Source organism: Sesamum indicum, linkage group LG8 (genome assembly GCF_000512975.1).
Source record: "Sesamum indicum cultivar Zhongzhi No. 13 linkage group LG8, S_indicum_v1.0, whole genome shotgun sequence".
Classification (NCBI taxonomy): domain Eukaryota; kingdom Viridiplantae; phylum Streptophyta; class Magnoliopsida; order Lamiales; family Pedaliaceae; genus Sesamum; species Sesamum indicum.
This window is the reverse complement of record NC_026152.1, coordinates 3,577,239-3,718,067: the sequence shown is the minus strand read 5'-3', so window position 1 is coordinate 3,718,067 and position 140,829 is coordinate 3,577,239. Positions and strand designations below refer to the sequence as shown.

At 34.8% G+C, this 140,829-nt stretch overlaps 16 protein-coding genes and 1 pseudogene across 26 annotated transcripts; 10 read left to right on the top strand and 7 right to left on the bottom strand.

Moving 5' to 3' along the window:
- On the top strand, nt 2,561-18,105 carry LOC105167680 (annotated as a pseudogene).
- LOC105167678 (thioredoxin H2) lies at nt 20,161-21,421 on the bottom strand. 2 transcript variants are annotated; one of them, XM_011087481.2, is made up of 4 exons: nt 21,330-21,421; nt 21,022-21,200; nt 20,609-20,731; nt 20,161-20,470 (listed from the first exon to the last, which is right to left on the bottom strand). In XM_011087481.2, the coding sequence occupies exons 2-4, from the start codon at nt 21,166-21,168 to the stop codon at nt 20,321-20,323; spliced, it is 420 nt and encodes a 139-aa protein (XP_011085783.1). In that variant the 5' UTR covers nt 21,169-21,200; nt 21,330-21,421; the 3' UTR covers nt 20,161-20,320. The 2 variants fall into 2 exon arrangements, with proteins under 2 accessions (XP_011085783.1, XP_011085782.1); XM_011087480.2 differs by having other exon boundaries at nt 21,022-21,212; nt 21,342-21,410.
- On the bottom strand, nt 22,347-25,942 carry LOC105167677 (protein arginine methyltransferase NDUFAF7 homolog, mitochondrial). 2 transcript variants are annotated; one of them, XM_011087479.2, is made up of 10 exons: nt 25,652-25,942; nt 25,488-25,549; nt 25,258-25,401; nt 24,851-24,961; nt 24,533-24,737; nt 24,069-24,127; nt 23,740-23,792; nt 23,414-23,636; nt 23,039-23,147; nt 22,347-22,843 (listed from the first exon to the last, which is right to left on the bottom strand). In XM_011087479.2, exons 1-10 carry the CDS (start codon nt 25,860-25,862, stop codon nt 22,581-22,583), a joined length of 1,440 nt encoding a protein of 479 aa, XP_011085781.1. In that variant the 5' UTR covers nt 25,863-25,942; the 3' UTR covers nt 22,347-22,580. The 2 variants fall into 2 exon arrangements, with proteins under 2 accessions (XP_011085781.1, XP_020552178.1); XM_020696519.1 differs by having other exon boundaries at nt 22,347-22,840.
- On the bottom strand, nt 27,000-29,051 carry LOC105167676 (probable pectate lyase P59). The gene is made up of 2 exons (XM_011087478.2): nt 27,944-29,051; nt 27,000-27,835 (listed from the first exon to the last, which is right to left on the bottom strand). The coding sequence occupies exons 1-2, from the start codon at nt 28,820-28,822 to the stop codon at nt 27,371-27,373; spliced, it is 1,344 nt and encodes a 447-aa protein (XP_011085780.1). The 5' UTR covers nt 28,823-29,051; the 3' UTR covers nt 27,000-27,370.
- Nucleotides 34,890-37,950, top strand: LOC105167675 (mitochondrial outer membrane protein porin of 34 kDa). The gene is made up of 6 exons (XM_011087477.2): nt 34,890-35,050; nt 35,150-35,217; nt 36,358-36,468; nt 36,758-36,844; nt 36,923-37,131; nt 37,279-37,950. Exons 1-6 carry the CDS (start codon nt 35,002-35,004, stop codon nt 37,583-37,585), a joined length of 831 nt encoding a protein of 276 aa, XP_011085779.1. The 5' UTR covers nt 34,890-35,001; the 3' UTR covers nt 37,586-37,950.
- LOC105167674 (mitochondrial outer membrane protein porin of 34 kDa) lies at nt 39,888-44,294 on the top strand. 2 transcript variants are annotated; one of them, XM_011087476.2, is made up of 6 exons: nt 39,888-40,047; nt 40,175-40,242; nt 41,642-41,752; nt 41,961-42,047; nt 42,120-42,328; nt 43,668-44,294. In XM_011087476.2, the coding sequence occupies exons 1-6, from the start codon at nt 39,999-40,001 to the stop codon at nt 43,972-43,974; spliced, it is 831 nt and encodes a 276-aa protein (XP_011085778.1). In that variant the 5' UTR covers nt 39,888-39,998; the 3' UTR covers nt 43,975-44,294. The 2 variants fall into 2 exon arrangements, with proteins under 2 accessions (XP_011085778.1, XP_020552089.1); XM_020696430.1 differs by having other exon boundaries at nt 41,642-41,779.
- Nucleotides 45,468-47,750, top strand: LOC105167673 (probable pectate lyase P59). Its single transcript, XM_011087475.2, has 3 exons — nt 45,468-45,892; nt 45,988-46,666; nt 46,767-47,750. The coding sequence occupies exons 1-3, from the start codon at nt 45,696-45,698 to the stop codon at nt 47,229-47,231; spliced, it is 1,341 nt and encodes a 446-aa protein (XP_011085777.1). The 5' UTR covers nt 45,468-45,695; the 3' UTR covers nt 47,232-47,750.
- Nucleotides 57,687-62,886, bottom strand: LOC105167672 (FACT complex subunit SSRP1). Of its 2 annotated transcripts, none has more exons than XM_011087471.2 (16): nt 62,672-62,886; nt 61,954-62,139; nt 61,501-61,606; nt 60,863-60,999; nt 60,587-60,670; nt 60,414-60,508; nt 60,213-60,321; nt 59,973-60,059; nt 59,789-59,881; nt 59,408-59,605; nt 59,152-59,297; nt 58,901-59,039; nt 58,604-58,702; nt 58,335-58,517; nt 58,112-58,190; nt 57,687-58,025 (listed from the first exon to the last, which is right to left on the bottom strand). In XM_011087471.2, exons 1-16 carry the CDS (start codon nt 62,720-62,722, stop codon nt 57,898-57,900), a joined length of 1,920 nt encoding a protein of 639 aa, XP_011085773.1. In that variant the 5' UTR covers nt 62,723-62,886; the 3' UTR covers nt 57,687-57,897. The 2 variants fall into 2 exon arrangements, with proteins under 2 accessions (XP_011085773.1, XP_011085774.1); XM_011087472.2 differs by having other exon boundaries at nt 61,954-62,111; nt 62,672-62,884.
- LOC105167738 (ethylene-responsive transcription factor WRI1-like) lies at nt 66,335-67,896 on the top strand. Its single transcript, XM_011087559.2, has 7 exons — nt 66,335-66,616; nt 66,737-66,745; nt 66,856-66,944; nt 67,026-67,099; nt 67,185-67,235; nt 67,335-67,411; nt 67,501-67,896. The coding sequence occupies exons 1-7, from the start codon at nt 66,337-66,339 to the stop codon at nt 67,581-67,583; spliced, it is 663 nt and encodes a 220-aa protein (XP_011085861.2). The 5' UTR covers nt 66,335-66,336; the 3' UTR covers nt 67,584-67,896.
- On the top strand, nt 68,662-72,976 carry LOC105167671 (V-type proton ATPase subunit d1-like). The gene is made up of 10 exons (XM_011087470.2): nt 68,662-69,045; nt 69,777-69,897; nt 70,285-70,392; nt 70,469-70,571; nt 71,149-71,229; nt 71,336-71,421; nt 71,513-71,572; nt 71,672-71,720; nt 72,290-72,424; nt 72,547-72,976. The coding sequence occupies exons 1-10, from the start codon at nt 68,865-68,867 to the stop codon at nt 72,676-72,678; spliced, it is 1,056 nt and encodes a 351-aa protein (XP_011085772.1). The 5' UTR covers nt 68,662-68,864; the 3' UTR covers nt 72,679-72,976.
- Nucleotides 75,110-88,571, top strand: LOC105167668. 7 transcript variants are annotated; one of them, XR_002287595.1, is made up of 5 exons: nt 75,110-75,546; nt 86,255-86,961; nt 87,146-87,249; nt 87,330-87,765; nt 87,853-88,033. XR_002287595.1 is itself a non-coding variant. In XM_020695919.1 (4 exons), exons 2-4 carry the CDS (start codon nt 86,904-86,906, stop codon nt 88,285-88,287), a joined length of 597 nt encoding a protein of 198 aa, XP_020551578.1. In that variant the 5' UTR covers nt 75,110-75,546; nt 86,265-86,903; the 3' UTR covers nt 88,288-88,571. The 7 variants fall into 7 exon arrangements, 4 of the variants coding, with proteins under 4 accessions (XP_020551578.1, XP_020551577.1, XP_020551579.1 ...); XR_002287594.1 differs by having other exon boundaries at nt 86,255-87,249; nt 87,330-87,734; XR_002287593.1 differs by having other exon boundaries at nt 86,255-87,249.
- Nucleotides 91,153-94,454, top strand: LOC105167667 (ubiquitin-conjugating enzyme E2 2). The gene is made up of 6 exons (XM_011087465.2): nt 91,153-91,313; nt 91,706-91,839; nt 91,930-91,955; nt 92,427-92,516; nt 93,723-93,811; nt 94,034-94,454. Exons 2-6 carry the CDS (start codon nt 91,715-91,717, stop codon nt 94,160-94,162), a joined length of 459 nt encoding a protein of 152 aa, XP_011085767.1. The 5' UTR covers nt 91,153-91,313; nt 91,706-91,714; the 3' UTR covers nt 94,163-94,454.
- Nucleotides 97,141-103,130, top strand: LOC105167665 (protein IQ-DOMAIN 31). The gene is made up of 8 exons (XM_020695800.1): nt 97,141-97,307; nt 98,157-98,267; nt 99,068-99,352; nt 99,842-100,045; nt 100,578-100,655; nt 101,471-101,866; nt 101,899-102,532; nt 102,784-103,130. Exons 2-8 carry the CDS (start codon nt 98,193-98,195, stop codon nt 102,813-102,815), a joined length of 1,704 nt encoding a protein of 567 aa, XP_020551459.1. The 5' UTR covers nt 97,141-97,307; nt 98,157-98,192; the 3' UTR covers nt 102,816-103,130.
- Nucleotides 103,157-105,165, bottom strand: LOC105167666 (homeobox-leucine zipper protein ATHB-13-like). Its single transcript, XM_020695996.1, has 3 exons — nt 104,637-105,165; nt 104,174-104,553; nt 103,157-103,952 (listed from the first exon to the last, which is right to left on the bottom strand). The coding sequence occupies exons 1-3, from the start codon at nt 104,728-104,730 to the stop codon at nt 103,605-103,607; spliced, it is 822 nt and encodes a 273-aa protein (XP_020551655.1). The 5' UTR covers nt 104,731-105,165; the 3' UTR covers nt 103,157-103,604.
- On the bottom strand, nt 107,067-108,430 carry LOC105167664 (transcription factor PRE1-like). The gene is made up of 2 exons (XM_011087461.2): nt 108,213-108,430; nt 107,067-107,359 (listed from the first exon to the last, which is right to left on the bottom strand). The coding sequence occupies exons 1-2, from the start codon at nt 108,348-108,350 to the stop codon at nt 107,210-107,212; spliced, it is 288 nt and encodes a 95-aa protein (XP_011085763.1). The 5' UTR covers nt 108,351-108,430; the 3' UTR covers nt 107,067-107,209.
- LOC105167663 (ABC transporter B family member 19) lies at nt 115,219-122,402 on the bottom strand. Its single transcript, XM_011087460.2, has 10 exons — nt 121,753-122,402; nt 121,601-121,655; nt 120,970-121,145; nt 120,267-120,467; nt 119,705-119,964; nt 119,299-119,615; nt 118,988-119,211; nt 118,083-118,902; nt 117,673-117,914; nt 115,219-116,705 (listed from the first exon to the last, which is right to left on the bottom strand). The coding sequence occupies exons 1-10, from the start codon at nt 121,999-122,001 to the stop codon at nt 115,497-115,499; spliced, it is 3,753 nt and encodes a 1,250-aa protein (XP_011085762.1). The 5' UTR covers nt 122,002-122,402; the 3' UTR covers nt 115,219-115,496.
- Nucleotides 136,988-139,217, top strand: LOC105167662 (tubulin alpha chain-like). Its single transcript, NM_001304396.1, is given in 3 exon segments — nt 136,988-137,148; nt 137,749-138,354; nt 138,460-139,217. Coding segments are annotated over 3 exon segments (1,353 nt in total). The 5' UTR covers nt 136,988-137,055; the 3' UTR covers nt 139,114-139,217.

Genomic DNA, 140,829 nt, shown 5'->3' with positions numbered 1-140,829 from the left:
ATTCTTCACTTTTGTTATAGGTACCATTGAACAGAATGTTGTTATATTATTTTAGAACGTACTACTGTATGTGTAATGTTTGATATATGCATATATTTATTTGAATATATATACTATAAAATGTACATTAAAGGTTAGTTTTCTACAACATGAGAAGGGTAATTCTGTATATTCACTTAAAGGGACCTAGCAACCACACATTTAATATATAGGTCCCATGGAGCCCCCTAGAGAAAAAGTGAATAAATAAATGTGAAAACAGATTTTACTTGAATTAAATTAATGAGTTAAAGTGGAAGTTGGGTCAATCTAGGAGTGATTGTCTAGTCAAATCCACAATCTCAACTATTATGTAATCTGACTCACGTACCACAATATTGACCACATAACAACTTTGAATTTATAAGAGAAAGTAGAATTGTATTTTATAGTAGTTGACAGCGAAAGTTGGACTTGGGAAAGAGGGAGTCAAGAATACTCAAAAAGGCAGTAGGACAATCAACTCTTTTTGCAGTAGACATACAAGACCCCAGAAGTAGGAACTCTTTTATGGTGATGGGAATAATATCTCTTTATCATAAATACGCTGCATATACGTTAATTAGTGTTTTGTACCTTTATTTACGTCATTTCTATAAAGAAAATTTTCTTTTAAGCTTTCAAAACTACAAAAATAGGTTTTCGAGTCTTCATATTGTTTTTATTTTTAATTTTTTAAGATTATCTATCTTGTAATATTATTTTTTTTTAGTGTTTTGAGATATGATGTCATATTTCCAAAATAACTTTTGAAACAAGGTAACATCAAATACCTGATAATATATTGTTAATAACTATTTTATAGTTGGTACTATCAAAATTTGTTAAAATTTATTAAAAAAAAAAATATTTTCTATTTTTTTTCTAATAAGTTTGTAAATTTTTGCCGTCTTATATTTTACTCTTATAATATTAGTGCCCTTTCCAACCCTTGACATTATATGAAATAACAAAGCATAAATGTGAGCACTCTAATTGGGTCTTCAACTTGCCATTTTACATATCTTATTGGTGAATCTGACTCACAACTTGCCATCCCCATGCATCCTAAACATTGGACAATTTTTTTTGGACTGCCGACGTGTCATGACAATAGCTAGAGGAAGACCACGAAATCTCCACCGTCTATCATTTTTAAAATTCGACCGTCATATTAAGAGATTAGAAACAACACCGAGCGACATCGTCTCATTCAACGAGGTAGTTCCACTTACCAGTTACGACGTCGTCTCGACCAAGTATCCACTTATCATCTAACGGTTCATCTTAAATTTCATCATTAGACTGCTTTCAGCTTCATTTCCAAGTTATTGTTATTCCATTTTCAGCATTTATATCTGATTCGGTTCGATCACGTGCGACCTAGATTAATGATCGCGATTTCACCACGTCACCTTTTTGAATATGATATCTGAAGATAAAACAAGAAGAGTTAAGCTAGTGGGGTTTGTCTCCGATGACGACACTTCAATGCTTAAGTTAGTTTGAGGTCGAAGGAAAAATTGACGATCTAAGTTTGCGAGTAAAAGTGGTAAAAAATGAAGATACCTCTTACTGTCGTGACATGAGTTATTTATAGGGCTTTTCGTGGGTCCCATTTCCTGACGGTGTCATATTTAAGGCTGCTCATGCAATGACTAAGCAGGCTCTTGCTTTGCCACCTGGCCGGGTCGGTGCATGGGTTGGATCCGAACTATTTGACCCGGTGCGACCACGACCTCAGAATCTCTTCTAAAATTGGCCTTAAATAAAGATCCTTCTTTTGCACCCGGGTATAACATCCTCATCAATATCCAAGCTATTTCTTGTTCAGACAGTTAGATTTTGTTATTAGGAATCATTTATAAATAGCGCATTCTAAGCTCAGCTATTCTCCAAGTAATGAATCAACCTTCTTTTAAGTTTCAACTTCAGCAATTTCTTCCATCCTCATCTTCACTTTCTTAGTTTCAGGGAATATCATAACACGAAGGATCTTATTTGAACTTAATGAAGCAACAAGTAAGTCAACAAATCTTTCAATATCTTCTCAAGCCTACAAATTATATGATTTTTGTCCGCTCCTTAATTTTGTGTATGATGATAGAATATGTTATGTAAATCGCTTATGTAAAAAAAATCTTAATAAAAGAGAGTGTTGTTGGACTACTTATATAATATAAAGTATTTGTTTTTGTTTTTTTAAAAAAAAAGAAGAAAAAAGAAAATAAAAAGACCCTCCTCCTCCTAACATATCCATGTGTATGCGAGTATATCTCCAAAAATTTACAAGTCCACTTGTTACAAAGGGCAATGATGCAACCCCGGTTTTTATATTTGGTTAAGAAACAAACATAGGGAAAAGACACTGGAACTTTATTGCGATGGATGATGGCAGGGACACGCAATATAATATAAGGCCACCACAATCTATAATCCGTCCTTTTCCTAATGTCCCAAACGCCCCCCGTCCCCTTTTTGTATATCCTGGAATCCTCTCCTTTTCTCCACCTAAACCACTCACCCTCACTTCTCGTTTTTCTGTTGTCACATGTCGCGCCCTTTTCTTCCTCTTTTCTCTGCTCTTTCTCGTGATTTTTTACTGCCAGCAAAGCGTCGTCTCTGCCAGATACGCATTCGTTACTTTTGTTCCAATACGTACTCTGCATCTCCGGTAAGATATTCCTATGCTTCTTTTGGCTCTTTTTTATTTTTCTCTGTGCATTTCATGTTTTGTTTTTAGTATGAATGAGTGAATGTTGGTGTAGTGTTTTTTTTACTTTTTTGCTTTTTGTGGATGTGTTTTGAGCAGTGAAGGAAGAGAACGGCGTATTTTTTGAGATTTTCGTAGTTTCCAGTTGGAAATGGGCGGGGAAGAGGATTCTGTGAAGAAGAAAATAACGATAGGAGTGTGTGTATTGGAAAAGAAGGTGAAGTGCGGCTCCGAGGTTTTGTTCCTTTTGTCTTCAAAATTTCTCTGCACAAAACCATGCACCGTTCGTTTGAATACTGTGGATGAGTACTGATATCAATTTGTTTGTTTCTTTTCCGCTTCATTTTTGCTGTTCTTTTGGCTGTTTCGATTTGTTTTAGGCTTCCTCTGCACCGATGTTGCAGATTTTAGAGAGACTACAGGCATTTGGTGAATTTGAGGTAGTTAATTGGTTTTTAATTTTGGCAAATTAGGCAGATGGAATGCGATGAAATAAGAAATGGAAATTATTGCAATGGTAATAATAAAAAATTATTAGTTGAATGTCAACTCATGGTTTTTTAGTACTTTTTGTAATGATAAACAATTGATTGCGAATGGTGCAGATAGTTCATTTTGGGGACAACGTAATCCTTGAAGAGCCTATAGAGAGGTGAATTTTCTGTCGTTGGATTTAGTGTTGATGTAATGATGATAAGTTTTGCTAGTTTTCCTATGAGTTCTTCTATCTCTAAGACCATGTCAACTGTCAAGAATTTTGAGTTGTAAACTGTCAACTGACGTCTTGTTGATAATATTGTCGGTGTCAAGTGCAGCTGGCCTATATGTGAGTGCCTGATTGCCTTCTGTTCAACTGGCTATCCATTGCAGAGGGCTGAAGCATATGCTGCACTAAGAAAGTAAGTTGACATCTGATTTTTCTTCTTATTCCATCTCACATGCTTATTATCCCACATTTTGCAACTAATCCAAAAGAAAAGGGGAACAAGAAAAAAAAATTCGCAACCCACGGTTGGCATACTAGTCAAGATAACTTCGTGCTTATTGTTACCAAAGCACGAGCACAGCATCAGAATGTGATAAATTCCGTTAACCATCATAATCATCATTTTATTATTTACTTCTGATAAGTAATCTTGATAGAGCCTTCGGGCTAAACTCTTTAGTATAAGCTTCACAGTTTCGACCATTAAAGAAACAACAGGAACTACCAACATTGATAAGACTATAATTGCGTTCCTCTCTATTTTGTTGTGTACTAATGTTGAAAAAGAAGAAAAAAAAGAATGAACTCATCAAACCTGTAAAATGATTTGCTTCAATGACTTCTTGGATTGACTTTGATTCGACTGTTTTTGGGTAAGTTGTGGAGGAATTGGCAAAGGGTGGGTAGAAATATGGAGGGAGAATAACAGTAGCCAAGGACTCCCTAAGTGAGGTGGGTTTCGGAAGTTGAGAGTTTGATGACTTTTAACTGCATTTCTTCAGAGAAAAGTGCAATCATGTTATCTTGACTGGAAGCTTTCTTATCTGATATGTTTTTCTTTAGTTTTAACCTTAACGAAATTATTTGGGATACATTACCTAGCCTTTAAAATCTCTAAGTAACCATCACTATGTGTCTTTATCACTTTCTATGGTGTAGGCCTTTCCTTGTAAATGAGTTGGGGCAACAACATCTTCTTCATGATCGAAGAAAAGTGTATGAGGTTCTCATCTTTTAGTCTTTTGGAGAAATTCCATATTCACGTATGTTTTTCTTTCCATTTCTGTAGTTATCTGAATGCCAAGACAGATATTTCAAAAGACTGTGTGAATAAACATACCTATTTGGTTTGAGCACATGACGAGCCTGGTGGTGTTATAATTTGCGGCTAGTTCCCAAATTTTTTGATTGCTACCGACAATTAAACTTAATACCTTTCTTTGATTCCCTCCTATCCTAATGCCCTACCATTTTCCCCTTTTCGGTTCTTAGCTTTGACCTCTTAATTTCCCATCTTGAATACAAGAATTATTGTTTGCTATTATATTGTTCAATAAGATGTATGCATGTCAAAATAAATCATTTTATGGAATATCTCTCTCTCTGGAAAGTATGCGTTTTTTTTCTTAATTGCTCTCTTGACTTCAGAAGCTAAGCATTAGTCTTATTAACTGTACTTTTCTTTCCTCTTTTTCTGGCGGGTTTTATGGTGGTGGTGGGGTTGGTTTATTTGATGGGTATTCCAGCGGCTTGAAATGTATGGAATTCCTGTTCCAAGATATGCTCTAGTTAACCGGGACTTTCCAAATCAAGAGCTGGATTATTTTGTTGAGGAGGAAGATTTTGTTGAGGTCCATAGAAATCGATTCTGGAAGCCTTTTGTGGAGAAGCCTGTCGATGGTAAGATTATGATGCATAATATATAACAAATCTTGGTCCTTTGTATTGTAGCCTTTTCTTTGTAATGCTTGGGTCTAGTCATGTCATTCACAAAATTTTGGGTGCTACTGTTGCATCCAGGTTGCTGATTTCTGAGTTTGCTACTGATTTGAACTGAATTCATGGACCCTCTGCTGTAATTTCAACTTAGAACATCTGTATCCAAATTTCTATTTTGAATTGTTAAATCATTTTCTCTACCTATACAACGTCCACTTGTACCTATTGGTTGTTTAAGGAATGTGCTATGCGTTGATTAAGTGTGAAATGACATCAGTTGAGCAGCTTTGCGTGCCTCTACACCTTTAAGTCGACACTGCTACATATTCACAGCCATCTCATAAAAAGAAGAGTGCAAATTGCAGCTGACTTTCTTTAATAGTTGTCTTTTGTGGCAAGTCTTATTTAGAAACGAGTTTGTTTAATGTGCTCTTGTGGCCTTTTCATTTACTAATAGTGCATGATATTTTTACCAAATGAAGTTAGTATTGTCAGGGATGTCCTAGTGCAGTGGAAAATTATTTAAAATTCTGCGAGGCAATCGATGCTGGAAGATTTATCTTAAAAACCAAAAAATAGTTTTGTCCTTATGCTGGACAAAACAATGATTGTTTGTCCTTATTGCTGCAAAGAATAATTATGATTTGTTTACATAAAACAATCATGACATTTCATGATGTATGTATGGTGAATAGTCTTGGTGGTAGGTTGTACATGTGAATGAAATTGCTAATGCAGCTAGAATTTGAGGTTTAGAGGAACTAGGAAATGAGAGGTTTTACCCCATTAGTGACCTACTCCTGTAGTCAAAACCAAAGATTGACTTGGTTGCTGTCTGCTTTGAATGCTATATGCGTGCTGCAACCTCCATCATATTTATTTGGTTAAAATAACCATTACTTAAATTTTGTGCAACAGAAGAATTTTAGGACATTGGTTTTGTTTATAAAATCTGTACATGAATTCTAATCAAATCTTGAATATTTGATCTAGCCCAGATCCACCCATATAGTTTTACCATGGTGTGATTCTGCTGACTCAACAGAATCTTTTTACTTTCTTAGAAAGAAATCACGAATATGTGAATCTGATTTTTTGAGATCAACAGTTTTTCCCTTTCATTAATTCTTTCACATTTATAAAGTTAATTCTTGATGTGAAGTTGTCAGCGTGGTAGTGGCAACATGCTACTTGATCACATTATTCAGTATTGTATGCTTTTTTGATATTTTACTTTTCATCTCTGTTTTCTGAAGGTGATGATCACAGTATAATGATATATTATCCTAGTTCAGCTGGTGGCGGAATGAAGGAGTTGTTCCGAAAGGTGAGAATTCCAACCGATGTATAGAGTTCATTTTCTCTTAGACATTAGCGCTTGTGCATCATTACATCTTTCAATCCTTGACCGGTTTAGTTTACTAATGCTTGCAAAAGGATTGGTAAATGAGCAAAGCCCACTGGTCCTTGAATGCTTTTGCGCAAGCGAAATTCTCTAGATGTACTTTTCTCCCAAAATTTTGATTTTCCCCTATGTCTTTATGCTGAGCCTCAGGATAGTCAATAGTTCTGGAGGCAGTATTTATCATAACATCTTTTGGGGAAAAATTGATTCCTCTTAGAAAACTAAACATTCTTTGCTCAACGAGTATTAGAATTACCTCATACTTGTGGTCATAAACTGTTTGTTTTTATTTTTATTGGCCTTTTTGTTTTATATATTTTATTTGGTTTAAGAAAGCAGCTTTAATAAGTTGAAGTCAAATGATTCATTTGGATGGAAATTGAAACTTGTTTTGATAATTCAATAATATTTGATCCGAATATGATATTTTGCGCATCTGGTCACTGGAATCATATCATGATTGAATGCTTCAAAACGAAAAGTGCCTTGATGTTCATTGTTGGTGTTGATTAGGAATGTGTTAGCTAATGATGTTTTATGTTTTTACTTTGTTATTGGTGGATAATTATGGATCTTTTTTATTCTTTTACAGGTTGGTAACCGCTCGAGTGAATTTCATCCAGAGGTTAGAAGGGTGAGACGTGAAGGGTCTTATATATATGAGGAATTTATGCCAACTGGGGGAACAGATGTGAAGGTTGTATCACCTTATAAAATTATAATTTAGAGATGTACTGGATTTTCTATACTTGATACCACCAGCAATTTACTTATGCATGCTGGCGTTTTCCTTTGTGTTCTTAGGACATATACATGCTAGTTACAGGGATGCCTTCATTCTTAGTATTGTATGCTAGTTACTGGAAATGGTTTTCTTTGTCAAGTTTGTCTCACTGTCCTTTCTGCTGGTCATCTCCCATCTTGTCTGTGTGCCCCCTTTCTTGTTCTACCCTAGTAAAGTAGATTGTCAATACGGAAAGAAGGGGTGAAGAGAATCATCTTCCTAGACTCTTTATCCATTTGATATTATTGTCTTGATGCTGTTTGAAGTCTGGAAGGATATTCTTGTCTACATTTAGTTAAACAAATACTTCTGACTATTGTATCTCAGGTGTACACTGTGGGCCCTGAGTATGCTCATGCAGAGGCAAGGAAATCTCCTGTGGTTGACGGCGTTGTTATGAGAAATCCTAATGGTAAAGAAGTAAGTAATTCAGATATGTATGAACTACAAAACTTGATAATGATTATGTGCATTTGGCTTTTTGGCCCACTTTCAGGAATTAATTGAATAAAGTGAAGCTTGTATTTTATGTTGTTTACATTATACTCTTAATATATGCGTTAGTGAACACAGTGCAACAGTTTGTACCACTCGGTATAGGCAGAGATGCAGAATTCCCATAACCATTGCTTCCTTCTGCTGCCCCATTGCTTTTTTCTTGGATTCCTAGAAGCCAGAAGAAATAAAGATAATAGAGATCAGTCTCAATCTTCCTAAAGTTTCTGTGATATAGATACAACCAATACACCGTAATTTCTAGCCCATGGATAGTAAAAATCTGTTTCAACTTTATATTTTCCCCTTCTCAAGTTGCATTTTAGTAATTATCTGATCCAGGTACAAACTTAAGTTTGACTGTACTGTATGGTTTATATTAATTGTAACAACAAAAGAGAGGTACTGAATCTTGATATCTCTAACTTGTCTGCAAGTCGCATCTAGTTGATTACTGGTGAACTTGTTTGATTATTCACTATCTTCAATTTAAATTGCCTTTATTGGAAGGTCACTTTCTTTTCAGGTCAGATATCCTGTTCTACTTACTCCTACTGAGAAGCAAATGGCAAGAGAGGTGTGCGTTGCATTTAGGCAAGCTGTAAGTCAATAAGAAAATTAAAATGTGAATTTATGCCATTCCTTTATTTGTATGTGAATTTCTTTTTATGCAAATCATAGTGAAACAACTTTCAGTAACTGAGCTTGCGCTGGACGTCTCTCCTGCCTCCTGCAGCTTGCACCACCACAATATACTTTTCTGCTTTTAGATAATTATTTGAATGTTTTGGATCGATTTCAAGTGAAGTTCTATGGCCAGAATTACTTAAATTAATAAATAGATGGACTTTGAGTATGATGTTTTCTTTTTTGTTGGGACTTCTTTCTTTCTTTGGGGTGGTGCTACACCAGGTGGTTGCCTTCATTATGACCAACTTTTTTACCAAGTTGTGTCTTTCAATTGCTCTTATTGGACTTCTCCATTTGTTATTTCCTCATACGTGGAACAAATTTTGCTGACATAATTACTTCGGATCTATGGAAGGGTGGACAACTGGTCTTAGTGTGTACGATGCACTAATTAAGATTTTATTGCTGGATCCAGCTGGTTTAATCCATGTAATTAACTCACAGCTAATGTATTCACTACGTTTAGTTTGCTTGGAGGATATATGCCTGTGATACCATCAGGAAATCTTTCTTTGAAGAGTCTATGTGGCAATGCTTGCTTAACAGATAACTTTCTGTTGATGTTGTTTCAGGTTTGTGGATTTGATCTTTTACGCTGCGAGGGACGATCCTATGTTTGTGATGTTAATGGATGGAGCTTTGTTAAGAACTCTTACAAGTAACATTTCTGGTTGTTTATTTCATTTTCCTTGTTTGGTCAACTTCGTAACAAGTTAGTAGATGGATTTTAACTAGGAATCATTCCCAAAAGTATTTGTGGTCCTGTTTCAAGAATAAAGTTTATATGCTGGCCTTTTTTGAGTTTATGGACTGTGGTTCTGTGGGCTTTAACAGTCAAAGCATCAGTTAACCCACAAGTTCTGCATACACTTCTATTACCTTTATTTCCTGATATTTCCCTTCTACTTTTCTTCTTTTGTATTCTTCTGCTTTTTTTTTCTTTCCCTTTTTCCTTCTAAATGTTGGTTATTTGTATTAAATGCAGATATTATGACGATGCTGCATGTGTTTTGAGGAAGATGTTTCTTGATGCAAAAGCGCCACATCTTTCTTCAACAATTCCTCCTACTCTACCATGGAAGGTAAATGAGCCAGTGCAGCCTTCTGAAGGACTAACACGGCAGGGAAGTGGGTTAATTGGGACATTTGGGCAATCTGAAGAGCTACGTTGTGTGATTACCATTATTCGTCAGTAAGATGTCACTTCTGCTACTGTCTGTTCTGTTATTGCATGTCTTAATCTCCTTAGACATCATTTTTTTCCTTTACAGTGGTGACAGAACTCCAAAGCAGAAAGTGAAGTTGAAAGTTACTGAGGAAAAGCTCTTGAATTTGATGTTAAAATATAATGGGGGAAGACCTAGAGTAGAGGTGCTTATTGTTATTTTGAGCATCATATACGATTAATGTGTTTTAGCTTGCTAACCTCTCCTTCATGTTTCTGCAGACAAAGCTGAAAAGTGCTGTTCAGTTGCAGGATCTCTTGGATGCAACACGGATCTTAGTTCCTCGTACTAGGTATAGAAAGAATGTTTCTTGATCTAATTCTCTAAACTAATTAACTTGTGAATATGCTAGTGTTCTAAAAGAGAACAGTAATTATGGCAAGGTTCTTCTTAGGTTGTTAAAATAACGTTAAGCAGTTGAACAACTTAATCTGCCTATTGAATTTTCTGTGAGATCACTCTGTACTGATGACAAAATTATCATCCAGACCTGGTCGTGAAAGTGATAGTGAAGCTGAAGACATTGAGCATGCTGAAAAGCTTCGCCAAGTGAAAGCTGTGCTTGAGGAGGTCAGTTTAAATATGTGGCATTTTGGATATAAATTCTCTTAGTTTAGTTTTTTGTTGAAAAGTTGAAAGTTGGATCATTTTAGTAGGGTACAGATTTGAAGTAAGGAATTAAGTAATTTTATTAACTTATCCAACAGTTAAGAGCTATTTATTTTGACAGATTAAATTAACATGTCTAATTAATTTTCACCAATAAAATATTAAAATATTCTTTTAACTGGTAAATTACTGAATCTTGTTATTGCACTAAGAAAACTGGTGAAAGTAATTATTTGTTTGTAACAATTGAGCTATTGTTTTGATTGAAAGTAATTTTAATCTAATCAAAGATTCAATAATTAATTAGTTACCAAGGAAAACCTTTGATTATTATTACATGTGTAGATTCTAATTCTTCAGGTTCTCAAAAATTTGCTAGGCCTCCATGTAGCAGCAGACGGCGCCAACTTTTTTCCATGATGGAACTTAGTTGACAGAAAGTACTTGATTCTTTAACATCTTGATATACAAATTTGGTGGTAACTGATTGTTACTTACTCATACTGGTGGTTGGAGGATCTCCAGCTGGCCAAGATCTCCAAAAATGTATTCACAATATACCAATAAAGAACTCGCAGGAGTAAAGAAGAATGTTATTTAGCTCACCATCTCTATAGTTAAATCCACCTCAGTCACTAATGTTGGAATCCTATGTGCATCAATGTCAGGTTTTGCCTATGCCCATGCAATTTCAACAGTTCTACTTTTCCAGAACCAGAAGATTTTAGCTTTGATTTCTTCATTTAGTGATGAATTTTATTTGGTGTCTGAATTTTATATATTTGTTATTCTGTTCCCATCTTTCAAGGGATTTCGTGGAGATGGTTATAATGGTTATTTAAATGATTATTGATACTTGGGTGTCCAGGGAGGGCATTTTTCTGGCATATATAGAAAGGTTCAACTTAAGCCTTTAAAGTGGGTCAAGGTTCCAAAAGCTAATGGTGAAGGAGAAGAAGAACGACCTACTGAGGCCCTGATGGTTCTTAAATATGGTGGAGTTCTTACTCATGCCGGGAGAAAGCAGGTGGATATAGTTTTATCATGCATGTTAGTCTATATATTTTTCTCTCTGAAAATTAATGAATCTATTCTTTTCCTTGTTATGAGACATAATGTGATCTGCATGTTTAGCTTATGCTATCGAAGGATTATGCTTTGCACTACGCTGATCAATTTTCATGGCAGGCTGAAGAACTGGGCAGGTATTTTCGAAACAAAATGTATCCAGGTTAGTGGACAGTTTCAAGATCTACAGTTGTGTACTTCCCGCTTAATTCTGGCATTTGATCAAAATTTGTTTTGCTAAAATTCATGCATATTATCAATGGGGTAAAATTTATATAATGTTCCTTTCATTTGGGAAGTGTGGCTGAATGAGTCTTGCAGCGCAAGCAGCGTTTAGCTTTCAGTCTTTCTTTCTCGTATTCTTGTGAAGTATATTGGATGAAGATCTCTTTTCATGATTGGATTCTCTGTTTATTCTAGATAATCGGATTGGAGCTTTCATACATGTACATATATATGTATACATGCATATATATATTATCTCTTAAAAACATGCTTTTGTTGTTCTTCACTTTGTGTGCATTTTATACTTGAACTAGGCATCATGATCATGGTCTTTGATGGAATTTGGAGTTATTTCTCCTCATGTGCCAAAGTTATTAATTTCTTTCTTTCTCTTTCTTTTTTTTTTTTTTTTTTTTTTTTTTTGTGCTGTCTGTCCCAGGTGAAGGTACTGGCCTGCTTCGCCTCCATAGTACGTATCGTCATGACTTGAAAATATACAGCTCAGATGAAGGCCGCGTACAGGTTATGCTTCTGAATATAGTTGGTGTATTCAATGAGTCTGCAACCTCTGTTCTGTTTATGTAAATTGCGTTTTTGGATTTAGTTGGATAATTTTGTTGATTGTTACAAATTTTGCTGTTACTTCATGGTTATTCTCTCTTGTCATTGTTTACTATTGGCAGATGTCAGCAGCTGCTTTTGCTAAGGGCCTTCTTGACTTGGAAGGACAATTGACTCCTATTTTGGTTGGTAACCTTAAACATCTCTTATTACCGACATGTTTTTTTTGTAGGTGAGGTTCACTCCTTTCTTTTCTTTTTTCTTTCAAGGTTTCACTTGTCAGCAAGGACTCCTCAATGTTGGATGGACTTGACAATGCCAGTATTGAGATAAAAGAAGCCAAGGTTTGTCTTGCTAGCTACATTTTGCCATTTTCCATGGTACAGTACGCAGTTGGTGAAATGGATGAGTTGGATATCACCACAATTCGGATAAATAATTTCATTTAGTCGTTGGGATGCAGCCGCGGGCATCAATGTCTTGAAAATTTCATGTCTAGTTTGTGAACTTTGTTTTCTTGTTTTCTTTTTCCCAGGCCAAGTTAAGTGAGATTATAACTTCTGGAGCAAAAGCTGTTCATAACAGTGGCGAGGCAGATAAACCTTGGATGGTTGATGGAGCTGGTTTTCCTGCAAATGCATCTGAACTTTTACCGAAATTGGTAAGAAGTTCTAGCATCCTGTATAAATCATTAGTTCATTTCCCATGCCACAGTTTTCCTATTGAGAGAGGTACTTTTAGTATGGGTTTAATGTGTTTATCATGAATATTAGGTGAAGTTAACAAAGAAGGTTACTGAACAAGTAAGACTTCAGGCCAAGGATGAAGATGAGGAGCTTGCTGAGGCAAACTCATATGATGTCATTCCGCCATATGATCAAGCTAAGGCACTTGGTAAGACAAATATGGATGTTGACCGGATTGCTGCTGGCTTACCTTGTGGTAGTGAGGGATTTCTTCTCATGTTTGCTCGATGGAGAAAACTTGAGAGATTTGTATAATGAACGCAAAGGGTAAGTCTTCTCTGACCATTTTTCCGTTTCTAATTTTTCTTTTTGGACAATAATTAATGCTGCAGGTCATACTTCCATATTCCATGTGCTCGAAGTTTAACTAACTTATAATTCGAGCATGATTGCAGGCGATTTGATATAACACAAATTCCTGATGTCTATGACTCTTGCAAGTAAGGAGTTAACATTTCATTTTTGGTGATATGATTTATACTTATTATGCGTATAACTTTCCTATGCCTATATTCTCCATGAGGAATAATGGAGCATTGTGCTTGTGCCATGTGCTAAAATTTCATTCAGGCCTTGTCTTATCGATCATTTCGCCATCCTGTTAGCCTTTTGCATATTTTTTGGCTTTATGTGGGCTTTTAACAAGAGGACCTTTTTTGGTGGGGTGGGAAGTTTCTGTGTGGCTTTTACGCCAACTCACTTGGAGCTTTATTCTGTTGATGTATTTCTACAAAAAACATATTTTGTGTGGTGAAACATGCATACCAACTTGCCCTTCAAATGTAGAGCTAGAGAGATTACACAACAGACGACGACCTTGGTATGCTCTGATTTTTCTTATTCTGCCTTCCTCTTTTGACAGATATGATCTCTTACATAATGCACATCTAGATCTAGAAGGATTAGATGAGCTCTTCAAAGTTGCCCAGGTATTAATAGCCACTGTTTGTAATGTGTGTGAACTCTAGAGACCCCTCCCCCCTCTCCAAAAGAAAAGGGAAATATAAAGGAGAAATTTCAAAACAATTCACTTTTTCTGCTAACGCGCAGAATCTTTTTTAACTCTGTGCCACAACTCCTTTTGTTTGATTATAACTAAGGGCACAAGCATATTTTCTTTGGTGATGGCCAAGTTTTGATTTTCAGTATTATGTGGCTCTTTTTTTTTTAGTTACTTGCAGATGGTGTTATTCCAAATGAGTATGGAATCAATCCATGGCAAAAGCTAAAGATTGGATCAAAGGTAAATTTAGCGCTAATTTTCAGATACCACAATATGCATTATCACTTTTCCTTAGTTGAATTCTCATCAAATTTATTGCACTTTCCTCTAACTATATGTAAGTCTGTAAAGCTGGGAGCAAACTTGTTTGGCACATGAACTTAAATGGGTAGAAAAGACTCGTCACAGGAAAAAAAACGTCCCTATAAATTCTCCATTTATGCTTCTATTAAATGTGAGGATGCATGTTATCTGGATCCTTTATGCAGTACTTACAACTTCATCAACTAACTGGCCTGTGGTTCTGACTTGATAATAATAGCCTTATAAAAATATAAGTCAGTATTTATTCATTTCACTTTCTGTAAAATGTGTTGTGACGCTGCTTTAGAGCCTTGCAATGGTATGAAGTTACACTGTGGTATTCTTGCTACTTGGTTATGTGCTGTCATCTTTGCCAGAGTTTGATTTGCCTGTTACTTGTGGAAAATTGTGGGCAAAATTGTCTCATCAGGTTTATATACCTGACAATGTTCTCTTGAGTGTTTTTGGCATCTCTTTTTCATCTGTTTTGAAAAATCTCTATATAGATATAAGTAAATATTATATATATAGTGCTCTTGGAACCATGTCATTTCCTTCATGCACAAACCTTACTTTACGGAATCTCAGATTGCTCGCCGCTTGTTGGGAAAAATCTTAATTGATTTGAGAAACACACGTGAAGAGGCAATCAGTGTTGCAGAATTGAAGAGTAATCAAGACAATAGTTCAGCAGCCACTAGCACTGGGAAAGAAGATACGGATTACCATACAAAGTCTCACAGTAAAATTGAAGGCTCAAGAAGAACTAGTTTTACTAGTGATATGTCAATGGATCAAGATGATGATGATGACAAAGAAACTAAATACCGTCTGGATCCAAAGTAAAGATTGCAATATTTGTTTGTTACTTCCAAGCACACACTGTCCTAAATGTTTACAATTTATCATTGATCATTATGATTAGTATGGCCAAGCAAATTAGCATTCAAAATCCTGAAGCCAATGACAGTGACTTTCCAGTCATACATGTTTTTTCTCCTTCTATCAGATATGCAAACGTGAAGACACCAGAGCGTCATGTGCGAACACGGCTATACTTTACTTCGGTGAGCACACGTTAACGAATTATTTTATTTCTTTTGTCCTCAACTGAGTTTGTTTCCTTTAGTTGTCTATATGAGTAATTGCCCATTGCCTCATTGACTGTTCCTTCTTTATTTTAAGATTGTGGAAATTAGTGTAATAGTCACTGTGGTGGGCTTCACAACTAGACATGTCTATAAGCATGGTTAATTGCAGAATGCCATGACTCAGATCTCATAATTTTGTTCAACCATCGAACCGCACCAGTTATTTCCTTGAGAAGCTCTGGGTCCTTTACTCTTCATAGAAAGGAGCGTAAAAGTACAAATGCTATGGCCGCTGCAAGAATGCATCATTTACTGTCATATTCTTCCATCAAGTTGGGTTCCCATAACTTGGATTCTTTATGTAACAGATGCTTTGGCTGTATTTAATGTGGAAAATAGCTTGTGTGGTCCACAGGGCTACATCCAGCATCAAATGCTAATCATGTTCAAGCTTAAATTAGTTAACTAGGACACGATTGCAGATATGATGAGATATTTCATGTATAAAGTTTAGGAGAAAGATCTAGGAAAAAATTGCGTGCGTTATGATCCGAACTGGATTAGTCCATGTGAGTATTCACGATTATTACGTCACAGGCTGCATGTTCTCTGTCTTTCTTGGGCATGACATTTGCTGCTTTCTGGTCCTTTTAAGTATGTAAAGACTCCAAAGATTTATTCTGGATATTTGTGTAACCTGTTGCGAGTTTCTGAAATTATATATGCTATTATCAGTCTCCAATCCAAATTAAACTGACCTTTTATTTTTTGAGATGACAGGAATCCCATATCCATTCGTTGATGAATGTTCTTCGTTATTGCAATCTGGATGAATCCCTTCAAGGAGAACCTAGCCTTGTTTGTGATAACGCTTTGGAGCGCTTGTATAAGACAAAGGAGCTTGATTACATGAGTTACATTGTATTGAGGATGTTTGAGAACACAGAGGTTTGTGGTTCTAATCTATTTTCTTTCCATTTTTCTTGTGAATTTTGAAGTTTGTGTAACACTTGTTTGCACTTCACTATTTTCTTTTCATGAACAATTTCTGAAACAAACCATTGCTGAGTGGAAGAGTTTCTTCCAATGAAGATACTTATTTTGGTGCATTTTGATCTGCCCCCTTTCAATTTGCCCGAAGAAAATTAGGTTATCAGAACTTAAAGGATTTGTTTGTCTGAGTCTAGAAAAGTCAAAAGGATATTTATTTCTTGATGCAAGACATCACTATAGAAGTATGGCTAAGCCAAAATAAATAGAACTGGGGTACTCCTCTCTGTTCATTTGGCAAATCGCACTTCAAATAAACTGACATGTTGATGCATTACTGGTTGTTAATGTGTCATGGTTTAATAGTTTATACAATAGTTTGCCAGCACAATCAATATCTAAAATTGGATGCAGGTGGCTTTAGAAGATCCAAAGAGATTCCGCATAGAGATGGCTTTTAGCCGAGGTGCAGACTTGTCCCCTTTGGAGGTAATCTTCAGCTGAGACATGATTCCAGGAACTTTTTTTGACATCATGTTTTTAGGTTTCTAATTACCGCCGCATGCTATTCTGAATACCTTACTATAGGTTGAAGACTTTGATTCTGTCCTTTAATTTGTCAACTGCTTGAACTCATAACAACTCAACCAAAGAATTCAAGAACTGTTATTTAACATAGGCAGTGAAGGGAATTATAGAATCACTTCTGAGTTTCTTCATGAGCCATTTACATTCTTCCCCCCTCTTTTCTTCATTTTGACAGAGAAAGGATAGTGAGGCAGCTTCATTGCATCAGGAGCATACCCTGCCAATAATGGGTCCTGAGAGGCTGCAGGAAATAGGATCATATTTAACTTTAGAGATGATGGAGAAGATGGTTCGTCCATTCGCAATGCCAGCTGAAGATTTCCCTCCACCATCAATTCCTCAAGGATTCTCAGGCTACTTCTCCAAAAGTGCCGCAGTTTTAGAACGCCTGGTAAATCTCTGGCCCTTTAACAAGCATGGGAACACTAACGGTAAGTGATAATATATAACTTTATGCATCCTCCCTGTGATGGGAGCTACACTTTTCACTAGTTCAAGGAACCCGCCTCAGAAAGGTTTGGAGCAACCTACAAGAATCAAGCTGAAGAAATTATGAGGAATTGCACCAATCAAAGCTAAACGATTTTGCGTTGTCTGCAACTGTTCTTTATTCCATAAGGTATATAGTGGCTAGATGGTAAACTTAGAGGCTCTTCACCACGTTCCTGATTTCTTCCGAATTAGGCATGGCTTAGAGTCTCCAACAGGGAAAAACGCCGAATGCCAAAGCGATGAACTTCCAACATACCATCTTCCTACGAGTTCGCTTATACTTCAGCTCACAATGCAGAGGTGCTAGCCTGCTGGGCAGATCACTTGATGCACTGTTTCAACCGGATTCCTGAGAGTACCTTTACCAGGTACAGAAATTGCAGCATACAATTCAGCAATCTTGCACTGTTTGAGTTGAATGGATCACGTCTATAATATTTAGTTGAGCTTGTCTGAATGTAATGTAATGTAAACTCCATAGTTCGCAGGTTCCATGCCTGCCTGCCCACCTGATCTATTGAGTTAACGATGAAAATGGCAGTGCTTTGTTCCCTTCTTTCATTTCTTCTCCTTTTCTGGAATTGTAAATCCAAGGGATGGTGTAATGAACAAACGCCAAGTCACAGGACTTTTATACTTCATCTATACCACCATTGTTTCGACTGGAGACTAAGAAAAATGCCTATATTTTTGTGATGTTTGTTTCTTCAAAAAATGACGGGATCAATGAAGGATGGTATAGTCCGAGAGACCGAGACTTATTCTATTGGTTGGGTCAAATGAAGACCTCCATGTTCAGTTTGGTGGTATGAGATAACAATGACTGAACGTAAAGGAATTCCCTTGTAGTTTTGTACTATAACTCGATTCTGCACAAAAACGCTAGATTATACGATGTTCTGAGGTCCGCGTATTGGTTTCAATGGGTCAATGATCACTAGTCCTAGTGAGTCCTGATCGAACCAATAACACTAGATCAATATAAATACGGATTCAAATAACAAACTGTATTTATAAAGGTCTCAAAGCCAAGAACTATGAATGCACAAAAACACCATAAACCAAGAGCTAGTATCTTAAATTAAAGTCGAATATGGTCAAATAAGAGTGAGATTTTGTGAAAATCAATTCACATGTAAATTTTATTGATAGGACATGGTAATACTCGCATTTTCCAAATGATAGTCTGGTGCTACAGAATTTGTTTATTATCGTTAAGTGTTGATGTTTACGAAAATAGAGAAATTAAAAATTCAGGAATCACAATTAATATAGGAGAGTAAAACCTCATTTTCACCAATTTATAGGAAGAAAAGAATTCAGCAAAGACCGACATTTTCCCTAAACTGTTTATGCTTTTTTATTATTTTCATTTCAAATTTCCATTTACAACTTTACTGATTTAAGAATTAACATATCCATCTGCGAATAGTCATGTTAATCTGCTGGGGTTCCGATCCATTTTCTATGATGTTTGAAACTCAGCAAGCATCAGTCAATATATACACAATATACATATATAGATACCAATGTAATCTACAAAGCATATAAATCGACAAAAGATGCATTTGCACCCATATACGTATCTCCTCTCTCGGTGTCTAAAAAGATACATATATATGTATATAGTAAAATTGGAGTCGAGGGCGAGCAACAGGGTGGGTTGCCAGCAGGGTCAGACAGATTTGGAGTGAGTTCTACAAGATGGGAAAGAAAGGAGAAGATGTTGACAGAAAGAGAAAAGGAAAAGAAAGGGAAAAGGGGAGAAGGGAAAAGAAATAGTTAATTCTTTCATGAAATTCACACATATGAGGCATTCTTTTAGCAAATATTGTCTTTCCTCTTTTCAAATATTTTTCCGTTTTACAACTGATAACTTATTTGAAAATCGTGAAATTCTTCGTGTTCAAAATGGGTTTCAACATACCGCCCTCAAAATATAAATTGGTCTAGTAGTCATAACCCGAAGGCGCCCACCATCCAAACCATTCGAGGCTGCTCCAACAGTCAAAATAACCACACAATGCATGTAGCACCATCGCTCGTGGCCAACACAACAACAATAAGCAAGAAAAACATAAGAGCTGAGATACAGAAACTGTTTATTGTGTTTTAATTCCCCAATGGCATTGGTGCCCAAGCAACACCCAACCACCATCCAATCCCATTGAATAGAGCAGAAAAAACCATAGCTTGAGGCATTTATTCTGCTCATCCCAGCCAACACCACCAGGTCCAATTTCTTAAGCACAGTCTTTTTACTGAACTCCTCAAGCACGATTACTGATTGTATGATTTGTCCATGGCAAAACAAACTCGCTTACACTTTGCAACTTGCACTATAGAGTCTCAGCATATCTTTGAGCTAGTTTATGTTGATCTTTGGGGCCCTTATAAAACCCCTACTCTTAGTGGCTGCAATTATTTTCTTACAATTGTAAATGATTTCAATAGAGCAACCTTGACTTTCTTACTGAAAGATAAGAGTCAAGTTTGTCATACTCTGTTAACACAAGTTTTTCGCCACTCTGATGGGTTCATTCAAAGTTCTAAGAACGTCTGATACTTTACAAATTTGGATGGCAACAAGCATATTGGCATGTATGCTACATAAGGTTTTGGGCTGTTGACAAGGCAAGGTACCTTCAAACGCCATAGAACAATTCCCAAAGCATTCAGTTGCCTAACACCATAGATTATCATTCTTTGAATGGATTTACTCATAATGTATTAGTATCAACTCATTCAATATCATCATTAATCACCATCATCACTGTAAAATTATATAACACATTGCTTGAATTTATCAGAGAGAACAGCAAGCTGAAGTTGTTTTTCATCTTGGTGCATAGTTCAGATTACAAGAGAATAATAATATTTTCAGGCAATTAGGCGGCAAATTTAGGAGCTTCCCTGTGCTTGAGGATTTTCTGCTCAAGCTCATCTTTCTTGGCTCCAACCACCCTCTCCACTTCCTTCCCTTGCTTTAGCAACAGGAATGTTGGCATTGCCTGCACTCCAAACTCACGCGATACATCCTACAAATGAAAACCCCATGTTCAGTAATTAATATTAGGAAGAAAAGAGAAACACATCGAGAGGAATTAGAATACAGATATGTAAGTATATATAACATCATAATCCAGTTGAATGAAATGAAACAAAAATTGACATACGGAGAGCTCATCGACATCAATTTTGACAAAGTCAACATCAGAATATTTGGCGGACAAGTTGTTGAAGACCGGCTCCATAAACTTGCAAGGACCACACCACGTAGCCGAAAAATCCACCACCATCTAATCAACAAATTGCAAAATTAGATAAATGAACTATCATCGAGAAACCTTTGAGCTGCGTTTTGCGAATGCGGACTTAAAATCTTAAGCATTAAGTTTTGGGCGAATAGGTTCCGAAAAAATTCGACTTAGATCTGCAAAAAGCAATTTTAGGCTCAATTGTTAGTGGATCTAGGCATCAGGAGCGGAAAGCCTCAGGAAAACAATCCGTATTAGGTTTCTACAGCTACGATCTCAACAGCGTTAAAGGTACGCAGACCAGAAGTAGAAGATAAGGTAAAGAGCGACACCAGTTTATTTAATTGCTTGGAGGAGTTGAAGTGAAGCTGCCAGCGCTGCGACGAGTGGAAGGCGATGACGCGCGATGACTCATCGGTGGTTGATTCAGCGGCCGCCGCCGCATCTCCGCCCAACAGGCCCGATAAGATTCCCCCCATGTTTAGGTCTGCAGTGAAGACGGGACGTGAACCTTTTGCGGAACCAAGGACGCGGGATGCCTCACGGGGGGTTGATCCAGCGGCCGCCGCCGCATCTCCGCCCAACAGGCCCGATAAGATTCCCCCCATGTTTAGGTCTGCAGTGAAGACGGGACGTGAACCTTTTGCGGAACCAAAAGCGTAAAGAATCTTTTGCTTGGGTTTCAAGATATTTTTTAAGAATCTTATACGACGGCACCAGCGGTTTATACTTTATCCACCTTCACCCGCCCTCCCCGTCTTCTTTAAATTATGTTTTTATTTGGAAAAAAAATTTTGAAATTACTTTTATACCCCTTTCAAATTAATTATTTACATGTATTCACTTTGTTTTTCGATTTAAATAAAAAATACTAAGATTAACAAAAAAAAATATTAAAATTACCCAACCGCTTAACTGGCCCGATTGAATCCCCCATTTTCTTATAAATTAATATTAAGTTTATAAAAAATATTTAACTATAGTAAAATAGTGGAAGAATGAAAATTAGATAAATAAATAAAAAATAAAAAAATATTCAAAAAGTACTCTCTCTTGATACATACTAATTGAATGTGGCACATTCAATGCATGTGTAAAAAAATTATAATAATTTACATATTATTAATAAAAAAATTGTTGTAGGAAAAATAATCATATGAAATGATTATGATAAAAAAATAAATAATTTTTAAAGAGAACATTTAGAATAGGAGAAAAAGATATTAACTAAAAATAAATAGTTATTTTTAAATAATTCTTACCCCTTGTAAATAGTAGGAAAAATGTGGAAGCTAGTGGATTAAAAAAAAATTCAAAATTAAGAGAGACACCAAGAGGTGCTTTCAGATAATATGTAATATAAATAATATTTGGTATGTGATCTGAAATTGATATCACTTGTGATCACAACCTCTACGTATCACTTGCTTTGTAATGATATGGACTCTCTATAGAAAATTGAATTGTTCATGTTTAGGATTGTATATTTGACAGTTGCTATATTGTTGATACTTGGGAATATTATTGGAGAAGTGGAAAGTTGGTCTCATTCTAGTTAATTGATTTCCAATGATCTCATTCTCACTCTTTAGTCCTCTGTTTGTTTGCATTGATATGCAACATTGGTTATTTGGCTCCTTGAAATTGAGGTTTATGATATCAGAAGATTTCGACTCTTTCTATGACATTGGTTATTTGAAGTTGACTGCGACTCCCACCTAACACAATGTGTTGGGGGTTTACAAGTGGATGCTTACATCAAAAATCTGAACATCATAAATTAGAAAGGGTCGATGAAGAAAACAACAAGGTAGCTAATGACATTTTCCAAGTTCACAACTCAAGGATTGAAAGGAAAATGTAGATATAGAAACAATACCATCTAGTTGTTTTACTCGAAAGGAACTGGTACGCCTTGCTTCTTGTTTACAATTGCCATGGCTAAATACCGAGTACCCATCCCAATAGGAGCCTGCTCATCAGGACCCTCCCAAAATGGGGCTTCACCGTCACCAACCAGACGCCAATATCCTGTTCTCAGAGATTCAGCTTGTTCATCAGTACAGTTCTCTAACAGAGCTTCAATGCGGAAGTTAATTCCAAGAGAGCCAAGAAACTGAGACTGAGTCATTGGTCCATGAACAGACACATCTGCTGCAAGAAATTCAACGATTTAGAAACTCTTATTGCCACAAGTATGGTTGTTGGGGGATAATTTCATTTAGCAATCAGCAAATTTATGTAAATCACAGAAGAAATCTCTTTTTCTCCTCTTTTGTTTCTTCAGGTTTGAACAACCCCCTCACAACTACATAAATATAACATAAAGCACACGAGATAATCACAAACCTGAAAATTCTTCAGCAGAATGCCTAATCGCAGCAAAATCAACATAAGCACTGAGATCAGCAGACCCAGGATCATCTAGAATGTCGACAAACTTATGCTTCCTAATAGCCTGTCATTTAATTATAGACTCAGACTAATTTTGCTAAAGAATGTTGCGGTACAGAATTAAAGCACTAAGGTTTACAACAGCAGGCTGGAAACTCAAGAGCATCTACCATCATCGCCTTCTAAAGATGATAAGCTCAATCAATTTACTTTCTCTCTTTATGAATTTCAGAACGAGTAAGTTTCCTAATAAAGTAAAATAATCATCTAAGCACCAGTGAACTCCTGGGATTTCCAAGTGTTCAAGGTGTAAGGTGTCCAGAAGCAGACCTGAAGACTGTCTGAAACTATTCTGTTAAGGCCATAATCAATTATGAGAGCTCCACCACCATCAGTGCCTATTCTATTGGAGATTTCTTGAGTTAAATCCATTGCCTTCGGGCAAACTTCGATATGATCAAGTCCAGCTATTTCTTTAGTCTCAGCCCATCTGCAGCGCTTCATGAGATAGAGAGTTGCTGGTGTGGGCTGTGGAGATAATACAAAACGAAACCTACCCAATGAATTTAAAAAGCCATATTAACCCACAATTTAGTTTACCTAAAAGGCAAGTACTCAATCAAAAAATTTACGACACAGAGGATTCCAAAGCTCACAATGAATTTTCAGTAACATCAATCATCTTCTCACACCAACCACGAGAGGCTTTCTGCAGGAAAATCATGAATAAGTATTAGCTTACTTTAGTACTATTTTTCTTTTCAATTGCTGGGTATAATCTTACAATAATAATGAAGAAGGAGGCCTAAACATTCATATAACACATGTAAATACATCATCACAATATATGCTCTTCAACAAGGTTCCCATTCATAACTCAAGGAGCTATTGCGACTCCATCCTTGAATAAAGCAGATAAATTGATGTGGTTGAATTGAAAGCAGATGGCCTCGAAGTGAACACTACATCTAAAAGTTAGACAAACCTGAAATTGGTGCACTGGCAAAGCATCATAGAACTCATGTGCAATGATGATCGTTGGGGCTGAAAGAACAATGTAAATCCTTGGTTAGATAAAACCCCAGAAAGAAAATGCTGGATCCAGAGAAACATATTCATGCACCATAACATTGTACAATCATATCTTACTGTACGGAAAGAGTCAAAACTACATCCTGTACATTATGCGCCTTCCCTCACCCATAATTTTTCACACAGGCAGCAGGAACTTGATGTGATAAGAGAAAATGCAAATAATGCCCCTGGGTGGTCAGTGGTCATCAAACCACATATACAGGACAAGAGAGTTTGGATGCCTCCATATGTGGGTAAGACTATAACTTACTAGCCAGCTCCCGAGAGCTTGGTTCATACAATACATCCTAACATGACCTTTCCACCTTAACTTACGAGAAAATCAAAATATGAACTGAAACATAAACTCCTTACATCCTGTAGGAACCTGTTCGAGTGTCATATGCCATGATACAGGGGTCTCAGTTATTGTGCTAATACATTTTTTCTCTGTGTTTCCATCAGTACCATCTTCAGTCAAGCACTTCAAGTTTTGATACTGGAGTTTCTGTAATGCTGGGCTACATTCAACCATATGTATTTGCAAAGACTCTGTGAAATTCTTGAATTTTGACACACCCTACAGGACAGCATGCAAACACAGTTCAAGATTGAAATACCATATTACACTGGTAAATTACATAGATAGATCTCGGACTAACGAGATGATTAACATATGCTCTGAAGCCGTACTCGCAGAAGATCAGCCAAGAGAGTTCCTCTGCCTGGTCCAAGCTCAACTAAGTTGACTCTTTTTGGTTGTCCCATTTGCTCCCAGAGGCACATTGTCCACACTCCAATCATCTAACGCCAAAAAAATCTATTAATAAACAAACAATAAATCAAGTCATACAAGTTCTTGATGAACACCTCACCTGCGAAGCTTACTATTGCAAATGAGATACATTTGATGTTGATGTAATGTTTCTAACACAGGCACTCATGTACCTATAAGCTAAGGCCGCATTTAGGCCTAGGACAGAGAGTTCTTCTGTGATTCTAAAAGCTTATGCTGTCAAAGTATAAAAATCTCTTAGACTAGTTTCAAACTCTTCCTTTCTATACATTTCTTCAATATAAGGGACAGTATAAGAAAGTACCTCTCCAAACATCTGGCTCACTTCTGGCGAGGTGATGAAATCGCCCCCGGCTCCAAAGACATCCCGGTTGACATAAAAACCAGCTTTTGGATTCGTCAAGACTTCCTCCATGTACTCAGCAACTGTAATCGGGCCCCCTCTGAACTATAAGTACCAAACAATTTCAAAATTCCCATCACGCAAAAAAGAAGCCAACACAAAGAAAAGAAAGAATATAACTTATGGCGTACTTTGATGATGTTTTTGAGGTGCTTAACGAGCTCCGAGTCAGCAGTCGGTTCGTGGGAATGATCTGCACATAAGCAAGCCTAACTTAACTCCTGTAACAATTTACAGAAAGGGGGCAAAAACACCTGGTAACATACGAGATTGGGTATTGGCAAGTGATGCGTACCAGGTGGATGATACAAGGCGGAGCGGTCAACGGAGATAGTGGCGGAGGGCGGCGTTTGAGGGGTGTCTACCGACTGTTCGACGAAATGATCCTCTGGAACTTGAGAGGAGGAAGAAGACGAAGAGCATTGTCTCCGAGATGCTAGTAACAGTGAAGACGAAGACGAGAAGCGGCAACGTGCTGAAGCTTGTAGCAGCGCTCTTCTCAACATTTCTAGGTAAACTTCCTGAAGAGGAAGAGATGGACAGAGAGAGAGAGAGAGAGACTGAGGGTTAGAGAGTTTCCTCCGCCGCCCGCTATAGTTCTTGTAACCAGAACACGTGGCGTACACTGATGCGTGCGTAAAATTACTTATTATTTAAAAAATTATGTTAATTAAATAAACATTATATATAATTAAGATATATTTCAACCTGATAATTTAAATTTGATATTGGATTGGGTTAAACAAAATTGTAATATTTCAAATATTATATGAGTTTGAACAAAATATGTAAGGATTTATCTGCAATACTTATTTTAATAAAGGACTAGATTTATAATTATCTTCTCTTTTGTAGCTTTGAAAACTCGTGCATTATAAAAAGTAAATTTATTTAGGGATAATTATATTTATATTTTTTTATATATAATCTGTTTATACAAATCACTAATATCTTTTAAAAAATTGCATATGTCTTCACTAAAACATCAACACCACCTGTAGAAATTACCCTTACTTTTTGAAGTTACATAAGTCATTCATATTTTTGGATTGTCATGAGTGGCTTCTATAATTATATAAAAAATATGAGTGATTTGTATAAATAAATTATATAATATTTCAATTATTTAATTATAATATGATTTTCTTTTACACTAAAATTGACGTATTTTAAGCCTTTGGACCAAAACAGGAATAACATAATATTTCGACAAGATTGCTACAATCACTCACTGAGAATTTTACTATTGGATATAAACTAAAATCATGGTAAATAATTGTTTATTTTTATTTTGTGGAATAATGGTAAATAAACATAGAATTATAATTAAAAATAACTATAGATTATTCTATAGAAAGTAAACAACTTATTGATTTCCAACTTCAATCCAACCAATCTAAAATCCCATCTTGACTTGTAAATAAGACATTTATAAAGAATTAAGTCTAGATTATTTTTTAATAATAATAATATAGTGTTTGTACATAATTAATGTTAATAGAATCATTAACCCAATTATTATCAAAATCTGAGAGAGGTGGATGCATGCAAATAATACATGATGAAATCGAAAATATATAAAAGTCAAGACTTCCATTTTATTAACGAACGACTTACAAGACATACGGTAAGAGAATTACAAATTGGGTGTAACAAAATACCATATTTATTAAAATAACTTTATGTACAGCAGAAAGCGTGAAAAGTAAAAAATTACACAAATTGAAAGCTAAAAAATGGTACTGATTTGTGTCAAATTTAAGTGTCTTCCCCCTCATCCATATTGTTCCAACCACTCTTAGTCCCATTACTTCCCTTATACTATAAGAAATATAAATTCTATTATTGCAAGTAATCTATGTCCTTCTTATTACCGATATTTCTTATAGTTTTATTTCAGTTAATTATATATATATATATAAAGGTGCTGTGATTCTTCTGTTTCCTTCTTTTGCCACCGGCCAGTGATATTGATGAGGCGGAAGCTGAGTGTAAATCAGCCATGTATAGATATCTAGCATGCATACTTTAGTTTGCAACCAAGTCGACCCGCAAACTTGGTCATTTGTGAGACGAGTTTGGCCGATGCAGGCTTGATGTTGTCGGACTTTTCGGGGTGCTTGCTGGGCCAATCCTGATCTCCAGATGGGATGAAGTATGCTCCACGCAGGAAAAGATCGCCGTCTGTCACCCATGTCCAGTGCTTCCACTCTGATTCCGGACACTCTCTTTTCGTCACCTGCTTGGCGTAAGGGTGATCCGCGATGTATCGGTTGCCCTGGCTAATGATCGTGGGGTGGCTGCTTCCACCGATAGCATACATCTTCCAATGAGTGTAGTCATTGTTCACGACGTGGAAGAAGCCGTATCGGCACCTTGGCATCCTCTGCACCATTCTCTTCCCGAAGTGGTTGAAAGCCACAGTGATTTGCATTTTCTCGTCGCCAGGGTACTTGTCGTTGCCACCGAAAAGCATGGCCTGCAGCATGTACACAGCACCCATGTTAATACATATTATGCTATTCAGCGGCAGGGGAAACCTTTAATTTCAATTACGATGTATAAATTTTAAGTGTTCATTACGTACGTGGTCATGGTCAGTGAAGTGACTGTTGGAGATGGTGATGCCAGTGGACCCCTGGATGATGTCAATAAGTCCATCAGCGCATCTTGTCATGGAGACGTGATCGATCCAGATATCCTGGGACCCAAAGATTGAGATTCCATCGCCATCACTTTGAGTTCGGAGGCCGGTGTGGCTGGCCGAGTCCCGAATAAGACCACCGTCCTTCTCCACGATGTGGTGAATCTTCAAGTTGTGGATGATTACATTCTTCACAAACTGAATAGTGATGCCTGCCCCATAAGCAATCTGGACTATGGCGCCACGTCCATCGATAGTCTTGTCACTCGTCACCATCAATTCTTGTTTGAGCTTGATGACCATGTTACGCCTGAACGTGATCCACAGAGGCTCCTCCTGGATCACAGCGTGGCGAAGGGTTCCAGGCTTTGGGTTCAAAACATCATCGTCGGATTTGTCAGTCACCATGTAGATTCTACCGCCCTTTCCGCCGGTGGCCTTGCTGCCGAACCCCATCCCGCAATCTGCGAGCCTAAACCTGTTCAAGTGCCACTTGGGGTTGCACCTCCAGCAAGCGTCAATGGGGTTGGTAACCTTGCATGGACCTTTGTATGCCTTTCCTAGGTGCCTCCTCGTGGTGTTCAACATCATCACATCATCCAGTCCTCCTGATTCCTCAACGTGCTTATTTACATGCTTGTTGAAGTGCATGACTACTTTTAGAGGGTCTGGGTGGTAAGCCTGGACAGTCCGGTTGTAGGCCTCCGCCGCCCGCCTCCGCCACACCTCATCGTATTCCGCAATATCAGCTCTAAGGAGGGGAAGAATCGAAGCGAAAGCGAGAAACGAGATCAGCAACCAGTTTAGTTTAGTTCCTTCCATCTTGCAATATCCCGCACTAGTTATCTATACTATGAATCCTTATTCAATTTTTGGAATCTTGTTTCCTTCTTTTTTTGCTTTGAATGGAACGGTCAGGGTCGAACCCTTATCTGACTCCTCGATCGGGTTCAGACCCTTTGCTCGACTAGAACAGACCGAACTGCACTCAAAGGTTTGGGGTACTAATTGGTGGTCGGAAACAGAAGAAACATATTTTGAAGAGTTATATGTATCTTGTGTGATAGGAGTTTGGTTTATGTGGTTTATATACAAGAATTTGTTGGTAGGAGAGAAGCTCTGATGGACGAGGATTGGGGAGAACCACTCGAATGTATGCCAAAATCCATCCACAAACTCATACCTACCTTGCGATAAACACTGCGAGTAAACACAAAAGCCCTGTTTCTCAGGTGAAACCGTCAAACACTACTTGGATTATGCATCTACTCACATTTTACCCTCTAAAATATAAAATATAATAAAAAAATCCCTGACAAAATAATTTGATATTGATAAAATAAAAATGTCATTCTTACTTATTCCCTATACTTTTATTTTACAAATTAAAGTATATTTTATTAAAAAATCTCCCCAAAAATTACTTTTGGTGATTTAAAATTTTACTCGAATGTTATTTTTAAAATAATATTTAAATTTATAGCTTCTTATAGATTATGTAATACAAAAATATATTTACAAACTCAATATATCCAAATATGTTTTACAAAATAGATTATTCATGTTAAAATAGATGTAAATATATATATGTGTAAATACAGGGCAAAATATTGTTTTTGTCTTATAAAATAAAGGCAAAAAATTTTTTGGTACCATAACTCAAAACAATTATGTAAAATATAAGGATCGTAAATTAATAGATTGTACAGATTTTATACTAATTATAATTATTACAAGCCTTGGGTAATTTTTATAGTACAATTACTCAAATTATATGTCTTAACGGAATAATTGTGATAGACATATTTATGAGGGTGTAACTTAATAATGAGAGCATTTTCGTTATAAATAAATTGGTTCATATCATTAATAAATTTTATTACATTCTATAGTTTGATAAATACACTTTATACATATATAGTTTAGGGGTGCATGATTTAGCAATTAATAAAGCATCGATATATGTGAAATACTGTGACAATACCAAAAAATTGGGACGGGTTTAAGAATTATTTTCCCCCCTTGGAACAGTTTGGAAATGACGGAATTAATTTAAACTAGATTTTGGAACGGTTCGCCTTCCGTCCTTATAGATGACATTACAAATATTTAGGAACGATTAATGAAGGACCTTTCCAATTTGACACGGTACTTGTAACCCATTATTGGTGACGGTTCCTAATATTGAATTTGTGTAAAAAAAACTTTCTTTTTATTTGAGATGGATTGGATGACATTTGGAACTGTTATATTATTTATTTCGAGTTATTTAATTTTGGAACGATCTTTGTAATACTCATGCCTGAATTTTTGGAACTGTATTTATTTGTATTGGTGATATATTTAAGAACGGTCATTGGAACGGTTTGTTTGTCAATCATTGCAATAGTATTAGGCACGGTCAATTTTTTTTTTTTTGGAACAGTCTTCTATAATTGTTTTAGGAACGGTCAATCTTATTTAGAAACACGTATATTTAAAATTATTTTAGCAATGATATTAGAAACAATCAATCTTATTTAGAAACACATATTTAAATTGTATTAGAAATGGTATTGGGAACGATCATCCTTATTTAGAAATACGTCTTTAAAACTGTTTTAGCAATGATATTAGAAACGGTCAATATTACTTAGAAATACATATTTAGAACTATTTATTAGCAATGATATTAGGAACGGTCATTTATTTAGATACATTTTCTTTACAATTACTAAAATCGATTCTAATTTTTTATTTTATAACAAATTTTTTATAAATTATGTAATATAAAATAAATAAAAAATAATTTAGTGTAATAAATTTTAATAAATAATTTAATTATATATTTTAATAAAGTTTAATATATAATTAAAATTAATTTAATAAAATTTTAATTAATTATATTTATTAATTTAATTAACTGAATAAATATGAATAATGGAATGTAATAAACATGATAAAATATGAATAATTAAAAAAATATTATATTAATACAAAATATTATCCAATTACAAAATTGAAAAAAAATTAAAATCTAATCTAAAGCCTCATCGTTAGCGACGTTCATATCATCCTCGTTTGGCGCCGGAGGGTCTGTCGGAGAGGGTGCTAGGGCACTAGTAGAGGCAGCCGGTTATGACGGTCCCGCAATTGAGGAGCTGGCCCGCATCTCCCTCATCATGGCTATCATGTCGGCCATCATCTTCTCGAACCAGTTGATGCGGTCCTCTATGGCCGGATTTTGTTGTGGCAGTGGCGGTGTCAATGGGGGTGGCGATGGTGATGCGTAGGTTTAACTAGAGAAGTGAACATTTAATCCAAGGCTGAGCACACAGTCTTTGTTCTTGCCCCTGACTGCAGCCAGCCACATCTGTTGCTCGGTCATTGCCACCGAAGCCTCTGATTCGACAAGGGTATGGTGGTCATCGGCCATAGGCTAAGGCTGATGATCCTCCATCAGCTTCTGGAACATCTCCTGCAAAATAAAAAAAATTATTAGTACTTTTAATCAAGAATTAATTTTTAAAAAAAATTAATATTAGTAAGGTATTTACCGCTACCTCGGTCGCCCTCGGCCCACTCCAATCATCATCCTCCTTCTTCTTGTAGCATCTGGCGAACAGCTCCATCTGCTTGGGCGGCCGATCGAGCTGCAGCCGATCGAGCTCTATCTCCTATAGAAAAATAAAACAGTTAGCATAATATGTACAAAATAATGATAAACCATTAAAAGTATTGTAATGTACTTACCAACTTCCTCTTATGCATGTCGATAGAGGAAGATCCCCTGGGGTACACAGTCGAGGACGTCGTGGGGTTCGCCCTCACGTTCGCCTTATTTTTCGAGAACTCTTGGTGAAAGCCCTCGTTGGCCCAATACGTCTGGAGCTGGAGCTCTACGTCGTTGGCCAGCTAAAGTAGCTTGATCAGGCTCGATCGGATGACGGAGAACGTCTTTCCGATGTACTATCTGGCCCACATGTGGAAGTCTGGAGCATAGATCATCTACAATATGAAAATTAAACAAAATATTAGTAAAATTCATTAAATAATTTAAATTATAAGATAATAAGAAATCAATTTTAATTACATACTTTCATGCTCTCGAATCAGAAATATTGGTGCTTTGGAGGTACCTGTCTCAGACATGGCCATTAGTGGGGAAAGTGTCCTCGCACCACCACATTGATGTGCTTGTGGAAGTGACGGTCAGACCTGAAATGATATATTAATTAGTAATTTTCAAGATAAATTAATATTAAAAAATATTCATAAACAAGTTTACTTCGCGTCATCGAGGCTGATATACTGGCGTGCTGATGGTGGGAGGATTTGCTGCTAGTGGTAGTGGTGGTGTAGTAGCAGTTGGTGTGGCAGACTGCGGTCCGACCTCCTTAGCTGCTGGTGCCACACCAGATGGTCCAACATCATCTGGAGTCCGCGGGGCCGCTGACGGTCGGGCCGTCTCAAGTGGTGGGGTGGTCAAAAGACTGTTTTCCCAACCTGCGAAGCATCAAACAGTGTTGCTGGAAGTGGTGGGCCACGACCACGTGGAACAGGAGGCGTACCACTAGACATAAATTATACAAATTATAGTAAATATTAGTTTTTGTAATTGTTGAAAAAATTATCCTAATTCAATAATTTGAGTTGAACTTATGATTATTGTACTCATTAATTATTTAAAAATGTATAGTTTCTTTGTGCATATATACAGATGGGTCAAGCATTGCTTTTAGTTTCTTTAGCATATCACATGAACTTTTTGTTATAGTATTACTCAAGTTTATCCACTTTGTTTCTATCAATATTATTTTTACTTGACAAATAAAAAAGGATAAACCTGACTAGTTCTATAAACTATATTAAACAATATTATTATTAAAAATATTATCCTAAATTTTGTGATTATTGACATTATTATGTAAATAATATTATTATTGAAAATATTAGCCTAATATTTGTGATTGTTGACATTATTATGTTAATATAATTACAATTGGGAATAAATAGCCTAACTTTGTGATTATTGACATTATTATTGAAAATATTAAGATAATTTTGTGATTATTGACAATATTATGTAAATAATATTATTATTCAAAATATTAGCCTAAAATTTGTATTATTGACATTATTATGTAAATAATATTATTATTAAAAATATTAAGATAATTTTGTGATTATTGACAATATTATATAAATAATAATATCATTGTAAATGTTAGCCTAATATTGTGATTTTGACATTAATTATTATGTAAATTATCATCGAAATTACAAAAGACTTTCATAAATTACACAACAATCCAATAAATTTCAAAAAAATTACACAATATGATAAATTACATAACATTACAATAAATTGCACAACTATACAATGAATTGCATCAGACTTACACAACTACACAATAAATTTCATAAATTACACAACTATAAAATAAATTTCACAAAAATTACGCAATATGATAATTACACAAGAATTATATAAATTACACAACTACACATTTCCATTTCGCAAAAATTATAGAAAAATATTACACCAGGAAAATAAATTTAAAAGTTATTGCAATTGTACTTGAATTTCAAATTAGATGTATTTTTCTCTTATGATATTTCTATAAAAATCTAAACCCACTAAAATTATTTAAACTTAATTTTGGATCAATTGTTTTTATTATTTTAATGAGTCATATTTATTAATTTTAATTTGTATTATCAAAAAAATATTTTTCTATATTTTTTAAGAAATGTATTAAAATAAAAATCTTTTTATCCAATTTACATTAGAAGAATAAATTAAGATAGTACTACAGATTATGTCAACATGAATTTCAACTGAGATATAAACTTTCTTCTAAATTTAAAAGTTATTAACTAAAAAGCAGATTTCAAAAGTAGTTTTGAATACATTAATTATATATATATAATTTAAAATATTAAGAATAAAATTTACCCAATAAATAAATAAACCAAACTATCTTTAAAGATAAATAACTTGGACAAAGACATATATATATATATATATGTAGCACAAATATAACATAAATTATTATCAATTATATTAAATTATAAATACCAACTTAATCATATTTGTATGATTATTACTTCACTCATGAAAAATGTTAATTTAAATGAATTCAACGTCTAAATATAAGAATTTATAAATTTATTAAATTAAGAATAATATTTTACTTATCATTTATATTGAGCATGTACTATAATTTTTATCATAGGACCTCTTGAATAAAATCAAATATTCTTATATATAACTTCAAAAAAATTAACGTATAATTACATAAATTTTCATGAAGTTGCCGAGTAATTATCCCTAAAAAATATTTATAGTATTTGAATTCGTTTTTCTGAGTGTTTTGTGAAGATAGAGAAAGAAAAATAAAGATAAATAAGTGTGTGTTAGAGATAGTATGTATGTTTGAATTTATTTTTTAAGATAATTTAACAATAAGTATTGTATGTTTAATGTTTTGTTTTGGATTACTATTTCATATTTTTTTATATATATTTATACTAAAATAGTTTAAAATACTTAAATAAAATATTTTTAAATAATAATAAATATTAAATATATTTTGACTCATTTAAAAAATAATTTAAAAATAAAAACAAAACACAATATGATTCTTTCTTGGGGAACAATACACCTCACTTGCATATTATTAATTCTTAAAACCCTCGAATCCAGCCGTCACCAAAGTGAAGCTGAGCATCTAATTGCCACGTATATTTCCAATACCTGAAATACCCTTCATAATCAATTCTACGTCTTCGCATTCCAACGAAGAATCAATGGTCCAGACACAACCGCTGCCGACCCAAACCTAATCAACGGCTCTAATTCCCTAAAAAACACGCCCTTCAAAAAAGCAGACAAGACATTACCCCCTTGCACTGTTTATATCTTATTGCTCTGCTCCAAAATTACTGCACAAATATCATTTCTTGTCTCTCAATTTTCTCCGTGAACTTTTGAATTTTGAGCTTTAAGTGCAGAAATTATGGGCAAGGGTCCAGGTCTCTACTCTGATATTGGGAAAAGAGCTCGAGGTTTTCTTCTAATTTACTTGCTGGATTTTGTATATTTGTTCTCCCATTTCCGTTTTCTTTTTTGATGTGTGATATCTTTTTTCTTTTTGGTGGAATTAGATCTTTTATACAAGGATTACAACAGCGACCAGAAGTTTACGCTCACCACCTACTCTCCCACTGGAGTTGTAAGTAATTATTTTTTTCTTTTTGGTGGTACTATTTCCTGGATCTGATTGAATTACTGCTGTTGTTGTGTTTGTGGCTGGAGTTTGTAGTGTATATGTTGAATTTTTTTGCGTTCGTCAACTTTTTCATCTGGATATTATGTGAGATTGAATTTGTTTTGACCCATTATTTTGATGTTGAAAGTATATTATATATCTTTGGTTTTGTCTGTTTGAGTAGGTTTTTATGAGTTATGGCATGAAGAACATCTGAGAGTTGATGAATGTCGTGTGTTTTGTCATATGTGAAGTGTAAATGTATGCGGATCGTTATAATAAGCTTATGTAGTTATGTTGAGATGTTTGTGGTAAATGATGAGTTTGAGCTATGTAGCTTTTACCGGTTAATGCATTAGGCTCACATCTGTAGTCCATCTATTTATATCTGTAGGCTTTCATGGTCTTAGGACCCCGACATTCTTAGGATCATTTGGGCATAAGTTCAACTTTGTTGATGAAAACTTGGTATCTTATGCCCTTTTCGTTTTGCTTTAGTAATTTTTGTTTCTTAGTTGATGCGGTATAGATTTAGAACTTATTTCTTTAAGTATGGGTTGTCTAGTTATAGTTGTGTACCTGACTCTATGATGTTACCACTGTTTTGGACCTTGGACACGGGAGAGGAAAATACTATCTTTGGTATCAAAGACAAATGCCAAGAAATTTCTAGTGCAAGTATAATTAGATGAGATGCTTGTATTCTATACCCAGTTCATAAAATATCTTAATATTCAACCATATTAAGTTCTGGCTGAAAAGGAATGTGCAGTGAAGTTCATTTCTAGTTGTTCCTTCACCTTGTCCTACTAAATCCTAGATCCATGGAGTGCTAATGAACTGGAAAAAAGTTGGCCTACGATTCTGAAGTTCTCAGTATTTTCAGCAACTGTTCTGCTCATGGAGTTTGCTACTTCTGTAGGCATGTCAAATTTTGCCTGTTTCTCTTTTTAAGGATACTTATGGGTCTGATGCAGTATCTTCATTTAAACAATAACTATAACCCCACCCCCCCACCCCCCAGAAAAACAAAACAACAAATTTAGTCTAGTCTTGATTTCAATATCTCTGTTTCTAACATATGCTTATTGTTTCTTGTAACAGACTCTCACTTCAACAGGAACAAAAAAAGGTGACCTATTTCTGGCCGATGTTAACACTCAATTGAAGCACAAGAATGTCACCACTGATATTAAAGTGGACACAAGCTCGAACGTATGCCTTGCCATTTACCCTCCTGTTACGTTTTGTGATGTCTTTACTACCACTGATATTAAAGTGGACACAAGCTCGAACATATGCCCTGCCATTTACCCTCCTTCTGTTATGTTTTGTGATGTCTTTACTTTCCAATTTTGACTTTTCTTCCTGCGGCCAAGAAGATATTCGAGCAGTCTTTTCATGTTTGTTTTCTTCATTAAATTCTCTCCAAAATTGTTGGATGATGTGAAAGTGGGTTTATGCCTCCTTGGAACATGTAACTGACTTTTGGATCCAATGGCAGCTCCATACCACTGTAACAGTTGATGAGCCTACTCCTGGATTAAAGACGATATTAAGTTTCAGAGTTCCTGATCAAAGGTCTGGAAAGGTAAGCTGAATTTTGAGCTCTTTATCCTACTGCAGGTTGGCGTTGTGTCTAATTCTTTATTCTCATTGACCATTGTAGTTGGAACTTCAATACTTGCACGAATATGCGGGGATAAGCTCAAGCGTTGGGTTGACTGCTAATCCCATAGTGAACTTTTCTGGTGTTGTGGGGAACAATAAGCTCGCTTTGGGGAGTGATGTCTCTTTTGACACCAAGGAAGGAGCATTTATCAAATGCAACTTTGGAGCAAGCTTCACAAATGCTGATCTTATAGCTGCTTTGACGCTGTAAGTGGTCTTCTCCTAATTTCCTTGAGATTTCTGATCCAAGCATGAATGTTTTTACATGCTCCCATTTTGGCCGACCAATCTACAACTGTATGCTTGATAAAGTTCTGAACCCGGGGGATAATGAAATGCATTCTCTTGCTTTAGGAATGACAAGGGTGATACCTTGAGTGCCTCATACTACCATATCGTGAGCCCATTGAGCAACACTGCTGTCGGTGCTGAGGTGACCCATAGCTTCTCAACTAATGAGAATACAGTCATTGTTGGGACTCAGCATTCCTTGGACCCATTGACTTCTGTGAAAGCACGGCTGAACAATTTCGGCAAGGCAAGTGCTCTGATCCAGCATGAGTGGCGTCCGAAGTCACTCATCACTGTCTCAACTGAGGTGGACACCAAATCTATTGACAAGAGTCCCAAATTTGGATTTGCCTTGGCCCTCAAGCCATGAGTGGACTATTCTGTTTGTATGACATGCTTCTGCTGGTTAGGTGGTTGCTTGGACTTCATTTCCTAGTTCTCTTCTTCTCATTTACCAGTTGTTGGACTAGTATCCACATGGTGTCAGCTTTGAGCCTGAAATTTTCTGCAATCAGGGCTTCTCTCGTTTTTGACCTCTCTATCTTCATGATTTTCGGGTTTGGAAGGTTTATAGACCTCTCGAAAGAATGTCTGATAATAAAACTATTTTCCATGTGAAAGAGACGTCCATGGAATTAATTTAGTATTGCTAGGACATTTGCACTTTTGCATTGTAAACTTTTATTAACATTTGTTATATCTTGGTGTCGTAATTGTGCTGCTAATTGTTTCTAATTTTAGAGGTAAAAAGATATCGCACAGATCTCTTTCTTTTTTTTCTTGTTCAAAATCGCTCTTGATGTTTTTATCAACAATCACACTGTAATTTTATCTTTAGAATCGTCACAAGTCCATACTTGGAATTCCTCTTTTGATTTTTCTCGTCAATGTCTGTCCCTCATTTGCCCTCTGCTAACTCAATCTATCTGTCAAGCGCATTAGCACCAGGCATCCGCACGAACACCTCAACCCTCAACAAGTTAGCATGTAATTAGGTTAACCAATAGAAAAAATGGAAAAAAAGGATTGAGTTAATTGAAATAGTGAACAAACTCCTCCTAAATAGACGTCCAACACGCGTTGATGAGGCACCAACTTAGCATTTTCTTTGCATGCTTTTCATTCGCATACTAGGTTTCAGCCTCTTAGGCATCTCAAATTCAGTTGAAATTGTCACTAATTCATGTACCAGGATTACTGTATGTTGTTCAGGTTAATTCCTATGTTATCTTGGGATCATCGTCTATATCTTTCGATGTCCCACGCAATTGAACATCTTTTTATAATAAAAAATTATCCTCGTACATTTTTAATGTTAATATATACGAGGATATATATATATTTATCGTTATAAAGGTAGTTTTGTTGAAAAAAAATTATTTAATTTGCAATACGTCAGTAATAAATCAATTTAGCGTGAATATTGATTTTTATTTAATACCAACAAATTTAGTAAATTATGATTAATGCAAAATTTATTTGTTAAAGGAAACAAATCTCAAAGATATTATTTGTAAATTCCAAAATCATCATGGGAGTGTAATTCTTAGAGGGTGTTTGGCTATACTTTTTTAAAACATCTTATGAACTCGTACAGATGTTGGATTTTATTTTAAAAATAAGCTCGTACAATGTTTGGATAAAACAAGATGTTAAAGCTTATAGATGTGAAAATATTTTATAATATATTACGATGTTTGACATAATAAGGTCTTTTATTGGTAAAATAACTAAAATGGGCTGATACTATTAGAATCAAATAAACCGTTATTTTTTGACATATTTTGCTTTAAAAATTTTTAAAACGCTTTTATAAATAATTACGTTAGTTTAATTTCAAATAAAAATTTAATAGATAATTTTTAAAAAAAATAATAAATTATTACTTACGTTTTTGAATAAAAATAATATATATACATACATACTAGTCGAATATTAATATAGATATATAATTTATCTTTTCTTTGTTAATGTAAGAACTATTCCTAATCGTATAATTATAATATTTTGAATTTATATTTTTCAATAAAATATCAATACCAAACTTAATTTTATTTAACTATAATAATTTACTAAATAATTAAATATTTTCTTTTTTTGAATGTTAAAAAAAATTAAATAGTATAAAGAGTTTTTTTTTGGTGTGTGTGTGTGAGAGAGAGAATGAGGAGAGTGTATGTGGGATAGCGAATATGTCTGTGCGCACGTACGAAAGAGAACATTTTTATTTTATAAAATATTAATTTTATATAGTTTATAAAATTTTATTAAAAAAATTGAGAAAGTTAATTTTTTTAAATAACTTATAAAATTTAAAATACTTTATTTTAAAATCTTATAAATTTTTTAATAAAAATTGCTAAATAATTTGTTAAATCTTATAAGCTCTCTAAAATTTGATGAGATGTTTTTAGAAACTTATAAGCGTAGAAATGGATAAAAATAATTATGTTTAAATACTCAAAACCGTCGGCTCCAGCCGTCACCAAAGCAACGGTGAGCATCTAACTGCCACGTGTCTTTCCAATACCTTAAATGCACTCGCAGTTAATCCTACTTTGCGTTCCAACGAAGAATCTACGGTCCAGACATAACCGCTACTTACCCTAACCTAATCAACGGCTCTAATTTCCTGAAAAACACGCCCTTCAGAAAATCAGACAAAACATTAGCCCCCTGCACTGTTTAAATCTTATTGCTGCCCCGAAATTTACAAGTTCCATCTTTTGTCTATCAATTTTCTCCGTGAGTTTTTGAATTTTTGAGCTTTAGGTGCAGAAATTATGGGGAAGGGTCCAGGTCTCTACTCTGATATAGGAAAAAGAGCTCGAGGTATCGTTTTTATCGACTTTTACTGCTTATTGCTGGATTTTATTTCTTCGTTCTTTCATTTCTGTTGTCGTTTTTGATGTGATGTAATTATTTTATTTGTTTGTGATTTTTTTTTTGGTGAAATTAGATCTGTTATACAAGGATTACAACAGCGACCAGAAGTTTACACTCACCACCTACTCTCCCACTGGAGTTGTAAGTAATTTATTTTTTCTTTTCCCGTTTGGTAGTACTTTTTTCCGGATCTGATTTTATTGCTGCTATTGTTATGTTTTTGGCTGGAGATTTTGGTTTATATATATGTTAATTTTTTTCTGCATTCATGAACTTTTTCATCTGGATACTATGTGAGGTTAATTTGTTTTGATCAATGTTTTGATGTTGAGATTGTATTATTGTTTAATTATTAAAAAAGAGATTGTATTATTGTTGGCCTCGTCTGTTTGATTAGGTTTTTCTGAGATATGGTATGAGAGTTTAGTGAATGTATTGTGTTTTGCTTATGTGAGTTCGAGATGTACGCTGATTGTTATAATAGGTTTTTGTTGAGAATTTTGTGGTAAATGATGAGTTTGAGTTATGCAGGCTTGTACATTATTATGCATTTGATCTGTGAGGGAGTAGTGTGTTTTGTCAGTGCATTATGCTCACATGTTTTATCCATCTATTTATGTCTGTCTCTAAGCTTCCTGAAGTGTTTTTCCCTTTACTTCGTGGTGTGTTCTTTTATCAAATTTGTTGGCTTATGGAATAGCATATGTCAAAATCAATTGGTTTGTTGATAAAAACATGGTAACCTATGACCTTTTTGTTTAACTTTTTAGTAGTTTATGTTGCTTAGTTGATGCCTTATAGATTTAGAACTTTTGCTTTAAGTATGAGTTATATAGTTATAGTTCTTGTAAGTGACTGATAGGATGTTACCACCGTGTTGGACTTGGGAGAGGAAAATACTATTTCCTTGGTATTGAAGAAAAATGCTAAGGAATTCTAGTGCAAGTATAATAAGGACAACTCAGAACATCTAGCTGCTAACTCCTAACTCAGTTAACTCATAGCTCATAGTACAATGGGATTAGATTAGAGCAGTAGAGCCTTATTGCATTCCTTGTAGGACTTCGGAATGCTCGGCTCGGTATGAGATAGGTAGCGGCCTTACTCCATTCCCTCCTAGAAGTCAGGAATGGTCGGCCTAATCGAGATGCTTGTATTTATTCTGTACCCACTTCATATCATATCATAAATTTGAACTATGTTAAAAGAGTGTTTAGATTCAAAAATTTCTGGCACAGTGAAGTTTCAATTTTAGTTACTGCACTTTGTAGTACTAAATCCTGGATCCATGGACTGCTAATGAACTGAAAGCTTTGGTCAATGCAATTATTTTGTAAAAGCTGGTCCAATGGCTGAAGCTATCTGTATTTTCAGCAACTGTTCTTCTCATGGAGTTTGTTCCTTCTAGAGGCATTTCGAACTTTTTGCTCGTATCTTTTTCCAAAAATACTTATGGATCTTGATGCAGCATCATCATTTCATGGAGTGTCTTGATTTCAATATCTCTGTCTTTAACATATGCTTTTTCTTCTTGTAACAGACCCTCACTTCATCGGGAACAAAGAAAGGTGACCTATTTTTGGCCGATGTTAACACTCAATTGAAGCACAAGAATATCACCACTGATATTAAAGTTGACACAAACTCGAATGTACGCCTTGCCATGTCCTCACCTTCGGTTATGTTTTGTAATGTCTTTACTTTCTAATTTTACTTTACTTCTTGCAGCAAAGAAGAAATTTGAGCAATCTCTTCACGTTTACTGTCTTCAGTAGAATTTTCTTGAAACTTGTTGGATAAATATAACGTGGGTTATGCCTGCTTTGAAACATTTAACTGACTTTTGGATCCAATACCAGCTGCACACCACTGTTACAGTTGATGAGCCTACGCCTGGACTAAAGACAATATTAAGCTTCAGAGTTCCTGATCAAAGGTCTGGAAAGGTAAGCTGAATTTCAAGCTCTTTACTAGACTTCTCCTCCTGTCTAATTCTTTTTCCTCATTCACCATTGTAGTTGGAACTTCAATACTTGCACGACTATGCGGGGATAAGCTCAAATGTTGGGTTGACTGCTAATCCCATAGTGAACTTTTCTGGCGTTGTGGGAAACAATAAGGTTGCTCTGGGGAGTGATGTCTCTTTTGACACTAAGGAAGGAGCATTTGTCAAATGCAACTTTGGAGCAAGCTTCACAAATGCTGATCTTATTGCTGCTTTGACGCTGTGAGTGGTCTTTCTCTCATTTTCTTCAGATTTCTCATCCAAGCATGAATGTTTTAAAAATGTTCTAAACATGGCTGACTCAAGATGCCCAGCCCAGCCCAGGACCGGATTGACCTTATAAAAAAATGGGTTGGTCCTTGGTCCGATCCCAAGTACCAATACCTAGGACCAGCCAAGCCCTGTGGCCTAGGACCGCTTGGTCCAGGATAGTGGATTGACCCAATTGGGCCAATTTTTTTAAATAACTAGATATGGTGGCATGCAATACCTGTCCGCATAATTTTTGGTAATGCTTTTATTTTATTGAAGCTTATAATTTTTTCCTTTATATTAAAAATTGTTATTGCCTTGTGTGGTAACTTTTTTTAATGCATTAATTGTCAGTACATACTTTTTGCGCAAATTAAATTAAATATTGGCACTTTGTAGAATATATGTTATTTTGATAATGATGATTATATATACATGCAAATCAAATATTAATATTTTATTTCAATGTCAATTAACAATAAATTTAAACAAAATGGGAGTAAATTGAATTCTTGAGTACATGTAATTGTATGGAATTAATTTTCTAGAGGAACTTGATTGAGTAGTTAATTTAACATGAGTTAGGAAGTAGGACATTTTTGGTATAATAATTTGGTTTTATGGAATCAAAACTACCACTTCAAATCTTTAAATCATCTTCCTTTATTATAGTCTAGATGCATGACATGTAATTTTTATTTAATTTTTCTATATTGACTATACTAGTAGGTTTTTAAAATTTCTGGAACTCTAAAACTTCTATCTTTATTGTTTTACTTCTAAACTTTCAGTACGCTAATTCATCAATACTGTTTGTTTATTTTTTCCAAAGTTCATTTTAAGTCTTGTTTTGGCATGTTATTTTCTAGGTTTATTATTGTAAGTTAGTCAAATAATTATGTAAGTTATGTAATTTTGACTACTCTGTTTTCTAGTCCTAACTCCTAAATTTTTGTTTGATTATTTATTTATCTTATATAACAATCATAAATTTAACTAATTATTCAAAAGGTATTTCAATTCTAAAAAATAAAAATAAAACAGGCCTGATTGGGCCTAATCTGGGTCTGGATCAAATTGGTCCATGGATTGGGTTTAGGTTTAAAAATGGACCTAATTAGGGCCCATTTAAAGGTCTAGGGCTACCAAAGGACCGATCATGAATAAAAGTGGGATGGCCCTGGGCTGGGCTTTTCGAGGCGGGTCCGTGCTGGCCCAGCCCGTTATGGACTTGATGGCCGGCTGGGCATCTGTATGCTTAGTGAAGTTTAGAACCCGGATGTTAATGAAATGCTTTGTCTTGCTTTAGGAATGACAAGGGTGACACATTGAGTGCATCATACTACCATATAGTGAGCCCATTGACCAACACCGCTGTTGGTGCGGAGGTGACCCATAGCTTCTCAACTAATGAGAATACGATCACCGTCGGAACTCAGCATGCGTTGGACCCATTGACCTCTGTGAAAGCACGGGTGAACAATTTCGGCAAGGCAAATGCTCTGATCCAGCATGAATGGCGTCCAAAGTCGCTCATCACTGTCTCAACTGAAGTGGACACCAAATCTATTGACAAGAGTGCCAAATTTGGATTCGCCTTGGCTCTCAAGCCATGAGGGGACTATTCTTGTTTGTTATGGTTTTGAACAGGGAGTGTGTTCACATTTTGGTGCGGGGTCTTCTGGCAGCATGTGCTTGTAGGAACCATTCGGTGGGTTATTGAACCTGATTTTCTAGTTCTCTTCTTCTCATTTACCCGTTCCTGTTGGTGTCAGCTTCAAGCCTGAAATTTTGTACAATCAGGGTTGCTCTCTCCAAGATTTTCTGGTTTCTAAGGCTGTAGTCTTCTCGAAAGAATGTCTTATCATAGAACTAGTTTCCATTTGACAAGATACATCGTTGGAATAAACTTCATATAAAAGTTTATTTTATTCAACTTAAGCCCTCGATGGAATGATAAATTCGGGCGTATTTGATTTACTAAATAAATTTTTTAACTATAATAAAAAAAATAATCTTATTAATAGTTTTAAGGCAATTTGTAAATGTCATCGATGACCTGTAAGTTTTATTTTTTATTTTTTATTTTTAATTTTTTGGCGAAGGGGTGGATGTCATTCGTAATTTTATGTTGTTGGCATTTACGACTTCAAGTATTGAAGTTGTGGATGGTATTGAGGACTTTCCGTTTTTCTCTCTGTTTTCCTTTTTTAAATTTATATATTATTGATTAATAATTACAAATTTAAATATTTTTTATTGATTATAATTAATAAAAATTTTGAAAATTTAGCAATTAAAAAAAAAATACGATAAGCATTTCAGGATGCATTAATGAATAACTTTTCATGACGGTGGACGTCGATGTTGTATTTTGACAATCAATATGTTAGAATACACCAAAGCAGTTTAAGGGGTCATGCAATAACAGAAATAATGTTACCCGTTTTGTCCATTATTTTTATGAGAGGATATCAAGAATTATCATAATGTTAAAATATGCTTATTTAACACCACTAATAATATTTTTAGAATGATCGTATTTATCAAAATAAAAAAATATAGTCATTTATGTTTCTTCTATTATCCATAAAGAAATAGGGCAATCAACTTCCAAGAATAAACTAAAACATGCAAGTGTCCAAATTCAACCATAATCAACACCCAAAACCAATCAATCATAAATAGATGACAAATCAATTACGTCTTTTACAAAACAATTATCATTGTTAAAACTTTGAAACTAATTATTGTGACAAACTAAAATTTTTTATCACTAAATATATATAATTAGTGAAAAAAAATAAAAACTATCACTAAATTCTTTTGATCGCTAATTTTCTATTTTCTTGTCCCGACAAAGCTAAAATTGGAAGATCCAAAGGAAGACAACAACTTTGTTCAAACTTGTTGGATGATTGAAGAATTAACTAAAAATGGAGAAAATTATTGGTTGAATCTTGTCCCAAAAATAGGCAGGAGTGTTTGTAGTGAAGTGGTTGCGAATTCGTGGAGGGATTTTTGGTAAGAAAACACTCAGCCATCTCCCACCAACAAACTCTTGTATATAATAAACCAAACTCTTACAGCACCAAAATCATCGACCATCCTTAACTACGTCTACGTTGCTTTCGTTTCCTCCCACGAATTAGTACCCTGAAAATTTGAGTGTAGTCCGGTCTGATCATCTTTTTCAGCAAATTAAGGGTCCGCACCCACAGAAAGGCAGCTGTGGGTTGGACCCGACCCGACCAGAGACCGTTCCCCATTCAAAGCCAAAAAACAAGAAGTTACAAGAATAAAAAGGAAATAAATTTTGCAGGACATAATTAGCAAGATGGAAGGGACCAAAGTAAATTGGTTGCCCATCTTGTTTTTTGTAGTTGCTTCGATTCTTCCCGTCCTTAGAGCTAATATTGCAGAGTACGATGAGGTATGGCGGAGGCGAGCGGCCGAGGCCTATAACCGGACCCTGCAGGCATACGAGCCGGACCCTCTTAAAGTAGTCATGCACTTCAACGAGAATGTTCATAGGTATGTACGTAATTTGCATTAGTACTTGTATATTGTGCATTATTTATCAATTTCAACAAGTTAATTAAATTTGGATGGTGTACTCAATTTTGCAGGCACATTAAGGAATCAGGAGGAGTAGATATGATGATGTTGAACAGCACGAGGAGGCGGCTAGGAAAGAAATACCGCGGTCCATGCAAGGTCACCAATCCCATCGACGCTTGCTGGAGATGCGACCCCAACTGGCACTTGAACAGGTTTAAGCTCGCGGATTGCAGCTTGGGGTTCGGCAGAAAGGCCACTGGCGGTAAGGGCGGTCGAATCTACGTTGTGACTGACCCTTCCGATGATGACATTTTGACCCCCAAGCCTGGAACCCTACGCCATGCTGTGATCCAGGAGGAACCTTTGTGGATCACGTTCAAGCGCAGCATGGTCATCACTCTAGCTCAAGAATTGATCATGACAAGTGACAAGACCATTGACGGACGTGGCGTCAAAGTCCAGATTGCTCATGGCGCAGGCATCACTGTTCAGTATGTGAGGAATATAATCATCCACAACATCAAAATTCACAACATTGTGGAGAAGAAGGGTGGCATTATTCGGGACTCCACCACCCACAGTGGCCTCCGAACTCAAAGTGATGGCGACGGAATCTCAATCTTTGGGGCCCAGGATATCTGGATCGATCACGTCTCTATGACAAGATGCGACGACGGGCTTATCGACGCTATCCAAGGGTCCACTGCCATCACCATCTCCAATGGTCACTTCACTGACCACGACCACGTAAGACTTTATATATGAAATCCATTGCAAAATTCCGTGTCAATTACACACTTCTTATATATAGATATAATTGAAAAGATTGGCTGTGTGCATGCTGCAGGCCATGCTTTTCGGTGCCAACGACAAGTACCCTGGCGATGAGAAAATGCAAATCACGGTTGCTTTCAACCACTTTGGGAAGAGAATGGTGCAGAGGATGCCAAGGTGCCGATACGGCTTCTTCCACGTCGTGAACAATGACTACACTCATTGGAAGATGTACGCCATCGGTGGAAGCAGTCACCCCACCATCATCAGCCAGGGCAACAGATACATTGCTGATCACCCTTACGCCAAGCAGGTGACGAAGAGAGAGTGTCCGGAATCAGAGTGGAGGCATTGGACATGGGTGACAGACGGTGATATTTTCCTGAATGGAGCATACTTCCGCGCATCTGGAGATCAGGATTGGCATCACAAACACCCTGAAAAGAGCGATGGCATCAAGCCTGGACCAGCCACCCTCGTCGCACAAATGACCCAGTTTGCGGGTAGACTTGATTGCAAGAAGAAGTATGCTTGTTAGACAGATCTACGTATGCCTGATTTTTACTACTTCCACCTTATCAATACCAATGGCTGCCGGCGACGACTCATCAAGAAACGGAGTAACTACTGCAAGAATGAAATTACACCGTACGAATCTTCTATCACACTTTCATGTCATATATTGGTGTCACACCCACGCCTTCCTTTTCAAATCAAAAAATAGAATTAAATTAGGTAATAATTTGAAAATGAGCCTCCATATAAAATACACGCGTGGGTGTAATGTCAATATATAGCAGAACCGTGTTATAGAAAATCCAGATTGATGGAAGCAACTTCGAGAAGGAGATAGACACATGACATAAAAGTTGATATTTCCTTTGGGGGTTTATGTTTAAGTTAGATAGAATTCAATATAGATTTTGTTATTTTTCAGTTAGCTTCTACTTGTGTATATCATAATTCTATTTCGTTTGATTTATTTGTTTTTGTATGCAATAGTGAAGTACCAGCTAGGTACGTGCATTTCAAGAATATTAACGTGTGTTTTTTTTAATATTAAAGTTTATATAAAAAAAAAAAAGAATGGGTGAACTAAATGTGCCAAAATTATGAATGTAATGGGCACAATGTGATGACAATATGATAGATCAAAATTAAATTTGGTTAAAGTTATCCAACTAAATTGTAATTTTCTCTAATTACTGTTTCTTTCTTTGTGTGGTTGAGCACAGTTTGTGCTTGCTTCAAGTTGAGCTCAAGTATATATATAGAGCTTAATGATGTGTTTGAAATTGAGCTTATATTAGAATATTTTAAACCTAGGATGAGCTTAGAAATTCGAAAATATCTCGATTTTAGTTCAATTTATTTGCATCTCTAATTTGCTGTATAGATCGAACTTGTATGAAAAATTTGAATTAAAGAGGTAAATGGCATTTTATCCAGTCTGACATGATAAAAAGCTCAATGATAAAGCAAGAACACCAAAAAAAAAAAAAAAGAAAAAAAGAGAATATGAGAATGAGATGCACACAATTATTATTATTATTATTTTGATAATTCACAAAAAACGTGTTGAATATGATAAAAAAAATAGTGATTTTTAGATGTAGATGTGTATAATGTTCAAAGTATAAAGTCCAAAGTGATGCTAGCTTTATTGACCAACTTAACCCTATTAATAAGAGCAATTGAGGGATGTGGGAAGGTGATTGAGCATGATTTGGATATTCATGCATTTTTAGAGATGTCTAGTTTTATGAATTATGATTGGTCCACCTATATATTATGTAATTGGTGCAGCCACATCAACATGAAAGTAGGGGATCTAAGAGAAAGTAGCCATCTATTAGTTTTATACAGTGGGCTCCAGCTGGTATGCTTATCCTTGCTTACTTGTCTTTGTGCCAGCATATCATCTAAGATGTGAAATATTGCTGGAGTGTCTGATTGAGCAAACTGCGGGTTGAAATTGGGCATGATTCTGCTAGCAATTGGGTTGGACGTGATCTGGGCTGGGCTAATTGGACTTGGTGTTTTGCGATCCGTTGATGTTAGGTCAACTGTGCTGCACATTCTTGTTGGGCTAACGAAAATATATACCTTTGAATAATTATGTTTAAAATATAAAAGAGAACAAGAGAGAAAGTGAATTTAAAAAAAAAAGAAAAATAAAAACGTCATGGGCTCTAATTCTATCTCACGTGCTAACACACACCAAAATGTGCACCCTGACCGAGTTAATTATTTTTTTATTATAAAAAAAAATTATTTTATTATAATTTTATTTAAATTAATAACACAAACATGACGAGTCTTCCCAAGTCGGGAAACAAAATCCCGACTTCAAGTCGGGAAACAAAATCCCGACTTCAAGTCGGGATTTTGAATCTCGACTTGGAGTCGGGATCCTGAATCCCGACTTGAAGTCGGGATTTTGTTTCCCGACTTGGGAAATTCTGCTTTTTTTTTTTCGTTTAAATTATTATTATATAATTTAATTTATATATAATTAAATTTAACAACATACTAAAATCCAAAATTAATAAAATTAACATTACATTAACTTAAAAAATTACAATTAAGGGTACAAATGTAATAGTTATTTATTTTGTACAATTGTAAAAAATTACATTAAATGTATACAATTACAAATATAAAAAATGACCACCCGTTCCACAATGTCGTCTGTGGCGTTGACGTCGAGGTCTTCTTATTTCCTCGCCCACATTTTGAACTGGCTCATTTTGCGCCTCATTTTCTTCACCACCAAACCGACTTGATGTTTCAGAACTTGACTCCACATTGTCACGATATGCACCAAATGATGGAAATGGAATTGGTGAAATATTATATCCTTGTGTATATGGTTGATTAAAACCAAAACCAAGGTCAAGAGAAAAATCTTGTGTTTGGTTTGACATATATGGAGTCGATTGAAACCAATCACCTTGAGACGGTTGAGGCATATAATAATCTTGAGGCGGTTGAGGTACGTAATAATCTTGAGGTGGATGTACTGTAGAAGGACCAACTATATCCACCCCAATATTATGACGTTCAACTGAACCAGTTGACATTCGGCTAGAACTTCTTCTTTGCCTGTGGGATGTTGTGGGAGCATTATCGGATGGAGAAGCAATTTGTTGTGGTTGTTGGGTTATAGCTTCCTTGATAATATGTAATCCATGTTCAAATCTATCCACCAATTGACTATATCCTTCGATATTTGGTGGTCTAGATCGACATAAAGTTTCAAGGGCATTCACCTCATTTGCCTGAAAAGTGTAGAAAAATAATAAGCCTTGTGTTGTTAAAAAATATATATAATAAAACATGTAATATTATATAACAATGTACCACAACTTGCAACATAGGTGCTTCTCCAGGTTGGTACCCGCTTTTCACACGTCTATCAGTAGATGACGACACAAAATTTCTTGTTATGTTGTAGTACCACTCCCAATAACCTCGTTCTGTTTCCCTTCTATTGGAAATGAGTGGCCTATGTACAACCGTGTCATATCGTCTTTGCCATCTATTGATGTATTGTATGTGTTGCAGAGACCAATCTGCGCCCGCGTGATTTTTACGGGAAATCTGATGGAGGCTCATATCACGGGTATCCGTCGATTCTGGTACATTCTGCCTCATCCCGAATTGGCGAACAACTCGTTCGGGACGATGCATTTCAACTATTGCGTAGAATATCAACGGAACGGATGACCTCCACAACTGGGGGTTCAATTCATCGGCGTAAGCCATAATGACATCCGAGTCCATGTCATACGGCTGCCATATGAACTGTAATAAAAACAAAGATGTAAATTAATACGAATTTAATTCACGGTATAAATATACGAATAATATTAAAATTAAGTTACCTGATCCGCCTGCATCTCATCCAAAATTTCTTGTATGACTCGTACAGTTCCACGAACTGTAGTGGTAAAAGTGTGCTGACAATTCCAAGTAGCACCATATGGTGCTGCTGGGAGCCAGCGATTGTTGTCCATTTGCACTTGGCCCATAAATAGCCGTTGGGCACCAAGTCCAGGACAAAGTGGCGTAATCCGTGACCACGCCCAAATCTACACGAAAAATACAAATATGTGTTATTAATGAATATCAATAGCAAAAAACAAAAAAAATGTGTAAGACTTTTTAAGTCAATTTTACCTGTAGCAATTGCAGACTTTTTAAGTCAATTTTACCTGTAGCAATTGCAGCGCTCCACCAATTGCCGCTTTGCCTTTTGTGCTGCCATTGCACAATTCGCGATATAAAAATGCCAGCACAACACTCCCCCAACTATAGTTCCTCGCGGTGTCTATATCTTCTAATTTTGAAAGATATAGTAATGAGACATAGTTACCTGAGGAATCTGGGCACATCAATCCCCCAAATAAAAGTAATGCAACGGCACGTGCGTACTGGACGACGACAGCCTGGGGAGTATTATAAGTGATTTCGACCGCCGCCAAATGAGATGTAATTGTCAATGTCTGTAATCTCGAGCCTTTCAATATATTTGCATCCGGGGCTAAAGCCTATGTAAGTAAGCAATATTCTTGCCATTGTTGTGTTGTGCGGTCGAAATCAATTCCAGTCACCGGCTCGCCGTCTGTTGGGAGTGCCCAAATTATTTGTACATCTTGTAGGGTAATTGTGGCTTCCCCTAAACGAAAATGAAAAGTGTGCGTCTCCGATCGCCACCTCTCCACTAATACAGTGATGAGGTGTTGATTTAATTGAAAGCGTCCGCACCTGTAAACTCCGTAAAATCTTATTTGGTGTAGGATTTCTTGTACATGCTCGGACATATTATTTTGGTTAAAGTAGCTCCAAAAGTTACCATTCGCACGCCGTGAAATTAGTACGGCGTCTAGGTCACCTTCTGGAATATCGTCGGACCTATGTTGGGCTTGTTGAGATAATACAGTACTATCACGAGGATTGTAAACTGATCGTCTATCCATTTCTATGAAAGAAAATTGAAGACAAACTCACAAAATAAGATGAAGGTGGGTGAAAATTTATGCTGGTGGATGAAGTGAGTTTCCACCACCCTTCATCCGTCCAATTTATAATGGTGGATGAGGGTGGGGGAAAAATTTGATTTTAAAAAATTAAAAAAAATTTAAAAAAAAATTAAAGGCTGGCCACGGTCAGCCCTTGATTAAGGCTGGCAGCGCCAGCCCTCCATTGGCTGGCCCGCGCGGCCAGCCCCCTTTAATATATATATATATTATATATGTATATACATATAATATATTTATACATATATTATATATTATTTATATATTATATATTTATTATTATATATTTATATGTATATGATATATTTATATATATATTTATTATATATGTGTATATATCTATCCCATCACGGTGATGGGATAGACGGCTGGCATGTACCAGCCTTTATTAAAGACTGGTAGGTCGCGTACCAGCCTTATTAAAGGCTGGTGCGACCTACCATAATAAATGCCTCTTGCCGAGCCTATAAATATGCGCCCTTGTTTCCGTCATATTGTTTCAAGCAGCATAACCCGTCGTTCATGCATATCAAATACGAAAATTAATTTTACGTAGAAACTTGCAAAAAAAATGTCAACTTCATCTTCTTGCATTGAGATATTTTTGTATTTTGGTGGTGAATTATCGAGCGATGGATGGTCTGTTACATATGATCAGACGCCCATTGCAGCGATGAGGATTCCCCGTTCATCCAGTTATGATCAATTTTTGTCAAAAATCTACAAAAAAATTGGTGTTGATAGCTTTCGATTTTCGTTGAATGTTTCTGCAAAACATTCGTGCCAATACCTAGGGCGAATTAAGGAAACACTGATACCAATAAAGGATGACGTTACATTGTCATTTTTTACTGATCCTACAGCTGGATTTCCACTAATGGAAATATTCGTCGAAACGGTGGAAATCCAGCACGACGATTTTGGTGGTGAATTATCGAGCGATGGATGGTCTGTTACATATGATCAGACGCCCATTGCAGCGATGAGGATTCCCCGTTCATCCAGTTATGATCAATTTTTGTCAAAAATCTACAAAAAAATTGGTGTTGATAGCTTTCGATTTTCGTTGAATGTTTCTGCAAAACATTCGTGCCAATACCTAGGGCGAATTAAGGAAACACTGATACCAATAAAGGATGACGTTACATTGTCATTTTTTACTGATCCTACAGCTGGATTTCCACTAATGGAAATATTCGTCGAAACGGTGGAAATCCAGCACGACGATGCTCCACAAATTGGCCGAGGTTGGGGAGCCTTCGATTCCCGGCAGTTGGTGGATGACAATTCACAAATGAGTCAACAGTGGGGGGGAATACATGGCGATGTTATCGAGCGAAGGATTTCCGTCATCCTCCAACTACGAAAATTTCACAGGTACCTATAACTCTAATTTCGATGCAGGTACTTCTAACCCCGATTTGGTGCAGGGACATCAAATTATGATACATAGTGTTATACTTCGAATGTGGTGTCTGTCACACAAGGGCTCGATAATATTGAACTTAATTACACAGAGCCCACCCACTCACATACTCCATCCACCTCCCATTTTATACCAACTTCTGCACAATACATTGCCGAGCCAGAAGACCCTATTGCGGATAGCCTAGCTAATGAATCAGATGCAGCTTCCGAACCGGATGAAGTGGATTACCCAATTCCACCTGAGGATGGAATAGAAGATGTTGACATAAATGTTGTCGCCGAAAATATTGCACAAGGTACGTCAACATCCTCTTAACCGGTTACGCCACAAGGAACTTCTCAGGAAACATTTTATGGCTCCATACCATTTTTCGAACAAACATTTTCGGAGGTACCAGTGGATTCCATTGATCTACCGAACTTAAGGTATGCAAAATTTTATGACAAAAACGAAGACAGACTTGATGTGGGAATGCTTTTCAAAAATAAAGAAGCTTTAATCGAGGCGGTGAAAGATCACTCAATACGATATGCCCGACGCGAGTATTGGGTACCTGAGAGTTCAAAGACCAAGTGAAAAGTATTGTGTAGGCATACCACCGAAGGTATATATATATATATATATTTGTCGTATATGTCTAAGCATACAAAATTATTCGACTGATTCGTGTTTATTTTTTTCAGCTATGCGGTGTAGATGGGAGCTGCGAGGCATTTACAAACCAAAAATGGGAAGGTGGACAATAACAAAATACGGAGGGGACCGTACATGTATATTGAATCAAATGTCCCTCGAACACGGTAATTTAGATAGAGTATATGTTGCTTCTTTATTGTTAGGACATATAAAATGCAACCCATCGTACGGAATCAAGCATGTCATCCAGACTGTGAAAGACCATACCGGATACGATATAGCATATCAAAAGGCATGGTACAGTTTGAAGATGGCACGCGAGATGGTTTATGGAACATGGGAGAGCTCCGTTCAAAAGCTACCCAAATACTTGGGAGCTCTCCAAAAATATAATCCAGGAATGATTGTTGAATGTCAACATAAAGCCCGCGACACATCAACCGGTGCATATGTGATAGGGTACGTATTCTGGGCGTTCAAGCCGTGTATTGAAGGGTTCCAACACTGTCGCAACCTTATCAGTGTAGATGAGACCCATCTATACACAAAGTACAAGCATAAGATGTTGATTGTTGCCGGCATGGATGGAAATCAACAGGTACTTCCTCTTGCTTTTGCAATTGTCGATGAAAAATCACTTTTATCTTGAAAGTGGTTTCTTAGACAATTGAGCAGACACATTATACGAGGGCGACGAGGTATCTGCCTTATTTCTGACCGTCATGCTGGTATCACAAGAGCTGTACGTGAATGTCTGGATTTTGTGCCACCTAACGGCGTGCACCGATATTGCTTGCGGCATGTGTGTTTCAATTTCAACAGTAAATACAAAAATATTGTGTTGAAGGATCTTTGTTGGAAAGCTGGCTCTGAATATCAGATCAGAAAATTCAATCGCATTATGGAGGAGATAAAGAGCCAGTCCCTCGAGGCGTTTCAGTGGTTAGATAGGATCGACAAGGAAAAATGGACAGCATCACATGACGGTGGATGGCGATGCGGAATTCTGACGACAAATATGTCGGAATGCATAAATGGAGTATTGAAAGGGGCTCGCCGCCTACCGTTGACAGCAATTGCTGAGATGACGTTTCAGCGAAGTGTCCATTATTTCCGTGAGAGGTTAGCAAGAAGTACTGTAATGTTGACCAACAACCAACTGTGGACGGATTTTGCATATAAGATGTTCACACGTTGGCATCAAAATTCTGTTGAACATACCGTCACCAAATACCATCAGTTCCAACAGTCCGCCTCGCTTGTTACAAGACGTCACGGTGGACATGGAGTCAACACCCATGTTGTCAAAATTGCGAACCGAGAATGTTCTTGCGGCAAATGGACTCAATTTGGTATACCTTGCAGTCACGCTCAAAAGGTATGCACTGCATTCATGATTAATGCTGCATCAATGGTGAATGATTATTACGATATAATGACTTATAAGAATACATATTCTAAGTCATTTGAACCTGTACATTCCGAAGATTATTGGGATGTACCGGGATTTGAGTTGGTCCACGATCCTACTATTCACATCTCTTCGCGCCCTGGTCGAAATCAAACAACACGTATTCACAACGAGATGGATTGGGCGCAAAGGTGTGCACGACAACAAGCACAACAAAGAAATTCTTCAACACAATCGGATGTGCCAGTACCGGGTAGCCAGGATCAACAAAGAAATTCTTCAACACAATCGGATGTGCCAGTACCGGGTAGCCAGGATTAATTGTATACTTTTTGCATTTTTTACAATTGTACAAAAATATACACTTTTACATTTATATATTTAATGTAATTTTTTACAATTGTACAAAATAAATAACTATTACATTTGTACCCTTAATTGTAATTTTTTAAGTTAATGCAATGTTAATTTTATTAATTTTGGATTTTAGTATGTTGTTAAAATTAATTATATATAAATTAAATTATATAATAATAATTTAAACGAAAAAAAAAGCAAAATTCCCCAAGTCGTGATTCAGAATCCCGACTTGAAGTCGGGGTTCAGAATCCCAACTTGGGGAATTTTGCATTTTTCCCCATTAATTTAATGACGAATCGCGATTTCAAATCGCGACTCGTCATGTTTGTGTTATTAATTTAAATAAAATTATAATAAAATAATTTTTTTTATAATAAAAAAATAATTAACTCCACCCTGACCTAAGCACAAACAGTACTGGCACGGTGGCGGTCGTAGCATAAGAGTTGGGGTGGTGGGGGACGGGGTTCGGATTCAGACAAAACCTCCCTGTTACCATCCATACAGGTACCCCTCGACAGCAAATGCTTATGCCGTGTTCAAGCCGCCTCAGGAAAAGATGGCTGGATCTCCCTCTTTACGGGACCATTTAAGAAAGCACGGAATAACTTCAATCTTTTGGTTGGAGGTTCTTGAGAGATAGTCCACTTCAGATGAGGAGCGATTGGGCTTTCTGTTCAGCACTTAGTGGAGAGCCATCAACACTTTTTCTTTCGGTGCCCCTTCTCTAGGCACTACCTGAGATTCGTTTCACTTGGCCCCATCAGTCACCAGTGGGGCCTCGAAAAGATGGCGTGGAAAGCACCTGCTCAGTGCTTGCATCTTTGGTGTGTCAAGAAGCAAGAAAATAAAATCAAGAAATGAAGTTCCATTTCAGTATCTCTCAGATAAAAATGGGGAAGAAGTACAGTGTTTATATTTGAGCTGGAGAGAATGTAGTTACTACCCAACGACTAGCTGCTAAAATCACAGTTGCTAATCAACTAATAAAATCGCACTTTACAAGAATTGTGTTAGGATAAACACGGTTATTCCTTACTAATAAAAGTGTTAGTGCAAGTTGTAAAACGACAACTTTCCTCTGTCAAATAGCAACTTTCTTCGACAGAGACTAGACTTCCAGGCTCTGTTCATCGCCTTCTTCCTTCAGCTTTGTTCTTCAATTCCTGGTGCTTTTCATCCCTGTCTTCATGGTGTACCATATTTGGATTAAGGAAACAAGTGTAGATTCCAAGGCATTAGTAGGTCACCGGATTGTTTGGTTAGCACCGTTGTTGATCAGGTAGGACTTAGGATTTTAGGGGGTGATTTGGCACTAAACCTTCAGTCTTTTGTGTTATATAGAATTTGGAGGGTTTTCTGGAATTAATGCTACCTCTGATGCAATATTGTACATTATTCTTTATATTCAATGAAATTTACTCTTCCCAAAAAGAGAGAAAGTGATGGAAACAAAAGGTGACAATAGAAGAATAAAAAAGTATCTCAAAGACCAAGACATTAACTGAACCTATTCAATAATATACAGTACCAATGTATATTGCACATATAAAAGTACAAATATAAAAAAATCAGTAAAAAAGTTTTTATTTTATGAGTTTATTAATTCATAATTTATATAATTTAAGTAGTTAAAGAAGTTCATTTAATTTGAGCTGGAGAAGGAAATAGGAGACCCTGGTCTCTAACTAAAAAAGTAAATGTTTGGGCCTGAGAAGCTTCTGGTCCAATAGGTCCATAAAACTTGCTAGGATAAGCGGTATTATTGAACTAGATGAAACATCAAGCTATGAAACTAAAGATGGATAAAGCCCCTAAACTATAAGATAAGTAAGTCTCTCCAGACCATACAAGGGCCCGTCAAGCCCATGCAAAGGGTTTAGTTAAGATATGCCAGACTCCACCAAGTATACAAATGGAACCCAACCATACATGTCCTCCAATTATATCTTCTAAATAGTCCACACTAACAATCCACCCTTCCCCTCCAAAGGGGGATTTTATTAAATAATCAAATATAATACTTGGGCTAAGGGTCATAGGGAATAGGACGATAGAAGACATGTGAACTAGTGATATAACCTAAATTGTCAGACCGAATTTTATGACACAATATATCAGCACTAAGCACAGCTTCTTATTACTCATTCCAAAAATCGCATGAGAAAACCATGCAGCTATGTTCGACAAGAACCACTGTTTACTAGGGGATCCAGTAATCACCATTTCACTGTTTTCTAAAAAAAATAAGGCCCAGAATACCAAAAAAAAAAAAAAAAAAAAAAAAAACAAAAACCAAAAAAAAAAAAAAAAAAGAAAAAGAAGGCTAAGCATTATCAGGGGCATCTGCAGTGTCTGCATTTGTGGTCTGTGGATTCTTATAGCCACTGATCTCTTCGCTATAACGTTTCTTGTCTGCCCGGGCTTTTGCTTCATAAGGAGATTTCTCATCCGCTGCAGAACAATCAATAACACCCAGCATTGTCAGTAGCAAAGGTCATTCTACTATAGATGAAAGCAAAAATATAGCTAACTCATACCTGTCATCTTATTCCATCTTTCGCCAAGCACTTTGCCAACCTCCGTAAAGGAAATCCCAGGATTACTCTTCTTCACATTCTGCATTTGAAAAAGAAAATTGGCTCACATGAGCGATCCATACAAGAGTAATTATATTAATCTAAGAAGATGTGGCCCGAATAGATATTTGCATGAAATTTGTGAATTAACCAGTTATGCAGGAAGAGTCACAAGCATGCAAACCTCTCTTTCCGTTTGGGAGAAGAACATAAAGGCACTAATTGCCCTCTTCGGCGCATTTGGGTCCTTCTTCTTTTTTTGCTTCTTCTTCTTTGACCCATCATCCTCACCATCTTTAGCTTTTTTCCTAATCGATGGTACCTTGGGAGCAGAAGGTTCTTTCTTGGTTTTCTTTTTCACTGGCGCCTAAATTCAACATCTATTAGCATGGCCTGCATGTACAGAATTGAACTTATTGAAACAAAAATGAAAAGTCCAAGTATGAAGTTTACCTCTTTCTCCTCTCCGCTTTCACTGGCGTCAGATTCTCCTTCCCCAGAATCATCCGATGGGGAGCCTCCATCATCTTTGTCAGCGACAAAATCCTCATCCTGCAAAGATAATGCAGCATACCGTTAGTTAAGTATATAAATGGAAATGTCTTGTTGCTTTTGATTGTGGTTAGTAGTGGTTAATCGCAAATATCAAGACGCTGAAGCTAAAATAATGCCTGCAGAAGAAACCATCGTTTGCATGTTTAAGAATGTTGAATAAACACACACGTGCATATGAGCAAATAGGAGCATCACCTCCTCATCGCTGTCATCTCCAATGGCCTCATTCTTTATCCGCTCTAGATGTGGGTCAACATCAACATCCTTCAGAACAGATGCAACTCCATCTATCGACTTAGCACTCCCCAAATTCATGATCTTCAGACCTTTCTGACTGCAAATCACACCAATACCATCAGAGTTATACTCCAGATGCTATTCCATGGCCTACATTGCAAAAGTATATAAAGAAAAGGTAAAATAGCAAGACAAGAGAGAATACTGACTTAACAAACACAAAGAGTCTCTGGTACTCATTTCTCTGAATGTTTCGGAAAAGATGCTCCTGCTCAGTCTTAAGTCTAATGAGAAGATCAAAGTAATGCATATTTGAACCTCCAGCAGTATGCCTCTCAAACTCCACATAGTCGATCTAATTTATTACCAAACACAATAGATTTTCAGTTGCCAGTGCAAGCATGTCATTGGATGCAGATAAAAATGACTTTGAAAGACTTCCACATACATAATTGGAAATTATACCTCCTCATGAAGAATTAGAGTAGGCGGTTTGGGTAAAAAGAAGAAGCTCTTTTCAAGAGGATAAAGAACACCATCTTCAGCTTTAAGTGATGACTTCACAGCATAGCCATCCTGATGACTACGGAAAGTTCCAGGTTTAGTCACTTTGGAGCCAGATAAACCACGGAGAATTGTAATAAAGATCTCATGCGCGAGTCCCTGACATTCGAATAAATTCATGCAAACAGTTCAGTGCACTTGATGTGTACCTTTCTGCTAGTTTATTAGTACTACTTGTATCCAATCCAGCAGATACAGAACCACATCATTTTCAAATGAAATAGTCAAGAGTCAAGCAGTCAACTGGAATTCCAACAAATCAGCAACACATTATATGATTACCTTATGCTCTAGCTTAAGCTTGTCCTTATACTTGGCATTATAAAGGTCTTCCTTAATCGATAATGTGGTGTCTATCACAGAATCTGTCTCAAACTGCTCATAAAAAGTCCACAATGTGGTTACATTGCATCCTCGTATTTCCAATGTTACTGAAAATATAAAGAAATCTTACAGCAATGCCTACCTGCATCACAATATGAGGATATAAGGTCTGACCCTTCCGAATTGGTGGGTCTAGCGTAACAACTACAAAAGTATGTGGTTGGTTAGACTGCAGAAGAAACAATCAGTAAGCAAGCATTAGCTATTGATGCAATCAACGAGGTGAACCCTCCTCGTAAACTATTTTAAGAATAAAGATTTGCAGGATACATGTAGATGCTAACATCCATTGAAGATTTCGAGAAAGAGCATAATTCAGAACCTTAGGCAACCAAAAAACACGAACAACACTGCTGTACTGAATTTTGAAGTCATTTGCTTGTCCTTGGAGGCGCAAAAATGACAGATGAAGTTCAATGTTATATCGCCCCCTAATTAGAAGAAGATTTATGTCAATATCCTATAAGAGAGAAGTCAATGACACCTCAAACTGTAAAGTATTAACAAGTTCTCGACAATCTACCTCGGTGTGAGTATGGCAATTCCATCAAAAGTGACAACACCTTCTTCACCTCCCGCTCCAACATCTGCCATTGAGACAATCTTGTCTCGGAACACCTACACAGAAGTGCCTTTCATATGATTGAAAACTACCACCAAATAAATCAGGGCCAAATTTAGGTTGAAAAGCATTACCTGGGCAGAAGGGTGACTTTCATCCCCAACAAATTGAGTGTTTGAATTGGGAATGTGAAAACTTATTTCCATTAATGAGTCTTTCTGCAGAAAAAGTAAGAATTAAATAAATTTGCCAGCCAACAACAAGAACAAGATATCACGGTGATTTTGACATATATACGTGATAGACACATGTAAGGATAATTGTGATGTGTCATCTGAAATAACAAACAACTGTCAGTTTTCTTTTGATGGTTTAAACTGTTAGTTACATGAAAGACATAAAGTAAGTACCTCGTTGGCCCCAGTTGTATCATCTACATGGAATTCCAGCATCACATCATTTTTTCCTTGAAGCTGGGTCTGTGCAACGTCCGCTAGAGAAATCTCGAATGCTTGTTTAGCACCCACAAGAAAAGTAAGCATATTCCCTGAGCAATAAAAAGGAGAGGGACATTGATATAAAACTAATTGCATCTTAACAAAACATATGGAGGCAGAACACTTGGTCCAACAACAAACCTCTGTACTTCTTAACAAACTAGATGTTACAGTATTCAAGGAAAAATAATCTAATTACTGTATGAAGATTACAATTTTTACATACAGTTGGTCTTTTTGTTGGGAGACAAGACATATATGCATAATTCTATAAAGTAAATGTCCCAAGTTATACATCACATTTACAGAGAAAGTGTACATGGGTGCATAGGCTACATTGCTAAATGCTAATGTATGATTGAAGTTTTGCAAGGAAAAGAAATAAATTTGTGTAACAATATCAAGTTAATTAATGTGACATTATAGCAAGGAGCATATGCATGAAAGTATTGTGCTCAAGGTCGCTAATATGAAGACGTATGCTCAAAGACAGATATTACAGAAAAAATGATTGGAAAGGGTACAAATGCTGTGATATGGAATCTAGGTACCATTTAGATCAACTTCTCCCCAATTTTTTCCACTAATGGAGAGTTGCTTCTCCTCTGGTGTTTTTCCAAAATTGGACTGGAAAAATGTAGTCAGACTGGCGACATCCTGAAGACAAGCATCCATGAACAAAGTAAGGTTGAGAGAGTAGAATCAAATTAAACACAATTACAAGCAAAAGAAACTGAAATATTTGTCTCTGGATATATGTACTTTTGTCCTAAGTAGGTTCCTTCAGTTGAGTCATGATAAAGATGCGAAACGGAAAACCATGATAAGGGTAAGTAAGTTGATGGAGAATCACATCCTGAGTTGGTGCAGTTAAATAATGATCTTTTCTATGTTTAGCTTCAAATCAAAATACATATTGAAAGCACAACAAATATACTGGTTAATTAGAAGAAACAGTGCATCAATATAAGAAGATCTGACAAAGAAAGATGAGGGTAAGTTACCTGATCCCGAAAACCAGTGAATTTATAATAAAGACCATCTTTGGTCCGAACGCCAAGTTGATTAGATCGTGGAACCTTCATCCAGGTAAGGCCCAGCAAATCACTTTTATCTACTTCAACTGCTTTGCCACCTCCTTGTTTCTTCCATACTACCCCACCTGAATGAAGCTTAAGTTGCCCTGAATTCTGTAGTTTGTAACGCAAAGTCTCTAAATTGTTTTAAATTAAAACAAAAGGGCAAGGAACAACAGAAATCAGCTGGGAACGCCTAATGTTAGTTTTCCCATCCCTATTCTTTCTCTCACTTCCTTTCCTAAGAAAAATCAAAATTTTGCAGCCCACATCAAACCACTTGAAACTTGGACGAATTTCCACGGAAAAAATTTAGGTACTTACGGCATATTACATCCTTCATTTGCCCATAAAACACTCTATTTCTATCGCTCGCGATCCAAACGCTCAAAATAAACCCGACCATATAGCAGATACTAAATTGAAATCCGTGAAAACTCAATACAGAAGCCCAGAACAATGTCGTCACTAGGATAAAAAGGTGAAATTATCACAGAGTTTAGTGCAAAGCGTCAGAAACACGTCAACAAATACGATTAGGTTTCCGAAACCACAAAAGGGTAAAATGCGATCATCAGACACTACAACAAGCTGATCGAACAAAGAAAACAACCGAGACAAATCAGTAAAGACGAAAAACACTCACGGTTCCTCCACGACCTCCGAGAGAGATGTTGTTGAACGAATGCTCAGTCATGACAGCACACACAGAACGGTGGAAGCTTGAATCTTCTATGGAGCCGCGATCGGATTATTATATCGATTGTGCCGGGTGCGCACTACGCCAATGTGGCGCGATAACGGGATTGACTGCATGTCGGTTCACGATCAAACAATACACCCGCTGACATCCTGCTTCTCTATATATTTACTTATTTATTCCACCTATTTTCACAATAATTCTTATTGGTTCTATAGATATACATTTTGACGAATAAAATTATAATTTTAGTTTATCGCTCTTTTGATCTCTTATTTTACAAATTAATATTTTTTATCCTATAAATTTAAAAGAATAGCCAAAGGGCTCGTTTATTTTATTAGATTAAGTGATGGATGAAAAAATTTTAATAGTAAAAAACGACAGAGAAAAAGGTCTGCTTCTGGCTGAATTTCTCAATCAGACCACATATGGTCTGATTTCATATCAAGTCCAATCAAGGCTTGTCCCGAACTTGTAGAAATTAGACTGAGTCGATATCATAAAAAGGAAATAATTCACATAATTGAATAAATAATACAATCCAAACGTATACTTAGATGTAAACAGGCCTTAAACATAGTCTCAAAACCTAACAAAATTGGTCCACAAATAATTCATGGGACCACATTCTCAACGTTTTTTTAATTTTTTATAAAATCAAAAATATTAATCTAGTAAAATATGAGACTAAAAGTATAATATTTCTATTTTATGGGTTAAAAGTGCAATTTTCCCACCTTAATGTAACCTTTACCAAGTAATGAGATAATTAGCGCGTATCGGATAAGCAATGTATGATAATTATATGTACTTGATTGTAGCATGCATTTAACTATCAATGGATATGCTTTAGAGATATTCTGTATGTTTGAATTTTTTTTTTTGAGATAATTAAATAAAATAGGTTAAGATATGTTTGAAATTCTTTTAGACAAAAATCATTTATTTGTGATTTTTGCTTTTGCTTTGAATTTGTTAGATTGTACAAATCATTTGAATTTGTTTAAATAATTTTATTTTATTTTTATTTATATTTTGTCGAAGATAGATTCTTTTGAAATAGAGTCATTTAATTTAAAATTCTTTATTCAAAATTTTTCCAAATTTACCAAACCAAATGCTTGTGATTAAATTCTAATTATAATTATTAACATGATGAATTATATTAAATACAATGTTTATTTATTAAAGTACGTACTCAATAAGAAAATAAAAGGCGTTGTATTATTTAATAAAAAATAAATTATAATATGTCATGGTCTACTTTATACTTTTAAAAATAAATTCAATTTTATTAAAATAAAAAATTATCACAGATTGGTTCTAAACTTAAAATTGGCACATTATTAGTAATAATGACGGAAATAAGATATTCAAAGTTTAAAATAGATTTTATTGTTAAAATATAATTACAATTATTTAATTCATAATACTGGTTAGGTATAGAAATAGAAGTATTAAAGTGTTATTAAATATAAGCATGGATTTGAAATTATATTAATTGCTAATTATGTATTATAGATTAATATTTCTCAAATAAATTAATTGAGGAAGCAAGAAGCGGGTAAGACAATTCACTGGCTCGCTTGGTCTAAGGTATGCCCAAGTAAGAAGGAAGGTGGCTTGGGGATGTGCAGCCTCAAGGAGTTCAATGCCGCTTTGTTGTGTAAATAGGCTTGGAGAGTTTCGACGGCGACAGATAGTCTTGTGCATAAACTGTTTAAGGCATTGTATTTTACAGGGACGACAACGCTCGTACAGGCAATGGGGCGAAAGGATCTATCTCGTATGCATGGAGATCAATCATGTATGCTAAAACTCTACTGCAGGCCGGATGTCGTTGGAGGATAGGGAATGGCTCTTCCATACAGATAGATGCTACTCCATGGATTATGCGGTGCACGGCGTTACGAATTGTGCTACCCCCCCCCCCCGGGCCGGTGATAGTGTATGTCCTCCAGCAGGATGGAACAAGGAGATGGTTAGATCCGAGTTTGATCCGTTAGATGTTGAGTGGATCCTCCACACGCCTACACATGTAGGAGAGGCTAATCGTCTTCTTTGGCACTGGGATAGAAAGGGATATTTTCAGTTTGGAGTGCTTATTGGCTTGCCACTCACTCGCCAAGGACGACAGCATCGAGTCAGTGCGAAGAGGGTTCCTCTCAGTATTCTTAGGGCTTTCTCTAGCGGATGAAGGCTACTCCCAAGGTTCTTCTCTTTGCGTGGAAATGCTGCCAATCTGCCCTTCCCACGCAACGCAATCTTAGTCGCCGACTGGTAGAAGTGAATGCAGTGTCATGTCCGATTTGTGGCGAAGTGGAGGATGGCCTGGAACACGTTCTGGTGAAGTGCATGTTTGCAAGGTTAGTATGGGCTTTGTCCGGGCATCCTTGGGGTTGTGTGCTACATAACGGTCTGGGGTGGAAGAGTGAATGTGTCAAGTCCATAGGAACCTGATCAGATTTTGCTTTCTCATGTTGTGTTGGTCGCTTTGGTCTCATCGGAATAGACGTCTCTTTGAGGGTGGGTGGGACAGACACATCGACCATCGTTTCTCAAGCGTTTTAGTTTTGTCGTATGCAGTGTTCTGATTAAAGGCTGTTTCTTTTGTCTTTATCTTCGTTGGTTGATTTTCAAGTGTACAAACCTTATCGGCTTCGGCTAAGTTGGTTATAAAACCTTCCGGTTTTCTCTGGAATTAATTGAGCTATAAATAAAATAAAATCAATTTTCCTCTATCTGTCTATCATATTACATGTTGTTTGCTATTATTGTTAGGATAATTCCTTCTTTTTCAAGTGGAATAATAACGAATATAATCATATTTTTTTCTTATCCTAATGGCGTCATGTCAACTAATATAAAGTATATATAAAATTGTGAATTTTTAATAACAGTTTTTAAAACAGTAAATAAAATATATATATGTATGTATATATATGTTTATTTATACGTATTTTTGTTGAAAATATATTAATTTGACACTATAATTCAATATAAAATACAATTACATTAACTAATCTGACAATATTCTGATATTCATATGAAAACGTATACAAAATTAAAAATGCGTATTTGTTTAGAAATTGAAAATAAAACATAAACTTACATGCTGTCCCGACCTTCAAATATTGTCGAACAAGTGATGGTAAAAGCTGCAAGCTCGCCATGAAGCGGTCTTGTGACTGTGCATGCATGAAAGCCTCTATAAAGTCTCGTTTTTTTGTTCAGGTGTCTGATAGGTAGAAATGAATATTTGCAAGTAGTCGTTCAAGTTTCTTCACCTCCTATGCAAGAACAAACACACACACACACACATATATATATATATATATATGCAGCCAAATAAAATGAAGATACCCTTAGGCAAATGAACAACATAAAAACATAGGCCATCAAATTTAAATTCCTATGCCTAGGAAGTACATGGACAAAACCATCTGTCTCAAGCTTAACTCAGCTCATCGATCTCATCGTTGTTTCTGTCCTTCTAAAAGGAAGTTATAGCAGCAACGACATAATAAAACCAAAAGAGGCACAAACGTTATTTAAACATGCGAAATTCTGTCCGGAGTCGAACAAAGTGAATATCATAGAAGAACTTTATGAGAGACAGCGCCATTAGGCGTCTTCAGTGCATGGTAGACGGTGAGGCTACTGAAGCACGGCTGGTAAAGCATAGGAGACGTGAGATGGTGACTGCTGCACTTGGAGACAATCAACCACCGCAGCAGCAACAAAGTAACGCGATTTCAGCTCCGACAACTGTGAACAGAAGTTCAAGATTTCGAGGGGCGAGTAGGCATAGATGGACAGGGAGAGATGAAGCACATTTGTGGGACAAACAATCATGGAATGCAACTCAAAAGAAAAAGGGAAAACAAGGTATGTAGTGGACCTGAATTCTTCTACAACTTCTTGCATTTAGTGTCAGTGCTTGACATGAAATCTTGTGCTTATTTCATGGTTCACTCTTCGGGTTTTTGCAATTGAAATGGACGACAGTCTATCTTGGTGAGTACCCTTTTGCTATTATGAAGAAATTTCAACTTTTCTCGACAATTTTCGACAGTTTAAGACATAAACTGAAGCTACGTTATGTTAATTCTGTGAGAACTCCTCAGGAGCCTATGACAACGATGAAGCTGCAGCAAGAGCCTATGACTTAGCTGCTCTTAAGTACTGGGGGACAATGACTTGTACCAATTTCCCAGTAAGTGCTTCAATATATGACAAGTGCTAAAATGTGTTCGGTTACGGTAACTTATAAACTCTGTCGAGCCTATTTCTGCAGATATCTGATTACGAGAAAGAAATCGAAGTTATGGAGACCATCACAAAAGAACAGTACGTAGCCTCATTGAGAAGGTAATGGTTCTGCCTTTTCATCGATCCTAAACAATAACGCAGTGTCGAAACGGTTCATTAACTAGCCAAATCTTCCACCCTCCAGAAACAACAGTGGTTTCGCAAGAGGGGTGTCAAAGTACAGAGGAGTTGCAAGGTACAAATATCCAGAAAAAAATATCAATTTTGCTCTACAAAAGGGTAACTTTTTGAAGCTATACTTTTCTAAGTATTTACATCAAGAATTAAAAAGCAGACACCATCAGAATGGAAGATGGGAAGCAAGGATAGGCAGAGTTTTAGGAAATAAGTACCTTTACCTTGACACTTACAGTAAGTAAACAATACTAGTAATCATTCAACAATCAACTGCAACTGAAAACGGAACGTGTCAATTTCATGGCAAGTATATTCATCTGCAGGTACTCAAGAAGAGGCTGCTCGCGCATACGACATTGCCACAACAGAATACAGAGGAATCAACGCAACATCAACTTCTACCTGAGCAATTGCATCTGATGGCTGAAGCCGGGAGCAAACATATCAGTTCCTAGTCAGGAATCAGAACAAAAAACGGAACTGCTGAAGGCTTTGACAGTAGTTAACCGGAGTAAGCAAGAACTGTGCGGTCGAAACGTCCTGTTTGGTTTATGCAGAAAGCCATCGTCTCCAACGGCACTAGTCCTGCTCCTTCGATCTTCCATGTTCAAAGAACTCAGTTCTGCATCCGGAACAGGAAAACAGTGATTGAATATGGAAGCGTGTGTTATGATACTCCGTTTTTGCTCTCCTCTAATGGGTAAAATCCATATTACCTTATTTTGATATCCAAAATATTCAAATAAGGCATGATGCATCTGAACATGAGTTTTATATTGTAACCACAAAAATGCCATTTTTTATCAACTGCCTAATCTAAATTTGTGGTTCAAATTTAATCAATACTTATACAAAATAAAAATATATTCTTTTAATATATAGATATATATATATTTGTATCTATATGTATATGTCTAGTTTAATCTCTTCTCATATCTCCATCGTCCGACCACCTTTCGACGCGAGCTTATCACCATAGAAAATTCCATCCAACAACAAGCATGTTAATACCCCATCCACCCAAAATATTCAATCCGTGGTTTTTAACCGAAAGGAGTTTTTTTGCTCTATTTTATAAAATATAGTAGGATTTTTGCCTATTAAATTAACACAGAGGAATTTCACGCTATTTCATCAAAACACAAGAAAGATATTATGCAATTTACTCAAAAAATAAATAAGCGCAAAGTTAATAATTACAAACCTACATTCAAAACTAGTGTAATTTCATAAAATATTAAAGAGTTATTTATAATTTTTTAAATAATAAACATAATTATGATAAATATAATATTAGCTGGTTGTATTCATCAATAATTTAATCAATACGAAAATTTTAAGGAGGCAGGAACTTAAACTAGTTTCAGCTCAACTCCCCCTTCCGCCCACGTCCCAACTCGAGTACATAACAGTTAGCAATTTGCTAAAATTGACATTTGACCCCCTCAAGTTTGTGAAATTTATGATCCCCCTCCCCATCAACGTGAATACGTGATCTGAAAATCTGACAACTCGATTAGTCTCATTTGTTTCCGCCCCCACAACCCCGCTCAACCCCTGACCCCCCAATCGCCATTCCCTTGGAACCCTTCTATCTCAAAAGACTAGCCGTTAGGGTTTTCTCGAAGGGGCCTTACCAATTTCCGCTTTCCAATTATCCAATTCGCTTCAGATCTGTAGCAACAGAATGTACGGATTCGAAGCGCTGACCTTCAACATCCATGGTGGTTACCTGGAGGCGATCGTTCGAGGATACCGTTCGGGGCTCCTCACGGCAGCCGATTACAACAACCTCTGCCAGTGCGAAACCCTGGATGATATCAAAATGCACCTCTCTGCCACCGAGTACGGTTCTTACCTCCAAAACGGTTAGTCTTTTTTTATTCTTCATTTTTAGTTACGTCTTTAAATTTAATTTTCTTGTTGTGCTGGTGTTTTGGAGCTTAAATTAATTGATGTAATGGTGAATAGGAGTGTTGAATTTTGCAGTGATTAGATTGATCCAATTGATTTTGCTTCGATTTACTGAATGAACTAAAATCAGATTGAAGTACTTATTTGGTTAGGTTAGTAGATTCTACCATTGATTCATAGAGCTGGAATTGACCTCTGTTATGTGGTCATTCCGGAGTTACATGCATTTGATGAACTGGAGAACTAGACTGTTTAGTTTGGGGTTGTTAAGTTGATCTGATAGATTACCTTTTCATTTTCTAAATCAAGTGGAAAATAGATCCAAGTACTCGATGTAGATCATTTCAGGATATATTTACTGGATCATCTTGCTATTGGAGTTCGTTCCAATGGAACGATTTTCGGCATGGAGGGTATTTAACTCATAGTTACAATCTGTCTTCCAATTTCCTGACAAGTCCATTATGAGATACGTGTCTATAGTGAAGTAGATTAAGTTTCAGTCTGGAATCTGTTGAGCTGTCTATGAGTAGCTGATGTATGGAGTGGATATTTGTTAGTTTATTAGTTGTTGTAATTATTTATTAGCTTCACTAATTGTCAAAAGCTTTACATCTTGTGCTCCTTGGTCGCATTTTCAGATGCCAAGATTGTAATTGTTTATTGTTGTCATATCGAATTGCAGAGCCCTCTCCATTGCATACGACAACAATTGTGGAGAAGTGCACCCTTAAACTGGTTGATGAGTATAAGCACATGTTAGCCCAGGCTACGGAGCCTCTGTCCACATTTTTAGAGTATATCACGTATGCAGATCTCTCTTTACTTGGTTTATATCTTGTCACTCTATTGATCTAAATACTAGCTCATATATTTGAGTTTTTTCTCCCATGAAAGTACTTCTAAAGTCTAAAACAAGGTGCATAGATACTGCTCATTGATTTTTAATGTAATTACTAGAATTATCTTAATTAAAGAATTGCAGTATTTATAGTGGACAGTACTAAGCTTATGATAGACACAGAAAATTATGTCTAGTATTAAAAGAATTATGGCTCTCAAGGTTGTGACCTTGCTTTTAGTACTGGACACAGTTTGTCCACTTTTGTTTAAACATTTTCCTACTAGTGGTTTTCTACTTTCAAGTTTGATAAAGGTATACATTTCGTATGAAACATTTTTTTATTATTTAGATATGGGCACATGATTGACAATGTTGTGCTAATCGTAACTGGAACATTGCACGAGAGAGATGTTCAGGAATTGTTGGAGAAATGCCACCCTTTAGGGATGTTTGACAGGTATTCTACCTTAATCAGACATTTTAGCCTATAAAGAATTTGTACTATATTATAAATTAACCATTTATTTCTATAGCATTGCTACTCTAGCAGTTGCCCAGAATATGAGGGAGCTTTACAGACTGGTGCTTGTTGACACGCCCCTGGCTCCATACTTCTCCGAATGCATTACTTCAGAGGTCCCTACTGCTGTACTACTTTTTTTTCTTTACATATATATATACTTTTCTGAGATCGGATTGTTTTTGTTATGAAGGTACGGATTTTGGTGTGCCGTGATCTGTCATCATATTTGTCATCATAATTATACTATTCATGCCCTTGTCATTATGATTCTTAGATCTGTTTATTTGGTAATATTATTAAGTGAACTTGTCAGAATTATGCATCTTAGGCGGTAGTGCTCTTATTTATGGAACATGTCTAGAAGGTGAAGAAGGCCAATCTGATGATTGTTCTGCATATTGTTGATTGATTGGCTCCAAGACTGTTTGGTTGCTTAAGAAACTGCGTAATGACCAATCTGCCTTGCCTTGTAGGATTACTGTACGTCTTAAATTATTGATAAGACAATATTTACATAACGATATAGTACCTTCTAACTCATTGAACATAAGAAAGAATGCAGAAATGGGTAGAAAATTCATGTTATATTGGGATTATAAAAAGTTATTTGTTTTGTTAGTATACGTTGAGTGAAGACAAGGCTGGCACATGGTTTTGACATGTGTGCTGTCTCTATGGATACTTTTGCAGGACTTAGATGACATGAATATTGAAATTATGAGGAATACTCTCTACAAGGCATACCTTGAAGACTTTTACAGATTTTGCAAGGTACAATGGTGATTTTGGAATAGTCAAAAGTTTTCTTTCCATTTTTATTGGAAGTAAATTAGTCTCTGTTCTGGTAATCTCCTCTAACATAAGAATTTGCTAGTAGACACTTGGCGGTGCCACTGCAGAGATTATGTCTGACCTCCTAGCCTTTGAAGCTGACAGAAGGGCTGTTAATATCACGATAAACAGGTTCGTTACTGTCAAAAACCATTGAAAATAGTATTATACATACTTGTTGATCGGATTAGTTTCTAACCCTTTCATATGCCTTTTATCGCAGTATTGGCACTGAGCTCACTCGAGATGATCGTAGGAAATTGTATTCTAATTTTGGCTTGCTGTAAGGGCTTTTTACCACTCTTTACTAATCCAGAGAGTTAGATAATATACTTTTTTGGAGCTTCATTTTCCTGTCACTGACAATGCAGTTTTCTGATAGATATCCTTATGGTCATGAGGAGCTTGCCGTCTGTGAAGATATAGATCAGGTACTTGATAGTATTATTCATATTCTCATATTTTACTTAGTTTTCTTGTTGCATTGTTATGCAAAATCCAACTATATATCAACCCTGATTTGGCACGGCTTCTCCTCCTATGGGGTTGGGGTGGTTGTGGGGGCAGGGGATCGGGTAGTGGTGCAATTCTTTAGTGGAACTGGATTGAAGAGACAAATATACACACACCTTAAAAAGAATGGGCAAATTGATTCACAATATTTTCGTGTCAAGTTTTTGAGTTTATTGGTTACTTATTTGCTCTTGTAATTTTCCTGCTAGTTGGGTTTATTTGGAGGTGTAGAGGGAAGGAGAAAGTAAATGTGTATTGAATTTTATATGCGAGGACCCATTAGTATCCATTTTGAAATTGTAGCATAGTTACGTTGTCAAATAAGCTGCGCTGGGCTTGCCAGAGAGTATTGGACTGCCAGAGTTCCAATGCGTGCATCCGGTCCATTTTGTCTGTTCTGTTTTTCTTGTTTGTTGTCTTGCTTTCCTTATTCTTATATATAAAACCAACTTCCATTCTCTTGATTTCATTTATTCAACGTTTCTAGGTGCGTGCGGCCATGGAAAAGTATCCTCCTTATCAGTCCATATTTTCTAAGTTATCCTATGGAGAGAGTCAGATGCTTGACAAGGCCTTCTATGAAGAGGAAGTAAAACGACTTTGCTTAGCATTTGAGCAGCAGGTTTGTTTATTTGTCAAAGCTTGCTGTTGAAATTGACTGCTGTACATATAGTAAACTTTAGAATCTTGGTGCCCTATTTGGATGATTAACTCAATCAGTAATCCTATTGTGGTGCACTGCAGTTCCATTATGGTGTGTTTTTTGCATACATGAGGTTGAGAGAGCAGGAGATCAGAAATTTGATGTGGATATCTGAGTGTGTTGCTCAAAACCAGAAGTCCAGAGTGCACGATAGTGTTGTTTTTATATTTTAATACACGATCGAGAAACACTGTTTGATAACTACTACTACCATGTCCGCAGTCCACCGTGATGTTTTTCTGTAAATTTGTTCTCGCCTTTCTTGATTTATTTCAGCTGCGGAGGGCATTCATTTTGCTCTTTGTTCAACTTTCATGAATAAGCCGTGTGATTTATGATCTATTAGCTGGAGGGAAAAGTTTTCTATTGATACTGATGAATGTATGTCTGCCCATAAATTTATCTGATCTGATGTACAACAAAATTGTTGACGCTTATATATATATATTTATTATAAAAGGATTGTATCAATTGAATGCTGGGTATTGTTATTTGGTAATTGCTAGCTGCTGCTACTTTTTAGTTATTCATCCTTAATATAGAAGTTCTATGTATAAGTCTGAGAAACTTTTGTTACATTTTTTAAATCGTTTTCGAAAGCTTATCACCACACTATTAAGTGTAACTTGTACCGTCCAGTTGAAGAAGTAAATATACGAATACTGGATTGGAATTCATTTTTAATAATCATTTTTGGATATCAATATTTTCATTAAGATCTTTTACCTATTTTCACATTATCCAAGGAAGGAGAAAAGAAAAAAAAATAATATTGAAAAATTAAGAATTATATGTTGCGCGTTTATTTTACCAGTACCATCCAAGATTAATTGCATAAAATTCTTTGTATTTTCAAAATTTAGTTAAAAGTCCTTTGTGTTAATAAAATAGATTATTCTTTTTGTATTTTTTAAAATATGCACACTCTCTTCTTTTATTCGGTAAGCTTAATTGCATTAAAATTTGTGTTGAATTATTCATTATACGTAACATTCTTATAATAGCTATTAATCTTCAATTATTAAAAAATTAACAGATATTACATAATTTCAAATATATTTTTTATTTATATATAAATATTATATATATGCTATATAATATATATATATATATATATATATATTTGCAGGTGGCGATTGTGGGCTTCGCCCAAATTAGGCAATTGTATCCTCATCGCCACTAAAGGGAAGGGGCGACCTTGTGTCGCCTTGTTCAATCGCCCTTTCTAGAAGAGAGCAGCGATTCAACGCGAACACTCTAGATCTAGGCAATCGTTGCCCAAAGGAAGAAGGGCAATATCTCCATCTTCGAGATGAGGCGGCCAACGGAGAAGACGGCACCAAAAAGTATTATTATTATTATTTAAAAAAAAATAAAAAAAATAAATATAACAAAAATATTAAAATTTTAATTTAAATATATATTGGTGGTTTTAGCTGAAACTTTATATATTTATAATAAATAATATAACTTCAAAAATTGATATAATTGTTTGATATTTTGATATTTAATATTATATTTTATAAATAAAAATATTAATTACTAAAATATACTTAAATTAAATAACAAATTAATTTAGTTAATAATATATAATTGTTTGACTTTCATTATATTATATAACATTTTTATTTGAAAAGTGAATTTTAGTTTATTTGTTTTTTATTGTGATTTGTTAATTTATATTTGAACTTTTAAAAGCTTTATATACATTTTAAGTATTTTTATATGTAGTTAATATATTTCATAAATAAATGTAGTTAATTAAAATATATTAAAGTTATATAATAAATTAAATTAATTAATAATATATATATATTATTAAAATTTATCTAAACTAAAATATTTATTTTCTCTCATACATAAAAAAAGACAAAATAGACTTTTATAAATATAAAATAATATTAAAAGGTATTATTATTATATATATATATATATATATATAGAAAAAACACTCACATTTTAGACATGTGGCATGCCCTCTCCATTAATTTTTAACAGAGAGGGACCCTATCATAAATGACAAATTATTACATCAATTTTCATCTATGGGATTTGCAATCAAAAGTTAGGGTCATAAAAGAATTACGTATGATTTTATCATAACAATAATTATAACTATAGTTGAGTCAACAAAATTGATATGTAGATATGAGGTATGCGGGGCGCAATTGTGAATTTTGAGAACTCAGGGGTAGAATGACAATTATGGAGAACTCCTCTTCTGAAAATGAAGAACAATCAGTGGGCAAATTAGCGATTCTCACCGTAGAAATCAACAACAGTCGGCAAGATGAGCAGTGTACATGACCCGGTTTCTGTTTCTTCTTATCCATATTAATTATGTACATAAATATACATGAGCGTGCTATGTACACTATTTTTATACTTATATAAAAAAGAAAAGCCATCCGTACGAAAAATGGGTAATTAAAGACACTCTTGTATTAATTTTTTCTATAAACTAAAAATTGTCCTTCAATTCACCCAAAACAATCCGCTGTTCTTCTTAGCCCATTGGTTTAAGCTGCCCATGGTTTTCTTTTCCCCTCTCCCTCTAAAACCAACTCTACATATATACATATATGGCTACCCCTACCCCACCCCTCCCCTATATATATATATAGTTATGTACATTCTCCAACGCTGCAAATTAAGACGAGTTGCAGAATTGAATTTCACATCTCCATCAAACCTTTTGCTTCTCTTCTGTACAAACTACTACGAAAACACTCTCTACTTTTCTTGAATTCTCCTATGTGAAAAAGTCGTCTACCTGTTTCCTCAGTTCATAGTTTTTGCATTTCTTCAATTAAGTACCCGCTTCAGATTAATTTTGTCTGTGTTCGAATAATTAATGGGAAGTGAGCAAAAGGAGGGTGGTGGAAAGGGCAATGATGAGTCGAAGAAGAGAAAGCGGAGGAGGCAGAAGAGACTGTCTCCGGTTCAAAGGCTTTACGATTCTTGCAAGCAAGTGTTTGCCGATTGTGGCCCTGACATTGTTCCATCACCCCACAAAGTCCAAATGCTTGCCGCTGTTTTGGGTACACCCTTAATCTGCATCTTCTTCTTCTTCTTGTTCTATAGTTTCTGGTATTAAGATCGAATTAATGTTTCGCACGTATTTAATATACGCCCGCCCTGTTCCTTTATATTAATATCTGCGCGTCGTTTGTCTAACATTCACGCATCATTTGCAATTAATACATGGAGATAGGCAGCAATCAATTCAGTGCATAAGGTACAAAAGACTACTTGCATGCAGTAAAGATTTGATGATGATGATGTTGTCGTCTTTTATGTGTTGTTTGTGGGGGTGGGTGGTGTCTGAATCCATGATAATTATACCAAGACATGCATGAGTGTTGTTTGTTTATGTTTTCTAGGTTTTGAATCTTTCACTCAGAGAGGAGGTAGGTTTCGAGCTGGTGATATTGTCAGACATAGGAATAGGGTCTTAGTAAGAGAAAATGTTTCAGGAATAGGAAAATTTAATAACATCCCTAAAGAAGAGAATGAACTCTTCAAACAATTTCTTGAATTTAAAAAAGAACATAAAAATTAACAATTGATGAATCATCAGCATCTTATGCAAAAATGGTGCAAGAAGATGAAGATGAATTAATTAATTACAAATTTAGTGAACACCATGAAATAATTATACTTCTTGAGAATGATGATTTAAGGTGGGAAAAAGACTCATGGTATCTAATGAAAAGGTATCTTAATGTTGCATCTTTTCCAGCAGGGTCATATAAACTTAGGGCACATTATGAATGTATCCTTAAAGCAACTCAAAGTGTTGAAATTAATCACACATTTTCTAGCAATGGAAAGGAATTTAATTATTCCAAAGAAATAATTAAAAAATTTATCACTGCTGTAGAATGGGGAATCAACCCATTAGGAGAAAAAGAATACTTTCACCCAGAGTAAAAAAATACAATAAAGTTTAACTAGTGAGACTATGTTAAGGCATTTAATAAGGCTTTTTTTTATGAAAATTATAAAAAAAACATACACGATTTTTTAAAATTTATCCGTTGGTTTTCCAACAAGAAATACCTAATTGGGTATTCCAATGGTGGATAAGTTTTGGTCCATCAATTTCTATTCTTTCTGAAATCTTCCAAGAATATTATACGGAATGGCTGAATTATTCGCCAAAAATAATATAAGTAGAAAAATCAAGGAAATGGATTGAAGGATTGGCTTTAATTTATTTCTTTATGGAATTTTCTATCTCATGGATCTGGAAATGGCTACCAGAGGTAGGAATTACCCTACAGAAAATTCCATGCATAAAAAGGAGGTTTTGTTCAAAATTTTGGAACAAATTGATGCAAATTGATCCAGAGACCAAGAAATATTATGGTCAAGAAATTATCAATGAGATGGAAGAAAAATTACAAGAATATAAAGTTCTTGCAGTACCCAATCCTTTTGAACATATCTCCCAAAAAATTCTGAATAAAAAAAGGGTAATCACGAAAGACCAAATGATTGAGGAATACCTCAAGTAAATGCAAAATAATTTGAAAAAGAATCTTTCGGGAATTGTTTCTCCCATGGAGACCTCCAGCAAAAATGGAGAAAATAAATTTTCATATCTCGCTGAGGAATCTCAGAATCCATTTGAGAAATTTTCTCAAGAAGAATTTCTTGATAATCTATTTAAAGAATTCGGGAGACGTTAAAAAGAAAATAAAAAATGGACATTTCAAAATCATCTGAAGACAAAGAGGACCTCAAGCAATCGAGATCAGAATCAGAAGGAAGTAGCGTCTCCAGACTTATGAAGAAATAAAGTGTAGGGCAAGTTAACGGAATTGACCAAATGACACGTGTCGACAATGAAACGACACTTGGCAGATGAAGGCCATGCGGACGTGAAAAAATGGTTTCAAGTTCGAACCATCTGGTTATAAATATAACCTTTTCCCCCCCTTTTTGAGAGAGCCCTCGGAAGCCTTCATGTGTTGAAGCAGAGGCACTTGCACTTATAATTTCTTTCTCTTTCCTTAGTTATAAAAAAGTTTCATTTGGCATAAGAAGGGTTACAAACCACCTGGGAGTTCTCTTATTTAACTTTCTGCATTTGTTATTTTCATTCTTGTTTCTATTTTTTTTAGCCTAATGCAAGGCTAATTGCTGCTGCTGAATTATTCAACTATAACGGAGATAGCATGGCTATATATATATATATATATAAAGAGTATTTTTCATTACTGATGAAGATAAGGAGAAATTGAAGGAACTTAATGATAAGACTCTCTGGGTCGTCGGTTTAAATTATGGGTATGAATGAGGTCGGCCTTGCCATTACTGCCCGATTTTGCCGTTCTTTGGCGTTGATTTTGGGCTTTAATGTGGTATTTTCTGACCAAAACTCATACCTATTAGTTTAAATCAATGTAAAAAGGTTCCCAATTTAGTCTTTTCTTATGTTATTCGTTTCTCTTTATATTTATCATAATAAAAAATATTCTTTTGATACATTCCGCCTGAATGGCCAATTTTTCCTACCGCCTACATGGTCGGATTTATTTTTTCTTTTATATACTCCGCCTACATGGTCGGATTTATCTTTCTACTTGTGTACATTCCGCCTATATGGTCGGTTCTTCATACCGCCTCATGGCCGGATTTAAATTTTCTTGAGTTTTTTCGATCATGGCTACATGGTATCAGAGCCATGTTGTTGAAGTTGAGTTGAATAATTCAGCAGTACTTTATTCCTCTGTTTAATATGCAGTATTTATTTGATAATAATAGTAGTCATGTTAAGAATGCTAGGAAAGAGGAGTATGAACTCACAAGGAACTTACATCAACTAAATAAATGGACCATTCCTAAAGTAAATCCTAGATTAATTTATAATTTCAGAAGATTTGATTTTTGGAAAACTAAACAGGTAGTAAAAACTACTGAAGAATCTATTTCTTTTGATAATGAAGAAAAAGTAATAAAACTTTTGGATTCCATGGATAAGGCATTACCAAGAAGAGTATAAATTTCTACATATTGGTCTTGTTCAAATAGCCTTTAAGCCTCTAACATTAGAAGGCTTACCAAAAAGCTTTTTAGCTGCCCTAAGAGATGCCAGGAATTTAGACTGGAAGAAATCTCTAATAGGAATAATTCAATCTAGTCTAGCCCATGGTCCAGTATTTTTTAATGTTTATCCAATTCTACAGTTATCAATGTCTGATGTGAATATACTTGATGCACTAACGTTAAATGTTAAAACCCATGGATATAATTATACACCTGGATCAGAATTACTATGTATATGTTATAGAATTTACTATAAACTTCTCCATACACTTAATCCTAATTGTAAGACACAAGATAATAAAATTCTTGAACAAAGAGTATTCTTTGAAACGAATTTACAAAATTCAAGGATTAATACTAGGAGACAAATAAAATGGAGCGAAGTAGAGTTTCCGGAACATTGGGTGATTGAGAAGGAGGTCCCCATTAAAAGTAATACTGAAAGTATGTACACAAATATATTACAAAATCCAGAAGGAAATGTCATAATAAATTTTGTTAATCAGTCAAAATATTTAAGAAGTTGCTCTTCAAGATATTCTAATATGTCTTATATATCACCAATAGAGGTAACAACCCCATCTAGAGCATTCACATCCCAAACCAGAGAAGAGATTAATAGCTCAAATTATGATAAGGTCGAAGAAATAAGGATACAATCAAATAATAAGGAGTATATAAGGATCCTAAACTAAATGAAGAATTAACTTCATAAACGGACTTTTGTTTATAAATGAATACACATGATATAATTGCCTATGAAATTCCATTTGAAAATTATACAAACATAATCGATTTTAGTCTTGGATCCCTGACTAGAAAAGAAATTAAGGGAGAATTTTCTGAAAAAAGATGGGAACCCTTTTAAAAATGATTTTTTAAAAATTTCCCACCTGATAAACAAAATGAAATTTCAAATCAATTCTATAAGGAACTATCTATATGAAATAAGAAAGTTACCTTTGTTCCATGGTTTATAACCAAATATTCAAAACAATATTTAAATGTGTTAGAGAGAAAATATTTCCTAGAAAACGGAAAAATCCTAAATAATGTCTTTTCCCCTCAACAGCCTTTCAAAATGAATTCTAATGAAATAGAGATTAATTTTAAAGCATTTTCTAAATTAATTGAAGATGACACCTTAATGGTTACAATAACAGAAATAAATGAGTTATTAAAAAAGCAAAATTATGCCAATTTATACTTTAAATGTTATAGGAAAACACATTATGGAATTCAATAATAAGATAGATAAGATTATAGAACGGCAAAGGAATTGGCAGAGAGAAATCAACTCAAATAAGACATTAGTTGAAGAAACAAGAGGAGAAATTATCACAAGACCCTCAATTCAACCACCCCGGATATTATAGATTTTAAATTAAAACCTATAGGAGACCTAGAAAAGCTATTAGATCAAAAAATTAAAACTTTAAAATTAAATACCCTACATAATGACAGAGATCCTCAGGATGAATTCAGGGAGGAAATTAACAAATTAGAAAAATTTGCTAGGAAGCCAATACAAACCAAATTCTATTATCCTAGACCAACACCCCAAGATGTCTTTTATGAAGAAAAAGAGATAATTGACCAAAATAGTTATAATGGAAAACAAATTTATGAATGTAACATTGATGGATTTACAGAAAGACAGATTTGTAATACTATCATAGAATGATGATGTATAGTACTATATGTAAAGGAAATAATAATTCCGATAAAGCTATTGCTAAAATGATTATAGCAGGATTGACTGACCAATTAAAGGGATGGTGGAATAATTATTTCAGCCAAACTGATAAAGGTGAAATATTAAATACAATGAAAATTAAAATAATATCTCAGAAGAGAAAGCAGTTTATACATTAGCCACAAACATCGTTGAGCATTTTACAGGTAGATGGTCAGATAATAGTGAGAATATTTGAACACTTCTACAGAATTTAAAATGTAAAACATTAACTTCATTTCGATGGTACAAAGATGTATTCCTTATTAGAGTTATGGAACTCCCAGGGTCAAATGATGCTCATTGGAAGTCTAAATTTATAGATGGTCTCCCTCATCTTTTTGCAGAATGTCCTAAGAAAAGGAGACCTGCACATTAATTATAGTCAATATACTTATGGGAAGTTAATTGGAACCTGCATCCAGGAAGGATTAAATTTATGCAATGAAATTAGATTAAATAAACAAATTAAAAGACAAAACTTAACAGGGAAAAGCTAATTAGGACAGTTTTGTGCTCAATTTGGGATGGAAATGAAACCATCTGATAAATAAAAAATCTCTAGGAATAGGACTTCGAGGTTTAAGGAGAAGAGGTACAAAAAGAAAAAATTTAGAAAAGAAATAAATAAAGAAAAAGACTTGGCTAGAAAAAATGAATGGAAGGCTAAAAATAACATCACAAAGAAAATAAGAAGATGCTATGTTTGTGGAGAAACAGATCATCTTGCAAATAGATGCAGAAACAAAAAGGCTAGAAAATTGAAAAAAAAAAAATAATCTTAATTTACAAGAAGAGGATAAACAAAAAATACTTAATGTAATATTTTCAGAAAAAGAAGAATCTGAGGAGCAAAGTGAACTTAAAAATATCGAAGAAAATTTTGAATATTCATCAACCACTTCTGAATCTGAAGAAAAAGAGCCTTCTTGTTCATGTAGGCAGGAATAAAATTCACATCAAGAATTCTACGAATTAATGGCAAAATTTAAAGAAATGGGATAAATAAATGTTCTCATTGATAATCATATTATTAAACTACTTAGGGAAATAAAGGATCCTGAAGTTAGGGACATTATTCTAAGTAAAATTGATAATAATAATAATGCCTCCACATCTGGGCCTAACCCAGTTTATGATAGAACTATTAATAAATTTTTTGAACCATATACAATAGCTGAAGTCAAGAAATTGCTTAATGAAAAGCATACTATTAGAGATAACTCCTCTACTGTGGAGGATCTCAAAATTGAAGTAGAAAAGTTAAAATAAGATATAAAGAATATTAAAAAATACAATCAGTCTCTTACTAATAGACTTGGGAGGATTGAAATTAGCAAGAATAATGAAATAGGAGAAGAAAAATACGAGGAAGATTTTCTATCGACTTTAGAAATAGTCACTAGTAAAAAATGGAATGTTAAAATTGATCTTTTAATAAATAACAATTTTAGGAAAACATTTACTGCTCTTATTGACAGTGGAGTAGATATTAACTATATTAAAGAAGGTTTATACCAACTAGGTATTTTGAAAAAACGACCCACTCTTTATCATCTGTCAATGGCAAAAAACGACCCACTCTTTATCATCATTTGTATTCATTTATAAACAAAAGTCCGTTTATGAAGTTAATTCTTCATTTAGTTTAGGATCCTTATATACTCCTTTAACAATATTATTTGATTGTATCCTTATTTCTTCGACCTTATCATAATTTGAGCTATTAATCTCTTCTCTGATTTGGGATGTGAATGCTCTAGATGGGGTTGTTACCTCTATTGGTGATATATAAGACATATTAGAATATCTTGAAGAGCAACTTTTTAAATATTTTAACTGATTAACAAAATTTATTATGACATTTCCTTCTGGATTTTGTAATATATTTGTGTACATACTTTCAGTATTACTTTTAATGGGGACCTCCTTCTCAATCACCCAATGTTCTGGAAACTCTACTTCGCTCCATTTTATTTGTCTCCTAGTATTAATCCTTGAATTCTGTAAATTCGTTTCAAAGAATACTCTTTGTTCAAGAGTTTTATTATCTTGTGTCTTACAATTAGAATTAAGTGTATGGAGAAGTTTATAGTAAATTCTATAACATATACATAGTAATTCTGATCCAGGTGTATAATTATATCCATGGGTTTTAGCATTTAACGTTAGTGCATCAAGTATATTCACATCAGACATTGATAACTGTAGAATTGGATAAACATTAAAAAATACTGGACCATGGGCTAGACTAGATTGAATTATTCCTATTAGAGATTTCTTCCAGTCTAAATTCCTGGCATCTCTTAGGGCAGCTAAAAAGCTTTTTGGTAAGCCTTCTAATGTTAGAGGCTTAAAGGCTATTTGAACAAGACCAATATGTAGAAATTTATACTCTTCTTGGTAATGCCTTATCCATGGAATCCAAAAGTTTTATTACTTTTTCTTCATTATCAAAAGAAATAGATTCTTCAGTAGTTTTTACTACCTGTTTAGTTTTCCAGAAATCAAATCTTTTGAAATTATAAATTAATCTAGGATTTACTTTAGGAATGGTCCATTTATTTAGTTGATGTAAGTTCCTTGTGAGTTCATACTCCTCTTTCCTAGCATTCTTAACATGACTACTATTATTATCAAATAAATACTGCATATTAAACAGAGGAATAAAGTACTGCTGAATTATTCAACTCAACTTCAACAACATGGCTCTGATACCATGTAGCCATGATCGAAAAAACTCAAGAAAATTTAAATCCGGCCATGAGGCGGTATGAGAACCGACCATATAGGCGGAATGTACACAAGTAGAAAGATAAATCCGACCATGTAGGCGGAGTATACAAAAGAAAAAATAAATTCGACCATGTAGGCAGTAGGAAAAATTGGCCATTCAGGCGGAATGTATCAAAAGAATATTTTTTATTATGATAAATATAAAGAGAAACGAATAACATAAGAAAAGACTAAATTGGGAACCTTTTTACATTGATTTAAACTAATAAGTATGAGTTTTGGTCAGAAAATACCACAGTAAAGCCCAAAATCAACGCCAAAGAACGACAAAATTGGGCAGTAATGGCAAGGCCGACCTCATTCATACCCATAATTTAAACCGACGACCCAGAGAGTCTTATCATTAAGTTCCTTCAGTTTCTCCTTATCTTCATCAGTAATGAAAAATACTCTTTATATATATATATATAGCCATGCTATCTCCGTTATAGTTGAATAATTCAGCAGCAGCAATTTAGCTTTGCATTAGGCTAAAGAAAATAGAAACAAGAATGAAAATAACAAATGCAGAAAGTTAAATAAGAGAACTCACAGGTGGTTTGTAACTCTTCTTATGCCAAATGAAACTTTTTTATAACTAAGGAAAGAGAAAGAAATTATAAATGCAAGTGCCTCTGCTTCAACACATGAAGGCTTCCGAGGGCTCTCTCAAAAAGGGGGGGAAAAGGTTATATTTATAACCAGATGGTTCGGACTTGAAACCATTTTTTCACGTCCGCATGGCCTTCATCTGCCAAGTGTCGTTTCATTGTCGACACGTGTCATTTGGTCAATTCCGTTGACTTGCCCTGCTGGCACTTTATTTCTTCATAAGTTTAGAGAAGCTACTTCCTTCTGATTCTGATCTCGATTGCTTGAGGTCCTCTTTGTCTTCAGATGATTTTAAAATATCCATTTTTTATTTTCTTTTTAACGTCTCCCGAATTCTTTAAATAGATTATCAAGAAATTCTTCTTGAGAAAATTCCTCAAATGGATTCTGAGATTCCTCAGCGAGATACGAAAATTTATTTTCTCCATTTTTGCTGGAGGTCTCCATGGGAGAAGCAATTTCCGAAAGATTCTTTTTCAAATTATTTTGCATTTGCTTGAGGTATTCCTCAATCATTTGGTCTTTCGTGATTACCCTTTTTTATTCAGAATTCTTTGGGAGATGTGTTCAAAAGGATTGGGTGCCTAATTTTCTTCTTTTTCTGCAAGAACTTTATATTCTTGTAATTTTTCTTCCATCTCATTGATGATTTCTTGACCATAATATTTCTTGGTCTCTGGATTAATTTGATGCTTTGTTCCAAAATTTTGAACAAAACCTCCTTTTTATGCATGAAATTTTCTATAGGGTAATTCCTACCTCTAGTAGCCATTTCCAGATCCATGAGATAGAAAATTCCATAAAGAAATAAATTGAAGCCATTCCTTCAATCCATTTCCTTGATTTTTCTGCTTATATTATTTTTGGCGAATAATTCAGCCATTTCGTATAATATTCTTGGAAGATTTCAGGAAGAATAGAAATTGATGGACCAAAACTTATCCACCATTGGAATACCCAATTAGGTATTTCTTGTTGGAAAACCAACGGATAAATTTTAAAAAATCATGTATGTTTTTTTTATAATTTTCATAAAGAAAAGCCTTATTAAATGCCTTAACATAGTCTCAGTAGTTAAACTTTATTGTATTTTTTACTCTGGGTGAAAGTATTCTTTTTCTACTAATGGGTTGATTCCCCATTCTAGAGCAGTGATAAATTTTTTAATTACTTCTTTGGAATAATTAAATTCCTTTCCATTGCTAGAAAATGTGTGATTAATTTCAACACTCTGAGTTGCTTTAAGGATACATTCATAATGTGCCCTAGGTTTATATGACCCTGCTGGAAAAGATGCAACATTAAGATACCTTTTCATTAGATACCATGAGTCTTTTTCCCACCTTAAATCATCATTCTCAAGAAGTATAATTATTTCATGGTGTTCACTAAATTTGTAATTAATTAATTCATCTTCATCTTCTTGCACCATTTTTGCATAAGATGCTGATGATTCATCAGTTGTTAATTTTTTTATGTTCTTTGTTAAATTCAAGAAACTGGTTGAAGAGTTCATTCTCTTCTTCTGGGATGTTATTAAATTTTTCTATTCCCGAAATATTTTATCTTACTAAGGCCCTATTCTCATGTCTGACAATATCACCAGCTCGAAACCTATCTCCTCTCTGATTAGAGGAGGAATTTCTTCCTCTTTCCCGTTGGGGGAGCATTCCTTAAAAATAAAGATGATTCATTAGCTAGCATAGAGACCAGCAATTTGCTGGTGGTATAGCAAATTTGCTATCCAAAGTTGTTTAATACAATTTTTTGCAGTGACATTTGCATCTGGAAATTGTATGAGAATGTCAGAAATTACTTCCTTGACTTTATCAATTCGCTTTCTGATTATTTTTTGAATTCTTTTTAATCTTGTCATATATTGAATTGGTTCATCCCAAAATTTTCATTGGTAGATAGGCCAATGGACTCCATTCATAGAATATCTTTCTCCTATGACCATTTCTTCAATCCATCCATTTGGAATTGTCGAGGAAATATTCATTCCTCTAAACATTTCATTTCCAAATTCATCCAGATTCATTTCCATCAATATATTCTCTTGATAGGAAATCAGGGAGACTATTTGTCTCTCCTTTAATATATTCAATAGAGAAATTAAATGGGGCAAGATGTGCTTGTATATATATACATATACATATATATAAATTATTATATATATGTATTAATATATATACATATAATATAAATACATATATAATATATAAATATATTTTATATATATAAGTAATTAAAGGGCTGGCAGCGCTAGCAGCCCTTAATGACTGGCACGCTGCTAGCCAATAAAATAGGCTGGTCGCGGCCAGTGATGGGTCAATCAAAAATTGACCCATCACTGTAATTTTTTTAAATTTAAAAAAAAATTTAAACCGCCAACAACCATTATAAATTTGACCAAGATGTTGTGGACATTCACTGTATTCAAAACTCTCAACTTTCAATTTTTCACTACATTCAAAATCATTTGTGTGAGGTTATTTTCAATTTATTTTTCATACAAATGGATAGACGTTCAGTTTACGGTCCTCGTGATGGTACTGTATTATCTCAACAAGCCCAACATAGGTCCGACGATATTCCTGAAGGTGACCTAGATGCCGTACTAATTTCACGGTGTGCGGATGGTAGCTTTTGGACTCATTTTCATCAAAATAATATGTCCGAGCGTGTACAAAAAATCCTACACCGAATAGAATTTTATGGAGTCTACAGGTGCGGATGCCTTCAATTAAATCAACACCTCATCACTGCATTAATGGAGAGGTGGCGATCGAAGATGCACACTTTTTATTTTCGTGTAGGAAAAGCCACAATTACCCTACAAGATATTCAAATAATATGGGCACTCCCAATAGACGGCGAGCCGGTGACTGGAATTGATCTCGACCGCACAACACAACAATGACAGGAATATTGCCTTACTTACATAGGCTTTAGCCCGGATGCAAATGCGTTGAGGGGCTCGAGACTATAGACATCCGCAATTACATCTCATTTGGCGCTGTCGAGATCACTTATAACACTCCCCACGATATCGTCGTCCAATACGCACGTGCCGTTGCATTACTTCTATTTGGGGGTTTGATGTGCCCAGATTCCTCAAGTAACTATGTCTCATTACTTTATCTTTCAAAATTAGAAGATATATAAACCGCGAGGAACTATAGTTGGGAGTGTTGTGCTGGCATTTTTATATCGTGAATTATGCAATGCCAGCACAAAAAGCAAAGCGGCAATTGGTGGGACGCTGCAATTGCTACAGGTAAAATTGACTTAAAAATTCTTACACATTTTTTTGGCTATTAATATTCATTAATAACACATATTTGTATTGTTCGTGCAAATTTGGGCATGGTTACGGATTACGCCACTTTGTCGTGAACTTGGTGCCCAACGACTATTTATGGGCCAAATCCAAATGCATAACAATCGCTGGCTCCCAGCAGCACCATATGGTGCTACTTGGAATTGTCAGCACACTTGCACCAGCACAGTACGGGGAACTGTCCGAGTCATACGAGAAATTCTGGATGAGATGCAGGCGGATCAGGTAACTTATTTTTAATATTATAGGTATATTTATACCGTGAATTAAGTGCGTATTAAATTACATCTTTGTATTTATTACAGTTCATATGGCAGCCGTATGACATGGACTCGGATGTCATTATGGCTTACGCCGATGAATTGAACCCCCAGTTGTGGAGGTCATCCATTCTATTGATATTCTACGCAATAATTGAAATGCATCGTCCCGAACGGGTTGTTCGTCAATTCGAGATGAGGCAAAATGTACCAAAATCGACGGATACCCGGGATATGAGCCTCCATCAGATTTTTCGTAAAAATCACGCGCGCAGATTGGTACCTGCAATACATACAATATATCACTAGATGGCAAAGATGATATGACATGGTTGTACATAGGCCTCCCATTTTCGATAGAAGGGAAACAGAACGAGGTTATTGGGAATGGTACTACAACATAACAAGAAATTTCGTATCGTCATCTACCGATAGACGTGCGGAAAGCGGGTACCAACCTGGAGAAGCACATCTGTTGCAAGTTGTGATACGTTGTTATATAATATTACATATTTTATTTCAGATTTTTTTTAACAACACAAGGCTCATTATTTTTTACAATTTTCAGGCAAATGAGGTGAATGCCCTTGAAACTTTATGTCGATCTAGACCATCAAATATTGAAGGATATAGTCAATTGGTGGATAGATTTGAACATAGGTTACATATTATCAAGGAAGCTATAACCCAACAGCCACAACAAATTGCTTCTCCATCCGATGATGCTCCCACAACATCCTACAGGCAAAGCAGAAGTTGTAGCCGAATGTCTACTGGTTCAGTTGAACGTCATGATATTGGAGTGGATATAGCTGGTCCTTCTACAGTATATCCACCTCAACCGCCTCAAGATTATTATATGCCTCAACCGTCTCAAGACGAATGGTTTCAATCGACTCCATATATGCCAAACCAAACACAAGATTATTCTTTTGATCTTGGTTTTGGTATTAATCAAACATATGCACAAGGATATAATATTTCACCAATTCCATTTCCATAGTTTGGTGCATATCGTGACAACGTGGAGTCAAGTTCCACAACAACATCAAGTCGGTTCGGTGGTGATGAAAATGAGGCGCAAAATGAGCCAGTGTAAAATGTGGGCGAGGAAATAAGAAAACCTTGACGTCAACGCCACAAACGGCATTGTGGAACGGGTGGACATTTTTTATATTTGTAATTGTATAGTTCATTATAATTTTTAACAATTGTACAAAATAAATACACTATTATATTTGTACCCTTAATTGTAATTTTTTAAGTTAATGCAATGTTAATTTTATTATTTTTGGATTTTAGTATGTTGTTAAAATTAATTATATATAAATTAAATTATACGAATTTTGAATCCCGACTTGGGCACAAATTAATTTTTCTGTCTTTATTTCTTGATGAGTCGCGATTTTATAATATTATATTATTTAATAAAATTATAATAATATAATTTTTTTTATTAATAAAGTATTAAATAACTCGAGGTTGCCGGGCATGCATGGCTTAAGGAGAGGGAAAAACCTAAAGACCAGTCCATAGTTGGAGTGTCCTACAATGGACCAAAAATTGCAAAAAGGTAATTTCGACATGGAAGCAAAGTTTCCACTGTTCGTTTTACAGATTGCAAAAAGGTAATTTCGACATGGAAGCAAAGTTTCCACTGTTCGATTTTCAGATTTGAGTTTTTGTTATAACCTTTTCTTGTATTTTCGTACTAAATGTACATACATAAATATACACCTCTGTGTATACAAAAACCTAAGTTTTTTTTATATAGATGAAATAAATTGTAATATGGATTTACAATGTAAAAATACCATCCACCAGCAAAATAGTACATGCTCGTAGCCCATCGTCGACTAGATTTCACCGCATTTCGTTTTAATCTATCGTATCATTTTGAATTCATCATAAATGTAACATTCATTTGTTTATTTTTGGAAGAAAATTCTCGTGTGATATCACAAACAAGAAAATGATTGAATTTTTTATTTTAAAGGTTTATTGTATTTTGTACTCTATTTAATATATATATATATATATACGCATATTATACGATCATATTATATATTTTATTTCGAATGGCATGTATATATTAAATTAAATCAAAGACGCAGTACGGTTTGAAATAGTAAATCCAACCGTCACATTTCATTTTTCACCTTTAATTGACACGTAGATTGAGTTTGTGGATGTGCTAGTTATCTTACTAATATCAACTATCAACTTTACGCAGATGTATTAAAAAGGTGATGATAAATGGGGCAAAATGTTTTTTTAATCTCACAAAATAAGGGTAAATTTTATTTTGATATTATAGTTATGGCATATGTTGTTTTCAGTTTCATAAAATTTATAATCACGTATTTCTAGTCCTAAAAAGCTATATAGGTTTTGGAACTAAAAAACTGTTGTTTGGGACTAAAAAGGCGCTGTGATTTTGAGATAAAAAGTCCCAAAATTACATTTTCTGGGACTAAAAAATACGTGATTGTGAGTTTTATGAAATTAAAAATGTCATCTATCAGAGTTGTGGTACCAAAATAAATTTTACCCTTTTGTCCTGATAAATTTACTGTGCATCCAAAATGTTGAGTTGTTTGCTCCGTAGTTCACTTGCATGTGTTGAGTGTTGTGAGAAAAATATTCCTTTCTTCAGGTTAATCCTAGATAGGAAAAGGTGAAATAAGCATCCATGGGGAAGATTAATTATTCGTGCAAAATCCTTATTCACGTTCGTATCAAATTAATTATATATAACACAAGTATAATATTAACATGTGATTTGTTTAGATTCAACCATCTATGAACGCTTCAGTCGCTCAAGAAAAGCCTTCGAGAATTATTTACAGAACGTTACAGCTTTACTTGCTTCCTTACACCTTTCCGTTCCGAAGGTGCAACAAAATGGAACGCCAGGAGATAAACGACTCTTATGGCTGAAACATAACACATTTTCGTATAGTTATGACAAGTAAAACTCACAGTCGAATGGGAAACAACGCCTGTTTGTTTGTATTCTTATTTTTTATTTTTCAATGAAAAATATATATTTTAAATTTTGTATAGATCTTCGTGTAAAATAGAGAATATGTTTAATTAATAAAATTGTGTTTTTATATTAAATTGCGTTGCCAAATCGATATACTTTAATAAGAATACATATAAACAAATATGTTTTTACTTCAATTGCTGATTAAAAAATTGAAAAGTAAAAATGAGAACACAAACAAAAATATAAGAAACTTGACACTATCGAGTCGATTTAGGGGTATAATGATTTATTATAATAAAAAATATAAAAAAGGTAAATGATAATATAACATTTTAATCTCAAAATATACACATTGACTTCTTAAACTAAATTTCTAAAAAGGAGATAGTAACCATAGAGTTGTCATATTATTTCAAAAGCGTTTTAATATTGACGATGTTATGTAATTATGCAATCTTTAGTTTTTTTATTTTAGAAAATTTAACGTAATAATATCAATATGTAATTTTTTGGTATAAAAAATCTTTTATTTTTTCCGCATATTCATTTTTCTAAATTTATTGAGATTATAATATACTGTAAAATTAATCTAAATAGTTTTGAATTGTAACAATTATTTTACTAACTAATGAATATATTTTAAATTAAAAATGAAAAAAAAATAGGAGTCTGATAAATTTTCATAATCTTATAATCATAAATATTTAATTTTATAAAAATTATTGAACAAGATCATAAAAGTTGTATTATTGTGCAATAAAATGATATAAAATAATAAAAAATAAATAGTATTGTGGAAGAATTTTAATTTTCCACGTCAGATATGAGCTGGATCGCAGTGTGTATATATTCCGTCCACACAGATTCTTCGCTTACATATGACGCCACCGCGAAATCTCTCTCTATTTGTGCCTGCGGGTATCAGAGACATTGGGCGGCCAACAACAAATATACGCCCTATTTCGTATTTGTTTGGTATCGCAGCGTATAAACACTGAGGAGAGGGGAAGAATATCTTGCTGCTCTCTCGTTTTCAGGTAATTTGCTCTTCCACCTGCTTCAATTCTGGTGCTGTGCAGGAGCCCTAATTTATTCACGTTGACTTGTGGAATTGTTTTTGATTGTGCTATGAGTTTGTGGATCTAGGGTTTTTGGTTGTGTAGATTGATTTTCCTTTTTTTATTTTTAGGTAGGGTTTTTGTATGGGATTGGTGGTTTTTTTTTTTTTTTTAGAATATGAAATTAATGTTGGGATAGTGTTTGATAATGTAAGGATTGACGTGGGGGGATTGGAATTAGAAATCTGGGATTCAAGTTTGAATATGTTTCCTGTCAATTACGTGTATTATGAGCGCAATTGTTTTGGTGCAAACTTAGATATTAGTGTGCTCTAAGGGAAAACGGGGATTTTGGCTTGGTGTAATTGCAGGCGGTGAAGATGTCGACACCGGCGAGGAAGCGATTAATGAGGGATTTCAAGCGGTTACAGCAGGACCCTCCGGCTGGCATCAGCGGTGCGCCATATGATAACAATATTATGCTCTGGAATGCCGTTATATTTGGGTATGTTATGTGTTGTGGTGGTTGCTGCTTGTGAATGGATTGAGAACATCCTAATTTTTGCTAATATATTTGAATTTTTTTGAATTGCAGTCCAGATGATACTCCTTGGGATGGAGGTGAGAATATTCTTCACTTGAGTTTGGTTTTAAATTGATTGCGGTGGTGACTGTGCTGTTAGGTTGAATGTTTCAATGTGTATTCATGTGTACCTTTTCCTTCTCCCTCTACACTAATTTGGATGTTGGGTGTAGTGGAGTGCAGTGTAAAGGAAACATTATACAAATTCAAGTCTAAATGTATTTCCATTAAGGATAACACAAGAACTTAGTTAAAAGAGATTCTAGCTTGATTGAAGATTATAAAAGAGATACAGTAGATGCATACATGCATGGATGTCTGTTCTAATTATGATTGAACAAACATTTCTTTGATCTTTTTTCTGTACAACCTGACCAAGGAAAATGCTTCCCAATAGTTTCTCCAATAAAATCCAAGGTTTAACATAGCATTAGACTGTTGCATGTGCATTTTTTTTCTTTTATCTATCTTATTATTCCGTGACTGATGATATTACTGTTTGCTTCTAGGCACGTTTAAGTTGACACTTCAATTCACGGAAGATTATCCAAATAAGCCCCCGACAGTGAGATTCATTTCAAGAATGTTCCATCCCAACAGTAAGTTAATTCAGATATTTCCTTATGTGATATATCATCATGGTAAAAGATTTATAGTTTATTACTTATATGCTTCTTACGTTTGTTTGCAATGGTAAGCCTATTAGTTGCCGCTGTAAACCTTTTGAGAACAAGCGGCACGCTCCACTATTGTGAATTCCAGAACTTGCATGACAAAGTAGCAGTATCTGCTGTTATAGAAAATACAGCAAGGAGTTGTTAATTGTTATTGTCTGTGTTTTTGCTGCTTTTTCTTCTGTGCCTCCTTGTCGCTTTTTAACTTGTTTACTCTTTTGTGCTTTTTGCAAACATTGAGCTAAATGATCCAAGAGGGTTTCTTCATGTGTGTCACCACTAGTTTAAATGATCCATAATGTAATGACTATTAATAATGCACATTGGTTGTCCTATCTATATTTAATCTGAACTTCCTAAATTTAGTACTTTTACTAAATACTAATTAATAAACTATGGGGACTGGCCTACACTGATTACTTTGTTCAACTTGATTTTTTTATGATACTGTCATGCATATTATTATGTGTATCTAGTTTGGTAACTGAAGGAAGAACCAATTTATTATGAGGAAATACTGTTTGTTGCCTGACTAGAAATAACCTTGTTTATTTAGGAAGAATTTGCTTGTAGCTTTTTTTCCTATTGTTTGTGTATCACTATTGATTTTGTTCGTCTTGACCTGTAATTCTAGTGTTCTAGGGTATTTTGCTTAATTAGTTGCATGGTCTTCCCTTCTATAATTTTCTTGCTGCACCTTGGGACTTGTATACTTGTTCTTTTTACATTTTTTCTGAAATAAATAATCTAGTTTGTATATTCAAGTTCAAACTTCAAATGCTTAATACCTTTCCATTATATCTGATTATCAGTTCTCTATGGCGTCATATGCATACCATATACAAAGTTGGAACATATCCAAGCCCGCATGTAATATGTATTGTTATGCGGTCATGACCCAACTGCATGTGCATCATGGTTTAGCAAATTGGACTGCAGCAACATATTGTTATGAATATGATTTTAGAATAGTTTGGGGGAGCATCATTATTTGATGAATGATTCCTAAATATATGTTCCTGGCTAAGGACAATTTATTCAAACTTCTCAAATCCAGGGTGAAAGTTGAAACACATGTGTTCTTGCATTCCACACTGGAGATGGTGTACTGATTTAATTTTGTGTGATCAGTTTATGCAGATGGAAGTATTTGCTTGGATATTTTGCAAAATCAGTGGAGTCCAATATATGATGTAGCTGCTATACTTACATCTATTCAGGTACCATAGAGCTGTAAGATGTATTGTTTCTTTTGCTAAGCAATTGGGTATGAACTGTCAACTTCAGGTCTCTCCGCGAGAAAAATATATGTTAAACAACATGTTATTCTTGACAACTTCAGCTCTTTCCACGAGAAAAATATATGTTAAACAACATGTTTATCCTTGACAACTTCAGCGATGGTTTTTGTTCACTTAATTTCTTTCACTCTGAATCTACAGTCACTGCTCTGTGATCCAAATCCAAATTCACCAGCAAACTCTGAGGCTGCAAGACTGTTCAGTGAGAACAAACGTGAGTACAACAGGAAGGTGCGCGAAATTGTTGAGCAGAGTTGGACAGCAGACTAGCCTTTACATCTACAGGTTGCATAACAGGAGATGACGGTTGATGTGCGGACTTTGCGAGATCCTTTCTCCTGGTTGATGGTTTCTGTTTGTCTGAAATGTTTACTCGCCTAAATTGGTACATTAGTGACTCTTGTAGTTGGCAGAACATTGTTATGAATGTCTTTCATGCTTATGTTCAGGGACATTGAAATGTCTTTATCTTGATATTTTCTGATGGTCCGGTGGCGTATGTACATAAACATATCTTGTACTGGATTGCATTATTGTATGAAATTATAAGTTTACCCTTTAATCTTGTGAAATTTTTTGTCAAACTCTTAGTAAAATTTTAGGTAAATATGTTGGTCCTCTACTACATCATACATGAGTTGATCTCTGAACAGAATTATGAAGTTTGCAAGACAATTTACTGAATCAATGAACTCAGTTGTGGTTTTTGGACATCAGAAACAGCATTCTAAGAATTCTAGATGTGAAGGTACATTCAACCTGGATTCTTGCTTCTCTTTTTCCTCTTCATCTTCTTTTTTTTTTTTTTTTTTTTTTTTTTTTTTTTGTTTTTTTGTGTGTGTGTGTGTCTGTTTGCTCAACGAGTTTGTACCCCTAAAAGATGTGGTTTAGAGATGAAGGTGTGGAATATTAGGTTGCCATCAGGACTTGGATTACTTGGAGTTGCCACTTATACATTCGGACACGTGCCAGACCATGCATGCTTGTTATCTTAATCTTTATCTCCCTTCTAATCATCAACCAGAAGAGTAAATATCGCTGTATTAGTTAGTGGTAGGCTATCAAAATTCCATTTGCAAGTTAATGTCATGAAATTAATTCTAACAACATTTGTGGTTGAGCTGTAGTACTATGCTAAGACTCTCATGATTGCCCTATGGAAATAATTGCCACATTCTATCAGAGTTAGAGTATTGTTTTTCATGCCATTAAGTATGGTGTAAATTACAGTCAGTTTTCCTAAAATTTGACATAATTACGAATATTCAAACAATAAGGGGTATTCATAATTATATAAATAGGAGGGAAGGTTGTTATAATTTACCTTTTAAGTATATATATGTGGGTTTAAGATTATATTATGAGCTTGAAAAAAGTATTTGATGTTTAGGTAAGGTGGTTCCATCATCTTTCTGTTCACACACAGTCTGTGTAGGTCAATTTTAATTTCTTATGCTGACCTCAATTTTAGGGTAGGGGAGAATTTGTAGTGGAGCACCTCCCTTGTATGCTTGTTATGCCCTTGACCTTGAGTCTTGTTTGTATGCTTGTTATGCCCTTCCTCATAATATGATTCATTACTTTTGCCAATTCTTCTACTCTTAAAACCACTATCATTTAACTACAAGAACAACTCAATTTTTGATTACTTTTCTGCCTTTTTGCTCTTAATCTTTTCACTACTTTTTTAACATGAATGAAGAAGCAGTAGATGTAGAACCAAGTTGCCCACCAGAGCGTAATGCATGAGGCTGGAGTGGGTGCAACCAATTAAAGCAAAGGGTCCCTCATCAGGGTACACTGCACCTCACCTAATCTTACCTCCAAATAAAACCCTCCTATTAATAACTAATAGTACCCTCCCTAAGCCCTTAGGTGGAGGTGTTTTGAGGGAGGGGGTACCCTAAATTGGAGGGTATGTCCTACAACTTACTTATTACTCATGCACACTTCCATGCTTGCACTCCCAACAACACAACAACGTACGACCACACGTTGGCGTTTTCCTCTGCAACCAACCTTATGCTTCTTGTCTTGGATTTGGATATTACTACATTCATCATTTACACATTGTTTTGTGACTATACTCTTACCAACAATACATATCACAAGGGATGTGTACTCTACCGGTTCCATTTTGTGGGCGCACACTCGATACGTGTATATATTATAATTATATATTTTCTGATATAAATTATTAGATTATTTCCTTAATGAATTAACTTAAAATGTGTATAAACAGAAATTGATTGAATAAAGTGATGTTTATTTTAGGACAGAAATAAATATATTTGTGGGCATTTTAATCTATACTCGTTATGCCAACTAAAATTATTACCATAAGAATCTCCCTTTTGATCCATAGTATAGTATTTTTATGTACTGAAAGTATGAATAATTGATATATTTCTTTTATTTTTTTAAAAAATAGTATATACGTCAATCATTTAATTGTCGAATTTAATGATGAGCATGATACTTGATTTTGTAAATAAAAATATATGGATTGGTCTAAATTTGGTAAAACAAAAAATGATTTTGCCTCAAGTAAGAACCACTGCATAGGAAACTGAAATTCTAATAAAGATTGAATATTTATGTTATTTTTATTGGACTGAAATTTTTTATCTTAAATTCTATTATATTTTTTCCAATATATATATATATTATGTGGATAGAAACTTTTTTTAAATAAAATAAATAATATGATCTTTATATATATATATTAAATGAAATAAAAGGTACAATAAAAAGTTCAATCTGTACTTTTATTGACATTGTTATAATGAAGACGGACACTTTTTGGTTAATGCTAATTTATTCAGTAAAAATACTTTTTTTATTGAATTTCCAAAAAATATATAATTAAAAAAATTAAGAATGCCAAAAAAAAGGTTTTTTGACTGTAAATTTAATTAGCCGCCAAAGAAATTTAACTTAGATATTTGGTAATTAATATGTTTTCATTTTTCCTAATACTTTGTACATCATCACATAGCATGCTAACTTTTTTTTAGGTCGAAATTTATTAAAATTATAATTATTTTATTATTATTTAAAAATTATAAATATTTTTTAGTATTAATATTTATCTAATAAATATTCTTTCGACGGTCCGTTATATTTATAATTTTTTTAATGTAATAATAAGATATTGCAATGAGAGAGGAAAAAAGAAAATGTACGAACACTCAACAACTTTAGTAAAAGCGACTGTATAACTACAAACCCCACTCACTGTACCACCTCACCACAACATGTATACATACAGTCTAATGTATGTATATTTACCCTCTCCATTTCTGGGCTTTCACCAGTGAAGAAAACAAGGAATGCTAAGAGAGCGAGTAGAGTAGAGAGAGAGAGAGACGGTGCCATTTTTGGTTGCCATGAGTATATGAAATTGAATGTAGAGGTAGTAGGGCGGTTCGAGAGCCCATTCATTCTTGTTGTTTTTACTTTCATCTTTGAAATTTCGCATTTATTGCTTTTGTTTATCCTCAAAGATTTTACCTTTCGTTTAAGTTTTGTATGTGTGATGTGTATGTAGTAACTGGGTCTATTATTCTTTTAAGTTTGTGGGTTCTCTTCAAGAACTTTGGAGCTGCGAAAGAATTCCTTTCTTTTCTTTTTGTTTCTGTATTCAGGTTGGAAAAATCTCAGATCTGAGCTACATTCCACCGAAACCCACTCTAATCTTTGTGTTTTTCGCTTCTTTTGCCCTGCATTTTATGTGTTTGGTTCTGGGGTTTTGCTATTTTTTATGGGTTTAGTTACAGATCTTGGTGGGTTTATGAACGTTTTTACCATTTTCTGATTTGCCTTTGTGTTTTGTTCTTTGTTTTTGGTTTGTCTGGAGATGAGGATTAATATTCATTTTTAGCTTCTGACAGTTTAATTTAAATTCACTGTTTCCTTTTTCCACTAATTCCCTGTTTCGTAGATTTTTTTTTATGCGAAAGATTTGGTGAATTCCTGGATGGATTATTTCTTCTTTCCGCTGTTGTTACTGTCTTCTACAAATTTGATACTATTTTTGCTTTGGATTCTTATAGTTGCTAACGGTTCCAGAATACAATTTTTATCCTCTATGTCTTAAAAACTGTTGCTTTTCATTGGAGTGGAAAAAGTAGACTGATCACTAGAGTAGATGCATCAGCCTTTTTGCCTTCTTTGTTTTATTTCGGTTCTCATTTGTACATGTGTGGTCATGCATCTTCCAACTCTCGTGTATTCAGGCTTAGGCTTTTTTTATGCCATGCAGAGCTTGAATTATCAGTTTTTCTAGCATTGAAATACTATGGGGAAGTCTCCTGGAAGATGGATCAAGACTGTACTGTTCGGGAAGAAGCATTCTAAATCTAATCTATCCAAAGTAAGAAGTTTTGTGTCTCCCTTTGTTCACCAGCTCCTTTTTTTTGGTTGTTTTCGTGAAAGTCTACGGTTAACTGTATATTTCAATTTGCCAGTGTGCATGGATTGTGTTGTAATAATTATCAGGCTACCTTCTTGCCTTACATACTTGGCTTCTCAAGTTATTATCTACAATTTGAAACTTGGATCTTCCTGAATCCTGATCATGAAGGAAGAGTTCTTCCTGTAATCTTTCTGGTTTTATAATGGTTCCTTCCTTTGTTTTCTATCTAAGCTCTGTTGGAAATACCTATGGTTGGAACATTCATCTGGACATCTTATCCCTTTTTAACCTCAGTTGATATTGTTACTTATTTAGCATTAGATTCAGTAGATTCTATGACTTTGCACTCTGTATATAACATTTGGTAAGTTCTTTTACTAATTTGTTACTATGTTCAATTTCCTTATAACCAGGATTACAATGTTTGTTTCTACTGCCTAATTTAGTTTCTGCGAAATTCTATTTGTGCTTTCTTTAGTCCATTAGGTTTTGTAGAAGTGCGTCGTACTAGCCGGGGCCTGATGTTAAAAATGTAATGAAAGTTGAAATTCTGCCGATATCTGATTTCAAATAATTATTTCAATTATTCATTGTTACTTACTAATTTTGTTTAAGGCTCTTCAATCTAGGGAAATTATTACTTGCAGTCAGTTATGTGTATTCCAACGTTAAGATAGGATTATAAATTAAAAATTATGCAATTTTTCCATCACATACACAAAGACTCTGTACGCTGATCGTAATTGAAACCTATGCAGAATGTTACATCTGATAAAAAGGCTCCTGCAAAGACACCAGCAGAGGATCTGGGTGAGAATTCCCCTGTCATATCAGATCCTTGTCAGGTTACTGATAAAGGTCCGGAGAATGTGGAACTTGAGAAGGGCACATCTGGCGTTCTATCCAGCACTGTTGCTTCTTTACCTGTGAATCAAGATTTGGAATCACATAGTAATTTTGTTCCAGTGCAAGTCAGTGATGCTGAGATGCTGAGACAAGGACAAGCTGCCAGAAAAGCACAAGCAGCATTTAGGGGCTACTTGGTAATATTATCTGGCATTGCATGTCAAGTTGCTACATAGCTGATTATTCTGCTTTGTCTGACCAAGGGAGGGTGCTTCAGAAGTTCTAGATGAACTTGTAGTGATTTTAATCCTTCCACAAATACATGTGTATCTCCGTCGGGATTTTATCAGGGGTTGTTCAATGATTTGTGATTACAATGTGTTCATCACATTAGTCATACTTGTATTTATTCCTATGGAGGATATCATACATGGGCTGGAGCTGTTTCCAAAAAGGGTTTTATAGCCAATCCTGACATTCATGGTCAAAATGCAAAACCATTCAGGAAATGCTTTTACAAGTGAAGATGTTTGCCTGCTCCTGAGTTTATGTAAATTGTAAGGAGGGGTTCAACTAAGTATCTCTACACATAGTTCCTCTAGACTTCTTTCCTGGCTGTTAGATGTGTGTAACACGGCTCTAGGGCTTTTTTTTTTTATATTATTTACTTTCGCCTATGTTAACAGGCTCGTCGGGCTTTTCGGGCTCTCAAGGGTATCATAAGGCTCCAAGCTCTTATTCGTGGACATTTGGTTAGGAGACAGGCTGTTGCCACTTTGCGTTGCATGCAGGCAGTTGTTAAGATCCAGGCGCTGGCTCGTGGAAGAAGAGTTAGACTCTCAGATAGCATGCACGAAGGCCATAAAAAGTATAATGTGGGAAAGCTTCAGGTAAGTCCAAATTGTGTAACTTCATTGACGAACCTACATTGCCTTTTTATTTTCCTTTTGTGTCTCTTTTCTTATTTTGGCTCTTTGATTTGTTCGCATAGCTGACATCTATCATCTGCTTTAAACACCTTGGATTGTTTCTGCTTTCTTTGTGTGTATAAATATAAAATTATTGTTTGGCACCTTTTGTCTCAATATCTTGTCTATGATCTTAATTTTGGTGATTTTTGGCTTGGATTTTCCTTCTCACGCATTATAGAATCTTCTCATTCATTTTAACTTCCATAATCTTCGTTATACACACACACACACACATATATATATATATGTATTTGAAAACATCCCGATTAGAAGTCTTGACTTATGCCAAACAATTATTTCATCTCATCTTACTCTTGGCACATGTAAATGGATTCATGCAAATTTCTGGTTTTCCCCTGGATATATTGGTTTAGTTATATATTAAATATATAACCATTTATTTTGGAAGGTTCTTTGTGCTTCTTGTTAAATATTTATGTTATTTAATCAGGATGCTGAACAGGTGGATCTTGGAGCAAACTCAATTGTTGGGTCAGAGAAGCTAGCAACAAATGCTTATGTCCATAAGGTTGGTTATAATGTTTTCTGGACAAAGCAAGAAAATATTAATTGTTCCTTCGGTAGAATATTTCATTTGTAGAGTTAATCAATATCAATTTTTTTAATGGATTTCTTTTGTATATGGTCCTTGCTGCAGTAACTCGTGCAAAATGGACAAGACAAAATATAGCCCCTCTTCACTAAGATATCATTGTTCTGATTTCCTCTCACAATTGGACTTTTCACTTTGCAGTGTGGTCGCCTAGATCCAGCCTTACAAGAACAATAATATCCTCGAATTACTTTTACTCATTTGGAATACCAGGAAATTGTCAAGGCCTTACATTAAAATAAGACAATAAGTCACATTAAGGTTTTATGGGATGCATACAGTTTACATCTAATGAGTTATTTTTACCCATGGCACAAAACTGTTATTGCGTGTATTCATGCTTGTATGAACATGTAATGATCTTTTACTATATTTATGTAGCAATAAAACTACTTATAAAATATTATGCACATGTTTTGTCGGGTTTGCACAGAAGGGACATGTTTCTGAAATTAGTTCCTGTTTCACCTACATGTATTGTCCACTTAAAGTGTTTGGTTTGCTTTGAAACAACGCAAAAATATGGATCGATGCTGCATCTTTACATAAACTTTGGTCTATAACATGGAGATTCCTGTCTCAGATGATCCATTCAACTAAAATCTTATAATCATAAAAATATTAAAGCTGTTCACATATGTTTAAATGAAGAATAGTATGGTGAACGTAATTGTCCAATAAACATTTCTTTTTACTAAGGTTCTGATAACATACTTTGCTGATTGTGCTAGCTTGTTCTGTCATTGCCAACTGCAATGCCCCTGAGTCTTCAATATGATCTGGCTGAACCCAATTCAGCTTGGAACTGGCTTGAGCGCTGGTCATTATCTTGCTTCTGGGAACCACCTGCACGCCCAAGAAAAGTTTTGAATGTGAAGCCTCAGAAGAAGCAGAATGGCTCACAAATTGTGGAGAATGATGCTGGAAAGTCAAAAAGAACTATCAGAAAGGCTTCAAGTTCAGCAAATGGTGATAATGGTGCTTTAGGTTCTTTGGAAATGGATAAGCCCAAGCGGAATCCAAGGAAGGTCACAAGTCATCAAACAGAGTCAGTGCAAGACCTGCCCCAAAATGAACTTGAGAGGGTCAAACGGAATCTGAGAAAAGTTTCTGCCTCTGCAACGGCGGCCTCTTAAAAGTCAGAAATTTAAACGCAGCGGCGGCTTCTAAAAAGTCAGAAATGGAACCTGAAAAGCCACAGCCACAGACGAATGGGAAAACAATGTTGAATTCCACAGCACCTGAAGTTTCTGGGCCAGGAAAGATAATTTCCACTGAAAAGCCTGCTGATTCCGATGTTGTAGTTGATAAACTGGCTTTGCTTGAAGCTCCTCAAGAAACAATGACAACGGTTGAGCCAGTTGATGTGCTACATGATGATCATCCTCTTGTTGAGACTCGTTCCTTGGAAAATGGTGACAAGATGGAAAGTAATCAGTTTTTGCACGAGGAACTGAGCTCTAAGGAAGATGAGAGTGGCAAGGAAAATCAGAAAATCAGGAAGAGGAGATCTCTTCCGGCAAAACAGGAGTATACTGAAAATATTTCACAGAACACCGCAAGCCTGCCAAGTTATATGGCAGCCACTGAGTCTGCTAAGGCAAAGCTTAGAGCTCAGGGATCTTCTAAATTTAGTGAAGATGGGGCAGAACATGGTTATGTTCGCCGTCACTCGCTCCCAGCCTCGACCAATGGCAAATTGAGTTCATTGTCACCCAGAATACAGAAGCCAGTGCAAGCTAATGGCAAGGGAGGCGGCAAAACTAACAGATCGATGTCGTCCTCGAGAGATGGTAAGCATACTTTCACTATTTAGTAATTTAGTCAACCATTATCACTTCTTTCCATAGTGATTCATTTCTTCTGTCTATTTAGGCCTTGTGAAATTTGCTTCTATTTATGATGATTTTCTTATGCAACTTGATTCTCTGCTCATATCCTTTGGTATCATGTGTCATTAGGTTGTATGAGCTCATGCATTTTCCTCCATTTATGTTGTCCTCTCAGTTTGAATAAATTACAAATGTTTTACATCACATGTCAGATAAAGTACTCCAGCCGGGTTGGAGGAGGTGAGAATGCGGCTTTCTTCTTAAAACCAGAAATCTTGGGATTGCTCAACCATGTAGCTGCAGAGTTTCGTGTTGTTCTTGTGCAGGGTTTATGTAAGAGGTGAAAGTGGACTTTGAGAAACCATAGTTGTTTGATATTATTAAATATAACCTTGTCTTCCCCTACTACTGTCAGTTTACCGAGGAATGTATAGTCATAGATTCAGAGTCTCTGTTGACAATCTAAAAATCATTTGTGTGCTTTTACAGTTTCATCTTACTGTCATGATCAACAATGTAAAACTGGCCATGCTTAATGTGTACCCCTGTTTGGAAGTTACGAGTCTACTTCTTTAGCCTATTAGATGAAATGCAGAAATGTCGGTAGGTGTCATTTCCATTTTACCATATTCCTATTCAACATACAATCAACTTTTGTCGGACTGCCTACAGAATTCATCAGAACAAGCAAAACAAAGATCCCAGAAATACACTGTGCCCTTACATGGTTTATAAGCACACAATGACATTTATGCTTGGAGGGGCTCAGGACTAGGGTACATTTCTCAGCAGCAGGCTGCAAATCTAACGGTGCTCCTAGCATTAATGTTGCCACCGGCATGCATGTCTGGCAATACAGTGAGGAGCACAGCCATATCTGTCAAATTAGGCTGCGGCTCGGGGACCAAAACAATTTCACTCATTGCAGGTCTGATTTTTGCCCCAGGATAAACCTAGTGATCAGCCTGATCTATTAGCAAAAATCAAAATTATATACTACAGACATTCAGTACGATCGATTGAAATATATTCATCAATGGAAAGTTTGCTGCTCAGGCCAGGGCCAGAACTCCTGGTTTTCCTCAATGCCGCCGAACAGGCTGCAGTGGGGCTGGTTCGACGACGCCTGCAAGTGATCAGCTGTTCTTGATGAAGATTGGAGTATATGCGTCAGAGAAGCAGCTCCAACGGATGAAGGGGAAACGAAACCCTGATTGTTGTTGGGATGATAAAACATTATTGTGCTGTCTGTTGATGTTGTGTTAAGTTTGACATCATGACTACTGTTTTCAAGGCTTCCATTGCTCCAAGAACCCTCATTGTCTTTGTTGAGGTTGATTGTTTCGGAACCAGTTGATTTTCTACTTCTCAGGGCAGTCAGCTGCAGCATATTAAAGATTAAAGAACAGTTACCTATAATAAATAACAGTCGAAACTACTCGAATTTATGATACCTTAGAAAATTGGGAAGGAAATTAACATCACTTGATTGTTGTTTGAATATTCTACATCATGGGAAAACTGATAATTGAACATGAATTAAAGAAAATAGGAATAATAATCATAATTAAGGCCCAATAAACATAGGAAAACATAATAAACCTGTGAGCGAAGTTCCTTATTCTGAGACTTGAGGGCATCATTATCAGCCTTGATTAACTCAAACTGTCTCTTCAGGACACCGTAATCCTTCTCCAGTTGCTTAGTCTTCCATCGGGCCCTTCTGTTCTGAAACCATATAGCAACCTGTCGGGGCTTCAGGCCCAAAGCCCGAGCCAGCTGCATTTTCCTGTCGGCTTCCAGTTTGTTGCCTGATTCAAAGCTCCTCTCCAGGGCCTTCACCTGCTCCAGGTTCAGCCTCCGTTTCTTCTCTCCCAAATGCTGACAGCCATCGTCCGACATGTCATCCTCGGGCTGCAATTCTTCGACATCAAATGGCCTGGAATATGACATGGATCTCCTCATCAAGAACTGGGAAACATCTGAACAAAATTTTTACAAGAATTAGGATTTCTTGTAAGGAAATGAACAGAATAAACGTTGTAAAAGAATCGCCAGAACGTACCGTTTAAGTCTTGAGGAGCACAGGATGATAATGTGGGCAAATGGCCATCGTCATGGTTTCTGAACATGGATTCAGCTGCTGGGACAAAAGCCATATATAAATACTACTTGCTGGAACTTAATTCCAGGCCCTGGAAACTACAGACACTGTATACTTCTTTTGTGTGTGAATTCTTGAGAATGGATGGGTGGGAAGACTGGAATCCAGGGACAGACTCTGCAGGTGAGAGAAAGGAAGATGAAGACGAAGTGTTTTTTTTTTAATTTTTTTTTTTTTTTTAAATTTTCCTTATTTTCCTGAAAATTTCCTATGCATGATTGTAGAATTCGGACCTTCTTATGTAGTTTCCATATTTTCGTTTCCTCCAAGAATCTTATTTTGATGTCGGGCAATATATAAATGATTGGTCCCTCTGTTTCAATGTAAACAGGCAGAAAAACTAGTGAGGAAGATGATATTATTACATGAGCATTAAAAAATGTACAATTCTTCCATTTTCCAGCACTTTCAGCCTCATCTTCGTCTCTCATTCTTACAATTATTTTTTATCAGAATTATTGCTAAAAGGGTTATTATTATTCTTTTTTTATATTTCAGTTGCAATAATTAGACAAGTTCAGAGGAATGTCTATAATTCGCACCTTAAACCAACTCAAATTTAATTCTTCTCCCTCTCTTGATTTCAAAATCAATCTAATTTCCTGTCATCTATGTCTGAATATCAGTTAATATTTATCCAGTAACGATAATTTCACCGAATATTAATTAAGTCGACGGGTTAAAATTTACCAATATACTCAATTCTAAGACGACAAAGTGTTATTTAAGACAACCGGATATTTACATTTTATTTTATTAATCATTAATGAACTGGGAAGATTAATACACAATTTAAATAAAACATAGAAAAGTGCAAATTGTACTAAAAGGTTGAGTACTGCTCAATTTTTACCTCCAGAATAGAATGTTTTCCTTTATTTGGTACCTGCTAAACTTTGTCTTTCCCTTGCGAAAAACGTTGTATGCAGAAATCGTGTTTGGCAGAAGATAGCGAGAGACTGGAAAAGCATATCAAGAATTCAACTTCTTGGGGATGTTCAATGGCACCAAGAAAATCACCCAAACAAAGCAAAAGGTGGGTAATGACCTAACTCATCCAATCTCGGAATTCAGATTGGACAATGAACTGAACCATGAAATGTCTTTATTGTGGCGTGTATTTGTTTATTTGAATCAGACATATTTGTATAAAGTATTGTTCACTTTGACATAACCCTCATAAATTAATATCAGTAAGCACTGAAAACTCTCAAGTCAAGTCAAGTCCCTCATCTTCGTTCAATGTACGTAAAATGACATTAATTTTTGAAATTTTATATATATGCATAATAGGGAGACATAATCCAAATAAATAAGTTATATAAGTATTAATTTTGTGAGATGGGGGGTATGGTATTATTCACCCATCTCCACCTCCACCTCCACCTGGTTGTGGCCTAAAAATAAGCTAAGGCACATGGATCCTTAGTTGGAATGTGTATTGTTCTCCCAATTGGGGTTCTACTTCTTCAACTCTCTATCTTCTCCATCACATGCTTCCTTGTGCCCATCTGCCTTTTCCCAATATATAAATCTTCTACTTTCTTTCAACTTGTAATCAACACCCTAAATTTGTACTCCACAATGCTTCCCTTATTCATTACTAATTATGCTCAAAATAATTTCTTTAAGGGACAGTCCTCCAGTTTGGGCTTTAAGATCTCTTTTTTCAGATTTTGGGTTCAGATGGTGTCTGGATGAGTGAGTGGAAAAAAGTTAATGTGTCTAAATGGGCTAGACTACTTATCATATGGTCTGGGTAAAGGCCCAATGAGTCCAGCCCATTAAAAGATTGCCAGCCCCCTCAAATCAGGCTCTTCTTAAGTTGTAATTAGCAGAAATCATGTATGACGCTTTTACAGTTTTCTTATTAAGACACGAGTTTATCCCAGAAAGCGTTTCCCCTTTTTCTTCTTTGTGTAATTTTTTAAACCAAATATACATACATTCCTAAAATTCGAGCTCACAATCTCACCACTCATACAATGAATCGTTGATTCTTCATCTCTGTATAATTAAATATATGATGTTTGTATATATGTACGCATATAGAGTGATCATTACTCGTACTTCAAAATTTTTATTCTGTAAATTTAAAAATTTTGCATATTAAGGGTCATTGAGTGTACTTTTTTTATTATTATTATTTTAGCATATTCTGGTAGGTCTTTAACATGCGAATTTTTAAAATTACAGTACAAAATTGTCAAAATGAATTTATACATTTTCAAGTATTTTTGTAATTTAGATTGATAAAAAAAGAATTAATGAGAATATTAATGTATGGTGATGAAAATTAGGAATTAAGATTTAGGAGAGTTGAAGATACTTTATTATTATATATGATTCAACATTAATTAATTACAACCATTGCACACATCACAGCCGATGAGTTATTATAATTATATCTGCAGACAGCCTCGGAAAACATCCACCTAATTATAAAACCCAAATTCCTTAAACATAATTAGTAACTAGATTAAAGTCCTGATTATTGCAGCCTCGGGGCTGTCAGTATCTACGGTAGAGAGAAGTTGGGATAGCCTCGCACTCAGATCATCCATCTCTTTGTGCAAGTTTCTGATGTAGTTGCAAGTTTCCTGTAGCACTTTATCTGCTGATGCCTGCACCACCTCCATATATCACCTTCTTAGCTAAAAAACGTGTTTCATTTTTAATTGTATTTTTTTTTTATATGTATAATTAATTTACGGGTGAATACCAATTTACCCCTTGTGAATTGAAAATGAGCACATTATGTTCCTATGAAAAGAATATAGCAATTTACCCCATTGTACTTTTCAAAATGAAGCAATTTACCTCCTTATATAGGGAGCAATTTACCTCCTTATATAGGGAGGTAAATTGCTCCATTTTAAGAATCATAGTGGGGTAAATTATTGTATTTTAAAAAATACAGAGAGGTAAATCGCTATTTATTTTTTTATAAGGGGGTAATTTGCTCATTTGCGATATCACAAGGGGTTTGCTTGCATTTTTTCATTAATTTACACATACACACATATTATTTTACTTGTCGACCTTTAATTACTTGATTTCCTTAACTTGCACAAAACTTACAGAACTAATGTTAAATTTGATCAAACTCAATCTGAACTAACATTTCTCGTGAAGATAATCGTTTGGAAAAAAATACAAATTTAATCCTGTAAGTATGGAGATATACGAATCCATTTTGACAATTTTATTCTATAATTTAAAATTTTGATCACATTAAGTATAAAAAATGGCTCGAAAAATAAACCAAATTAAGCTGATCACATGCATTTTTCCAGCCATTTTAATGTTGTACACAAATTACATTACTAATGTCTATGAATTTGATAAAACTCAATCTGGAATTTGTGGTGAAGATAAATGTTGGTGTATATTTACATGTAGGAGAACAATGTGTGCTTGTGTGTGTGTGTGTGTGTGTGTGTGTGTGTGTGTGTTGTAGGGTGTAGGTATGTATACCTTGTTGGAGCGCCTAGTAGTGTTGCGAATCTCAGGAAGGAGTTGATGCAATTTGGAGACGAGTTCAATGATCTGATCATCTGTTATTCTGGAACTGGAACAGCTCCCACTTGACTGCCTCGACCTTCTCCCCGACATCCTTAATTAGAACCTTCTGCTCTTAATTTCTCAACCTACCTCATTCATATATATACATGTGAAGTGAGATAAAGTGAATAGAATTATAACAAAGAGAGTGGTACAGAGCAAGAGGCTGATGCATTTTTAAAACCATGTGAATTCACATTAATTCAAATTATAGTGTTTGAAACGTGTGGTTTGATAATGGAACTTTAGAGCCAACATACATAACTTTTGATATGAGTGGAGCTACGGAATGATATACCTATCCATGTGATTGTCTTTTATAGGAAAATCTAACCCCTCATAACCCATGTCGTGAGTGGTCATTATTCGTCATGAAATTTTTATCGTTCCGACTATTTTTTTCATCTTTTAGCAACATGCGAGTTTAGACCTAATATTTTCCCGTGTTATTGTTAGTGTGGTAGGGTATTTTTCGACCAAGTTATTTAAAATTTTTTAATAGTGTTGGAAGAATTGGGGGATAATTTGATATATGGATGTGAAAGATAGGTTAAAAAAAAGTGAATGTATTGTAAATAATGTGGTTGTTATTGTACTAGCAAAGTGGGGCTTGATGTGTATGTCTGAATATGCAAGAGCATGTGATCATTGGACACTTAATTATCTTTGTAATCCCTCCTCCATCCCTTCATTGTGCCCTCACACATCCATCTCACTTCAACTCAATACACATGCATGCTTCCTCTCAATTTCCATCATTTTTTGCTTCCATGCTGATTTTGTTATTTCTACTTATATCTTTTTGTATTTTTTTTATTATTTTCTATGCACATTCATTTTTAAAAATTATGGTAATTTTAGCCATTTTTTGTCTATATGGCTGGAAAATTCTACATCAGCCATGTTAACACCTAAAATTGATGACATGGCAATCCGACATGCTTTTTTTTTAGAAAATGATTTGGTAAAAAAAGAATTAGAACATGGAAAAACTTGCCATAATCAAGACCCAACAGATTCACGTATTTTTACCTCGATCTGACTCGATATGGTGACCCTGCATCACCATCGTTCATTCATAAACACTTCGAAAGTAGACTTCTGACATGTAAGTCCATACAAGTACGGACATATGGTCCTATAAATACTCCAAAGTCAAGAAATCCCATTTTTGAGAGAATATATTTTGTAATTTAACTCAACTTTCACATTCAAGCTAACTTAAATATCGAAATATTTTAACTAGGGACCTCTTAATAAGCATATCATTTTGTCTACTCAACGCTTGTCTTGGATTTAGCTATCCTTGGAGGTTTCGACAATTTTGATCCAATATATATATATATATATAGAGAGAGAGAGAGAGAGAGAGAATCAATTCAAGTATGGGAGATAGCAATAAATTAGATACATGATATTTGCATACCACAGCATATCTATATAAAAATAGATGTTCAAGATTTTGTTACAAAGTTTAAGTAGGAATTCAAAATGATATCATTGGCTCACAATTAAAAAATAGACCCATCTTTTAGTATTTAGAATACAATTGGAATCTTTCATCACAAATTGATATTAAAAAAACTTATATTTATACTTTATATATACACATAATGTGCAATACATATAAAGTATAATACGAATTAATAATTGTAGATGACGCAAATATTTGGGAAAAATAATTAATATTTTCGAGTGATCGAATTTGGTAATTAATTAAAGGAAAAATGGAAGGGAAACATATGTGCATGGCATAAAGGCATGGGGAAGTGAAAGGGACATGAGGATAAATTGTGAGGTATATATAAGTTAGTTGAGGGTGAGGGTGTTGGTACAAATGGTCACTGCCCAACAAATGTACAACAAAGTGAGAAAAATAATTGATTTTTCCTCCTTGTAAGAGACATGAAGCACCACTCACTTGATAGCTTCATTGTCGATAATAATGTCAAATGCCTTTCACCACCACCCACCTCGTGACACGTGGCCATCTGCATTATTAACCAACCACTTTTTACTCAAATTAATTAATTATGCTTTTGTCGGCCCTTTTTCTCCTTTCATTATTTGCATCCACCTCTTCTCTCTTCAAATATTCAAAATTCACCAATCCTTACTTTTTAATTATTTTATTAATTATTCAAAATTATCATTTCTTTTCTTTTTTTTTATTTCTAGTCGATTTTTAATTTCTTTATTAATATACGTAAATTATTAATATCAAGTATCTATAATTAATCAGTATTTATTATTACTATTACAGTGAAACATATATTAAAATCCGTTTATATATAGACAAAACCGAGACCAATCCAACTACTCAAGGCATCAACCTCCCCATTTACAGATGAAATGATTTTTGGATTGGGCTTCTCTGCGTCTTTCAATTGGGTTAGAGCCCACAGGTTATATCAATTTCTCTAAGGGCCCAATCCATTTATTGAAGTTTAGGACCACTCTCGAGCCTGCACTTTGCTTAATATTCACCCAACATTCGATATGTGTATTTAAAAAAATTTTAAAAATCATAAATAATTGAATTTTTTTAGTAATGATTGGTTATTAATTATGGGATATAATTCCAAAATATAAAATGTATGAAAAGTTCAGGCATGTGTAAGTTTCAGGGGTATTTTAGTAAATTTATTAGATACATTAAAATTATTATTATGATCAAATTTTATTGAAGGAAATGCAATAAATTAAAAATAAATAAATATTCAAAAGATGGTACGAAAACGGAGTTCTTATTTATAATAGTATAAATAAATAAGAACATAGCCATTTATAATGTATTAGAATATTTATAAATTAAGGATGATTTGAATTTGTTTGAATAATTGTATATCATCACTTAAAATTCTTTTCTTACATCCCTAAATCCAAATCCTTTCATCCAAATCTGATGTTAGACAACCTATCATTTCAATCCCTGTTTAGTTTTCAGAAATTTTTTTAGGATAATTACGTTTACACCCTCTAATATATGGTATGTTTGCAAAAATAATTCCTACCTTTTAGATAATTATATATACGCCTATCAGAAACGTCAACATTGTTTACATAAACCAGCTATATTTTTTAAAAAACTACACTTACTCTTAAAAAATATCGACATTATTACACAAACTACTCTATTTTTTTAACTGTTAGTGTTAATTTTTGTAATTATATATATATATATAAAGAAAAAATTATATAATTTTTTAACACTTACGCACCCAATACACACATACATTAACAATTTGAATACAAAATATCCCATAAAAAAATATATTGTACCAGAATTATTGGGTTGTCCCTTGCAAACTTTTAGTCTACCCAGTATTTTTCTCACGATTAAGAACTTCTTTTATATATTTGTAATTAATGAGTTTGAAATTCAGATGCGATCATGCATATATACTCGACAATTTCTCATATATATATATATATATATATACATACATGTCTAAGTATATGTATATACAAATATAAATTACATCGAGATTCCTGAAATTTGATATAATTAAAATATTCTTAATTTAAAAAACTATCGATCCCTTGATAATAACATCTTTTCAATAATTGGCCCAATTTATTAGTTTTTGTATTGTATTAAATTCATCAAAATGCCTTTTTAACCCTATTAGCACATATTTTTAAAAAATTTATATTTTTCTTGATAATAATATTCATCCAATATTATGTTTTTACATTTTTTTAATGATAATGTAACGTCTCTCCGATATTAGAATTTTTATATTTATTTTATTCTTCATTAAAAAAATCGTATTAAGTGGTATTTTTAATTTTTAAAATAATAAAAATGTATTTGTAATTATATCGAATTTTAAGGATGTTCAACATAATTTACTCTTTATATAAACATGGAGAAAATTACTCTTTTGGTCCCATAGAATAGGGAGATTTACACATTTAGTCCTCTATTTTACAAAATTTATGAGACTAACTTTCAATTTTAGGACCATTCTAAAAATTTTCTAAAGTATAAGACTAAACCTGTGGAGTTTTTTCAATTCTGGGACTATTTTAAAAATCTCACTAAGTAATATAATTCTTGATTCATACACAATCATTAAACTTGCATGAATGAAAAAAATATATTTTATTTATTAGTCATAGTCATTTAATTAATATTTTTTCATGATAAGAGAATAATATAATTAGTATAGCAAATAAAATATAAAATTATAAAAATATTTAATATGTGGTTACACTATTTGGAATATTTAAAAATCTCAATATCAATTTTAAATATAAAAAATTTAAAATAAATTTAAAACAGTACAGTTAAATTAAAATTCTTATGATAAAGGTAAAGTAGTAAGAAATGAAGTTATTTAAAAAAAAAAAACAAAAAAACAAAAAAAAAAAACAGCTATAAACATGCTAAGTTGCTTTTATCTTTTGATCTAAAAATGCTTTTCTTAGCAATTTTAAAAGTGAAAATTGACATTCCAAACACCTTAAAAATATTTTTTTAAAATAAAAAAGATAAAAAAACAACATTTTTTTAAAAAAAAAAATTTGCACAAACACTCCCTAAAAATATAATTTCATCAGTAAAAATGTTGTGTATATGGATAGTCAAAGTTTGTAGACTAGCTGCCACCTCAACAGAAAACACAATGAAGGAGACCCTTCATTTATTTTTCTGAGTTTCAGAGAAGAAAGAGCCAAACAGGTCCTTCCACCACTCACTCCAACCATGTGAATTATCAGTTGTCACTTAATTTTTGTCATGTGCGTCTCCTCTCAAGTGTGAACGTATGCTTGGAAGCTGCTCTGCCTTGTTTGGCAGTAACACTAATTAATTGATAGTTAAAAAATCTAAGTCGTACTTTGCTATAAATGAGCATGTGAAGGATTTAATAGTTGGTGATCCCCACAGATTCACACATAAATCGTACTTCACGCACACCACCATTAAATTGATAATGACAATTCTTAAGATTAGCAAAATTTTCATTTATGTTATCAGTTCAGTTTCACGTGAGAAAAGGCAGTGGAGTAGCAGAGATGGACAAACCCCACTCCCCGCTATAAATAACCTCCAATTATTGCTCTCTTTACAGATGGAAAATGCTTTGCTTCTTATTTTTGCATCTAACTTTTGCTATGCACTTCATTTTATATCCTATTTTTTTTTTAGAATCTACTTTTAAATATAGAGATAAGATTAATTTTAAATACGGAATCTAATTATAAAATACCAATACAAAATATAATACAACTTTTTTTAATAAAGTTTCAAATTTGATCTGGGTCGGATCGAAATGACCTCAAGGGCAGCCTAATCCAAATAAATGTTTGTGGTCTGAAAAATCATTAGACTTTTTAGAAAGTTCTCAACTAAAAACCTTTTATATTTAAGTTAATCGAGTGCAAGATCCAAAGAAAAGAAGTAAAAAATGTTCTGTCAAAATATGACATACTTTGGCCTATGAATGGTTTAGGAGTATTTATAAGGCTAAAATTTACATACTTGTATGAGTAACCATGTCGTGATCTTAGATAATTGACGACTGTGATTTAAGTTCAGCGAGTTTGGTTGGGTTAGGTGAAACCAAGGGATTTTTGTCTTATTTGTGTATTTTGAGGTTTTATGGGGATATTTTTATCCTTTAAAAACCCTTCTTATTAGACCCGTATCAGAATTGAGTAAAACTCGACGATTTAACTCTAGTTCGGATCTTCTACTATCGTTTGGTATTGTATTTTGTAATTCAATATATAAATATCATTTGTATATGTTAAATAAAACGTGAAATGTAACATCAATTTACAATTAAATATTCGAACTCACATGAAAAAAAAGATTTACAAACTCAGAAATCATCTAAGTATTTTTCTTTTTTACAGGTAAAATATTTTCGCTTTTGAGTTACTACCCGTGATTGGATTGGATGGTTTTCCAGTATTTTCTGCAAGTAATCAGGTGAGTGCAGACCTGAGAAGGCTGTCAGCATTTTCTGGGAGAGTTGGACAGTGTTTCTTGGACTCATTCAAATTTACTCACTTTTGTAATAGATGCGGAGGAGAAGGCAGGCTTGTTACTGTACACTGTACGTTGAAGCGTCATCCTGTGTCTGAGAGATGAAAAGAGTATGAGCATTTCGAGTTTGACAGTGGAAACTTCTGAGATCCAATGGTGTAGTTAGGTGCAATATGCAATAATTCCTCTTGCAAGCAATTGGGATAGCCCATGAACTTACTTCTTAGGTAGTAGTTATGGTTGAAAAAGGAGATTTTTCGTTAGTGGAAGATTCCTATGATCATGTTAAAAAATGATTGCTACATCACGCGCCGCCGGGGTTCATTAGCCTGTACTGCTTGTGTATGCACGCGCATCGGTAGGGGAGGGCCGAGGCGGAGGCTTCCCCCATACCAGAGGCCCTAGTGTTGTTTAATCACGTGTTCGCAGTCTACTTTTACAGGTTTTGACAATGATTATTCCTCTAAGTTCTACAAAAACCTTGTTAAGACTTCGCTGATACGATCTAGTGGACTCTCGCGATGTTGTAGGAGTGCACCGCTCACGTTACCCCAATCCAGACAGCGTGAACTTCTTCTGCTAGTAGCTCTAATGTCATAATGGAGTTGCTTGTATTGGTCGCTCCTCTTCTACAACGATGAAGAATTCCTATGTAATGTACAAAAAGATTATTATGCTGGTCGCTCAACTTTTGTATAGGAAAAGACAAGTTACTTCTATCTATTCAAAAATACCTAAAAAAATTTACAATGTAGTGATGGCTAATTCTTGCTTTGCTTTCAATAATTCAGGCCACATGGATGAAATGAATGTCTTTCCAACATATACAAGGTAGAGATGAGTCTAAATATCCTCAGCTGTCGGAAGAAAGTGGCTGTTTTCCAGAAACTGAAAAGAACATCAGCAACCACATGGGGGAGAAAGAAGAGAATGTTAAAAGTCCATTGAGCTGGAAAGGGGAGATTATGGCTGCCCTTTACCTTTTCAACAAAGTAATGTATCCCAACCAGAGAAAAACAGATGAACACACAGATTTTTGCATTAGAGTTATTTATAACTTTAAACATATATTGGGAATGGAGTTTGTCATGCTGAAAGGTGGACTTCACATCCCCATATCTACAGCTAGCCATCATCATAATAATACAAAAAGAAATGAAAAACAATGGTTAATCGACGCATGCTGATTTTCGACCGTTTCATATGCGATGGCGCTGCAGTTGCAAGAGCCTAGAATAAGCACCATCGGGTCGGCTTATGAGATCACCATGGCTGCCTTGTTCCACAATTCGCCCGTCTTGAACCACCCCGATGCTGTCCACCCCCCGTATTGTGGATAAGCGGTGGGCGACTACAATGGTCGTTCGGCCCCTCATTAGCCGCTCGAGTGCTTCTTGCAGCACGCATTCTGACTCTGCATCGAGAGCGCTGGTTGCCTCATCAAGCAGAAGGATTGACGGGTCCTTGAGAATCGCCCGTGCTATTGCAATCCGTTGCTTCTGCCCTCCAGAGAGCTGAACGCCTCTTTCGCCGACCGGTGTTTTGTAGCCATCAGGCAGTCCGCTAACAAACGTGTGCACATTTGCTGCTCGTGCTGCTTCGACTACTTCTGCTTCGGTTGCCCCCTCTTTTCCGTAAGCAATGTTGTCGAAAATGCTGGATGCAAATAGAGCTGGCTCTTGCTGCACCAAACCGATTTTGAGGCGAAGGGATTTCAAATTCAGTCTCCTGATATCTTTTCCGTCGATCATAACTTTCCCAATGATAGGATCGTAAAATCTTTCAATCAGTGCTATTACAGAGCTCTTCCCTGATCCGCTTGCACCGACTAAAGCTTGGCTCTGCCCGGCTCGGATTCTTAGGTTGAAGTCCTTAAACACCGGCACATCGGGTCGTGATGGATAAGCAAAATCAACATGACGGAGCTCAATCTCGCCACGAATGGATTCAACATGCTCGGCTTCGGGATCATCTGGATCAATCCTTGTGGGGCGATCAAGTATTGAGAACACAGAGCCAACGGCTTCTCCGCCCCTTACAATTTCAGGAGCGAGGCTCACGGTTTCTGCAACTGAATTGGCTGTGACGACTAAGACAACAAACACCTTGATGACCTTTGAGAATGTGGATGCGCCTATGCTAACGAGGTGGGCGCCATACCAAAGAATCAGAGCTTCAGAACCATAAAGAGCCAGCTGAGAGAGACCAAAGAGCAAACCGGAGCACAGACTGCGCCTGAGACTGCGACGTTGTGGGATGTGGAGTTCGTGGGCAAACAAAGAAAGGATCTTTTCTTGGGCATTGAATGCTGCAACGGTTCTAATGTTGCTTACTCCTTCCCCGGCAATCATGCTAGTTTTTGCATGCGCCTTGGCCGTATCTCCAGCAAACCCTTTGAGGGAGAGTTGCTGTACATTGCAAAAGTAACAGAAATTGTCAGCATTATGTTGCATCAAGAAACAACAGAACTTAATAACATGAAAATTGCTGGGCTCTTGTACACATGGAACATAATATAAGTAACTTCAATTACAAGACAGACTATGAAACGTACGTACACAAGAATCGGAAAGGAAAATCAAAATACACACATTTTACGTGGTCTGTAGAATACCCGTACACAAGAATCGGAAAGGAAAATCAAAATACACACATTTTACGTGGTCTGTAGAATACCCTTACATCCACAATCGCTCAAGTTTCTCCAAATATAATAGAACTTCGTACATAATTATATTTATAATCACTCATCAACTATTCATACGAGAATGACAGTAAAATATTAAAACTACAGATTTGCCCCCAACAATTATTTACATATTAAGAAATGAAAAGGGATAAGGTAAAAATAATTATCAACCCCACAAGTACACATATTCAAACCCTGAAACCCTCAATAAATGACTTGGTTTTCCCAAATTTATCAGAGACCAAAAAACTGAGGCTCACTGCCAAGCAGTGTCAGAGCAGCGTGAAAAACTTTAGACCAGTGAAGGTAGAAGTGAAATGAAACTCTACTAATAGAACCTACACAATTCCCATTGCACTGATGTTGATGAACAATAATAGAACTTTTTCATTCTTTTCCTCAGGGCTTGGGGGTGTGGTGTATCAGTTCTTTGTTTAATTTTTCAAAGAGTCAGAACTGAAGGGAGCACATGCAGAGCACCATGCTGTCGTGTCGTAAGTACACACTTGTCTTCTAGTGCCAAGAAAACAATATCTTTGGGTTCCAAGATTCAAATATTTACCTCAAAAAATGTAAATTCAACAAAAATAACATTCTCAATGCAATGCCCTCAGCCTATGAGATAAATTTTTGGTTTGGACACCTATGATCTTATAATTGCACTTTTTGAAGTTTAAGGGGCTTACCTGAGCAAAATTTGCTAGGACAAGTAGAGGGAAGGTAGCCAATATGAGGAGTGAAACTCTCCATTCGACGATGAAGGCAACTATGAAAGAAGTGAGAAGAGAAGTCATGTTCTGCAATATAACAGATATCCTTTCGGCAATGGCAGATTTCACGTCCGCTGCATCCGTGGCCAAGCGGGCTGCAAGGAGGCTTGAATTGTTCTCCTCCTCGTCGAACCATCCAACTTCGTTTCTCAAAATTGCTGAAAAAGGAGTGAAAAGAAATATTGTTTAAGAATTGTGGGTTAATAATGCCTTATGTGAGAAAACAAAGGATCATTTTAGCATGTAAATTATAGCAGGTCCACTTTCTTTTTAGCTGGTAATGAACGGATAATAGGAAACACAAATGCTGAATAAGAACCGTTTACCTGCGAGCATCATCCTCCTGACTCGTGTAGTAAGGTTTTCTCCCATTATACTGAAGAAATAGTGCTGAATTAAGTATGCCACAACAGCATAAAGACCAGCACCAATATAAATGAAAACATATTCCTTCGTTTTACGTTCCATGGCAGCAGGATTTGTATAGTAGAATACCTCGATCATATTGCTCATCACCAAGGCAAAAGTTGGGCCAATGAATCCAGAAAGAACAGACCCTATGGCTCCCATGATTGAGTAAGGCCACTCAGGAGCATTCAATTTAAGAAGTCGGCAGAAGTACCCAGCCGGAGCTGGATTCTTCCTATCAGTTTCCGCATTTGAGACCATCTCTATACGGCCATCAGCACCTGTGCTGTAGGAATAGCTCAAATTTCTCAAACTCCCAGAACGAAGGCTAAGAGATTTGGTTGACAGTGAATGGCTTAGCCGTGTTGAGCGTGTACGGCGCGTTGAAGGATTAGACAAATCTCTGTTACCTACCATTTCCTGGAACCTGATAAGGGATGCATACGCCCCAGCTTTGGCAATTAGTTCTTCATGGGTTCCGGTTTCTACAACTTGCCCTTGCTGTAGAACGGCAATCGAGTCTACATTTCTTATTGTTGAGAGACGATGAGCTACAACTACTGTAGTCCTCCCAACCATAAGACGATCTAGAGCCTCTTGAACGATGCTTTCTGAACCCGCATCAAGCGCACTAGTTGCTTCGTCGAGCAGAAGTATCTTTGGGTCCTTCAGCATAGCCCTAGCAATGGCTATTCTTTGCTTCTGGCCACCTGAGAGTTGGACTCCACGCTCTCCCACCTATATTTGGATCGAACAAGTGCATTAGCATCACAGTCATAACAAGAAGCAGCCTGAGTGAAGGGAAATTGCTAATGAAACCAACCTGAGTATTGTATCCATTTGGAAGCAAGGTGATAAAGCTATGAGCATTAGCAGCATTAGCAGCAGCCTCGACTTCTGCCATAGTCGCATCAGGCTTTCCATAGAGAATGTTCTCAAGTATTGTGGTGGCAAAGAGTGCAGGTTCTTGGTTTACCAAACCAATTTGATTCCGTAACCAGTTCAGCTGCAGTGTCTTTATGTCCACGTTGTCTAGAAGAATTTCTCCTGTCCATTTCATCAATGTAACCTACATTAAGTTCAAGTCACTTCAAATATCAATCTCAGAACAAGAGGAATTAAGCCTTTAGTTACCCTGATTCGGATCGTAAAACCTTTCTATCAAGGAGACAACAGTGCTTTTTCCTGAACCACTTCCACCGACTACTGCAATTGTTTTTCCAGCCGGGAAGAAAATGGAAAAGTCTCTAAAGATGACAATATCTGGTCTTGAGGGATAGCTGAAAGTTACATTTTTAAACTCAATGTTCCCATTGACCTCACTCAGGCACTTCCCATCTGATGCATCTTGAACTATAGTGGGTTTTTGCTTGATTATCTCAATCAACTTGTATCCAGCAGCTTTACCTTTGCTGAATGCGCCAAGATTAGAAAACGACTGACCCAAACTCCTGCACAAATCAAATGTATCATAATCTGAGGATTTTCCTTTTACACAGCTCAAGAACGGTGCAAAAAGATTTTATCAGTAGGAGCTTACATGCCACCAACAATGGCAGAGAAAATAGCTGTGAACGCCTTGCCACCATCTGTCTGCCCATTTCGAATAAAAACACCAGCATACCAGAAAACCAGAGCCCAAGACATACATGCTATACCATATGTACATCCTAATCCCAGTCCTTTAGCCATTCCAGCCTTGTACCCCAGCTTTAGAGTATTTTGTATTAAATCTGAATATGCGCTGAGGGCTTTGGTCTCACCGACATAAGAATAGACGGTCCTAACTTGTGCAATCGACTGCAATGACAGAACAAGCATTAGAGCACAGAAGGGTTACTCACAAGGTTTATTTGCGAAATTCCTTTCAAAATTCTTAATGCTCAAGAGTCTAGACAAATAGTTACTTCTCAAGTTCAATTACATTAGATTTAATTCTCCACATATTAATTATGTCTCAGCATGTCAATATTATAGTTACCATAACTGCTATTAACTGTGAAACTTCACGCTGTGAAGATTTGCTACAATTCATTTAAATGCAAAAATAAACAAACAACGAGTGTTTAAAACAAAAAACAGTCATTTCATTCCCTGCTAACCTGCTCGGCAATGATACCGGCGCTGGCATAGGATTCGCGACTCTTGGAGGTGAGTCCAGTAAGAGTATAGGCATACAGACCTCCAGCAAAGGCAATTCCAGGAATCACAGCCACACTGAGTAGAGCTAGCTTCCATGCTGACACAAAACCAACCACCAATCCCGCCAAGAATGTTGACAGATAATGTATGAAATTTCCAACCTATAATCCAAAAAAAAGTAAAAGAACTCAAAAAAAAGAAAAAGAAAAAGAAAAAACACTAAATAAAATGGTACACTTTATAAGCTTTCCTGCAATTCTTTCAAGAACTAGAAGTAGTAGTAGCAAAAGCAGTAAAAAAGTGTAATAAAAAACAAGATAGTAAACTGAAAAGGTAAACAATATTGGAATTTAAGATCAATCCAAACTGGCCCCAGAGAAGTGAACTCAACCCAGAAACCAACAGCCAAAATAGAAAGATACTGGCGCATGTTAACTAAAGCCATGCTAACGTGAGCACAAAGATTTAGAAATGAGAAGAGCGATCAGAAGTTACTCCATGGTCCCGCATTAATGGCTACCAACGGTTCCCTTGAACCGATCCGTTTTTTCCTTGTTTAGTGAAACATTCGTCCAGTACTAGATTACGCCGTTCTCTTTTGACAGAAAATACTAGATTTGCAACGTTACCGTTTATGAGAAGAGAAGAGAGAAAAGAATTTACCTTCTCGCTAATGGCATCTTGGACAAGCAGAGTATCAGTTGAGACACTGAAAACAATATCCCCTGTTCTTGCATCCGTGTCGAAGAAACCCACGTCCTGTTTCAACACTGCCTCCAAATACTTCCTCCTCAGCGCGCCCACTTGCCTCTCCCCAGTGTACATCCAGCATGCAATCTCTGCAATTTTTTATTTTTTATTTTTACATAAATAAAGAAAATGATTCAACTCAACTCCCAAGAATGAATAAAAAGAAGTGATCAAATATTCAAATGTTTGAGCAAAAAAATGGGTCCTTTTTTTATTAAGGGAAAAAGGAATCAGATACAATAAATGGAGAATTACTACTAACTTCGAGGTATGAACAGTGAGAGAGATGTGTAGTGGGAGTGAGATAATACTATAAAATAGGGAAATATTTAGGAAATCGACAGGTGATGAGGAAAAAGACAGAGGGACGGTCCAAGGACCACGTGCGACTGATCCGGAATGAACTGGCTAATACAGTATGAAAAAACGAACGCTTGGAGAAAGATTGAAACTTTATTACAATGCTACAAAAATTTGAACTGTATTCGAGCAAACAGAGGTGGAATAACAGAAGAAAAAGAAGAGCCCAGATCACGAATCCCACCTGCATAGGATGAAAGGCAGACTACCAATCCAAGATACACGAAATACAGAGCGTACTGCAGCATCAAGTGACAAAAATTAACACTCAGATCTGAGTAAGTCTACACAAAGATGGTTAGAAACGGAGGACTATAAGGAAACAAGAAGGCAGACCTTGGCAACTTCGTGTGTCATTTTGTGCAAATCCATTTGGTTTTTACCAAAACCATTGACCATCTCACCGAAAAGCAAGAAGAAAACAGGCATTGAAGACCCGTGTATGACGGCCCCAATGCTGCCAGAGATCATCAGCAAGTAATCATATTTATCTGCAAACGAAAATAGCTGGTAAAACGGCAGGCTCTGCTCTTTCTTCTTCTCAGACTCCGGCATTGCTTTCCCATGATCAGCTGCCTCCGCCATTCTCCAAGACAAAAAATGGAATCTTGAAACTTGAAATAAGAGAAAACAGCTAGCTTTCACTCACTCACTCTCAAGAAACCAACAAGAGAGAGAGATTAGTTCGTCTCATTCAAAATTATAAAGTGTTTCATGGCTATATATCTGGTGGGCTTTCTCAATATTCAGCATATCATCGAAATCTTGACCAACTGGGGATCTAAAGGAGAGCGCTCTACTTTTGTACACTTATAGCTCATTAATGGGTTCAGTAGGGAGAGAGAGAGAGAGAAAGAAGACAGAGCTAACTCCGGGGTCGCCGGTAATGTATGAGGTGGAGAGACTGAAAACAGTGCGAGTGCAGCAGTGTCTGTGTAGTAGAGAAGAGAGAGAGAGAGAGAGAGAGTTAGTGTGGGGGTGATGAGTAATATTAGTTACTTATAGGGACGGGGGTTGGAGGGGGCTTTAGGTCTTTTCATTTAAACATTGGTTCATGGAAATAGAGAAAGAGAATCTACCCACCTTTTGCTCAGTCTGCGCCTTTAAATTTTGTGCTCTCAGTCTCATATATTACTACTATTTCAACTTAGCTATCAACTTTTATCTTCTCCAACTGCGACTACCACTTCCTTTTACCCTTTACCTTTAACCCACTTTTCTTGAAAAGCAAATTTTTATTTAAAAGTTTAACCCCTTACAACGCTGTTCCATCCCATTCATCAAATTGGATTAATCTAAATATTATTCTATTTTTTAAAAATTATTGGAACCATCGATTCAATCCATAACCCGATTGATCTGATCTGAAATCAAGTGAATCGGCCGATTCATAAATTTCTTTTAAGATTTTCAAGAATTGATATAATTTGAAATCGATGATATCATATTTTATATGAAAATTGAGAAAAATATATATATATATACCATGAAACCAAAACGTACATTATAATAATTATTTAAATTATATATTAATAAATGAACGAATGTATTAAGCCCATAATTTAATTAAATTTTTATCTCATGTGATTGCCCAAGTCATTAATTAAATCATAAGCAACGGAATAAGATTTATTAATAATTTTAAGAATGGGGGAAGCTAACTATTTATGGACAAATAAGATTAAGTTATAACTTAATTATAATGGTAAATATTTTGTCATTTTTGTTATTATGCAGTTTTTCTATTGTATTCTTGACATTAATACTTTAACATATTGATTTACTATCAAATTTTGGGATACTTATTATTTTAATATATTTTTATATATTAATTTTACTATGACATCATTTATTCGATCATGGCGATTGAACCAATAACTCTTGATCTAGTCAATTTTTCGGTTCAATCGATGGCCTAGATTTTAAAGTATAATTGGTAGGAACACATTTGATACACGTGTATATCCTAAATTTGTATTATATTTATGTAATTAAATGGAATTGAAATAAGATAAAATGAATAACTTATCTAAATTGAATAAATGAGTTAACTTGAAACGTGTATAAACACAAATTTATCGATAAACTCATTATTTGCTAGCCAATATAGTTACTCTGACGTCTCTCTCTAACAAATAATATAATTAGATTTTATATGTAAAAATCCGATGCAATCGACGTGTAAGACACTGATGATTGCCTATTTTTCTTAAATTGAATTTGAATAAATATTTTCTTTTTTTTCCAGAAAACAAATATATGTGAATGTGTATTCTATACCATATTTGTATTTTAAGGAAGTACTTTTTTTATAGGTATATTAAGGAAGTAATTAATTTAGTAAAAATGGCAGAAGAAATCATAGGAGTGATGATAATAAAAGAGTGATTGTAGAGGGACAAAAGGGAGCCACAAGATTTTCTTCAATAATTATATCTCAATTAATTTGCTTTCTAGAGCATGCATGCATGCATGCATGGTTGCTTAACATCTTTCTTAGAATTATTTTTTAATTTAACTAGCCGTTCTAGCACGTCGTTTCTGTGTATGTATAATAAATAATTTTTTATATTTTAAATATATATTATAAATAAATATAAAATATATAAACAACAAATCACATTTCAAAAGAAAGAATGAATGAATGAAATAAAAGAGAACCAATTTAAGGTATTACCGACACAACAAAATAATTTGTGTAGTATTAAAATTATGTAAAGTCACTTTTGTAAAAAGAAAAAAAAAAGAAAGTAATTATAATTAATTTTTAAGGTTATCTAAGTAGGGGTACAGTTGTCATATTTAAAATTTGGTGCGGCAATGTTACTAACCGTAATTTGTGAGTGTAGAGAGCCTTTGTTTTTAATATTAGTACATATTCATGGAAATCTATATTGAAATCCCTTGAGGTTGTGATTAATTACTCAAATATACCCTTTATTCAGTAGCAAATTTCACATAAATATTCTTTATTCATGTAATTATACTTAATCATAGGGGGTATCGATGTAATTTACCTTCTAATTAAATAAACATTGTATCATTATGAAATAACACTTACCAGTAAATATTTAATAGCTGTGACTTTTTTATATGATTATACATCATTCAAATTTGATTTTGAATTATATTTTTACCGAATACTGATAAAATTTAATTTTTTTTTAATATAAAATTATTTAAAAAAAATTCGATCAAATTTTAATCCATCGACCTTAGTTATTTTAGAACACCTGTACTAGAAAGTCATGTAGTGCAATAATAACCGCAATCGATTACAAATCGATTGTCCTTACATGCCTAAAATTATTATCCTGCCTTTTTTGATCTCCTAAAATTTTCTCCAATAACACAAGTTTAAATGTAATTTTTCATAATTTGATTACTGTATTGAAAATAAATATTAAATTTAGATCAAAATCCGAGTGGTCAAATATATTATTATTACAACATTATCTTAATCAGTTGGCAAAATTAACACATCATGTGACAAGTTATAGACCACGTTAAAAATTGTGTCATTCTTGAATTGACATTGTTCCAAACATATTTGTCTATTTGGGTTACGTTAATTTCCCTTTGGTTGGGCAACTAATATCAGACTAGCCCACTTTATTTTGAAGCCTAGTGATTAAATTCAACATAAATTATGCCACGTCATTATTATGTGTAAGAAATGCATAATAATTGCCAACGAGACCTTATTCAATTAATAAGAATGAAATGTATTGATAATATAATTGATAGCATACTAAAAAAATACAAAATTATTAAACAGGAAAAGAAATATTTTTTTTCAATAAATCTAAATTTCATTAAATAAATAATAATATATCAGTACAATACCCGAAAAGAAATATTTGAAACTCCCATGTATACTCAAACAAACATATAAGCCAATTCACAATTAATTGCTTCATTTTGATAAATAACTTTTTTTATAATGCTCTTCCCCACCATTGGGGCACTAAAATTATGTCTAATTGGTTCAGGTCTAGACCAGCATTGTGATCGAATTTGAGGCTCACGTGAGATGCACATGTCAAATTTCAATCAAATTTATAATTTTCGTTAGATTATATTCTTAATGTGTCGAATTTTTTAAAATTATAATGCTTAATAACTAAATTAAATTCCAATCGGACTAAAACTATAACTATCATATAATTATGAAATCAGAATTATATTCTTTTCCCATTAAATTTCTGGCCGAACAGTGCCCCCAAATTGTGGGTAAGTTGTCGAGGCCTAGACCAGGATTGCATGGCCACATTGTTACACTAATTTCTTTCTGAAAAAGCATTTACTAAATTAATTACTTTACATAAAATCTAGATTCTTGCTATCTTAAAGCACAGATAGTCTAGTCTGGTCCCAAAATCGGGAAAATAATCAAATATAATAGCATGGTCCAAATTAAAGGGCTACCCTATCTAGTAGCTCTAGTGTTGTAGGCTATAGGATCATATGGGGAAGAATTAATTAATTTAATTAATTACGCAATAATCAGAAATTAATTACTAGATCATTAATGTCAGAGTATATATTGATCATGTTCATGGGACTGGTACGTACCTTAATCAGGTTCATGGGATTATCATCGTAATGCAACTGATGATTAAATATTTATGGCATCATGTAATAATTAATTAATTTTTGGATCATGAAAAAAATCGTAAATATTTTATGAAAAAATTGCATGAAACCCCCATGTGTTATAGATTTTCAGATACAAACCCTTTGTGTTAAAAATATAAGCAAAAAAGACCCTATGTTTTTTGAAAGTTTGCACACGTTCCTTTTGCCGTTTTTTTTACTTAATGGTATTAATTTTTTTGTTTGAAATTCCTGTTATACTCTTATGTAATATAAATTATTGTTATTATAATGATCGTTGGATCTTTTATGATTGCAACAGAACTGTAGGATCTAATAAATTTTTAATAGCCCTTGATCTTCAACAAATAAAAATAAAAGGTCCAAATTTTATGTATTTTAAAAATATATTTTATATTTATTTATGTATACATATATATATATATATATCTACATATATACGTATAAAAATACAAATATATATATATATAGGTAATATATATCGTATGTATATGTATGCTGGTGGAGGGCCATTGCTCCACCTCTAGCAACAGTCACCGTTTTGGCGATGACATCATGCCGAGATCTGGGCGGGCGACGACAAATTTTGGCGGTGAGTGTCCGCGGAAAGGAGGAGAAGTGAGGCGGCAGAGAACTGGCGGAAGACTAGTGGGGACGTGGAGAAGAAAACTTGGGGAAGACGATGTAGTTGCAATTTTTTTTATTTTTTAAAATTAATTAATTAATTACTTTTTTAATTTTGTAATGTAATGACTTAAATTATATGTATTTTTTTAGTTTAAATATAATTATATTAAAGCATTAAAATTTATTTACTTAATTTATATAAATAATACAATTCAAAATATATCCAAGACAAAATTAAATCAACTAATAATATTTAGAAATAAAATTATGCATTTGCATTTTAAAATTTGATATTTTTATATGTATAATAATTTAATGTGATGTAATAGTAGTTTTACATATCAATATTGATAAATATTAATTTTTTAGTAAAATATGAAAAAAAGTAAAGAATTAACTGATCAAAAAAAAGAGAGAGGGGATAATGGTATAGGATATGGGTGATTTTGTCCACTCAGAGGTCAAAGACTGAAAATAGGTCAAAATGTTATCCCACTCTCATTTCCAACGAGTGTAGGCAACTCTCTCTCTCTCTCTCTCTCTCTCTTTTTAACGGAGAGGGTTTTTTTTTTTGTAGGATTTATAATTATAAAAGGTATTTTTTGCTATTTAATTAATACAGATAAATTTTTAACAATTTACCTATAACACCGGGGTATTTTGCAATTTTTCCATTTCTTTTGTTAAGATATATAATTAATGCCATGAACACCTATGGAAAAGCTCGTTCATTGAGTTGCATGTAATATATATGTCATCAGTAACATAAAAGGGTATTCTTATCATTTTTATTAGGGATAATTATATTTACACCTTTTAATCTATAATTTATTTATATAAATTATTTTTATTTTTTTTTTGGTAATTACAAAAACCTTCCATGACAATAAAAAGGAGTAGTTTGTGTAATAATATTAAGTTTCTTAGGGGTGTAGGTATATTTTTTTTAAAAAAGACATAAATAATTTGTATAGATAGACAATAAATTAGGATATGTATATATAATTATCCATTTTCATTATGAAATACTATATTTATATTGTTATTTATCCTCATATATAAGGGTGTCGGTAGAAACTTATATATATATATTTTTTCAAAAGTGTGGAATTTTTAAAAAGTGAATGAATTGTAATGATGTAAAAAATGAAAGTATTTGAAAGTAATAGTTATAAATTTAAAAAAATTGAATATTACCAACTTATTTATAAAATTACTTATCTTCCTGATAGGTGGTAGAAAAATAAGCCTAAATTTGAGAATATTGATCCAGATCGTTCAAATGAGGTCAGGTCAGGCATGGCGCTTCTGAAGACAAGGTCGAATGATTCCTAAACCACCTGGAGATGTGGATCCTGAGAACAATGAAGATCGTTAGGCTAGTTGGAAAGTCCCCAACTAAGACCCTTCAATGCTTAAGTTAGTATAATATGAGGTTGCAAGTGATCTAGAAGGTTTAATGTGGTCGAATAAGCAATGAACACGACGTACCATAAATGATTTTGAACAGCGGTATTTATAGATTCAAGCGTCTGTACATAATAGGTCCATGTAGCGGTATCCCAGAGAATACCTACTGTAAGATAAATGGTTGATATTTGGGGTTTCAAACTCTGGGTTGGATGGGGCGAGTCAGTCTAGAGACCCGACCCGATAAATAATACACGGATCTTGTGACTTTTTTATTATTTTCTTCATTTAAGAGGGTATTTTCGTCTAATTGTTACATAGGAGAGTAGTACCCCTATCAAATACTTCTAACCCTAATAAAATGACAACAAATACACAATAAATTTAGAGACTATTATAAAAAGAAAAAGAAAAATATATATACGTACTCGAACATAATAAATTAATAAGATAATAATTTTTTGGAAGACTCTTATACATATTAATGGTCCCTTGAATATTTTAAATTAATAATTCTATAAAATTCTAAATATAACTAAGACAACTTAGTAAAATATAATTATATTGTTGTTTGTTTCTTCTTAAAATTTAAATCTAATTGTATTTATCTTTAATTTTTCTTACTGCATCCAAAAGCTCTGATATTGCGTTCTCATACTGCAACAAAAAATTGCGAATAGTAGTTGTCACTAGCTATGAGTGTTTCCTTCCACGTATTAGTTGCAAAGGCATTCTATTATTTTCAGTTTCATACTCAATAGATTTGTTGAATCGAAAAAAAATCTCTTTAAATTAATAAATTATTAATTTATCGATTAATTAATACCTCTTTAAATTAATATTATATGATCTCAATATTATTAATTTATAAAAATTTCACTGCATATCCACTGTGACACAATCTCGAGATACTAGTAAAAATTTCAAACTATAAACATAAACAAAATAAAATTACATAAAAAAACAAAACAAGAACAAAAGCACAACATCACCTCCACATAATATATTACAAATATTTGCTCAAGTTCTTACACGAGTGTGAAAAGACACGGAAAATCACACTAAACTGATTTAAGATGTTAAAAAACAACACAAAATAAGGAGGTAAAGTTCACAGACAAGGCCCTAATTGTCTGCTAATCCTTTGGCACCAAATTGTACTTAGTTTTTTTTTTAAATCCAGCGGTGGTGTTGTAAAGAGTACAACTCCAGCAATTTTTAAAGTAAAAAATATATATGGGCCTTTGCTTTTTATTTGAAATATCTGTTAAAAAAAAATTAAGGGTTGGGATTTATTAGACAAATGATGAGTGGGTTTGGGTGTAGGTGTAGGTGCTTTTGGGAACACCATCAGATCCACTGTGGTTGAAATGATTTTAGGGTTTAATTTAATTTTTCATTAGCGGCTTATGGTGTTAGAAAAGAAACTTTGTGTCGTGGACAAATCACTATCTTGAAAGTGAAATTTTGGTACTATTATGGTGCAAATAACGTAAATCATTCGCTCCCTGAAATTAACACAACTATAACTCTCTAACACATGCAGTCGTGGTAGAGAAATTGAAACAACGAACGAAAGAACACTCAGAAAGAGAAAGAGAGAAAACAGAATAGAAACAGAGAAGAGAGCTTGATTTTTGTGTGTCAAATGAATCAGAGAATGAGGCTATTTATAGAGAAGCTGACTCGATTTTTTGAGAAAAAGTAGTAAACAGGACTCTAAATCATCAAACAAAAATGGGTAAGTGGGGCTCTTCATCAACAGACAAAATACAGGTAAGAGGAGGATTTTTCTCAAAATACATGACGGGCAGGCGCACACGTGTGATAATTCTTCCAAAATCCACATACCCATATTTCTCATTCTAAAGATAATAAATTGGCTCAATATATATAGATGAAAAGAAGTTTATGTAACCCATTTGATAAGAAAAAGGCCATTTACTTAGTCATTCCTAACATGTGGTGCCCCAACTCTTTCTACCCATGTGCATTCATTACAAAAAAATCATTTTAAAGATAACTATTTTTGTAACGGCAAAATTAATAATTTGAAATAATTTTTTTTAAATTGTAACAATTATTGTAATAGCACCTCTTACCGTAATTTTTTTAGGCATTACAAAATCTTTGTAACGGCTTGCTTCAACGTTGTAACGGCCATAAGAGACCGTTACAATTGTAGTTCAATTGCAAAAAATGCATTTGGACCTATTTTTGGAACGATCAAATTAAATTTGATTTAATTGTTATTGGAACGGCTTTTGAAACACATATAGGTATGGTTGTGCTTGAATATAGGAGTGGTATTTGGAATACTTTTTGTAACGGTCATGCGTTATGTTGTAATGGTTGTCTACCTTTGTTACTGTTTTGGTAACAACTTTTTGGACAGCCTTTTTCAAATTTGATAACTATTTTTTACACGATTTTTGTAACGGTTTCATGATTATATGACAGTTATTGGTATTCTAAAAGTCATTGCAAATGGAATTATAAAAACTATTCCATATAATATTTAATTATATTTAATCTATTTTAATATTCTTTTGGTAAGAATAAATTATTGAATTTTTTGTTATATCTAGGTAGTTTTAATTTTTTAAACGTGCAATACTATATAAAAAATATATAATATAACAAAAAAATAAAATTATTTTTTTTTACATTGTATCTTTAAAAATAAAAAGATCTTAATCCAAATCAGCATCCCCTTCGGCCGGAACTCATCGTCGTAGTTGTCGACGTCAGGTATTGGGGATCAGCTGAAGGCTGGGCTGCTGGAGGATTAGGTCAGGTGGGATCCATCCGCCGTCTCACTTCTTGAGCCTCGCTGATGATCGGGACCTGAGAAAATAATAAACATTAATAAATGCATTATGTATAAAATTATATTTTTGCTAATATATTAAAGAATATTATTATAAATTAACACAAAAGTTACATAAAATTACACAAATTAATGAAAAAAATGGCAGATATTACGCATATTTTCTTAAATTAATACAAATTACATAAATTACACAACTTACATAAAATTAAACAAATTACACATATTTTCAAGAATTACATAAAATTAAATCCCAACTTTTTTTCTAATATTCATAAGATTACAGAAATTTGAAACAAATTTAAAAAAATACATAAATATATATTTTCAGAAATTACTGAACACATTAGAGAAATATTTTCAGAAAAATTCAAAAATTCTAGAAAATTAAATTTATAATTTTTTTTAAATTACACATATTTTCTTAAATTAACACAGATTACATAAAATAACACAACTTACACACATATTCGTAAAATTAACATAAATTTTCAAAAACTTAGAAATTAAAAAATTTCAAAAAAATTAAAATAAGTTTCAAATTATTCGAAATTACTGAAAAATTTTCAGAAATATTTTCAGAAAAATAAATTTTAAAAATTTTCAGAAATTCTTTTCAACATATTTTCATAAAATATAAGCTTTTAGAATTATTTTTAAAAAAATTCCAAATTTTCAGAAAATAGATATTTTAACGGCTTGTAGACCATTCAATTGTATTACGTTTTGTAACGGCTTTATATTTGATTTTTAAATCTAATGTTCTTTTTTTCCGGTGGCCATTACAATGCCAACATGGCCGTTCCAAAAATCATAGTAAATTTTGGGGGAATTTATTTAAATAATACAGAAAAAAGAAATTAGAGATTTGGTGTAATTTTGAAGTTGTTAAAAAAGTATGTGTCACGATTGCTTCGCCCACCGAAAAATGAAAAATATGTGTCTCGGGGTGCCATCTCTCTACTAATACAGTAATTAAGTGGGTGCCAATTTCAACATGCCCACACTGTAAAACACCAAGAAACCCCATATTTTGGAGTACTTGCAAAACACGAATATGACGTGGTGCTAGTTGGAGGACACGAAAAAAGGCTATTCACCACGTCGTACGGATAATATTGTATCCGTATTTTCGGACACATCTTTAGACCGATGATTTAATTGCCCGTACAGAACACTGGTATCAATAGGGCCAAAATTAGACATACTGATTTCAAATATTTTTAAAAATTAACTGAGAGGAAGAACAAGAAAAAACTGCCCAAGAGGAAGAACAAGAAAAATTGCCGAGAGGAGGAAGATGAAGAACAACAATGTAGGCAGCTGCTTTGCTTTGTGAAAATTTACATTGCAGCTCACACTTAAAATAGTGTGAGCTGCAATGTGTGGACAAATGACATTATTGTTGAGCCACCACACTGCGTGAGTGCGGTGGCTCAGCACCTGGTTGCTGCAGCCTGCACCATCTTTTTTTTTTTAATTGTTTATTCATGCCACCGCGGTCAGTGACCGCGGTGGCATATTAAATATTTTTTTTTTTAAAATTCTGTGTCACCGCGGTTCATCACCGCGGTGACACTTGAAAAAAAAAATTTAATGGAAATTGTGGCATCACAGTATCCATTCACTTTTTTAAACCTTTTCAAAATACACCAAATCTCTAAAAAAAATTTTCTGCATTATTTAAATAAATTCCCCTAAATTTTGTAGCGGTAAAAAATTTGTGTCGATTTTTGTAATAGCCACGGCGAATTATATTTGGAATGGCCTTTGGAATAAATTTTCAAACGGTGAACTTTCACAAAAAGAAAAGGTGTTCCAAATTTTTATAGCAATTTCAAAAGCCGTTCCAAATTCTTTGGGTAAAAAATATGACGTCAAAAATATTTTTTCCATTTTAAAGTTGCTACAAAGACCGTTCCGGCCATTACAAATCCCGTATTTTTTTTTGCAGTATTTGTTCCTTGTAATAAAACATCCTAATTTCAATTTTCTTAATAGCGATCAACGTAGCAATTCTTTTTAAATATATTAACTAGAAAAAAATATGATCTTTTGTTATAGTTAATCATTATGATTAAAAGTAAAAATTATGGTAAATGCTACTAATTAATCATGACTGCACAATAATTATTACCCATTATTTTTGTAAATGAGGTTAAAATATTAGTCATATCCAAAATTCAAATATTTCAGGCATATCCAAAATCATGACAAATATTTATTAATATTAGTATTAGTTGGGAAGTTTTTGAAGAATTCCTGTGAGAAGTTTCAGTAACGCCTAATACATCCCTGTTAAGTAGGCCTCCTTGTTGTCGTTAGAATTCTTATTCATGAGTTGTATGGAGATATTTATGTCATTGTGGTCGAAATTTAAGTTATTACATTGATTTTATTTGACCGTGATAAATAGTCTTAATTTATCATTATTTTCAAACCGTAGTGTTTTATAGTGTAGAAAAAATCAATTATTTTTGTAAGGACATGATCACAAAAGCCTATAAATTATTATTATGGAATATTGAGTTTGAGTAGCTAAAATCCTGACATAACCTCATCTAGATGCAGAGCGGATCAAAACTGCACCTCGTAACCAAGTCATAGGTCTATTACTGCGACCAAGTTTGTGAAATGGATTATTTATATTATACCAAATGACATAATGATTGTGTTATATTCGATAAATGAGGAGTGTATAGTCTAAAATGAATGATCAATTACAAGATACGTTTTATTGTTCTTGTCATATAATTAAATTAGAATAAGAAAATTATATCGAATCGAGAGATTTCAAATATGAGGAAATGATTCATTATTATAGAAAAAAATAATTTTTTAAATTTAAAATTTAAAAAATTTACCTCTTAGAGCAATCAATTCATTTTTTTTAAATCAAATTCCTCATTGTTAATTTGGGTAAATTACATCCATATCTCCTAAAATTTGGCGTAGCTATAAATTTCTCTTCATTATTTTGAAAATTACAAACATCTCCCTTATTTTAACGTTTGTCTAACAACAATCTCATTCCATTAGCCATCGCTAGGTTTTTATCTAATTTTGTGGTGAATTGGCCAAAATGTCATTTTTGGATTATTAATTTTGTATAAAATTTAGAATTTTTTAAAATGCTTTTATGGATTAATATGCCTTAGTATTATTTATTTTACCCACCCTCAGATTTTTTAAATATACATAAAAAATAATAACACAAGTAAAATAGTAATTTCCACCTCACCATTAGGGGACTATATAATTATTTTCCATTTGAAACTGATATTTATAGTGTTTTAATTAATTTGAAGGGTTTTGCTTATTTTGTCAAATTTAAGAAAAAATAGTTGTAATTTACCATATTAGTTTATTAAAATGTGAGCAAAGGCTAAAAGCGATAAACAAGTACAATACAGGCAGATATGATGGGCGTTGGATTAAAAGATTAGTCAAATGGAAATGGACCACAATTTTTTGGAGTTCCACAACTAGACTAGGTCCAATTGACAACCCATCCCACGTTAATTAATTACCACATTTATGAAATCAATACTATTACATTATGCTCATAATTAGCTTTCCAGCCCAATCCATCACACTAATTATGGGTACAGCCATTCATAATCCTCCTGTTTTGCCCTCTGCATTGTACTCTACCCTCATCAAATCATTGCTTGGCGTGCCCTTTCCCCACATGCTAATCAAAAGCCCAAGATTTATTTTTTAGTATTTTATTTTCTCTTTTGTTATTATTATTATTTTTTAATTTATGGGTTTTGGACTCTTGAAACGAGGTATGAACTTGGGACATTTTCGTAACTAACTCTTTTTTGACAATAAAAATGATGTTTAACCTCATCGAAAGTGTAAACTGAACAACAAAAAAGTGTATAATTGATCAGGACCACCACCTGTTGTTGGCCTGTATGGAAAATCTAATTTATTGGCAGGCAAGCAAGCAAATTCTACGACTCATGCTCCAGCTCAATGGACGCATCACTCAAATTAAAATAATTTTTTTAATCGAATTATATTTTAAATACGCTAAATTTGACAATTGTGCTTCTGTAATTTGTTTTACTTCCCATATGTTTCGTTGTATATATATACTCATACGTAAGATATGTATTTTAGGACATGTTATACACTTAAGTCATGTTTACTAATGAGGAATACCAATGATTTCCTGCGTTATCGGGGTTTGGCCAGTGTTTCCTTCCGAATAACGTAGCCCGGTATAAAAGCGCATGGCCCGGTACTGTGCTGGATAAAATGCCGGATATGGATCCGGACTACGGAGGTGGGATTAGAATCCCGTCTTGTTATCCCATTTTACTGTATCTTCCGAATTTATCTTTGTATCCTCGGAATTACACCGAAAATGACGAAATTGTCCACTTCCACCTACCGACTTCAATTCCCTGTCAGTTTTCATTTCCCACCAACGCCTTCTACCTCATTTTAAAACTTTCCTCTGGAAGAGTGCTGTTGCAACCACACTGTGTTCCCGCCGGCAAAGTCAGCAATCCCGTCCGGTGAGTTGTAAATGGGTAAAACTTTGTCTGCATATCTACCTTTTTCATTTCAACTTGTTGGTCCTCCATTATTTTTGTTCGAATCTGATTTGAACCCCTTTGTTACTTGTCATTGTCTTAATTGCTCCTCCCATACTTTATTACATGTAATTGGGTGCTGTGGAAATGAATGTATAGGTGTTGATGAGATGAGATGAAATGAAATGAGTGGGCATGAGTAGTTTTGGTAATTGGAGTGAAGTTTGTGAGTGATGAGCATTGAGAAGACTTCTGTGTGACACTTCACCGACCAATCATTGAAATATCTCTTTTCCTTTCACCTTTCTCACCACAAACCTTTCTAAACCCAAACTTGGAATTAAATATTAAAGATGCAAATTTAATGTGTCCCGATTCTTTTTATTATTAAAATTAAATAATTCCACATATCTATGTATATAATCGATTATAAAGCTCTGAATTATGAAGATTTTACAATTTGTGAGAAAAACATATCTAAATTTGAAGCAAAAATAAATAAATATTTCATGTATAAGTTAATGATGAAATACACAATTCATTTTCATGATTATTATTCATTCAAATTTTGAGTTTCTGAAAATGAATCATAGTACTAGAAAAATATGAATAAATGAAAATTTTATAAATATAAATTAATGGGGTCATAATATATGTGAAGGGAGACTATTATCTAATTTTTCTCTCCAAAAGTTAATCCAAGAGCTGTAAGCTTATTCTTAAATTTTATACATTTATGGATCAAATTACGTGTCATTTTGGAATATGGTATCAACTATCAAGGCTTCAAAAACTTGATGTAATGAGAGACGTGGAACTTGTAAAGCTTTGTTGTGACAGAAAGCTTTTAGACTTGTTTTTCTGTGGATTTATTGTCTATCTATAGGCATGAGTAAAGTTTAGATAACTTGGATTCACTTCGATTGAGCTTGAACCCATGTTTTTATTTTCTAACGGGCCGTAATTGAATATGCTTTAGCCCAATTAATCAATCCAAAATAAAAAGAAAAATCGGGCTTGTTGAGAATTCACTAATTTGAACATGTTTAAAGTTCAAATTTATTATGGACTTTATATTCGAAACTCCAATTATTAGTCAATTTATTAGGTCTTTTCTGAATGTCAACAGTAATGTTTTGGTTTGGGCCTCGGCCCACTAGAGTTAGCTTTGTTGTCACCTTTGCAATAGAGTAGGCTTAGCCCATTGTATATAGGCTTACACAGGCCGACAACATATTTTTATGGGATTTGGGCCTGGTTGAATTGAAGTCAGTAGGACAACAGATTACGAGTATACGGGTTTGCTCCAAGTCCAAACCCGTACCCGTCAGCAACAAAATTCAAATTTCAAATGGATCTCCATGACTGCATCCCTAAAAACCGGAGCGGGCAACGGTCACCAGCCAGCTATTATTTATTTATTTATTTTTTTGAAAAATATCAACCTCCTTGTCCTACTGACTTCAATTATAAAATCCCCCTCTCCGCTAACCCTAAACTCGCTCAGAAGAATTTCCTCCAGAGACGTCTTTGTATACGCCTCTGGTCCTTCTCCTTCCTTCTCCAATCTAGATCTCTTTGCGTCTTCCTAAAAACAAAGCGAAAATGAGAGAGTGCATTTCGATCCACATTGGACAGGCCGGTATTCAGGTCGGCAATGCTTGTTGGGAGCTCTACTGCCTTGAGCACGGCATTCAGGTTTGTGTAGATCTGCATTTCTCCTTTTTTCAGCGGTTGATGTCTCAGATCTGAATATTTTGTTGTTCAGTGCCTTTAATTTCTTAGATCTATGGGTTTTGTGTGTTTGTTTTAGCTTTTTCGTAAATACGGATTGATTTTTGTACTGATCTTATCTGATTGTTTCATTTGGTTTAATCACCAATCGAAATGCCTTAACGCGTTATTAGTTGTTGTAATGTAATTTTGTCAGATCTAGTGGTATGTTGACGTTATTTTCTTCCTGAAAGTAAATTTACCAAGCTATTCGTGATCTGTTCTTGTTTCTGTCGTTCAAAATGCCTTGAACGAGTCGTTTGGTTTCCGTAATTTTATTAGATCTAGAAAACAATTGGTGATCTAAAAATGAAAATGCCATAATGTGGTTTCTTAATTTGATCAGATCTAGCGATTTCCTGAATTAATTGTGATTATTATTCGTAAACATCTATTTGTTCCTTAATGAGCTGTACGTTTTTCTGTAATTTTGCCAGGCCTAATAGCTTCTCGTTTATTTCTCGATTCCTATTAGATCTGGTGATATTTGACGGTATTGAACATTTGCTGCTTCTGTTTTTGCAGCCCGATGGGCAAATGCCTGGTGATCAAACCGTAGGCGGTGGTGATGATGCATTCAACACTTTCTTCAGCGAAACTGGCGCTGGAAAACACGTCCCTCGCGCCGTGTTTGTAGATCTAGAGCCAACTGTGATCGATGAGGTCCGCACTGGCACATACCGCCAGCTGTTCCACCCCGAACAACTTATCAGTGGCAAAGAAGATGCAGCCAACAACTTTGCCAGAGGCCATTACACCATTGGCAAAGAAATTGTCGATCTTTGCCTTGATAGGATTCGCAAGCTGGCGGACAACTGTACCGGGTTGCAGGGATTCTTGGTCTTCCATGCTGTGGGTGGTGGTACTGGATCTGGGCTTGGATCTCTCTTGCTTGAGAGGCTTTCTGTTGATTATGGTAAAAAATCAAAGCTGGGTTTTACCATTTACCCTTCGCCTCAGGTTTCAACTGCAGTTGTTGAGCCTTATAACTCTGTGCTTTCAACTCATTCTCTTCTTGAGCACACTGATGTTGCTGTGCTTCTTGACAACGAAGCTATCTATGATATTTGCCGTAAATCACTTGATATTGAGAGGCCTACTTATACAAATCTGAACAGGTTGATTTCTCAGGTATAAATTTCTGGGATTCTTGGAGTTGTATGGTGTTATTTGATGAAATTTTTATGCATTGGTTAATGTTTTTTATTAATAAATATTTTTTATTTTAATGTGCAGGTGATCTCTTCTCTGACTGCTTCTCTGCGGTTTGATGGAGCTTTGAATGTTGATGTGAATGAGTTCCAGACCAACTTGGTCCCATACCCGAGGATTCACTTCATGCTTTCTTCATATGCCCCTGTGATCTCTGCTGAGAAGGCCTACCATGAACAACTCTCTGTTGCTGAAATTACCAACACTGCTTTTGAGCCATCATCCATGATGGTGAAATGTGATCCCCGCCATGGCAAATACATGGCCTGCTGTCTGATGTACAGGGGTGATGTTGTTCCCAAAGATGTGAATGCTGCTGTTGCCACCATCAAGACCAAGAGAACTATTCAGTTTGTGGACTGGTGCCCAACAGGATTCAAGTGTGGTATCAACTACCAGCCACCAACTGTGGTGCCTGGTGGTGACCTGGCCAAGGTGCAGAGAGCTGTTTGCATGATTTCCAACTCAACCAGCGTTGCTGAGGTCTTCTCAAGAATTGATCATAAGTTTGACTTGATGTATGCCAAGCGTGCCTTTGTGCACTGGTATGTTGGTGAGGGTATGGAGGAAGGAGAGTTCTCTGAGGCTAGGGAGGACTTGGCTGCTCTGGAGAAGGACTATGAAGAAGTTGGGGCAGAGTCTGCCGAAGGAGAGGAGGATGAGAACGACGACTACTAAGATCTTGATTGCTGAGAAAACATTATGAAGCAAGCCAATGGTCTCATTGGTTTTTAAGTGTGTTTACAAGCTTGTTCTGTATGGCTTGATTTCGTTGTGCTGTTTGATGTTGAATTAAGAACAGTTAATGTGATTTCTTCTTATCTTGCTGTATGGCACCGAATATATAATTGAAGTTTATGTTTTTGTGGTTCTCCTCTTATCCATGCCTGGTTGTCATAAATCTCATTATTCATCTTTGATCAAGATATTTATTCATGAGTCGTAATCCCATAGCTGATTTATGTCAAGATATTTTCAGAGCAGTGGGGACGATGAATAATGATGCTTGTTAGTTGTATTTCCAACGCTTATAAGCTACTCAAATTGTTACTTGGGCAGGTGAAACACCAAGATTAAAAAGCTATGTTAATTACAGCTTCGTCTGTTCTCTACATTAAACAATCATATGAAAATCTAAATCAACATCTTTTGAACATAAACATAGATAGAAATTGAAACATGGGATAGGCAATGCTGATCAAAACCTGGTTTTAAGGTACATATATGCTAAGACTAAGTCGAATAAAAACCTCAAAAAGCATTCTTGCTGAGAGGAGAAGCAGGCAACAGGGGCCTGGAGAAAACCATGTAATGCGTCACTCCCAAGTACTTATCTCTCCAACTCACATTTCCTTCTCCGATATCTTCCCCAATATTTGAATCCTCTGCTCTGATCCTCAATATCTGGCTATGCACCCGCACCTTCCACGTGTGTACCACCACCTTCGCCTCTGGTGCTGCCGCCGACCCTTTACTCCCTTCATCCATCTCCTCCTCCTCGTCCTCCGGAGATTCTAGTAATTGGAAATATATATTCTACCCTTCTGGATGCTCTACTCAATTGTAAAGGCAATGAGAGTGTGTGTGTATATATAGCGATAATAGTAGGGGAGGAGAGAGGGTGAGCGGAGAAGTGTGCCCAGTTGGCTAGTTTGGCCAACCTTCCTGCAGTTCCAGTTGAGATACGCTTTCTCATGGGAATGAAGGCGTTCTGGGTCTCTGACACGTGTCGTGAAAGCAGCTGAGATTCACCAGTTGGCCGGTAATAAAATTTTGGAGGTTTTGCATTTTAGGATGGCAATCACAGTAGATCAATGGGGAAATTTTAGGTCGGATGGGGCTCCGTGTTTTAATCACATTGCGTAGTATATTATATTTATCTTATGCTTACAATTTAAAGAGATGATCAAGAACTATATTATAGTTTTCTGATCGTTTCTATTCATCAAATTTAATTTGAATAAAAATTTTTGTAAATAAAAAACGATAAATTCAGTCTTTTATTTTCTATGAAACCTTTCTATGTTAATATTTTGATGAAAGAGAGGCTATTTCATTTAATCTATGGTTAATTAAATTTAGCTTTTTCCGAAATATGAAATTATATATACTTGTATTCTTTTTCAAAATTTTTTATTTATAATTGTATCATTCCCATTAAGGTTCGAACGAAAAATACTGACGTTAACAAAATATTTACATAAACTTTAATTTTTACCACTCATTCAATATTATGTATAATTTATTAACAAACATATCATGTTAATATCTTAATAATTATAAGGAGGTAAATATAAACTAAGTATATCTTCAATAATTTATATCGAAAGCTGAATAAGGCATAAAATTTGAAGTTTACATATTTTTCTTTGGTCGAGGTGATGCATTTTCTAT

What these genes read in the sequence shown, in the direction of transcription:
- LOC105167678 (XM_011087481.2), bottom strand. Translation starts at nt 21,168, where the DNA reads ATGGGGGGAATCTTATCGGGCCTGTTGGGCGGAGATGCGGCGGCGGCC. An exon ending in CCAAGCAATTAAATAAACTG is followed by an intron (nt 20,732 to 21,021) that starts GTGTCGCTCTTT and finishes TTTGTTGATTAG; the next exon opens with ATGGTGGTGGATTTTTCGGC. An exon ending in TTGATGTCGATGAGCTCTCC is followed by an intron (nt 20,471 to 20,608) that starts GTATGTCAATTT and finishes TTTCATTTGTAG; the next exon opens with GATGTATCGCGTGAGTTTGG.
- LOC105167677 (XM_011087479.2), bottom strand. Translation starts at nt 25,862, where the DNA reads ATGTTGAGAAGAGCGCTGCTACAAGCTTCAGCACGTTGCCGCTTCTCG. An exon ending in TGAGCCAGATGTTTGGAGAG is followed by an intron (nt 24,962 to 25,257) that starts GTACTTTCTTAT and finishes TTTTGGCGTTAG; the next exon opens with ATGATTGGAGTGTGGACAAT. An exon ending in GATGTTACTGAAAATTCATT is followed by an intron (nt 23,637 to 23,739) that starts GTGAGCTTTGGA and finishes TTCATTGGGTAG; the next exon opens with GTTTCGTTTTGTATTATCTC.
- LOC105167676 (XM_011087478.2), bottom strand. Translation starts at nt 28,822, where the DNA reads ATGGAAGGAACTAAACTAAACTGGTTGCTGATCTCGTTTCTCGCTTTC. An exon ending in ACTTCACTGACCATGACCAC is followed by an intron (nt 27,836 to 27,943) that starts GTACGTAATGAA and finishes TACATGCTGCAG; the next exon opens with GCCATGCTTTTCGGTGGCAA.
- LOC105167675 (XM_011087477.2), top strand. Translation starts at nt 35,002, where the DNA reads ATGGGCAAGGGTCCAGGTCTCTACTCTGATATTGGGAAAAGAGCTCGA. An exon ending in CCTACTCTCCCACTGGAGTT is followed by an intron (nt 35,218 to 36,357) that starts GTAAGTAATTAT and finishes TTCTTGTAACAG; the next exon opens with ACTCTCACTTCAACAGGAAC. An exon ending in CTGATCAAAGGTCTGGAAAG is followed by an intron (nt 36,845 to 36,922) that starts GTAAGCTGAATT and finishes TGACCATTGTAG; the next exon opens with TTGGAACTTCAATACTTGCA.
- LOC105167674 (XM_020696430.1), top strand. Translation starts at nt 39,999, where the DNA reads ATGGGGAAGGGTCCAGGTCTCTACTCTGATATAGGAAAAAGAGCTCGA. An exon ending in TATAGGAAAAAGAGCTCGAG is followed by an intron (nt 40,048 to 40,174) that starts GTATCGTTTTTA and finishes TGGTGAAATTAG; the next exon opens with ATCTGTTATACAAGGATTAC. An exon ending in CTTATTGCTGCTTTGACGCT is followed by an intron (nt 42,329 to 43,667) that starts GTGAGTGGTCTT and finishes GTCTTGCTTTAG; the next exon opens with GAATGACAAGGGTGACACAT.
- LOC105167673 (XM_011087475.2), top strand. Translation starts at nt 45,696, where the DNA reads ATGGAAGGGACCAAAGTAAATTGGTTGCCCATCTTGTTTTTTGTAGTT. An exon ending in TTCAACGAGAATGTTCATAG is followed by an intron (nt 45,893 to 45,987) that starts GTATGTACGTAA and finishes TCAATTTTGCAG; the next exon opens with GCACATTAAGGAATCAGGAG. An exon ending in ACTTCACTGACCACGACCAC is followed by an intron (nt 46,667 to 46,766) that starts GTAAGACTTTAT and finishes TGCATGCTGCAG; the next exon opens with GCCATGCTTTTCGGTGCCAA.
- LOC105167672 (XM_011087471.2), bottom strand. Translation starts at nt 62,722, where the DNA reads ATGACTGAGCATTCGTTCAACAACATCTCTCTCGGAGGTCGTGGAGGA. An exon ending in ATTGCCATACTCACACCGAG is followed by an intron (nt 60,322 to 60,413) that starts GTAGATTGTCGA and finishes TCTTCTAATTAG; the next exon opens with GGGGCGATATAACATTGAAC. An exon ending in GAGATGACAGCGATGAGGAG is followed by an intron (nt 58,703 to 58,900) that starts GTGATGCTCCTA and finishes TTATCTTTGCAG; the next exon opens with GATGAGGATTTTGTCGCTGA.
- LOC105167738 (XM_011087559.2), top strand. Translation starts at nt 66,337, where the DNA reads ATGAGAGACAGCGCCATTAGGCGTCTTCAGTGCATGGTAGACGGTGAG. An exon ending in TGACTTGTACCAATTTCCCA is followed by an intron (nt 66,945 to 67,025) that starts GTAAGTGCTTCA and finishes CTATTTCTGCAG; the next exon opens with ATATCTGATTACGAGAAAGA. An exon ending in CCTTTACCTTGACACTTACA is followed by an intron (nt 67,412 to 67,500) that starts GTAAGTAAACAA and finishes ATTCATCTGCAG; the next exon opens with GTACTCAAGAAGAGGCTGCT.
- LOC105167671 (XM_011087470.2), top strand. Translation starts at nt 68,865, where the DNA reads ATGTACGGATTCGAAGCGCTGACCTTCAACATCCATGGTGGTTACCTG. An exon ending in GTTAATATCACGATAAACAG is followed by an intron (nt 71,422 to 71,512) that starts GTTCGTTACTGT and finishes CTTTTATCGCAG; the next exon opens with TATTGGCACTGAGCTCACTC. An exon ending in TATTCTAATTTTGGCTTGCT is followed by an intron (nt 71,573 to 71,671) that starts GTAAGGGCTTTT and finishes GTTTTCTGATAG; the next exon opens with ATATCCTTATGGTCATGAGG.
- LOC105167668 (XM_020695919.1), top strand. Translation starts at nt 86,904, where the DNA reads ATGCAATGCCAGCACAAAAAGCAAAGCGGCAATTGGTGGGACGCTGCA. An exon ending in GGACGCTGCAATTGCTACAG is followed by an intron (nt 86,962 to 87,145) that starts GTAAAATTGACT and finishes GGCTCCCAGCAG; the next exon opens with CACCATATGGTGCTACTTGG. An exon ending in ATGAGATGCAGGCGGATCAG is followed by an intron (nt 87,250 to 87,852) that starts GTAACTTATTTT and finishes TACAATTTTCAG; the next exon opens with GCAAATGAGGTGAATGCCCT.
- LOC105167667 (XM_011087465.2), top strand. Translation starts at nt 91,715, where the DNA reads ATGTCGACACCGGCGAGGAAGCGATTAATGAGGGATTTCAAGCGGTTA. An exon ending in AAGAATGTTCCATCCCAACA is followed by an intron (nt 92,517 to 93,722) that starts GTAAGTTAATTC and finishes TTGTGTGATCAG; the next exon opens with TTTATGCAGATGGAAGTATT. An exon ending in CTATACTTACATCTATTCAG is followed by an intron (nt 93,812 to 94,033) that starts GTACCATAGAGC and finishes CTGAATCTACAG; the next exon opens with TCACTGCTCTGTGATCCAAA.
- LOC105167665 (XM_020695800.1), top strand. Translation starts at nt 98,193, where the DNA reads ATGGGGAAGTCTCCTGGAAGATGGATCAAGACTGTACTGTTCGGGAAG. An exon ending in CTAAATCTAATCTATCCAAA is followed by an intron (nt 98,268 to 99,067) that starts GTAAGAAGTTTT and finishes AAACCTATGCAG; the next exon opens with AATGTTACATCTGATAAAAA. An exon ending in CAAATGCTTATGTCCATAAG is followed by an intron (nt 100,656 to 101,470) that starts GTTGGTTATAAT and finishes TGATTGTGCTAG; the next exon opens with CTTGTTCTGTCATTGCCAAC.
- LOC105167666 (XM_020695996.1), bottom strand. Translation starts at nt 104,730, where the DNA reads ATGGCTTTTGTCCCAGCAGCTGAATCCATGTTCAGAAACCATGACGAT. An exon ending in TGCTCCTCAAGACTTAAACG is followed by an intron (nt 104,554 to 104,636) that starts GTACGTTCTGGC and finishes AATTTTGTTCAG; the next exon opens with ATGTTTCCCAGTTCTTGATG. An exon ending in ATAAGGAACTTCGCTCACAG is followed by an intron (nt 103,953 to 104,173) that starts GTTTATTATGTT and finishes AATATGCTGCAG; the next exon opens with CTGACTGCCCTGAGAAGTAG.
- LOC105167664 (XM_011087461.2), bottom strand. Translation starts at nt 108,350, where the DNA reads ATGTCGGGGAGAAGGTCGAGGCAGTCAAGTGGGAGCTGTTCCAGTTCC. An exon ending in CTACTAGGCGCTCCAACAAG is followed by an intron (nt 107,360 to 108,212) that starts GTATACATACCT and finishes GAGGTGGTGCAG; the next exon opens with GCATCAGCAGATAAAGTGCT.
- LOC105167663 (XM_011087460.2), bottom strand. Translation starts at nt 122,001, where the DNA reads ATGGCGGAGGCAGCTGATCATGGGAAAGCAATGCCGGAGTCTGAGAAG. An exon ending in CAAATGGATACAATACTCAG is followed by an intron (nt 118,903 to 118,987) that starts GTTGGTTTCATT and finishes ATCCAAATATAG; the next exon opens with GTGGGAGAGCGTGGAGTCCA. An exon ending in CAGGAGGATGATGCTCGCAG is followed by an intron (nt 117,915 to 118,082) that starts GTAAACGGTTCT and finishes CTCCTTTTTCAG; the next exon opens with CAATTTTGAGAAACGAAGTT.